This window comes from Theropithecus gelada, chromosome X (genome assembly GCF_003255815.1).
Source record: "Theropithecus gelada isolate Dixy chromosome X, Tgel_1.0, whole genome shotgun sequence".
Classification (NCBI taxonomy): Eukaryota; Metazoa; Chordata; class Mammalia; order Primates; family Cercopithecidae; genus Theropithecus; species Theropithecus gelada.
In genome coordinates, this window is record NC_037689.1 from 142,257,086 (window position 1) to 142,401,264 (window position 144,179).

Genomic DNA, 144,179 nt, shown 5'->3' on the forward strand with positions numbered 1-144,179 from the left:
TTGACACTGGAATTAAACCTATATTATAATCAAGGTGCACAAACCAGTTTCATATCTCAGAGGTAAAATCTTCAACTAATTCAGAGAAAGTACTGGAAATACACACACACACACACACACACACACACACCACATACACACAAAAAACAGTCTTCTGTAAAGTGGCATTTGCTTTGGGGGCCCTAGCACCAAGTGAAAATTATTTCTGAGAATCCTAATGAAGACACTAATTTAAATCATGCTGTTGGGATCTACTGATCATATCACTTAGCATCATGCCATGTGGCACTGTTATTTTATATTGATCCTTGTGACTATTAACACCAGTCTTTTGCACAAGGGCACAATTACATTAGTTCCAAACCTGTATCTATAATACGTATTGATGAATCCCCAGAACCCGGCATAATATCTGGAATATCTTAGGCTCTCAATAAATATTTGTGGAATGAATAGATCAATCAATGACTGCAACAAATCTATACAGAAAAAAATAAAAATAAAAATAAAATGTCAGTGCATGGTGGTAGCTATAAGTGTTAAGTGGTAGAAAATTCTGCCTTCTTTAAACTGATTTAGAAAGACAATAGAATAGTTTCACCATGATAGTGAAAGAATGTCATTTACTTCCTTTCAGTTAATGAGTTCTTTGTAGGAATATCGGAGCACTTTTATAGTTCATATATCCGCATTCTGACTTGTTTTTCATCAATAATCCACCTAAAACTATACCATAAAAACAGTATGCCACACTCTACTGCTGGACTAATCATACGAAATAGAAGCATGGGAATGTGCCCTTCATTTGGATTTTCAGCAGAGAGCACAATATTGCTTTGAGCCTTCCAAATCTCTCTGTAATATAGTACTGACAGATTGGAAAGTTAATTCATGACCTTGCAACCTTTTTTTTGTTCCCAAAAATAACAGAAATGAGAAATTTGCCTTTAACACATTCCTGAACCATCCAGATAGCTTTGTATATACTTGTAAATGGTTCAGTCTCATCTTCTGGTAGCCATTCCTTGTTATCAGGTATCTCTTTATATATGTAATTAAAAATAGCCCACCACTCTTCTGACATTAACAGCACACTAATACAGCTTTCTTCTTCAAATGAATAACATCTCATTTGTCAATTAGCAGTACCTTAAGGTATCTTTTAAAATTTGCCAAGCATAACACACAATGAACTACACATCACCCACATCTATAGATTAAAATCTTATTCAAGAGCCACTCAGAGCTAAATCATTACAAGGATGACATAGCTTGTATACCATAATCTTGTTGAAGATTTTCACATGTCTCTAAGCTTATAGCAATGCTCTCAAAAGAGAAAAAAGAAATGTTTGTTCTTTCAGAAAAAGAAGGCAAAATTATCAATGTGTCGTGACTGATACAAGTGAGGATTCCTCTTTCAGAAAACAATTACATGATTTTAACACTTCAAAATATGAATTTTAGGGGATACAATTCAGCCGATTACAGAGCCCAACAGACCTAAGTTAGAATCTATACTACTTTTATGTAGCCATATGACTTTAGATAAGTCAAACTCTGAGTATTAGCTCGTTTTCTCTATCCTTTAAAATCTTTAAGATAGACACAATAAAATTAAGCTGCAGGGTTGTTGGGAAACTAAAGCATCAGCTACCATTATAAGAACTTGTTTCAATTGGTGTTTGCTATACCACTGTTTCCTCCCTTGCCCACCCCATCTCTACCCTATTTTCATATGAAATCCAAGTGTTCCTGGTCTTCAGTCAATGTTCTACATGCCCTTGAGCAGGTCAACTGTTCAAATCTTAGCTTGTCAACATTAAACTGAAAATACTGGGCTACATATTCTCTAAGAACCTAAGATTGAAAGAATCTATGATGATCACTGGCTGAAATGTGATGAGGGTGGTGAGTAGAATAGAGAGAATTATATATATATAAATTAAATATACATAAACAAATGCTAAAGTTTGTTTTGTCAGATTCATTGTCTTAAGCTTCATTTCAAAATCACATCATATCAGCCTAACATAACATACTATAACTTACCACACCATGGTTGTGTAAGTCCTTGTCTAGAAAAGTTAAACAGGCCGAGTGTCAAAAATAAAGAAGATTCTATTTTATTAGAGTTTGTGCTCTGGAAGGAGCATATTCCTAATGTGATAGTATTAGAAGGTGAGGTAATTAGGTCATGAGGGTGGTGCCTTCGTATGAATAAGGTTAGTGCCCTCATAAAGGAGACCTCAGAGAGATCCCTCGGCCCTTCTGATATGTGAAGAAACAAATAGAAGGCACCAGTTATAAGAAAGAGGGCATTCCCCAGACATTGAATCTTCTTGGTCCTTTATCTTGGACTTCCAAGAATCTAGAAATGTAAGAAATAAACTTCTGTTGTCAGTTTATGGAATTTTGTTCTAAGCAGCACAAACAGACTAAGACAGAAAAGCAAGAGAGAGAAGTCCACTGAAAAGGAAGCAATTCTGCTCCGCCCTCGGTTAGTAAAAGTTAGGTCTAAGGGTTCTTAAACAGAGAGTTCTGAAACAAGATTTAGTGCCCACAATAATGAACCACCCATTCCCTCACTTAAATTGCATACAACAGTGCCTGGCACAAAGGACTTGCTATATATACAAGGTGGTGGTGGTGGCGGTCATGTTGTTGGTGGTTATAATTATTATTTTTGAGGCAAACTAAAGTCTTCTAAATTCTCCTAGTATTTCCAGTGAAGAACAACCTCACAATAATGATTGAGATGGAATTTCACACCAACCCGGAAACATGTGGCCTCAATGTCAGCATTAAATTGGTTTAAGGAAAATTTTAAAAATGATTTTTTTTGGCATACTTGAATATTTGGGCTGAGATTTATATTTGCTAAATCAGTTTATGTCAAAACGAAGGGAATTATCCCCTGAGAGACTTGATGGCTAATCTATATGTATAATACACAACAAACGGTACAGATTATTACCAGTTATATGAAAAGTGAGCTTAGAGTTTGTGAGTGCTATGCAGTGAAAGAAATAATAGTACTGACATGCCAGTTATCTCTGCTGCCTACTTTGAGACATCAGAGTTATAAGATTTATTTCAAAACTGTCTGGAATATCAGAGCTCAGGCACAACAGGAAGACAAGAAAACAACCATACAGTTTGTTTGGTGCCAAACAAACAAAAACCGTTAATTAAATAAGACAGCAAATCTATAAATAATTTAAAAATCAGTTGCCGGGAAATGCTTAAAATGCCAGGATACGTTTTTATTTTTGCCTTTCTTAGAAAGTAACTGAAAACCAAAAGCGACATTCAAGATTTGAAAATAATAGCTTATGCAGCTCTTCCTGAGATACCTAGGAAAAGAGAAACTGGTCTCCAAGGGCTGTAAGCCTTTCATTCTTCCTTGAGAAAGTTCGCCCTTGCCAACAATTTAGCACCAGCTTCTGATAGACCCATATTTTATCTATTATTTCTTGATTATTTTTTTAAACAGGGAAAATAATGTGACAGTATCAGCAGGCAGTAGTAATAAAAGTCCAGGCCCCTACAAAAGGGAGGTGACGAGGCTGTTCTCTTCAGTTGGTCCTGCAAGATCTTTTGCAACCTCCAAATGTAATCTACATTTATTGGCAGGCCAGATTAGAATACTGTTGCCAAGATAGCAGAATTACAAGCCAAAATCTAAAGCCAACCTGGGGAAGAGTAAATTTTAGAAGAAAGATTTTGTGTTAGGCAGCATTCCCTAAGATGGCACTCAATGAGGCACATGCCCATGTATAATTCAGTCTTTTTCTTATGTGACTTCCTTCTAACCAATAAAATATGGCAAAGGTGATGGCAGAGTCACTCAAGTGCTTATATTACATTATAAAAGATTGCATTTTAGCAGAATGGAGTTGTTACAGGATCTTTGTGGGTGTCACTTCACCAGCCAGAAACCGCTGTGGCTAGTGGTGCCTTTGCCTGAGTTTTGCTCTGGCCTGCTGGACTCATTCTGCCCACTCGGCCTGTCAGGCTGTCGTTAGCTTATGCTACCAGCCTGGATCCCACATATTCCAAGGCACGGAGCAATGAGGGGTGTGTGAGCGAGCATGGGGTCCAGTTGCTGCACACAGCCAGGCACGCTGGCTGCAGTGGGGCAGGCAGCTCCAGGTGCCAGCATGGGCTCCGGCTCCCTTCAAGGCTGTGGCTGGACCAGGCATACCATAAGAAGCTTCCACGGCTGACACCAGGGAATGCAGTGACACCCCAAAGCTTGGAGATGCCAGGAACTGCAAAGCCCTAAAGAGGGTCCCATAGCACTTGCTCCAGGAGTTCCAAGGTCTAGGCTCCCCAAAGGGCCACAGCACTTCTCTCCTTCTCTCTTCTCTTCTTCTTGTCATCTGCAATGTGGCAAGCAAGGGGCATGTTTTAGCCCTGGTTGTGTTACTTTCTTTTAGCCCCTTCATTCAGTGGGTCCTGAGTTCTTGTCCTGTGTCTAGGAAGAATGAAGTACACAGACAAGCAGAGGGAGAGCAAGATGAAAAGGAGCTTTATTAAGCAATAGAACAGCTCAGAGGAGACCTGCAGTGGGTAGCCCCTCTCCATAGCCAGGGTGTCCCAGTGAGTATTCAGTTCTTAGCAGAGAGGGTAGCGCCTCTCTACTAGGCAGTTTGTCCCAACAAGTTTTCAGCTCTCAGCACATAGGATAGCTCCTCTCTGTTGGGAAGGTCATCCCAACAAGCGTTCAGCTCTCAGCAGAGATGGTAGCTCTTCTCTGCAGGTAGGTCGTCCTGTTGTCTCTTTGAGTCTGGCTGAGTTTGGGGCTTTTATGGGCCTCAGAGGGGAGGAAGTGTGCACCAATTGGTCCATGGGCAGCCATGAGCAGTCCCAGAAAGAGCACCACAAGTTTCTACTCTGGTCCATGGGACCGGCAGCCCAATCCCAGGCTTCAAGTCCTCCCTCACTTGAAGGTGAGATTTCACTGGGGACCTGCCCCCTTCCACCCAGAAGCTTGTCTGACTCCTGCTGCTGTATGTGGCTCCTGGGCTGTTCATGCCAAGGGGCACCCGCGGGCCAGTGCTAAGCTGCCCTAAGCGTCCACCTCAGTCTCCCTCCCACGCTTGTTGGTGCCCAAGTCTGCAGGGGGCTGAGGCAGCAGGGGCCTAGTGTGTCAGTACTGTCCCAAGCATGTGCACACCTGGCCAGGCTACAACAGTGCGTGAACTTGGCTCCAACCCTGCTCTGAGACTGGAGCAGGCACCAGGGGTAGGGAGAGGCCAGGCAACAGGAGAAGACACCTCTAAGCCTGCAGGAGCAAGGGGGTAGTCTTCCCAGGTGCCCAAAAGTGCAGAGATGCCTGGGTCCACAGCCATAGCAGGGCAGTTGCAGCTGCACCCGGGATGGCAGGACTCCTGCCTGCTACTGGCCCCCGAGAGCACACGGAGGCCCAGGTCCACAGCTGTGACTTGGGTGCCTGAAGCTGTGCCCAGGAGGGTGAAGACCCTACCTGCTCCTGGCTCCAGCCAGTTCTGTGGAGCATGACACCACCCTGGGCCCAGATCCGCCTTGGGGCCCTACACTGCCTGCCCCTCCATGCCCAATCACATTGCTACTCTGCTGGTGGGTAACTCGATCTGGCCCCATCAATCAGCTCCTAGCATGGTGGACTCCAGGAGGGCTCTCAGGGGTGGGATCTGGGGATTGCCCACCTTCTCTCTGCATTTTCCCTGCAATGGCAGCAGACAAGATTCAGGTGGCACTGGCCCCAGCCAACTCTGCACAAACAAACTGGATGCTCTCAGGACTGGCCCCGCTAGTCCTGGATGTGCCTTCAGCCAGATGCTTGCAGGCTCACAAGACAGGGTGGGGAGCGAGGCTGACACCACAGCAGAGGCTCTGGGGTCATGTGAGGGTGGAGGTGGCACAGTCAGCTGCCTTGGGGATGCGGGGCACAGGGGACCCCCCACCACCACTTCTGCTCCTATAGCCATTCCTGATGCCACCATCTGTGCCTCCCTGCTGCAGCTGGCATGATGGCAGTGACCACCTTGGACAGCCTGCCACTGCCATCATAGTGAGAAATTCTCCTGCTAGCTTAGAAGAAGCAAACACCATAATGTGAGTAGGCCTGTGAGACAGCCATGTAGTGGGGAACTGTAGATGCCTTCAGGAGCTGAGAGTAGCTCCGGAATGGCAGCTGGGATGAAGAGGGATACCTCATTCCTACAACCACAAGGAACTTGATTCTGTAACTGACCATTACAAAAAAATTCTTTGTTTATTATTTATTTATTTATTTATTTATTTATTTATTTATTTATTATTTTTTTGAGATGGAGTCTCACTCTTTGCCCAGGCCAGCTGGAGTATAGTGGTCCAATCTTGGCTCACTGCAGCCTCTGCCTCCTAGTTCAAGTTTTCTCCCACCTCAGCCTCCCAAGCAAGCAGCTGGGATTATAGGTACATGCCACCATGCAGATTTTTTCTTTTTTTCCTTTTTTTTAGTAGAGACAGAGTTTCACCATGTTGACCAGGTTAGCCTTGAACTCCTGACCTCAGGTGATCCAGCCACTTTGGCCTTCCAAAGTGCTGGGATTGCAGACATGAGCCACCACCTCGCCCAGACTCATTTTTAAGTTAAAAGGTCACTCCAAGGCTAACATGAGAAACAGTTTGGCCAACATCCTGATTTCAGCCTTGGAAAACCCTGAGCAGAGGACTGAGCTATGCTTTTCCTGTATTTCTGACCCATGAAAACTGTGAGATAATAAATGGAGATTGTTTGAAGCCACTGAATTTGTTGTACTTTGTTATACAACAATAGAAAACTAATACAGAGCAGATCAGTCACATCCTGGGATTAAATGCATAAAATAAGATTCTTATTCTGGAGCCTAAGTAATCTCTTAATTCTGGACCAATAAAGAAACTAATGAGAAGTCACATCTTTGTATAATCCCTCCAAGAAAATATAAGCTTCTGAATCTTACTGAAAAAATATAATTATTTTTCACATCATTATTTCCAAAATCTTTCACTGTCCTGTGACTCTAGAGGAAAAAGATGAAAATTCCCTTGTCAAGATTTCTCTGTTTATAACAGAAGGGCCTATCATTCCCCTTAACACCCAAGATTTGAGTAGATAAACTTAGTCTGTTACAAACAGGGCCAATAATTTACCATGCCGAACTCTAGCATTCCATAGAAGAATTTCTTGAGTATTTCAACTGAGTCAAAGGAAATGTTTAGTGCAGGATTTCTCAACCTCAATCCAAGTGAAATTTGGGGCTAACTATTTGTTGTGGGTTTAGCATTGCATGGTGTTTAGCAGCATTCCTGGCCTCTACTCACTAATTCCCAGTAGCATCTCTCAAGTTATGACAATGAAATATGGGTGCAAACATCACCAAATATCCTGTGGAGATAGAGGCAAAATTGTCCCTGGTTGAAACCACTGTGTTAGCATAAGGTCTTTGTGAAACAACCTGAAGACCAATGGGAGGTGGTCATTCTGAGGGCATTGAAGACTAATAAAAGCAACAGTCTCCCACAGAACAGGCCATGGTCCTCCCTTTCTTTCTTCTCACTGTGCCACAGTGCCTTCATCACCTTCCTTTCCATTGAGCATTCTGTTCATTGGGAACTCGGATTCATCTGAGGCCCCAGGACACTCCATCACACTGTAAGTACCCTTCCCTTTTTCTCTCAGGGTGATCCTTTCATGCACCTTTTCTCGCCTAATGTTCTAGTTTTTCAGTTTTAACACATACCTTTATTATTATTATTATTACTATTATTATTATACTTTAAGTTCTAGGGTACATGTGCACAACGTGCAGGTTTGTTACATATGTATACATGTGCCATGTTGGTGTGCTGCACCCATTAACTCGTCATTTACATTACGTATATCTCCTAATGCTATCCCTCCCCCCTCCCCCCACCCCACGACAGGCCCCGGTGTGTGATGTTCCCCTTCCTGTGTCCAAGTGATCTCATTGTTCAGTTCCTACCTATGAGCTAGAACATGTGGTGTTTGGTTTTCTGTCCTTGCGATAGTTTGCTGAGAATGATGGCTTCCAGCTTCATCCATGTCCCTACAAAGGACATGAATTCATCCTTTCTTATGGCTGCATAGTATTCCATGGTGTACATGTGCCACATTTTCTTAATCTAGTCTATCCTTGCTGGACATTTGGGTTGGTTTCAAGTCTTTGCTATTGTTAACACATACCTTAATACCACATTCTCCACCCCGCAACCTTCACAGAGTCCAGTCAACTACTTCCGAGTCAAGCCTCTCCTCCACTGTCTGGAGTGAGATGCTGCAGCAGCTGTGCCCAGGAGGGTGAAGATCCTACCTGCTCCTGGCTCCAGCCAGCTCTGTGGAGCATGGCACCACTCTGGGCCCAGATCTGCCTTGGGGCTCTACTCCGCCTGCCCCTCCGTGCCCAATTACATTGCTACCCTGGTGGTGGGTGACTTGATCTGGCCCCATCCCGGCAGCTCCTAGCATGGTGGACTCCAGGGGGGCTCCCGGGGTGGGCACATGGGCTTTTGCCATGTGACTGTGCTAAAGGACAAGCTTTCTGATATGGAGTTCTCTGTGCCCAAGAGTTCAGGCCCATTCCACAGAGGCATACTGACAGGCACACTGATTTGAATCAGCTCCTAAGCCTCTGAACACTCAGATTATAGGATTAGAAAAGACAGACCTAGTGGCCTGAGGTGACATGTCCATTCTCACATCTCTTATCCACACAGAGTCCACTGATTTGTCAAATTAGAGCTGTCAGGCTTCTGAGGTCTACATCCTCTGGCCACTCCTGACCTGACTTCAAGACACTGGAGAAGCAGGAGAGGTGAGGGGTCCACCTCATTCGTAGTATGACTCTAAATAGTAAATGCTTCTTTCCTGTAAGAAGTTTTGTCCATCAAAAACTGTCTGAACCACTGCCTGCTGAGACCCATTCTGAGTCACCAGTTACGCGTGGGATAAAGAAAATCAGGATTTATCCTCTTGCTGGGTACTTTGTATGGGACAGAAGCTACTCTCTCACACCTTCCTTTAGTCAATGTTACTGTCCTACCTACGTGTGAAGATTGAATGGTGCATTATGGGAAGAGAGCCAGCAGAGAGCAAAGGCCTCTTTAATTCCATCAATGACCTTCCAAGGGATCTAGAATTCTTATTATTCAACCTTCTCAACTATCTTGAGGAGATATGTCCCCGGCTGAGGCAGGAATAATGGTCATGGAAGGCATTTTTATTTTTCGTCCTAGTTATTTTTGTTCTTAAATTTATATGTTTGTGATAAAAATTCAAACATTGTAAAAATATATAATGTGGGAGTGACATCCTTACAACCCCAGAAAGACAATCGCTAATATTTCTCCATTTTTCTTTTTATACATATTCAAACATATGTTATTAATAGTATATTTTAAAGGGATCATACTAGGCATACTGTTTTGTAATTTATTTTTAAATATGTACTGTGATCAAGTTTTTATGATGGTACATATGTCTTTACCTCATTCTTGTTAATGACTGTATAGTTTGCCTTTGTATGGATACACCACAATTTCTTTACTCGGTTTCTTACTGATGAGCATAACATTATTTCCTATTATTTTTAATTATTAAAAGAATCATAAACCACCCTTGTCCATTACCCTCTGTGCACAGTAGTTCTATAAGATAGATGCATACAAGAAGAAATACTGACTAAAAGAATAGGGGAATTTTAGTTTTAAAAAATATTCTCAAATTAACCCCTCCAAAACTGTATTAATTTATATTTTCACTAAAAGAGTTAATGAAAATACTTGATTCTGCAGTATCTTGAGAACTCAGAGCTGGAATAAATCATTTTTCCTCATTATTTGCTGAAACAATAAGTAAAAAACAATAATCTCATGGTTACATTATTTCTCTGTTTGTAGCTATGTTACTTCTCATTATTTGATTGTTATTGAAGTAGAATGTCTTTTTAAAAGTTTATTGACTGTGTCTGTGTGTGTGTGTATGTTTCTATTCTATTCTTAACCGTTGCTCATTTGCTTTTGAGCTACTCATTCTTTTCTTGCTTATTAATATAAATTCACTGTATATTGTGATATTTATTGTTTCTCTGTTATATATACTGCATGTTTGCAGTGACTACAATATTTAACCTTGTCCATTGTATATTTTGATATACAATATTTTAAATTAAGCATATATGTTCATCTTTGTTTATTATAGATTTGTATTTTCTTTACAAAGATTATATAATTTTGAATATATGGTGTATATATATATATATATTTATATATATGTATTTAACTAAAACATTTAATTTTACCAGAATATTTTAGAGGGTATGATATAAAATACAAAATGAAACTTTCTTATATATAGCTATCCAATTGTCCCAACACAATTATTTCTAATTATCAAAAGAATAATAAACCACCTTTTTTTTTTACTGATTTAAAATAGATTATAATACATTTTCATAAACACAAAAATCTGTTTCTGAATTGTTCCCTTGATCTACTTGTTAGTTTGTGTAGCAGTGCTACTCAGCTTAAATTACTTTCTTAGTATGTTTTCTCATCTTACAGGTCAATTCCTCTCATAAAATAAAAATATTTTGGCAGTTCTCACTCATTTGTTTTTCTATATGATCTTTTGGATTCAACTGTGAAGTTTCAAACTATGTTATTATTTTCATTAAAATTTCACTAAATTTATAAATTACTTTGGAAACAGTTTTAAAACATTGGGATCCCCAATCCAACAACATAATATGCTTCATCATTTATTCATGCTTTCTTGATAAATTCAACATAGATTTATAGCTTTTTATTTTAAGATCTCACATACTCATTGCAAAGTTTATTTATGATTTATTAAAGTTTAGAGTTTAGGTCACTGTTACCAATGGAATTTTTAAAATATACTTTAAAATGGCTATTACTGGTATATGGGAAAAAATATATGTGTATCTCCTTTCATGACAAGCTGATTAGTTCTGAAATATAAAAAAGACTATACTGATTAATATTTAGTACCTCAAATATTTACTAATTATTAGAATATAAATCATAAAGTATATTTTAATTATAAAATTAAGAATTGGGTGTATTTTTCCATTCTTGCACTGCAATAACAAAATACATGAGACTGGATAATGTATAAGGAAAAGAGGTTTAACTGGCTCATGGTTCTATAGACTATACAGGAAGCATAGTGGCTTCTGTTTTGGGAGAGGCCTCCGGGAACTCATAATTATGGCAGAAGGGGAAGCAGGCATGTCTTACATGACCAGAGCAGGAGCAAGAGAGAGAGAGGTGAGGGGAGATGCTATACATTTTTATATAACCAGCTCTCATAAGAACTCCATTACTCTCATGAATACAGACCAAGGTGATGGTGCTAAACCATTCACAAAGCATCAACCCCCATGATCCGGTCACCTCCCACCAGGCCCTGCCTCCAACACTGGGGATTACAATTCAATATGAGATTTGGATGGGGACACAGATTCAAACCGTATCATTCAGCTTTCCCAATTTCCCTGTTAATTAAATATATTCAATAATATTGTTGTATTTGATGTTAAATGAAGATTAGTTAATAGTCAAAAATTTAATAAATACAACCGGGTTGCATGTTGAACTACTGTAGGCACCATAGCAAACTATTTGAGTCCATGGTACAATATCAGTATTTTCAATTTCCCCTCTTACAGAGAGCACATGTCATCGTGTGAATCAGAGCCTGACACATCGTAGGCCCAGAAGAAATGTATCCTGTATTGTATACTGTGAGAAAATAGTGGTGGTAGTATTAGATCATAGCTCAAAGACACTAAAGTTCAATGAGAGTGTATCCGACATGATTGCATTTCTTTATCTCGGAGACTACCTTTATCTCATAAATCTCTGTATGCTTTCTAATTTCTTGATTTGTCAAATAATGTTATGGAGAAATTATAGTTATCTTTTCTAAGGACTTACACTTTGTATTATGTATTAACTCATTTAATCTTCACAACAATTTTATGTGGTAGGCACTATCACCATATCCATTTTACAGATGAATAAACTGAGGCTTCTCAAGTTTCTGAACAATTTAAGTGATTTTCCCAAGGTCATGCAGCTGGTAAGAAGAAATAGATTTTCACACAAGCAGTCTGGTTCCAGAGCCTGATCATAGTATCTAGCTGCCTCTTTTTCCCATTGGCTTTTTTTTTTTTTTTTGGACGGGGGACTCTTTTGAAAATCTCTGCACAGTGTATAAATTAAGTCGTCCAGATTTAAAAAAAAGAGCGAGAGAGAGAGAGAGAGAGAGAGAGAGAGAGAGATTGATTCCGGGAATCTGTTTATAATAGAAATAGATAACAAGAATAAAGGTGATTTCATCTATTAAGAGTTTATTTCCAATAAACTTTCAACCGTCAATATTTTCCCCATGAGAATTAACATAATTAGGAGAATTTGGACTTATATTATCTTAGAAGGTATTCTAATCACACAGGAAATCAATACCTAGAGAGGGGATATAATTCCCTAGGCTTACAGGAGGGATTAGTTGCAAAGAAGCAGGATCCAGGCCTTCTGTCTAAGCCTGATTTCACTATAATCACCTGGGAGGATACACAATTTTGCTTTTAGACACTGAAACGAAAAGAAGTTCACTACCATTTGGATAGGCCAAGATATGGCTGGGAAATTATATCTTTTATGAGGTAGAATGCTGATACTAGGAATCAGTCCATCTCTGAAAGCACAAAGTGTTCTTCTACAGTCAAACTCAGAAACTGAAAAGTTAATCCACAAAAGCTAAACATCTGTTTGTACTTGGCTGTCTCCCAGCAAGTGAACACTCATTTTACTTCAGCTTTTGTGTTTTTCTTGCAAATGATAAACCTTTGGAAAATGTGAACATTTGTCCCCTTCATTATTGTGGTGAAACAAAGGTTTAGAGGAGAAAGAAGGGAAATTCAAACATTTTTGCAAACATCTCCCACAGGCCAGCTGGTAGAATTATTGGCAAAGAGTACAGGCAGCACTAAACAAATGCGAATTTAAAAAGAAAAGAGAGAGAGAGAGAGAGAAAGAGAGAGACAGAGAGAGAGAGTGTGTGTGTGTGTGTGTGTATGTGTGTGTGTGTGTTTCCGGGAATCTGTTTATAATAGAAATTAGCCTAACCAAATGTTTCTGAGAACTATCACTCAGCATCATCATTCCGGCTGTGAAATGGTGCTAGTGAGGCAGACTATTCCCTATTATTGATTTAATGAAAAGGAATAATCTCAGTTAAAATAGTTAATGTGGCAAGATGGCCATCATCAGGTATATCAACATCTCCTGGCAGGTTCACATAATATACTAGCCTCCAGCCACTTAATGTGTAAGTGAGCGGGACTTGTTTATTATCCTGGAATGTTATAAACAAAGCAGATAAAGATTTTCAATTAAAAGGACATAACATATGTCTCTGTATAGAATATAAAGAATTTTAGATTGCTTTGCTCTCCTCATGTAATTAAACATAATCCAGATGTTACATAGCACAATATGAAATGAAGGCCTTGAGTCTTACTTTTGGAAGTAGCTTCAGATTGGCAAACAGAATACATGAGAATTTTTGTAACATACTTTGTTCTCAACAAATCATATTCTCTGACTCACAAATTCCAGTATGTTATGTGTCTGTTCTCAAATTCAATAAAATGATTTTATTGTTTGATAACTTATGATAGCATAAAAAGTTTTATAAGATGGCTGAATAGGAAAAAGTATCTCTAGAATATAACATATTTCTCATAAAATAAAATTGCTACTGAATTAGTCATATGTAAAAATCCTGAATTGTAATAACTCAAATATAAGCATGGAAAACACACCGTGCCTCATGATACAAAAATGTTGTTATTTTTAAAGATACTTTTTCCAAAAGAGTATTTTGAATTTTGAATCATCAGCATGTCTGTGGATTTATTAGACTCAGGTGGGCATGAAAATCTTTCTTTTCCAATACTTGGTAAGAAGAAATGTATATAGGGACCTGATAAAAATCAAACAGGTCTTTCCTCCTCTCACTTTCTTTTTTAATATATCGTCTGTCATCAGAATTCTCTTTTATTCTAATATGCTTCAAATAATGTGTGTTATTTTCATGTCACTCACAAATACCCCCATTAAGTTCCACAGAGATATTCACACATACAAAACAGAATTATACAATAGACAATGAGACAAATCATTATTTCAAATTATTCCACCCACATCAAACAGCTTCACTATACCTAATTAGAAATTTATCATTAAAATGCTTTTTATAATAAGTAAGCTTTTTAAAACAAATAAAAACGGTATTGACATTTTAGAAGAAAATTATTTTATACAGCATCAAATACCTTTTATTCTCACCCTTATTAGTGTTCTGTAAACCATAATAACAATCCATATCTTACAGGCAAAAAACACAAGAAAACTATAAGTACTGCAAACATCTACACGTGCGCGCACACACACACACACTCATAAATATGATCATTCACATACTCCCTTATACAGAACACAGAATGTTATAGGGGAAAATGTATATAGGCTTGAGAGGGGAGGTGGAACAACATGGTTCGCTAGAACCCTCCAGTAAACATGGCCCCACAGGAACACCAAATTGAACAACTATTCAGCAAGAAAGCATCACCATAAGAACCAAGAAATCAGGCAAACAAACACAGTACTTTGTTTTAACAACACAATTTTAAAAAGACATTGAAGATGGTAGGAAGGATGGTCTTGAATTGCCTACATCATCCATCCTGCAACCCTAGGAAGTTCAGTCTGAAGAAAGAATTTGTATGCTTGGGGGAGGGAGAGCAAAGTGAGTGTGGAAATTTATATGGGAACTCAGTGTTACTACGTCACGCTGGAACACATCACGGCAGAATTCTGCGGGCACCCACAGAGAGCATTTATACCAGACCAGGGCCAAAGAGGAATCCTTTGCCCCAGTAGGAGAAACCCCAGTCCCAGAAGTGTTCACCACGAGCTAACTTAAGTGGCCTGAAGTCTTGAATAAATTTGAGTTGCAGTCAGGCCACAAAGATTACAGTCCTTGGGCAAGCCTTGGTGCTGCACTGGTCTTAGAGTCAATGGGCTTGGTGTGTGGCCCAGTACAACATCAACTGTGGTAGCTACAGCAATGCCTGCATCACTTTCCCCCTAACTCCAGGCAGTGCAATCAGGGAGAGACTCTTTCCACCTGGGGAAAAGAGAGGGACGATTACAGAGGACTTTGTCTTGTAACTTGGGTGTTAAGTTCAGCCACAGTAAAGTAAAACACCAGGCAGATTCTTCTTGCCCCTAATTCTAGGCCTTTGCTCCTGGATGGTGTTTTGTACTTACCCTGTGCCAGAAGGTGATTTGCTACCTTGGTGGAACAGACCCAGTGCCAGCAGTATTCATGACCTGCTGAGTAAAGAGACCTTGGCCCTTGCATAATCAGGGACAGCCAGAGAGTAGAGACCACAGGGCTTGGGTGAGCCCCAGTACTGTGCTGGCCTAGAAAGTTAAGGACTGCTGGTGGGACCCATTAAGGTGCCATGTTTTAGGGCCACAAAAGTGCTCACATCCCCTTTTCCCAAACTCCAGGTAGCTCATCACAGAGACTCCTTTGCATGGGAGAGAGTGAGGAAAGAGAGTGAGAGACTTCACCTGAAAACCCAGAGAAGTCTTCCTTATTTTCCTCAAGTCCACCAAGGCTGTGTATCTAGGAGTCTGCAAGTGTTGCAGAGTTACTGGGCTCAGGGCACCCCCTAGTGCTAAAGTGGCTGCAGTAACCATAGGCTTAGGTCATGATACTCAATTCCCTTTAAATTCTTGGAAAGCGATCTCAAGAAAGGTGGGTACAAACCAGCCCAAACTCCGTAGATGAGAAAAAATACCTAACTTGTTAAAACACAGACATAAACAAAGATCTAGAAGCATCAAGAACACCCAAGAAAACATGACCTCACCAAACAGACTAAAGAAGGCACCAGTGACAAATCCTGGAATGACAGAAATATTTGACTGAAGATGGAGAATTCAAAATAGCTGTTTTGATAAGCTCAACAAGCCAAAATAACACAGAAAGAGAATTCATAATTCCAACAGGTAATTTTTTAAATTGAGATAATATAAAACATCAAACAGGAAGTCTGGAGCTGAAAAATTCAATTGGCAAACTAAAAAGTACATCAGAAGGATCTGTTCCAATGATCCAAATACCGGCTGAGCAACTAGGATAGGGCACTGGGCAGAATCATGGGTCCCCCTTCTATGATCTACCTCCCAGAGAATATTTCTAGACATACCCTGAGCAAGAAGAGGACCTTCTTCCTTGACAAGTAGGACTCAGTCCTGGCAGGATTTATCACCTACTGATTAAAGAGTCATTAGGTCCTGAGTAATCAGCAACAACAGCCAGGTAGTATATGCTGTGGGTATTAAGTAAGACTCTGAGATGTGTGGGCTTCAGGGGGTACCCATCACATTTCAGCCGTGATAGCTGCAGGAAGAGACTTATTCTGCTTGAGAAAAGCAGAAGAAATAGTAAAAGTGACTGTCCTGCACCTTTAGTACCAGATCCACCATAATGGAGTAGAACACCAAGCAGGTTCTCAGGGTCTTCAATTCCAGGCCTTGGCTCTTGAATAGTGTATTATACCATTCTTTCATTGATATAAAGAAACATGTGAGACTGGGTAATTTATTTAAAAAAGAGGTTGAATTGGCTCACAGTTCTGTAGGATTTACACAAAGCATGGTCCTGGCATCTGCTTGGTTTCTATGGAGGTTTCAGGAAGCTAATAATCATGGCAGAAAATGAAGGGGGAGCAAGCACATAACATAACTAAAGCAGGAGCAATAGCAGGGGAGGTGCCACACACATTTTTAAACAACAAGATTCTGTGTGAAGTAAGAGAGAGAGATTATTCATCACCAAAAAGATGGTGTCAAGTCATTCATGAAGAATCTGCCCCAATGATCCAAATACCTTCCACCAGGCTCCACCTCCAATACTGGGAATTACAATTTAACTTGAGATTTGGGTGGGGACAAATATGCAAACTATATCATTCCATCCCTGGCTCCTCCCAACTCTCATGTTCTTCTCACTTTGCAAAATACAATCATGTCTTCCCAACAGTTCCCCAGAGATTTAACTCATGACAGCATTAACTCAAAAGTTCAAAGTCTCATCTGAGACAAGGCAAATCTCTTCCACATATGAGTCTACAAATTTTTTTTTTAAGGTTATGTACTTTCATGATACAATAAGAGTATAGGTATTGTGTAAATATTGCCATTCCAAAAGGAGAAATTAGCCAAAAGAAAGAGGTTACAGTCCCCATACAAGTCTGATGCACAGCACAACAGTCATTAAACCTTAAAGTTTCAAAGTAATATTTGAATCCATGTAACACATACAGGGCACACGGGAGCAAGGGGTGGGTTCTCAAGTCCTTTGTCAGCTTCACCCCTGTGGCTTTGCAGGGTTTATCCCTAAGACTGCTCTCACAGGCTGGAGTTGAATGCCTGTTGCTTTTCCAGGAGCAGGGTGCAAGCTACTGGTGGATCTACCATTCTTGGGTCAGAGGAATAATGGACCCCTTCTCATAGCTCTACTAGACAGTGCCCAAGTGAGGACTATGTGTGGGGCCTCCAACCCTGCATTTCCCCTTTACACTGATCTAGTAGAGGTTATCTGTGAGGGCTCCACCCTTGCAGCAGGCTTCTGTCGGGACACTCAGATGTTTCCATATATTCTCTGAAATCTAGGCAGAGCCTCCAAAGCCTCCTTCATTTTTGCATTCTGTGCACCTGCATGCTTAAGACTGCATGGAAGCCTCCAAGGCTTATGGTTCAAACCCTCTGAAGTAGTAGTATGAGCTGTATCTGGGGACCTTTGAGATGAGACTGGAGCCATAGAAGTTGGGGTGCAGGGAACAGTGTCCCAAGGCTGCATAGGGCAGCAGGGCCCTAGGCCTGTCCCTGAAATTATTCTTTCCTTCCAGGTCTCTGGGCCTGTTTTGGGAGGGGCTGCCACAAAGGTCTCTGAAATTCTTTTGAGGCCTTTTCCCTATTGTCTTGTCTATTAGTGCTTTGGTCCTTTTTAGTTATGCAAATGTCTCTAGCAAGTGGTTACTCTGCATCCTGCTGGAATTCCTTTTCCAAAAAAGCTTTTTTTTTTTTTTTTCTTTTTGTGTCACATGGCAAATCTACAAATTTTCCCAACTTTTACACACTGCTTTCCTTTTACACATAAATTGCAACTTTAGGACACATATTTCTTTGCTCTCACATCTGAGCATAGATTGTTAGAAGCAGCCAAGACACATCTTAAATGCTGCTTAGAAATACATTCTGTCAGATACCTTAGGAAATCACTCTCAATCTCAAACTTCAATGGATCCCTAGGGCTTAAAACGAATGAAGGTAATTTCTTTGCTAAGGCATAACATGTGTGACCTTTGCTTTAGTTTCCAATAAGTTCCTCATTTCCATCTAACACCTTCTCAGCCTTGACTTCACTGTCAATATTACTATCAGCATTTTGGTTACAGCCATTCAAACATTCTCTAAAAAGTTTAAATCTTTCCTTCATCTTCCTGTTCTCTTGTGAGCCCCCCAAACTCTTCCAAGTTCTGCTCATTATCCTGTTCCAAAGTTGCTTCCACATTTTAAGGTATCTTTATAGCAAAGCCCCACACCTCTGGACCAATTTTCTCTATTAGGCCATTCTTGAATATCCATAAATAAATACATGAGACTGGGTAATTAAAAAAAAAAAAAAAAGTTTAATTGGCTAATGGTTTGCAGGCTTTACAGAAAGCATGGTGCTAGCATCTTCTTGGCTCCTAGGAAGGTCTTGGGAATCTTAAGATCATAGCGAAAGTGAAAGTGTGAGCAGGTATGTCACATGTTGAATTCAGGAGCAAGAGGAGGGGAACTGCCATACACTTTTAAACAACCAGATCTTGTGTGAACTCAGAGTGAGAGCTCACTTATCACCAAGGGGATGGTGACAAGCCATTTATGAGGGATCTGTTTCTATGACCTAAAACCTCCCAACAGATCTCACCTCCAATACTGGGGATTACAATTCAACATGAGATTTAGGTGGGGACAAATATTGAAACTATCAGATGGCATTTCTGGACCTTTCCTGGGCCAGAGGGGAGGACACTTCCCTGAAAGGTGAATCCCAAGCTTGACAGCTTTTACAAGTAGACTTAAGAGCCCTTTATCATGAGTGAACATGATTGGTAGCCTGGCTGTACTCTCTGTGGACCCATGGTGTCAGTGGCCATGCGGAGAGACCACTCTGCTTTTGGAAATGGGAGGAAAGAATGAAAAATAATTTGTCTTGTGGGTTGGGTGCCTGATCAGTCACAGTAGAATAGACCAAATGGTAGTTTCCTAAGGTTTGTGATCCCAGGCCCTGGCTCCCAGATAGCATCTAAGAGCTGCTCAGTGCTACAGAGAACTTGCCAACCTGAAAGGAGGGACACAATACTGGCTAGCATCACCACCTGCTGATTGTGGAGCACTAGGGCCTTGAGCAAACATAGATGGTAGCCAGGTAGTAGTTACACCAGGCCTTGGGCAAGATGCAGTGTTGTGCTGGATTCAGCTCCAACCCAGCAGACTCAGTGGAGGTAGCAACAGGGGTGCTTGTGTCAACCCTCACCAAGCTCCAGGTTGCTCAGCACAAAGAGAGAGACTCGATTTGTTTGGAAGAAAGTAAAGGAAGTGAAGAAAGGTATCAAATTGGTGATCCAGAGAATTCTTCTGGATCTTATCCCAAGGCCACCAAGGTGGTACCTCTATAACTCTTCAAGATCCACAACATTACTAAACTTGGGGTGCCCACTTGTGCAGATTCAGCTGCAGTAACTAAAAACTTAGACTGCAATACCCAAGACTCTTCAAATACTTGGAAAAACTTCCCCACAATAATGGGTACAAACAAGTGGTATCTCTACAAGTCTGCAAGTGCCACAATGTTACTGGGCTTGAGGTGGCCCCTAAAGCAGAAGCAGCTTAGATCACAGCATTCAAATCCTTTCAAATACCTGGAAAGCACTCCCAAGAAGGACAGCTACAAATAAACCCAGACTATGAAGACTACAATGAATACCTAATTCTTCAGTGCCCAGATATCAAGGAATAGCCACAAGCATCAATACCATGCAGGAAAATGTGACCTCATCAAATGAACAACAAAAAAAGCACCATGGACTGATCCTGGAGAGGCAGGGATATATGAACTTTCAGACAGAATTCAAAATAGCTGCTTTGTGAAAACTCAATAAAATTCAAGATAATACAGAGAAGGAATTCAGAATCCTATTAGATAAATTTAAAAACAACATTGCAATTTTTTTTTAAATAACCAAAAATTCTAGAGTTAAAAAATGTAACTGACATACTACAGGATGCATCAGAGTCTCTTAATAGCAGAACTTATCAAACAGAAGAAAGAATTACTGAGTGAGCTTGAAGACAGGCCATTTGAAAATACACAGTCAAAGGGAAAAAGGAAAACAAAAATGAATTAAGCACACCTACAAGATCTAGAAACCTGCCTCAAAAGGGCAAATCTAAGAGATGATGGCCTTAAAGAGGAAGTAGAGAAAGAGAGAGAAGGAAATAAAATTTATACAAAGAGATAATAACAGAAAACTACCCCAAACTAGAGAAAGATACTAACACTCAAGTAAAAGAAGATTATAGAATACCAAGCACATTTAACCCAAAGAAGCCTACCTCAAGACATTTAATAATGAAATTCCTAAAGGGCAAACATAAAGGAAGAATCCTAAAAGCAGTACAATAAAAAAAAAAAAGTAACATACATTGGTGCTCTAATATGTCTGGCAGCAGACTTTTTACTGAAAACTTTACAGTCCAGGAGACAGTGGCATGACATACTTAAAATGTTGAAAGAAAAGCTTTTTACACTGGAATAGTATATCTGGCAAAAATATCCTGCAAACATAAAGGATAAATAAATACTTTTCCAGACAAACAAAAGCTGAGGAATTTCATCAACACAAGACCTATCCTATAAGATATGCTAAAGGAGGTTCTTCAACTTTAAAGAAAATGACGTTAATGCGCAATAAAAATTATCTAAAGGTACAAAACTCACTGGTAAGAACATAAAAATACAAAACATTATAACGCTGTGTTTGTGGTATGTAAACTACTCATATCTGGAGTAGAAGGTCTAAAACATGAATTCATCAAAAACAATAACTGCAAAATTTCTAAACATATTCAGTAAAATAAATAGAAACAACAGAAAGTAAAAAAATAGAGGAACAAAACTAAAGTATATGATTTTTTAAAATTAGTTTTCTCATTAATTGTTTGTTTGTTTGTTTATGCAATCAGTGTTAAGTTGCCATGAATTTAAAATAATGGGTTATAAGATATTATTTGCAAGACTCATAGTAACCTCAAATTAAAAAAATAAAATGGTAACACAAAACATATAAAGCAAGAAATTTAAAATGCAACCAAAGAGAATTATCTCTACTAAGAGCTAGATAGGAAGGAAGAAAAATAAAAATGAAGGAAGGAAGGAAGATAGGATCTGAAAACAACCAGAAAACAAATAACAAACTGACAGAAGTAAGTCCTTACTTATCCATAATAATATTAAGTGTAAATGGAAAGCCTCTCCTATCAAAAGAACTACAGTGGCTGGGTGGATTAAGAAAAAAAAAAGGGCCCAATATTCTGTTCCTTATAAAAAACACACTTTACAAAGACACACATAGGCTGAAAATGAAGGGAATGAAAGAAAATATTCTATGCCTATGGAGACCAAAAAAGAGCAGGAGTAGATACACTTACATCAGACGAAATAGATTTCAAGAAAACAATTGGTAAAAAGAAACAAAGACCATCATATAATGGTAAAGGAGTCAATTCAGTAGGAGGATACAACAATTGTAAATATATATGCACCCAATAATAGACCTCTCAGGTACATAAAGCAAACATTTTTATAGCTGAAGAGAAAGATAGACCCTAATATAATAATAGCTGGAGACTTCAATGCCCCACTTTCAGGATTGGACAAATCTTCCAGACAGAAAATGAACAAAGAAACATTGAACATAATCTTCAGTATAGATCAAATAGACCTAATAAATATTTACAGAACATTTAATCTAATGATTGCATGGCTACAGAATACACCTTTTTTCTTCAGCACATAAATTAATCTCAAGGATAAACCATATGCTAGGCAATAAAACAAATCTTAAAACATTCAAAGAAATGAAATAATATCAAGTATCTTCTCTGACCACAAATAAACTGTAAGTCAATAACAGGAGGAAATTTGAAAATATACAACTATGTGGAAATTAAACAGTATAATCCTGAATGACCAGTGGGTAAATGAAGAAATTAAGAAAAAAATGGAAAAAAAAAATTTGAAGCAAATAATAATGGAAATACAATATACCAAAACCTATGTGATAGAGCAAAAGCAGTACTAAGAGGAAAGTTTATAGCAGGAAGGGCCTATATCAGAAAAAAAAAAAAAAAAAAAACAACTCAAAAAACTGTACAATGCATCATAAAGAAATAGAATGGCAAGAACAAACCCAATGCAAAGTTAGTAGAAGAAAAGTAGTATTAAGGATCATAGCATAAATAAATTGAAACAAAGAAAACAATACAAAACACCAACAAAGTAAAAAATTGGTTTTTGAAAATGCAAACAAAATTGACAAATGTTTAGACAGACTGATGAAAAAACGTGACGGAAGACTGAAATAAATACAGTCAGAGATAAAAAAAAAAAATAGATTACAACCAGTACTGCAGAAAAGCAAAGTATTACTAGAGATTATATTGAGCAACTATATGCCAATAAATTGGAAAACTTATCAGAAGTTGAAAAATTCCTAGACACATCCAACCTACCAAGATTGAAACATAAAGAAATCCAAAACCCGAGCAGACCAATAACTAGTAACAAAATTAAAGCCATAATAAAAAAGTCTCCCAGCCAAAAAAGTCCAGGATCAAATGGCTTCACTGCTGAATTTTACTAAACATTTAAAGAAAAACTAATACCAATCCTACTCTAACTATTCTGAAACATAGAGGAGGAGAAAATGCTTTCAAATTCATTCTATGAGGTTATTATTACCCTGATACCAAAACCAGACAAAGACAAAACAAAACAAATCAAACGTCCCTGATGGGCATTTATGCAAAAATCATCAATAAAATACTAACAAACCAAATTCAAAAACACTTAAAAAATTATTCATTATGACTAAGTTGGATTCATTGAAGGGATGCAAGAATATTTCTGCATACACTAATCAAACCATGTGATACATCATTTCAACAGGATGAAGGAAAAAAATTGTATAGTCATTTTAATTGACGCTGAAAAAGGATTTGGTAAAATTTAACAAAAATCCTAAAAAACAGATATATAAAAAACATGCATCACCATAATAAAAGTCATTTATGCAGACCAACAGCTAGGATCATGCTGAATGACGAAAATCTGAAAGCTTTTCCTCTTAGATCTGGAATATGACAAGGATACCCACTTTCACCACTGTTATTCAACAACATAGTACAGGAAGTCCTAGTTAGAGAAATCAGATAAGAGACAGATAAAAAGGACATCTGCATTCAAATAGAATAAGTGAAATTATTTTTGTTTGCAGATAATATAATCTTATATTTGAAAAAAACAAAAGATTCCACCAGAAACATATTAGAACTGATAAACAAATTCAGTAAATTTGGAAGACACAAAATCAAGACAATAATCAGTAGCATGCCAACAGTGAAAAACTTGAAATACAATAAAAAAGTCATCTCATTTACAATAGCTTCAAGTAAAATTGAATATCTAGGGATAAACTTAACCAAAGAAATAAAAACTCTCTGCAATAAAAACTATAAAATATTGATGAAAGAAATTATGAGGACACAAAAAACTGGAAAGATATTCCATGTTTATGGATTGGAAGAATCAATATTGTTAAATTGTCCATACTACCCAAGGCAATCTATGAATTCAATGCAATCCTTATCAAAATACCAATGATGCTTTTCACAGAAATAGAAAATGCAATGCTAAAATTTACGTGGAACCACAAAAGACCCAGAGTAGCCAAAGCTATTCTGAACGATAAGAACAAAACTGGAGGAATCATATTACATACCTTTAAATTATACTATAGAGCAATAGTAATCAAAACAGCATGATACTGGAATAAAAAGAAACACATATGCCAGTGGAACAGAGTGAAAAACCCAGAAACAAATCTATACATATACAGTGAACTCATTTTTGACAAAGGTTTTAAGAACAGACATTGGGAAAAGGACAGTCACTTCAATAAATGGTGGTAGGCAAACTGGATATAGATATATAGAAGAATGAAACTAGACCCCTCCCTAACTCTCACTATGTAAAAAAAAAAAAAAAAAAAATCAAACAAAATGGGCAAAAGAAAGAAAAATAATCAAATCAAAATGGATTAAATAATTAAATCTAACACCTTAACCTATGAAGCTACCAAAAGAGAACATTGGGGAAATTCTCCAGGACATTGATCTACACAAAAATTTCCTGAATGATACCCTACAAGCACAGGCAACCAAAGCAAAAATAGACAAATAATATTACATCAAGTTAAAAAGCTTATGCACAGCAAAGGGAACAATAATTTTAAGAGACAATCCACAAGAGAAAGTATCTGTGAAATAACTACCTGACAAGGAGTTAATAACTAGACTATATAAGGAACTCATACAACTCAAGGGGAAAAAAATATAATAATCTGAATTAAAAATGGGAAAAATCTGAATAGACATTTCTTTAAAGAAGACATACAAATGGCAAACAGGTACACAAAAGTGGTGAACATTACTGATCATCAGAGAAATGCAAATCAAAAGTACAGTGTGGTGTCTTCTTACCTCAGTATAAATGACTTTTATCAAAAGACAGGTGACAACAAATGTCGGTCAGGATATGGAGAAAAAGAAATTTTGTACAATGCTGGTGAGAACGTAAATTAATACAACCACAATGGAGAACAGCTTTGAAGGTTTTTCAAAAATCTAAACTAGAGCTACCATATAATCCAGCAATCCCATTCCTAGGTCTATATTTAAAATAAAGGAAATCAGTGTATGGAAGAGATATCTGCATTCCCATGTTTATGGTAGCACTATTCACAATAGCAAAGATTTGGAATCATCCCAAGTGTCTATCAACAGATGGAGTACTATTCAGTCATAAAGAAGAACGAGATCCTGTCATTTGCAACGACATGGATGAAATTGGAGGTTATTGTTTAGTGAAATAAATCAGAAAGCAATAAACTTTGCATGTTTTCAGTTATTTTTAGGAGCTAAAACATAACACAATTGAACTAATGGAGACGAAGGTAGAATGATGGTTACCAGAGTCAGGGAAGGCTATCGGGTGTGGGGGATCATGGCTGAGCAGAGGGGAGTGGAGATGTTTAATGAGTACAAAAAATAGAATGAATAAGATCTAATATTTTAGAGTACAACAGGGTTACTGTGGTCAATAATAATTTAATTTCACATATTAAAGTAACTAAAATGGTATAACTGGATTGTTTGTAACACACATAAATGTTTGAAGTGATTAATACCCAATTTTCTCTGATGTAATTATTCATTATATGCTTGTTTCAAAATATCTTATATACCCTATATATTTATACACCTACTATGTATCCACCGTAAGAAAAATGTGTAAATTAAAAAAAGATGACATTCTTCACAGAAATATAAACAATTATAAAATGTATATGGAATCACAAAAGACCTAGAATTACTAAATCAATCTTGAACAAAAGAACAAAACTGAAGGCACTGTATGTATTACCTGACTTCAAATTATACTACAAAGGTCTAGTAACCAATACAGCATTGCACTGGCATAAAAACAGACACATATTCTGATGAAATAGAGAACAGAGAACCTTAAATAAATCTATGTATTTACAGCCAACTCATCTTCAACAAAAGTGCCAAGAAGGTATGTTTTGTGAAGGGCCATATATATAAAATGACCCCCAAATGCAGAAGAGCTGAGAAAAAACAAAGGAGGACAAGTCCAGCTTGTCATAAGGTGGCTTTATTTGGTAACTTATGGACAGAAATATGGTCTTTGGTTGCCCCCAACAGGTAGATCTCCATGCCATCACCCCCTAGACCCAGTAACTGTATACCCTAGGGACAGGCACACGTACTTCAGGAGAATGGGCAGAAATTTGCCCAAAGGGCAGGTTTTACAGTAAATATGAGCTGATCAAGGTCAATTTGATCTAAGGGCAGGATTTATGGTAAGTACCTATTCTTACTTTACACAAGGAACCCGAAATAAACTGGAAATCTCATAGGCATTCCTGTAACCTGAGTTAATTAGAAATTAACATGGCAGATTAGTTTCAAAGACGGAGTTACCTTATCCTCCATAGTCCACCCCTCTAATATGGCTCTTACAATCTCACATGCCCTTCTTTTTTGCAATGCCCTGGGCCTTTATTTGATGAGGTTGTGGATGGCATCAGTTTGTTTAATACTTGTAGAAGAGTCCGCAGCAATAATCCAGACAATAACACCTACGTCACATAGATACGTTTTGCTTCCTGGCAAGAAATATCTTATTCAACCTAAGGGGAGATGCCAATTCAACCCCCATTCAAATGTCCCCTACTCCAGCTCAAGATCTTGGGGAGTCCTAAACAACATTTGCTTTCACTCTTTATCAGCTCTGGTAGAGATGCATCTGGTCAAACTTTCTTTTTTTCTTTTCAATTTATTTATCTATTGTGTTGTATTTTATTTTATTATTATTATTTTTTGAGACAGGGTCTCCCTTGTCACTGGCTGGAGTAGAGTGGTGTGATCTTGGCTCACTGCAGCCTCAACTTTCTGGGCTCAAGCAATTCTCCCGCTTCAGCCTCCCGGATAGCTGGGAATACAGACATGCATTTTTGTATTTTTTTTGTAGAGATGGGTTTTCACCATGTTGCCCAGGCTGGTCTTGAACTCTTGGGCTCAAGCGATCTGCCTGCTTTCACCTTCCAAAGTGTTGGAACTGCAGGCGTAAGCTACCATGTCTGGTCTGAAATTTCTTTACAACCATGGTTAATGGGCGCTCCTTTAAAGTCATCCCAAGTCCTTGGTAGGGTGCCAGCCCTGTACTTATCTCAACTGAATTAAGTTTCCTAATAGCTTGAGGAAAACCTTCACCCACCAAGGCAGGGTATTGCATTGTGAAAGTGCTCAAAGTTGTTCCTTGAAAATGCCATTTTTCCTACCAATCAACCCTTCCACTCTGGGGATTGTATGACAAGAAAAATCTCCAGTCTATATCTCTTTCATGTTCCCAATCTTGTACGTTATGTTCAGTGAAATGCTCACGCCAGTTGCTATTAATGCAATGAGGGTATTAATCCATGACACTGGGCTGCCCCAAGCACTTAATGGTGGCTGTTTGGTTTGTCATTTTTGCAAAGAAAAGTGTGTAACAATCCCATGGCAATGTCTACACATGTTGGTGCACACTTTCGTCCCAAGGTTACTGGCAGGGGTTTGATGTGGTCTATCTGCTAGCCTCTCACATGGCTGGACATCTTATGAATTTGTCCAGGTGTATGTGGGATGTGGCAGGGGAGCAGTCTGTTGCTTGTGACACTAAATCTACATAGTGGAGAGGCATATCTGCTCCTTTGGCTATTTGCCAGCCTACTCGTGTACTGCAGTGTTTATGTTTATGTACCCAATTAGCTAGCTCAAATGGCTGTAAGACAGCCAGCATTCTAATATTTGCTAGAGTATCTGCCTCCATGTTACTGAGAGGTGAATCTGACCAGCGTGCTGAAACCTAATACACATTTAGCCTCTTGGTGGGTTCTTGTAGCCTTTCTCAAATATCTTTCCACATAGCAGCTCCTCATAAGGATTTATTGACGACATACCAGTCATCTCGGTCGCATTGGGCAAGCCAGGTGGAAAGACTCTTAAATACAGCCCAACTGTCTGTACAGAGACCTATAAGCCATAACTCCTGGGTACAAATCAACCGCAGCCCAGAGTTCTGACCATTGACTGCTTTGCTGTGTTACCGTTTCAAACCATATGGTACCTGTCTGTGGTTGTACAGCTACTGCCTTGTATACACAAGGGTTACTTCAACTCCACCCATCTGAGTACCAAGTGACCCCTAGGAACTTTACAGCTGGTCCTGGGCCTTGTATCTTTTGTGGATTGATGGCTCATCCTCTGGATTGGAGATAGGTACACAATAAGTCAAGGTGTTGTCATAGCAATGACAAGTCTTTGGAGGTCAGCATAACATCACCAATGTAATGAAACCATTTTACAATAGGGGGTGGTAGACATATAGTTAAATCTCCAGGAATTAATCCATATCAAATAGTGGGGCTATGTAGATTTCCCCAGGGCAACAACTGGAATGTCCATTGCTGGTCGTTCCAAGTAAAAGCAAATTGATCCTGTGAGTCAGGATGTAAAGGGATACTGAAGAAGGCATTGACTAGATCTAATGCAGTATGTTAAGTGCCTATACTTTGTATTAGTTTTCCTATCAGCTGAGTTATATAGAAACTGCAGCATATATCTTGGGAGCCAACTTATTTAATTCCTGGTAGGTCTATCATTGTGTACCAGGTGCCATCAACCTTCCCCGCTGGTCATGTGGAATTACTAAATGGGTTCTAGGGTGGTAGAATAATATTAGATTTGGCCAGCTCCTGTACAGTGGCTCTAATTTCTTCCATCTTACCAGAAAGATGGTGTTGTTTCACATTAGAAACATGCCATGAGGGAAGGAAATATACAGATTTCCTTTTTACGTTCCCTTTTTAAATATCTTTCACTACCTAAATTGTAGGTAAAATTTCCTCACAGATGTTTGTAAAGTACATCCTAAAAGGACATTCATACCTAAGATCTTCTCTGGAATCGTTGAAATAAAGACAGGATAGTAACTAAGGAAGTACTGAACTCTGCCCAATACTAAGGGGGAGAGAAGTTTGCTTCCCTCGGATTGTTCATCCTCCATCATCATCTATAGCTGTCCACTTGCCAGAATGGTTTTCTGTATTTCCATAAATTAAGTTACTAAAGTTAAGGTTCTCTGCTTGTTTGGGGGGCACCAATGGTTTGTGAGCTCCATATGAGGCCTCTGGTCACCCCCTATGGCTCGCACATGGAGGAAAACTTGACCACACCCGTAGTCTCTAGGTTGAGAGGAGTCTGCCCCTGGAATGCAGAGACTGGAATTCTTTTACCTGGGGTTTCTTTTCCTTCTTCTTCCTCCTCTGACAGGGCACAGGGGATGGTCCTAAGCTGCTGAGAAGGAGTTAAATCTTTCCAAATGTCCACAAATAATGGCATTAGGTTGCCAATCTATATTTTCTCTGTCTACCCAAGCTGAGATGAGATCATACCATATTTGTTTTCTGATAACCTTAACTGGGCCTTTTAGACTTCTCTTTTTCAGTCCAACAAACTTAGAATCTTATTTCTTGTCTTTTTCCCTGGTAACCAGTTGACCTTCTGTTTTCAATTTTTCCAAGATCAGTTATAGTTTCTCCCACGTCATACACATCTTATCCCACAAGGAGGCCCGAGAGAGATGAGGGGACCATGTCAATCTGGTGGGAGTTGGGGTAAGCACTTTTTAACAAGTTATATTTCATCCCACAGTAAACACACCTTATCCAGTCCTGCAGATTATTGTGAATAGATGGTCTGGTGCAAGCCCAACTCTCTTAAATTGCTCTGCACTTTCTCCAGAGATTGACATAAGACCACAATTGCCCTCAACAGTTCTAGCATTGTGCAAATGCTGTCTTAAATCAGGATGAGTAGTTACATTGCTCATTTTTTTTAACTTAATTCCCTGTTAGGGAGAAGCCTTCTCCACCAGTGTGCCACAGTACTACATTAATGGTGATGCATTAATTAACATTAATGTAGTGAGCTTTCTTTCAGCAGCTGTTTACAGGTTTTTGCCATGTCTAATAATACCGCCAAGGTGTAGTCTCAGATAGTTAAGGTTTCCCTGGAAACTCTGTTCATTATTGCTCAGTTGCATGTGTTGGGCCTTTGCTTTCCATTGCATGAGTGGTCTTGCCCTCAAGGGGGGAAGAGAGTTATCTTTCTTCTCCTCTGAGATTATCTCTGTCTTCGTCTCACTAAACGGTTGCTTCCACTGAATTCTAAGTCTTAGCATTCCAGTCTGGTTTAGCAAAGATGGCTCACCTCTGTCTGTGCACCTGCCTCCCTCCCAGTGGCACAAATCAAATAGACAGGCTACATTTTCCAATTGTGCTTTATGAGTTTCAACCTTGTCCACACCAAACTCAACACTAACATAGACATGGAGGTTCACATATCATTTTTTAATTGTAATTATTTATCTATCTTTCCTACCCTCATTCTTCTGCTAATTGTCCTTCCATGACCATTTATACAGCACATAACAGGAACCTTCCCACTGTTGACACTGCCTAGCAGTTTTCCTTACCCCAGTGGGTCATGTGGCTTTCCACTAACAAGCATTCTAGGCCCTCTGGCATTCTTAGGGCATCATCATATACACACAGTGGTCCACGGGCATCTTGCAAATGGACAACACCACACCACATAGATGAGGAGGGCCACCCCAGGATTTTTCCCTCAGATGCTTCTTACCACTTGTCTGCACTTTGGTTCTCAGGCTCCTGGTGAGATAGACACTTATTCTGTGAAAGGTGCGTATATATAAAATGATCCCCAAACACAGAAGGAGCCAAGAAACCAAGGTAGAAAAGTTCAGTTTGTCATTATAATTTGATTTTATTGCAAAACTTATGGACAGAAGTGTAGTCTTGAGTGGTTACAAGACAGGTACATCTCCACATCATCACCTCTCAGACCCAGGGATGATATACCATAAGGGAGGGTTACACATGCTTCAGAGAGAAAGGGTAGAAATTTGCCCTAAGGGCAGGGTTTATAGTAAGTAGGAGTTTATCAAGGTTAATTTGCTCTAAGGGCAGGAGTTACACTAAGTACATGCTCTTACAAAAGGGACAATAGATAAAGTGGAAACATCAAAGGCATTCTCCAACCTGGGTTAACTAGAAGTCAATATGGTGGAATAGTTTCCAAGATGGAGTTACTTTAGCCTCAACAACATACAATGGAGAAAGAACAGTCTCTTCAATAAATGGTTTTGGGAAAACTGGATATCCATATGAAGAGGAAAAATACTAGATCTCTATCTCTCACCACATATAAAAACAAAATCAAAATTACTTGAGCACTTAAGTGTAAGACCTGAAAATATGAAACTACTAGAAGAAAACATTGAGGAAATTCTCCAGGACATTAGTATGGACAAATATTTCTTGAGTAAGACCTGAAAAGCATAGACAACCGAAGCAAAAATTGACAAATGAAATCACATCAAACTAAAAATATTCTGCACAGAAAAGGAAATAATTTAAAAAGTGAAAAGACAATCCAGGCCGAGTGCAGTGGCATATGCCTGTAATCCCAGCACTGTGGGAGGCTGAGGCTGGCAGATCACTTGAGGCCAGGAGTTTGAGACCAGCCTGGCCAGCATGAGGAAACCCCACTTCCACTAAAAATATAAAAATTAGCCAGGAGTGGTGGCACTCCCTTGTAATCTCAGCTACTCAGATGGCTGAGGCATGAGAACCCAGGAAGCTCTGTTCATTGAACCCAGGAAGTGGAGGTTGCAGTGAGCCAAAATCACGCCACTGCACTCCAGCCTGGGCGACAGAGTGAGACTTTGTTTCAAAATATATATATATATACGCATATATAAATATATATATTCCAATTAAAAGACGGGAAAAATATGTGGATAGACATTTCTTAAAAGAAGACATGCAAATGTCAAAGAGGTGTAGGAAAAAATGTTGAACACCACTAATCACATCAGATAAATGAAAATCAAAAGTAAAACGATATGTCATCTTACTTCTGTTTAAAAGGCAGACAACAATGTCAAAAAAAAGGAAAAGAAAAAGAAAAACAGGCAATAATGGTTGCTAGCAAGAACGTGAAGAATAGGGAACTCTTATACACTATTAATGGGAATGTGAATTCATAAGCCAGTATGGAGAAGAGTATGGTGGTCCTCAAAAAACTAAGAATAGAACTACCATATGATTCAGCAATCCCACTGCTGAGTATATACTTAAAAGAACGGAAATCAGTAGATCAAGGAGATATGGGTACTTCCATGTTTATTGCAGTGCTATTCACAATAACCAAGTTATGGAATCCACTTAAGTGTACATCAACAGATGAATGGATTTTCAAAAATATAGTACCTATACACAAATAAATATTATTAAACCATGAAACATAAAATCTTCTCATTTGCAACAACATGGATGGAACTGGAGGACATTATATTAAGTTAAAAATAAAGCAGGCAAAAACAGACAAATATTGCATGTCCTCACCTACATGTTTCAAATAAAACGGTTGATCTAATGGAGATAGGGATTACAATGATGATTACCAGAACCTGGGAAAGGTAGATAACAGGAAAGGATAAAGAGGAATTGGCTAATGGGTACAAAAATATAGTTCAATAGAATAAATAAGATCTCATATTTGGTAGCACATTAGGGGGACTATAGTTAAAAATAACAGTGTATATTTCAAAATAATTTAGAAAAGTGGAATTGGAATGTTTCAAATAAAATAATAAATGCATGTGGATATTTCAATTACTATTTAATATTCCATTACCCAAGTAATGAATATCCCAATTATTATGATTTGATCATTACACATTGTATGCTTGCATCAAAACATAATATTTACCTCAAAAATTTGTACTGTTATGTATCCACAGAAATTTTTATATATAATATAAATATATATAATCTATCTATCTAGTGTGTGTGTGTGTGTGTGTGTGTGTACTATACAGGCTTTACCATTCAATAGATATATTAGACAAAGAACTTTTCCATTCTGAACTTCAATTTATACCTTGTAAAACACCAAGGAAAATGTTGTATCATAATGTAATTATGATACACAAAGAAAATAATGTGAATGTTCACTGCATAAACTAGAAAGTGTTGTACACATGTAAGACTGTGTTTTTGATGCCATTTTTCTTCTAAAATTCTGTATACAGAGTCAACTCAGAAATGTTTCTTGAATTAATTATACAATTACAAGACATAATTTTATTGACGATATAACTATGATAGTTTCTCGCATCATGATGTTGTCTTCTAATTCTCTTGTAGCTAATTACTTTTTTTACACTGTGAGATAGACTTGAGTTAAAATCACCACAGCCCTGTCAATTCTAGTTGATTATGTATGAGAAAAAATGTAACTTTTCAGAAATGAAAAATTGGTAATAATTATAGAATTCGAGATCTGAAGAAGTAAAAAGCACACGTAACTCTATTAGAGTAAACTTGAACATTTCAAACAAATGGACAATTTCTACGAAAATAAAAGTGAGCAAACACAAATATATAAATGACCACGAAATAAATTGATAAATGTTAAAAATTTATTTTAGTTATTCTTGATTTCTCTCTCAAACAACTTGCACTCATTCTGTAATAAAATCCTGTTTTTTTCTGTCTTCAAAGTATATCCAAAATATAATTAGCTCTCTCAACCTCAATTGCTGCCACCCAGATCCAAGCCATCATCATATCTAGCCTGGAATTTTGCATAATAGCTTCTTAATTGGTCTCACTGCTACATACTTTCTTCCCTTCAATGTATCCTCAACAAAATAGCAGAGAGAACTTTTCAAAATATAATTGGCAGTCAAGATAGAGTAACGAGAATCAGATTAGTCCTCCTGCCTTAGGCAAGAGGAAACCAGAAAAACGTTAATCAGGTTTTCAGGCATTGGAAAACAGATGATACAGAAATGCAGACTCTGAAACAAGGACAACAAACAATGTAAGCACTAATGATTTCATCAGTTTATTTCCTGTAAGCAGTTTCTAGGCTACATCTGAGGCAGGAGAAACCCATTCAAGGTCTGCAGTCTTGCTGAACTAAGGAGATGCAAATAGAAACCTGGCAAGAAAACTTGAAAGGGTTAGAAATGTGCAGCACAGATTACTGGAGAATAGGGAAGTACACAGAGAGAGTGAAAGAGCTCAGGAGAGATGCATAGTGGAATCCTCACATGTTTGACTGAGTATTTATCTATGCACTCGTGCCTGAAAATTACCTGAAATACTGAAAAGAACAACCAAAAGGGAGCAGGCAAACCAATTACTAAAGTCCACACAGATGTACAAGTAGGTCCTGCTTCCACAAATCAGAGGACAAAGATTCCTTTGTCATAGTTTTGAATCCTTAGAATGGTATTACATTAGTAGTGAGGTTAGATTAGCTCTAGACCTATTTTGCTATGAACTACATCTAACGAAGATAGAATCAAGCCTTGAAAGAATTCAATTAATTCTAAGTAAGTCATCCGGAAGCCAGAGCAAAATCCAACACTATTTTGTAGATACAATAAATTCTACTACCCAAAAGGTAAATCTCCCTGGTATGCAAAGAAGCAGGAAAATATGACCCATTATTTATATTAAGGAGAAAAATATCAATCAATAGAGAAATCCAGAAATAACAGAGATGATTCAACTAGCATCCAGGGATGTTAAAGCAATTATAAATTCTTATATAGAATATATACTTTTCATGTGTTTAATAAGCTAGACAAATATATGAGCATGATGAGGAGAAAAACAGAATAAATAAAAGAGTGCTAGATGAAACTTGTAAAGAGAAAAAATGCAATAACTGAAATGAAAAATACACTGGATGCTATCACAAGCAAGTTAGGTTTTGCAGAAAAAAATCAGAAAACTTTAAAACATAGAAAAAATTATTTGAATTGAAGCACAGAGAGAAAAACAGAGTGAAACATGAACATAAGTAGAGCATGAGTGAGCTATGGGACAATATTAAGCTACAATAATGGCTAGGAATTTTCTGGATTAAAAAAACATATATATAAACTCACAAATTTTAGAAATTTAGGCCGGGCACGGTGGCTTATGCCTGTAATCCCAGCACATTGGGAAGCTGAGTCAGGCGGATCACGAGGTCAGGAGTTCAAGACCAGCCTGGCCAACACAGCGGAACCCTGTCTCTACTAAAAATACAAAAATTAGCCAGGTGTGGTGGCACATGCCTGTAATCCCAGCTCCTCTGGAAGCTGAGGCAGGAGAATTGCTTGAACCCGGGAGGCAGAGGCTGTATTGAGCCGAGATCGTGCCGTTGCACTCTAGCCTGGGCAACAGAGCGAGACTCCGCCAAAAAAAAAAAAAATCGAAATTTAACAGACTCCAGGGAAAATAAGCGTAATGATTCAAACAAAGACACTTAATCAAACTGCTTAAAACCAGTGATAAATAGAATTTTTAATAACAGCCAGAACTAAATGACTCATGACATACAGGGGACACAGTTAAGAATGACAATGGACTTTTACTAGAAATTATAAAGACAAGAGATGGTAGGGATACATCTTTTCAGTGCTGAAAGCAAAACAAAACTACCAACATAGTATTTTTTTTATCCAACAAGAATATCAAAAGTGAAAGTGAAATGAAGACATTTACATTGTGTTTATATTTTCAGTGACAGAATACATTACCAGCACACTTGTATTAGAAGAAATTTTAAAGGAAGTCTGAAGACTAAAGAAGAATTGATACAAAATTAAAATTGCATCTACACAAAGAAAGAAAGAGTCCTAAAATGCAAAATGTGTGGGAAATATAAAATACCTTTTTTACACATTTTAAAAACCATGTCAAAGATAATTGACCATTTAATGCAAAATCAGTAATTATGCATTGTGGGGATTTTAATGAAGCAAACACTAGAACAAAAAACAGAAAGGTAGAAAATAAAAATATACTATTTTCAGGTTTTTGTTTTTGTTTTTGTTTTTTTTACTATACTTTACATAATATGCTAGTATTTAAAGGTAGAGAGTAATGAACTAAAAATGTAATTTTGTAAGCCTAAAGCAACCAAAAATAAATGAATAACAGCTTGCAAGCTAACATTAGAAAGAAAATGGAATCATAAAAATTTACTCAATGAAAGCAAGGTAAGAGAAAAACTGAAACCAAGAGCAAATGTGACAAATAGAAAATAAATAGCAAGATAGTAGGTCAATAGATTTGCATTTAAACCTACTATGTTGCTATTTATTTTCCATTTTGTTCTACTACATAAAATTAAAATGATGTAAACTCTGCAATTCAAAGTTGAAAATTGTCTGGACTGGAGCATTCATGGATTTTAGTATCCTCATGGGTTCTCGACCTAATTCCTCTCCCTATACTGGATAGTAAGGGAAGGCCGTGTTTGTCCTGTCTTACAGCTCTCTGGACAGTCCCCATTCACAGAATACTGTTATTAGACCTGAACTGCGGAAGTCCTACAGTTTTCTAAAAGGCTCTACATGATCTGACCTAAATTCTGCCTCTGCCCCTCTTTTCCTCTCTGACTTCATCTACTGCAATTCTAAGTCTTTCTCACTATGCTGTAGCCACATTGGTCTTCTTACATTCTGTAGAACATGTATGCCATTGTTCCCTCCTAAGGACCTTAGCATTTCCTGTCTCTTCCAGCCAGCAAATTTTCCCAGATACCTCGTTACTTCCATGCCCCATCTCAAAATTCACCTTATTAGAGAAGTCTTCTTTGACCACTGTATTTAAAATTGCAACCTTTCCTCCACCATTGTCATACACTATGTCCCTTTTCAATTTCATTTTTCTCTATAACACATATTGGCATATGGGATGATCTGAATGCGTGTGTCTCCCCAAAATTCATACGTTGAAATCCTAACCCCCAATGTGATGGTATTAGGAGGTGGGGCCTTTGAGAGGTGATTAGGTCACGAGGGCAGAGCCCTTGTGAATTAAGTTAGTGCCCTTATAAAAGAGAACCTAGAGAGTTTCCCGACTCTTTCCACCATGTGATGACACAGCAAGGATTTGGCAGTCTGCAACCTGGAAGAGGGCTTTCACCAGAATGCACTCATCCTGGCACTTTGATCATGGGTTTCCCAGTTCTTAGAACTGTGAGAAATAAATTTTTGTTGGTTATAAGTCACCCAAATTAAGGAATTTTTGTCTAACAGCCTGAACAGACTAAGACATCATCTGACATAGTGTATAATTTACCTAATTTTGTTGATTGTTTATCTCCCCCCATCAGAATATGAGCTCCTTGCAGTTAAAACTTTTGTTTTTCTGCCCCACCTCCAGAACTCAATAGAGTATATGGCACAAAGGTGATTCCAATAAATATTTGTTGAATTAATTCAGTAATTTCTCTGTTCTCAAATGTATAGAACATGAAGTATAGACTTTCAAACTTAAAGAGCATGTATATTTTCAAATTTATACATCAATATATTTTCTAACTCACAGAGCATGCAATATAGACTGCTTAACCCTATAAAAATAATTAGCAAAATCGCATCTCTCTAATATATCCACTTATTGTACCTATTCACATCAAATTTAAATATTACAAGCCAAAATCGACACTAACACTAAAAGTCATTTCACCAATGACTGATACAATTGCCAAATTAAATGCCAATCTAACTCTTTGATCCATCATATATTTTTGATAGAGTTGATTGCTTCCTTGTTAAAATATTTTCTTCATTGGCTTCTAGGACATCAAATCTACTCTCCTGTTTTCCTCATAACTCATTTCCATTTTCTTGGTCTGTTTTTTTTTTTTTTTTTAAATTCTTCTTCTTATTTTAAATCTCTAATTATTGGAGTGCTCCAAGGCACATCCCAGGACTTCTTGTTTCTGTTTACTCTCTCTTTCTAGGTGAGGTCACTGAGATCTATGACAAAATGACAACCTTCTACTGACAACTCAAATTTTGTTTCCAGCAAGTGCCATTCATCTCAAATCTCTTTCTCTGGAGAACAATGACTAACATAGATTTTGGTACCTAGAATTTTTCTAGAGGAGCATAATTTTAAGAGTAAGTTTTCTGAATTGGTTCTGGGTTTTCTGGAATTAGCTTGTGAATCTGACTAGATTTTAAGATGCTCATGACTCTATTTTCAATAATGAAGAAAGCACTGATAGCCCATGGTACAAACTGTTTATAGAGACATGGAAAATACTTATACTGGATACTTCTAATAAACTACTTATAAGAAGTAAGGAGCTATGTGACTTTGTATATAATACCTTCAAACATTGTTGAAAAGCTAACCAATATAATGCCACTGGTTGGTTGCTCCTAATGTCACTAGAAAGAAAAGAATAAGCTCAGGTATTTTAATTCTCAGTTCAAGAGCCACATAAAGGACCTAAAGTCTTCTCTGGATACCCTGAAAGAAACTCTAACCCCCTGTAGTTGCAGAGCTGAAATTCTTGAAAATCAAACACTGAACCTTGTTCAGTGAGTGGCTGAATTAAAACCAAGTGTAGCCTCCAGCCTTTAGGGGTATCTACAGTTATAGTGAGGAAATTGATTGGGAAAGAATGGAATTCTGTAAGTTAGGATTGGAATGTATTGGAAGATATTGATGAAGCCGGGCATATTGAACCCTTAAATTCTGATGCGTTTTCTTTGTTTTTGGAAGTGGTCTTCTCATCCCCGGTGGAAGTGGCCTCCCTATTACTAGTGGTGGCGGCATCCTCACCCATGGTCTGAGCAGCCTTTCCACTTCCATTTATGGGAATTAACTCTACATTGCCTGAGCAAACTCTAACGTCCTCCCCTGAGGCAGTAGCCATGCAAGACAGTGGTGATCATCCTCATAACCCATCCCCATCATCCCTCTTTCTTTTAAAACTATAACTAGACTCAAGTCCCAACAGTTCCTAAAAGTGAGGTACAAAGTGTGACTCATGAGGAGATGTGCTACACTCCAAAATAACTATTTGAGTTTTCTAATTTATACAGGCAAAAATCCAGAGAGCATATGTGGGAGTGGATATTAAAGATGTTAGATGATATGTGGAAGGAACATGAAGTTAGATCGGGCCAAGTTTATTGACAAGGGCTTACTAATCAGAGATTCTGCCTTTAACATTGCAGCTCAGGGAATTAGAAAAGTCTCAATTTGTTTCATTGGTTTGCTGAAACATGAACCACAAGGTGGCCCACTGTGAGTGAATTGGAAACGCCTGACATTTGTCAACCTAAATAACAAAGAGAGAGAGATTCTCCATAGATAATGAGTTTACTTGGGAATGTGCAGGGGATTTGAAAATTTGGAATATGTGCTATGGGGACCACAGGCATATCAAAATAGGTTGAGGCAAGAAGAAGCTTTTAAAGTCAAAAGTAGGAGTACATGTAAGTTGTATTGTGATAAAAGAACATTGGTTACAGGGGCTAATCACAGGAGTTGAAGTCACTTCATTAGTGGAGACACTGTGTCAGGCAAATGTTCATGTGCATCTGGCTAGCTGTCCTTGTGATTCACGCAGCAAGCTGAAATTTGGAACGTCCTTGGCAATAGTTTTGGTTGTAAGTATATGTGCATAAAGGCTGTGATGGTTAATTTTATGTGACAACTTGAGTGGGCCACAGAATGAGAAGATTAAACAGTGTTTCTGAATGTGCCTGTGAGAATGTTTGTAACTGAGATTAGTATTTGAATCAGTGGACTCAGTAAAGTAGATAGCCCTCCTCACAATTATGGTTGGGTAACATCTAATCCATTGAGGACCTGAATAGAATAAAAGGTGAAGAAAAGAGTAATTTGTTCCTTTTTTTCCTGACTCACCGCTTGATCTGGGACATCATATCTCATCTTCTCCAGCCCTCATACTGGGAATTATATTATTGCCCCCCCTTGTTCTCAGGACTTCAGATTTGGACCTAATTATACCACCAACATTCTGGAGTCTCTAGCTTACAGATGGCAGAGCATGAAACGTCTCAGCCTCTATAATCACATGAGCCAATTCCTCATAATCAATTCTCTCTCTCTCAATCTCTCTCTCTCCACTTCTATCTCTATTTCCTATTGATTCTGTCTATTTGGAGAACCCTGATTAATACAAGGGAATGACATATTCTGGGACCAAGCTTTCTCTAGATTTCCTCTCTTACTATTTACTTCTTCACTCACTGTACTTAAAACAAATTTGATATTTTTGCTGCTCATTAATAATAACAAATTCATTTTTACCTTTTGAGTTTGCATGATGTTCTTTCTGCCTGTAATTTCCTTCCCTGAGACATCCACATGGCATTTTGCCTTTCTTTATTCAGACTTCTACTTTGACATCACCTTCTCAGACAGGCCTTTCTTGACAACTTTAATATAACACCTCTACTATTTATTTATTTACATCAGCATTCTTCATATCCATTATAATCTATGTAATATTTTAAAATAGATGCATCATTTATTTTCTCTGTGTATTCATCTCTAGAGTTTAAGTTCCATTTAGTGCAGATGCTTTGTCTGTTTTGTTCCCTCATCTGTCTCTAAGGCTCAGAAATATTCTTGGCATATAAATATTAATAAATGTTTGAATGAGTGATTGAATGAATTAGTACATATAAAAAATACATAGGAAATAAATAAAAGGAAAAGATACACAACAATTATGTTTATCTCTAGATAGATGAAATAGTAGGTCACTATTGTTGCTTCCGTTCACTTATCAGCATCTTGTGCTTTTTAGTTAATGAGCATCTTTTAATATTAAAATGAGAAAATGTAATTAATGTTATTTTCCATTAAAAATTTTATAGCCCATACTCTCAAGTGGGTAAATTAGTTGAATCCAAAGGTCAATATATTGATAACTCATTTATAAATGAATTTTTCTATACTTTGGAAGCTGTCACTTCAATGAAAGATAAGCATGCTAATTGATTAACTGACAAAGATAATGAGTAGAGAAATGAATAATGGTCAGTCAATTGTTTAAATATTATGCAGATTTCAACAATAACTGAAATGGAAAAAGAGTATTAATAAGCCTGAAAATATTGCTTATGAAAAATAGTTTGTGATGCCAAGAATTCTTTAGCAATTTCACTGAAAATATTTAATATATTGCATCATGGATATTGAAGAAATATCCTACTTGAATCCATAAGAAAATCACCAGTACACAGTTTTAATAAAGTTATACCAGTTTTGTTTTCAACCAATGTATGACTTTTTCTCCCTTGTTGTTTAGGAAATTTCTAGTATTTGCATCATGAAAAGATTAGGAGTCATGCTTTTTTCAGTCAATTTTAATCCAATTATTATTATTGATCATTTTCAATGTACAAAGCATTTTGTTGGGTACTGTGGAGTAAAGTAAAATATTCACTCACTTGTAAAAGTAGCAGCCATGTACACAGTAAAGCATTGAGCAAGACAACAGTTCTTGTTGTAATATTAGAGGAACAAGGGCTCTGGGAGTATGGAAAGAGAGATATATTTCCGGTTGGTGGTTGAGGAGGGCTGTCTAATAACAATCATAGGATGAGGATTTGAGTAGGGTCTGAAAGATAAGTAGGTTTTCATAGACAGGTAAGAACCTGGGGTAGAGGAGGACATTTCTGACAAAATGGACTGAACAAGGCCAAGAACTGGAACAGAATGAAATGAATAAAGGAAGGTTTCACTGGAGGAGCAGAGTGAAAGGAAAACCCAGGAAAATAGTTTGTGCAAACTGTGTGCTGGTAAATTAACAGTCAGCTCCCCAGAAAGCCCTCATTTGTAAGTTTTGTCAATTTATGTTGTGATATGGTTTGGCTCTGTGTCTCTACCCATGTTGAGTTGTTCGCCCATAGATTCCAAGTGTTGTGGGAGGGACCTGGTGGGAGATAGTTTGAATCACGGGGACGGTTCCCCCATACTGTTCTCGTGTAATGAGTAAGTCTCATGAGATCTGATGGTTTTATCAGGGGTTTCCGCTTTTGCATCTTCTTCATTTTATCTTGCCGCCTCCATGTAAGAAGTGTCTTTTGCCTCCTACCATGATTCTGAGGCCTTCCTAGCCATGTGAAACTGTAAGTCCAATTAAACCTCTTTTTCTTCCAAGTCTGGGGCATGTCTTTATCAGCAGCATGAAAACAGACTAATACATACAGTACAAATATTCTCATCATGGTCAATTTCAAGCTGCTAACATATGTCACTGAGCACAGAATCAGGAAGAGATGCTCATCATAGACTCCTACAAGCTGTATGAGACAGCTCCCACAGGCCCCTGCATTTGGCTCAAATTATGCAGAGATTTATAGAGGATAAGAAGTCACTGATTTACTTTGAATCAGGAAATAGAATAATCAAACATATTTTGGGACAAGAATTGGAAGCAAGTTTCTTAAAGTACTGGGGAAATATAACCTAGATTGAGAAACAAACCAAAAATAACACTCTCTTTTAAGTCTTTTTGAGAGACAACGAAGGCCTATTTCAAAGTAGACACAAGGTAGAAATACACATCAGAAAGTATACATAACTGATTAAATATTGCAAGAAATAGAAAAAGTGCAAAATAATTCCCAAGTTTCTAACTTGCATGCCTTAGTGGATAATACTACCTTCAGTCAATATAAGGAACAGGGGGGAATAAATGTTGCCTAGGGATGGTTAAAATGAAGGGAAGTGAAGAGAAGATAATTTTCGGTTCACACTTCTGGAATGTAAGCTCCCATGTGAGCAGGGATCTTGTCTTTTCTTTTTCCACTATTATATTTTAGTGCTGAGAACAATACCTGAAAACATATAGGCACTCAGTAAATATTTGTTGAAGAAATGATTGAACTACCATCTACGTCTGGCGTTTTGAAGGATAATTTTATCAGCTAATTGCCATGAAAACTTCACTTTGGCTTGAAATAGTTAATGCTTTCTTTAGAACCTCATTACACTTAGTGAGTCTTTTAAACACTAAGAGAAATGAAAGCAATGAGTCCATATGTTGTTCAATCTCATTTCTTTTATTCTTAATGAGTCTATATTGATGTTGCCAAAAAAAAGTAGGTTGCAAGGATACAGATGTGACTTTTAAAAATTAATCTGTGTGTCCTCTTCGAAATATCTAGGATAATATCACAGACACACTGAAGAGTCAAAAATTATTAACTTATAACAACAATACTGATAATCTGGTCATTACAAAAAAATTCTAGAAAGCTGTATAGCATTGTATTTTAATAGAAATATAACATTGTAATAGCAACATATACAGAATTAATGGTAATTTAAGCATGAGAACATTTTGGCATACATTTGAAAAATACAAGAAAACCCTTTTTCTCTACTATACAAATGCATTGTCCTGGAAAGAATAAATCAGAACCAGAAATAAACATTAAGAATGTGTCACAGATCTACCCACAGAAATTAAAAACTAAAAGTAAGAATGCTTCATAGTATTTCTTAGATCATTGAGCAATATCCAATAAGCCTATATGCTGCCACCTGTGAAAAGAAAATTAATCTCGGGACCCCTAAATCACTAAGCCAAGAAAAAAGACTAGCAGGGAACTATGTCAGGCAAAGCTGCCTCCCATTTTATTCTAAATAAGAAGCTACAAAAATAAAAAAAGCTACATACCTCCTTCATATAGCAAAATAGATGGCTTTACCAATCATCTCCACAACAAGGACACAAAATTAACAATTATCTACACTAAGTAAATACCTTCATAAGAACCAAAAATCATAATACCTAGCTTTATCTTCACATTGCTGAAAGAGGCACTGAAGAGAGAGGAAAAAAAAAAAAAAAAAAAAAAACAGCTTCAAATTGCCCATGTTTCCACTTCCCCAGCTCTCAGCAGTGGCAGCATGGCACAGACAGTGTGTCTGGGTGCTGGAGGAGGGAGAACACAGCAGTTGTGAGGGACTGAACACACTGATATCCTGTTAGAGCAGAAACAAAAACCAAACCAAACTTAGCTGATGGCCACCCATGAAGAGGGCTCTGAAACCAGCCCTAGCCAGAGGGGAATCACTGATCTTAAGAGTCAGGACTTCAGTTCTCACAAATCTTGCCACCAAGGGCTAAACTGCTCTTGGTCTCTAAGTAACCTGGAAAGGCAGTCTCAGCCAGAAAATCTGCAACTTTTAGGTGAGTCATAGTGTCCAAGTGGCCTTAAAGACAATGGACTGGGAAGACACACAACCCACTGAGACACCAGCTGAAGGGGCAAAGGAAATGCTGGCATCATCCCTTCCTGAATTCAAGGCTGCACAGCTTGTGGGTCAAAAAAAGAGCCATTCCTTCCACTTTAGTAGAGGAAAGGGAAGAGTGGGGAGGACTTTGTCTTGCATGTTGGCTACTAGCTCAGCCACTGAAGGATAGGGCACCAATCTGAGTCATGAGGCTTACATTCCAGGCCCTAGTACCCTGATAACATTTCTAGACACACTTTCAGCCAGAATAAAACCAATTGCCTGAAGGAAAGCACCCAGTTCTGGCAGCATTCATCACCCGCTAACTGAAGAGCCCTTGGGCCCTGAATAGCCAGCAGTGATACCCAGTTACTACCCCCAGTGGCCTTGGGTGACCCTCTGAGACTTAATGGCTTTTAGTGAAACTCAGCACATTACCATGTGTGGTGGTTACTGGGCAAAACACCTTGTGCTTGAGAAAAACAGAGGAAAAATAAAGGGGCTTTGCTTTACACATTAGGTACCAGCACAGCCATACAAGGTGTAGCACTAAGTGGCCTCTTAAGCTCCCTGATGCCAAGACTTGACGCTTGGATAGCATATCTGGACCTGCCCTTGGCTAAAGGGGAGTCCACTTCCCTTAAGTGTGAGTCTCAAGCTAAGCATCATTCACCACAAGCTGACTCAAGAGCCTTTGGACATTAATGGAACATTGGCAGTAGTCTGACAGTACTCCCGATGGCATGTGCTGGTGGTGGAAACAAGGAATTCTCCCCTACCTTTGGAAACGGGAGCAAAGAGTGGGAAAAACTGTATCTTGTGGTTTGAATGTTGGTCCAGTGGCACTACAACGAACACTAGAGAGACTTTTAACATTTATGACTCCAGTTCTTGACTCCCAGAAGGCACCTCTAGACCCAACTGAGGCTTGAGAGAACTTGCCACCATGAAGGGGAAGACACAGACCTGGCTGGTTTTGCCACCTGCTGATTGTAGAGCCCAAGGGACTTGAACAAAGGCAGTAGCCAGGGAGTGGTTACAGCAGGCCTTGTACAAGACCCAGTGCTATGCTGCCTTTGGGTCTGACTCAGATCACTCCCAGGAGTGGTGAGCACAGGTGTACTTGTAACTCCACCCCAGCTTTAGATTGCTCAGGACACAGAGAGAAACTCTGTATGTGTGGAAGAAAGTGAGGAAAGAGAACAGAATGAGAGCAGGCTAATACAATAAATTGGTACCAGGGAGTGGGGCGCTGCTGTAAAGATACCTGAAAATGTGTAAGCAACTTTGGAACTGGGTAATAGGCAGGCAGACGTTGGAACAGTTTAGAGGGCTCAAAAGAAGGCAGGAAAATGTGGGGATGTTTGGAGCTTCCTAGTGACTTGGAAGGTTCAGAAGACAGGAAGATGTGGGAAAGTTTGGAACTTCCTAGAGACTTGTTGAATGGCTTTGACCAAAATGCTGATAGTGATATAGACGATAAGGTCCAGGCTGTGCTGGTCTCAGATGGAATTGAGGAATGTGTTGGGAACTGGAGTAAAGGTCACTCCTTCTATGCAAAGAGGCTGGCAGCATTTTTCCCCTGCCCCAGAGATCTATGAAACTTTGAACTTAAGAGAGGTTATTTAAGGTATTTGGGGGAAAATGTTTCTAAGTGGTGAAGGGCTCAAGAAGAAGCACAGCATAAAAGTTTGGAAAATTTGTAGTCTGAGGATGTGATAGAAAAGAAAACCCCATTTTGTGGGGAGAAATTCAAGCTGGCTACAGAAATTTTTATAAGTAAATGAGGAGCCAAATGTTAATCACCAAGACAAAGGGGAAAATGTCTCTAGAGCATGTCAGAGAACTTCAAAGCATCCCCTCTTATCACAGGCCCAGAGGCCAAAAGGGAAAAATGGTTTCCTGGGCTGAGCCCAGGGCCTCCTTTGCTGTGTGCAGCCACGAGACTTGGTGTCCTGTGTCCCAGCCACTCCAGCCATGGCTGAAAGGGGCCAACATAGAGCTTGGGCTGTGGCTTCAGAGGGTTAAAGCCCCAAGCCTTGACAGCTTCCACATGGTGTTGAGCCTGTGGGTACACAGAAGTCAAGAATCACGATTTGGGAAACTCCGCCTAGATTTTAGAGGATGTATGGAGACACCTGGATGTCCAGGCAGAGGTGTGCTGCAGGGTTGGGGCCTTCATGGAGAATCTCGGCTACAGCAGTGAGGAAGGGAAATGTGGGGTCAGAGCCTTCACACAGAGTTCCCATTGGGGCACTGCCTAGTGGAGCTATGAGTAGAAGGCCACCATACTCCAGACCCCAGAAAGGTAGATTCACCAACAGCTTGCACTGTGTTCCTGGAAAAGCCACAGACAATGCCAGCCCATCAAAGTAGCCAGGAGGGAGCTGTACCCTGCTAAGCTACAGAGGCAGAGCTGCCAAAGGTCATGGGAATTCAGTTCTTGCATCAGCATGACCTGGATGTGAGACATGGAGCCAAAGGAAATCATTTTGGAGCTTTAAGATTTGACTGCCCTGCTGGATTTTGGACTTGCTTGGGGCCTGTAGCCCCTTCATTTTTGCCAATTTCTCACATTTGGAGTGGGTGTATTTACCCAACGCTTGTACCTCCATTGTATCTAGGAAGTAATTAACTTGCTTTTGATTTTACAGGCTCATAGGGAGAAGGGACTTGCCTTGTTTCAGATGAGAGTTTAGAATGTGGACTTTTGATTTAATGCTGAAATGAATTAAGACTTTGGGGGACTGTTGGGAAGGCATGATTGGTGTTGAAATGTGAGAAGAACATGAGATTTAGGAGTGGCTCAGGGCAGGATGATATAGTTTGGTTCTGTCCCCACCCGAATCTCATCTTGAATTGGAACTCCCATAATCCCCATGTGTCAAGGGAGGGACCTGGTGGGAGGCAAGTGAATCATGGGGGCGGGTTTTCCTGTGCAGTTCTTAAGATAGCGAATAAGTCTCATGAGATCTGATAGTTTCATAAAGGGCAGTTCAGGAAAACACAGTCTCTTGCCTGCTGCCATGTAAGATGTACCATTGCTCTTTCTTTGCCTTCCACTATGATTGTGAGGCCTCCCCAGCCATGCTGTACTGTGAGTCAATTAAACCTCTTTTTTTTGTAAATTACCCAGTCTCAGGTATGTCTTTATTAGCAGTGTGAGAATGGACTAATAGAGGAAACAAAAGAAAAAAGAATAAAAAACAATGAAGCACACCTACAATATCTAGAAAATAGCCTAAAAAGGACAAATCTAAGAGTTATTGTCCTTTTAAAGGAGATAGACAAAGAGGGTAAAAAATGTAATCAAAGGGATAAAAACAGAGAACTTCTAAAATTTAGAGAAAGATATCGATATCCAAGTACAGGAAGGTTGTAGAATGCCAAGCAGATTTAACCTAAAGGAAACTACTTCAAGGAATTTAATATTCAAACTCCCAAATTCCAAGGGTAAGGAAAGGATCCTTAAAGCAGCAAGAAAAAAATAAACAAATAACATACAAAGGAGCTCCAATACATCTGACAGCGGACATTTCAGTGGAAACCTTACAGGCCAGGATAGAGTGGCTTGACATATATGAAGTGCTGAAGAAAAAGGAAAAAAAAACCATTTTATGCTAGAATAGTATACCCAGTGAAAAATGTTCTTCAAATTTAAAGGAGAAATACATACTTATCCAGAGAAACAAAAACTGAGGGATTTCATCAATTATTAGACCATCCTATAAAAAGGTGGTTTTTGGAAAGTTAAAAAAATCTACAAACCTCTAGCCAGACAAACTAAGAAGAAAAGAGAGATCAAATAAATGAAATCAGAAGTAAAAATGGTTACATTACAAATGTACTGCAGAAATTGAAATGACAATGAGTGGCTACTATGAGTAACCATATGCTAATAAATTGGAAAACCTAGAAGAAATGGACAAATTCCTAAACACATATAACCTCCCAACACTGGACCTGAAATTCAAAACCTGAACAGACCAATAACAAGTCATGAGGTAGAATCTGTAATAAAAAGTCTCCCAGTAATGAAAAGCCTGGGACCTGATGTTCATTAGTAGCCATAGTCCATTTTGGGAACTATATTTACTATTTAATATAAAACAATTTACCGTTTGAAATGAATTCACATGGTTTTAAAATATGCCTTATGCTAACCTTAATTTTGCTCTGTATTTTTGTGAATCATGCATATTTTTGAAGTTAATGTATTTCTGGAATAATCTAATGGCACGTCTTCTCCCATTTAGTTCTTTTTTCTGTTTCTCATTTTTAGTCTACATCAAAAAGAACATTTTTAAAGTTAACAAATGACATTTTCCAAAAGAAATACAAGTCTGCATCATTATAAGTATACTTCACGATTTCTTTTCAACCTGGATAGCTAGGGCCAGTCTTGGTTTCTAAGTAGTAACAGCCTAAAAAATCAATCTCTAATGGATGAACTTAGAGGTAAGTTCATTGTTCACTGTGGTAAGTGAAATAAGCTAGGCAGAGAAAGACAAATACTTTTTGCTCTCACTCATAGGTGGGAGCTAAAAACGTTGAATTCATAGAGGTGAAGAGTAAAATGGCATTTAATAGAGACTGGGAACAGTATGAGAGAGGGAGATGAAAAGAGGTTGGTTACTGGGTGCAAAAATACAGTTAGATAAAAATCAACCTCTCTATGTAAATAATCTAACCTCCAAAACATCAACAAACTGAAATACCACGAAAGTGTTCAGGTAAAATATATATTATCATGAAAACTTAAACAATAAGAGTTGCGAGTTCTGTTTTCTCACAAAACATTTGTAAAGTTATTAATAAAGCATCTATAGTATGAAATAGGAGAGACATGTGATGGCTTCCCTAGGTATTTTCAAGAATAAAGCAGCTTGGAAGTGAATGGTCTGAATGGTCTGCAGAAGAAGGAGATACATAAAATGTTACATATTACTTTGTGGAGAGTTGGTTAAATCAGAAAAAATATTAAATATTCCCTTTATAATGCCTAGTTGAGTATCACCAGACAACAGAATTGATTTAATGGTTGTTAGATAGGTTGTTAGAGAAGGCATCTCTGGTATAGGAGAAGAAAAATGCATTGCTTCAATTAGTAGAAACAGTGTTTGCCAGATCAATGAAATCAGGGATACATGTAGAAATAACACATTGCAGAAAAAGAAAACAGGAAAAGGACGAAGAGACAGTGGAGTATTTGCACTCTAGTAAACAACAGGAATGAAGTGAGTGAAGAACGCATTTGAATTTGACCAAATTAAGCAGAGGTTATAACAGACTGAACTCCATTGACCCCACTTCTTGTTGCCCAGGCTATTTTCTGTGCCCTTCAGAGTTAGCTTCTAATAATTAAAAAAGAAAGCTTATAAAATGAAGTAAATAGTAATCAGAAAGTATACCAGGAATCAGAGTAAAATATGGTCCAGCAAACTCCACCTTCAGGGTATGAAAAGGAAAGAATTTGTTAGGGGTTTTGTTCAATAGACAAAGTATAAGATTATACATACAGACATTTAAATTACTTTGAAAAGACATGCAAGCAGTCAAAGCAAATATGAAAAGTGCTCCACATAACTAATCATCAGAGAAATGCATATGAAAACCACAATGAGATATCATCTTACAACAGTCAGAATAGTTATTATTAAAAAGTCAAAAATCAACAGATATTGGTGAGGATGTGGAGAAAAGGAAACACTTATACACTATTGGTGGGAATGTAAATGACTATAACCTCTATGTAAAATAATATGTAGATTTTTCAAAGAACTAAAAACAGAACTACATTTGATTCAGGAATCTCAAAATATACGGTTTTACCAAAAAGGCACCTACACTTGTTTATCACAGCACTATTCACAACAGTAAAGATGTGAACTCAACCTTCATTTCCGTCAATGAAGAACTGAATAAACCAAATGTGGTGTGTGTGTGTGTGTGTGTGTGTGTGTGTATATCTATACATATATACACACATTATGTGTGTGTGTGTGTGTGTACATATATATACACTGTGTGTGTATATGTGTGTGTGTATATATATACACTGTGTGCGTATATATGTGTGTGTATATATATACACATGTGTATATATATACACACACACACATATATACACATATATTTTATATATATAAATATACATGTGTTATAAATATATCTTTACCAGTATATCTGTATTAAATAGATCTATTTAATACAGATATACTGGTAAAGATATATTTATAACACAATATATCTGTTTAACTAAATTGCACTTGTACCCCCTAAATCTGCTGGAAAAAAATTACATAAAATTGTACTGAACCTGCATACAAGATATTTTCAATACCATAGCTACATAACTGACTTTATTTTAGTCAATGTCAATAAATGAAACATTCCATGCATCATATTACCATGCCCCTTCCATCTCATCCATTACTTCATGGAAGAATATCCTAGCATTGAAAGAAGGTAGAGGTTTTATTATTGTGCCATTGCACTCCAGAATGGGCAATACTAGATGTTACCTCAAACAAAAATGGAAAAAAAGCAGGTAGAGCTCCTTGGCTTGGTGTGGTGACTTTTGTGAGTTACTTTGGGTTGGTAGCACTTGTTGCAACTTTCTTTTTTGATTGATTTCTGCAGTGTTTGAGGCTACCGAGGAGGATTAATTCCACCCAAAGGGGATGAGATAGGGATACAGGAGAGTCAATGATGTTCTTAAAATTCTTTGTGTCAAATATTTCAATAAGCATTTGGGCAATTTTTGCTACTTAGATTGATAGTATTGCTTATAGCATTCTCCTTTCAATTACTTTTATTTTTAAGATGCATACCTCTCAGAACAACTCAGTTTAGGAAGGTTCTAGGCGAGACTGTTTTTTTCATACTTTTACAGCTTCACTGACAAGCACCAAAATGTTTAGTGACAAGGTCAGGCAGTGAGTCAGACAGCAGCAAGGTTCCTGGGTACCATCATATATTGTTGGTGTAACCACTCCTCTTGTAAATCACAGTGTTTTATACTGCAATAATGACTTAAGGATAGATTTTGAAATAGTCTTTTTCTTAAACAATGCATTCTCAAGGTTGTTTTTGTAATACCCTATCAGTATCTTTTAACCTCTGAGCTATTTAAAAGCCATTCATGCATGATTCTCACAGAAAAGTCACATAGGCATTTTTGGGGGTCTGTGGAAGAGGCTCGTTGGCTGTTTGAAAATTTAGCATGTGTCACACATTGAAATTTATGCAAAAATTATTTCTAGGTTATTTTTAATACTCATCCAGTATAAATTGTTAAATACAATAATATACTTCTTTAAGCAAAGCCTGTTTCAGACTGGATCAATTAATATTAATTTATTGAACTCCACCTCAGATAAGCTAGGCAAGAATGAATTAGAAATTGATAAGCATGGCCCCTGGCATCAGGGAGTTTACAATATGGCAAGATTGATATGGAAGGAAGCAAACACAGATTTGAAAGTACTACTAGGACAAGGTGGGTGCAGTGTCTGCCTTAGCTTTTCTCCTTCTGAGACTAAGCAGCACAGGAAAGATTTCACAGGGATTTGTGCATTAGAGAATGATCAGTTTGATATGTAGCAGCCATTAATGGAAATTGCATATGACACTCAATGTAAATATATTATAGAATAAAGTATGAAATGTAGGTTTCATGGCAATCATCAAATTCCTTTAATATTTGTCAATTTCCTTCAATGTTTGGCAAATTTAAACATGAAAGAAAACACTTGAACATGATTATCTCTAAAGATTTATTCAGCAGTGTTTTTGTAATCTGTAAGATTTGTAGAGTTACAATGTGAGAATTCCTAGTGATCCAAAACAACTAGATGCCTGGGCTTAATAGTTGAGATTGGCCAATAGTATATGGAATTGTTTGAAAGTAAAAAAAAAAAAAAAAAAAATCTGTTGAAATGGCTAACACATTTGAGATCTTTATATTATAATGCAAAGCCAACAACATCTGTTATTCAGGATCAATCCAGTTTAATGCTTCCCCAATAAATTGAAGTGAATATATTTAAGCCAATTTTAAATGGATATCCCTCAAAATCTAAGCTAAATTTGAGCCCAGAAGATTTTTTCTACTGGCAATTTTAATAGAAGAGTAAAGAGTGATTACAAGAATCCTCTGTAATTAAAATCAGTGCACTCTGTACCGAAAATATTGATTATTTTTTCAAGATAGTTCTTGAGATTCTCACTGAAGTTCCTTCCAGGCCAGCAATGTTAACAGTGATGGACCACAAAGAATTTCAATTTAATATATTCCTTTGCTTAATTCTCATGATACTTTACACTTGAATAGATATGACATATCTTCTGGCAATATTTATATGAATATAAGATATTAAGTAATATGTAACATTCCAAACTTTTTACTGAACTGTTTCCATGGAAACCAAAAGCATGTCCTGAAAATAGAAGCATTTTTTTCCTCATTGGATAGGTATGAGGCATCTTAGAGATTCTGCTGCAGAAGAGCTAAAGTCACTGATGTCATTAATTATATATATTAATTACCTAATTGAATTCCTCAAAGGTCAAGGGAGGAAACATAAAATGTATTTGAGGCAATTTGACTTTAAACACGTCACCTTTATAAAATGCCAAATCAAAAGTTCTAAATTACCATCAATACAAAACGGCTGCAGATAGTTTAATTTTAATTATAACACACAGATGAAGAACCAAAGAGACACAATTTAATCTATACAATTAGTTTTTAGCTACATTTGTGATTACTTAGGCTTGTCCATAAAAATTAATAAACTATTTTAACAGACTATTTTAGCAAGATAATACCTAGATGGCATTTTGATTAAGAAGAACAGAAGCAATTGAATTCTGTCCCAGATGTGGTTACTTTACTTTTTTCTTTTTTACACTCTTTCATGAAAAACTTTTTACTAAGCTTCTAATGTTCTGTCAAGAATATTAGAGGAATTTAAAAGGCTCTGCCTTCACGGAACCCACAATTTACTGACAGAACTGCAAGTTATAGGAAATTTGAATAGTAGACATTTTGTGTGCTTTTCAGGGCAGAATTCTGCCTAATACAGACTGTAAGGTACAAATTCAGAAAGATTAAAAAAAACGGGAGAAAAAACCAACAAATAGGATTTTGTTTTTTTCAAAAAGACACTGACAAGAAAAGATCAGAAAAGACTGACAAGAAAAGGTCCTGTGAAGGACTCCCACTAGCTTCAATGATTAGGGATAAAGTCGTTAGGTAATGCAGAAAGTGGAGGTAGTTGCATAGACACTATGAGAAATTAGTTCCTCTCCTAACTTGTCAGTCAGAAGGCTCTCAATTCCTGGGAGAAATTAGATCTGAGGGTCTTTCAACTTGGGGATTAAAAGTGAAGCAGAAAACTTGCATAAGACACAGGCTTAAAGGCGAATTAAGTAAAAGTTCAATTACTAAACTCTTAGTCTCATCCTCTACCCAGCTCCTAGTATACGTAAGAAGATCTCCAGGTACTAAATTTTTTCACCAGTGCACTCTATACCAACCCACTTATCAATCAAATGAAGGTAGAAAACACATTTTTAGACATTAGAAAACTCAATAATTTGCATATGGTGTACTCTAAGAAAGTTAGCGAAAGATATATTTCAGATGACAAAGGGGTAAACTAAGAGATAAAGACTTGGGACCCAAGATATAGGAGACACATACCTGAGGAATGGTCAAATGAAGTACCAGAATAACAGCTAGGAAACAGGCTTTAGAAAACAACCAGAGAAGGTCAGAAAAAGAGAAAATTGGAGCCTCTAGGAAGAAGATAATTTTACATAAAGAAGTTAATGGGTAACATAATGTTTTGGACTATTTATAGACATTATCAATAGATGCTTTTGACATATTTTGGAGCATATTTATTCATATTTGGAGAAAAATGTAGCAATGAGTACCTAAAAGCCAATCAAATGAAAGGTAAGAAGGAGGAAGAGAAGGAGATTATTAACTCTGGTACAAATAAAAGGCTTTAAGAAAAAGTAAGTGTACTCCATGAAAAAAATGACCCAGAAATCAAGAATATTTGAATCATTATTGATGCAAAGGTTAAACACTCATTTGACAATGGCAGAAAACTGTCTAATATAACCACATGGGGAGAAACTGGCTTGGGAAAGGGGGAAGCATTGTAGTATAAGAAGTTACATTTCCAACTAATATACTATATTTTCAATAGTCACTGTCAGAAACTGATGAATCCAATATACATATATTATTTACAAACATGGCAGTTGATATCATTTAAAACAGCTAAAATTGAAATGATTGCCTCTTAAGAATGCGACTAAGTATAGAGAGAGGAGGGACAGAAGTATACATACACTTATTGTAAGCCTTTTTCTATTTTATTTTAGAGACTATATATGCATGTGTAACTAGTAAAACATAAGTCAATTCATATATTAAATATTATTCATAATTCGAACAACACGTAACCTTACAAATAATGTGAAATCCATCCCCCCAATACCTTTTCTAATTTCAGTTGTCCAGAATATTCCATTATATCTCTAGACCCTAACATATTTTGTGACTTACGTAATTTGTTGCATGACCCGTGGGCATTATGCTAAACACATAGTTTGTTACTATTTAGCTAACTTGTATAGAACTTATACTTCATTAGCCTCTGTTCTGGAATTCATTTCATTTTCATAAAAACTCTTCAGGTATTTACATATATCAATTAGCACATAAACCCTTTTGGGTAAGTAATATTATTGTCTTTTTAAAGATTAGGAGACAGAGGACACAGTACCTAATACTATACAGTTGTTAAACAACTTAGGGAATGAAACGCAAGGTTCCTTGACTACAATGTCTTTGGTGATAACTCAATAGTATGATACATAGTAAGCAACTAGTACTAATTTTGACTCAGATATGGTACTCAGTGAATAACACACATAAATATTAATCTGCATAAAGGATTTCAAAATACTTATAACAGCTTCCTAGTAAAGGCCTATACTTGTCAAAGAGAATAAACATAAGCTTAGTTTTCNGCCACTGCACTTGCTTTATTTATAAAATTTGCCTTTGTTCTGTTGGGCTACTTTCTGCTAATACAATTACAAATTCAGGCACTAAAACATACAATATAAGGTGATTATCCAGATAGTGAGATTATGCAGACATTCATGTTTTTTCAAGAGCACCACTCAAATGAAAACACAAATTTAAATTTTCTTTTTTTTTTTTAAATTTATTTATTATTATTATACTGTAAGTTGTAGGGTACATGTGCATAACGTGCAGGTTTGTTACATATGTATACTTGTGCCTTGTTGGTGTGCTGCACCCATCAACTCGTCATTTACATCAGGTATAACTCCCAATGCAATCCCTCCCCCCGCCCCCCTCCCCATGATAGGCCCCGGTGTGTGATGTTCCCCTTCCCGAGTCCAAGTGATCTCATTGTTCAGTTCCCACCTATGAGTGAGAACATGCGGTGTTTGGTTTTCTGTTCTTGTGATAGTTTGCTAAGAATGATGGATTCCAGCTGCATCCATGTCCCTACAAAGGACACAAACTCATCCTTTTTTATGGCTGCATAGTATTCCATGGTGTATATATGCCACATTTTCTTAATCCAATCTGTCACTGATGGACATTTGGGTTGATTCCAAGTCTTTGCTATTGTGAATAGTGCTGCAATAAACATACGTGTGCATGTGTCTTTATAGCAGCATAATTTATAATCCTTTGGGTATATCCCCAGTAATGGGATGGCTGGGTCATATGGTACATCTAGTTCTAGATCCTTGAGGAATCGCCATACTGTTTTCCATAATGGTTGAACTAGTTTACAATCCCACCAACAGTGTAAAAGTGTTCCTATTTCTCCACATCCTCTCCAGCACCTGTTGTTTCCTGACTTTTGAATGATCGCCATTCTAACTGGTGTGAGATGGTATCTCATTGTGGTTTTGATTTGCATTTCTCTGATGGCCAGTGATGATGAGCATTTTTTCATGTGTTTGTTGTTTAAGCCAATTTTAAATGGATATCCCTCAAAATCTAAGCTAAATTTGAGCCCAGAAGATTTTTTCTACTGGCAATTTTAATAGAAGAGTAAAGAGTGATTACAAGAATCCTCTGTAATTAAAATCAGTGCACTCTGTACCGAAAATATTGATTATTTTTTCAAGATAGTTCTTGAGATTCTCACTGAAGTTCCTTCCAGGCCAGCAATGTTAACAGTGATGGACCACAAAGAATTTCAATTTAATATATTCCTTTGCTTAATTCTCATGATACTTTACACTTGAATAGATATGACATATCTTCTGGCAATATTTATATGAATATAAGATATTAAGTAATATGTAACATTCCAAACTTTTTACTGAACTGTTTCCATGGAAACCAAAAGCATGTCCTGAAAATAGAAGCATTTTTTTCCTCATTGGATAGGTATGAGGCATCTTAGAGATTCTGCTGCAGAAGAGCTAAAGTCACTGATGTCATTAATTATATATATTAATTACCTAATTGAATTCCTCAAAGGTCAAGGGAGGAAACATAAAATGTATTTGAGGCAATTTGACTTTAAACACGTCACCTTTATAAAATGCCAAATCAAAAGTTCTAAATTACCATCAATACAAAACGGCTGCAGATAGTTTAATTTTAATTATAACACACAGATGAAGAACCAAAGAGACACAATTTAATCTATACAATTAGTTTTTAGCTACATTTGTGATTACTTAGGCTTGTCCATAAAAATTAATAAACTATTTTAACAGACTATTTTAGCAAGATAATACCTAGATGGCATTTTGATTAAGAAGAACAGAAGCAATTGAATTCTGTCCCAGATGTGGTTACTTTACTTTTTTCTTTTTTACACTCTTTCATGAAAAACTTTTTACTAAGCTTCTAATGTTCTGTCAAGAATATTAGAGGAATTTAAAAGGCTCTGCCTTCACGGAACCCACAATTTACTGACAGAACTGCAAGTTATAGGAAATTTGAATAGTAGACATTTTGTGTGCTTTTCAGGGCAGAATTCTGCCTAATACAGACTGTAAGGTACAAATTCAGAAAGATTAAAAAAAACGGGAGAAAAAACCAACAAATAGGATTTTGTTTTTTTCAAAAAGACACTGACAAGAAAAGATCAGAAAAGACTGACAAGAAAAGGTCCTGTGAAGGACTCCCACTAGCTTCAATGATTAGGGATAAAGTCGTTAGGTAATGCAGAAAGTGGAGGTAGTTGCATAGACACTATGAGAAATTAGTTCCTCTCCTAACTTGTCAGTCAGAAGGCTCTCAATTCCTGGGAGAAATTAGATCTGAGGGTCTTTCAACTTGGGGATTAAAAGTGAAGCAGAAAACTTGCATAAGACACAGGCTTAAAGGCGAATTAAGTAAAAGTTCAATTACTAAACTCTTAGTCTCATCCTCTACCCAGCTCCTAGTATACGTAAGAAGATCTCCAGGTACTAAATTTTTTCACCAGTGCACTCTATACCAACCCACTTATCAATCAAATGAAGGTAGAAAACACATTTTTAGACATTAGAAAACTCAATAATTTGCATATGGTGTACTCTAAGAAAGTTAGCGAAAGATATATTTCAGATGACAAAGGGGTAAACTAAGAGATAAAGACTTGGGACCCAAGATATAGGAGACACATACCTGAGGAATGGTCAAATGAAGTACCAGAATAACAGCTAGGAAACAGGCTTTAGAAAACAACCAGAGAAGGTCAGAAAAAGAGAAAATTGGAGCCTCTAGGAAGAAGATAATTTTACATAAAGAAGTTAATGGGTAACATAATGTTTTGGACTATTTATAGACATTATCAATAGATGCTTTTGACATATTTTGGAGCATATTTATTCATATTTGGAGAAAAATGTAGCAATGAGTACCTAAAAGCCAATCAAATGAAAGGTAAGAAGGAGGAAGAGAAGGAGATTATTAACTCTGGTACAAATAAAAGGCTTTAAGAAAAAGTAAGTGTACTCCATGAAAAAAATGACCCAGAAATCAAGAATATTTGAATCATTATTGATGCAAAGGTTAAACACTCATTTGACAATGGCAGAAAACTGTCTAATATAACCACATGGGGAGAAACTGGCTTGGGAAAGGGGGAAGCATTGTAGTATAAGAAGTTACATTTCCAACTAATATACTATATTTTCAATAGTCACTGTCAGAAACTGATGAATCCAATATACATATATTATTTACAAACATGGCAGTTGATATCATTTAAAACAGCTAAAATTGAAATGATTGCCTCTTAAGAATGCGACTAAGTATAGAGAGAGGAGGGACAGAAGTATACATACACTTATTGTAAGCCTTTTTCTATTTTATTTTAGAGACTATATATGCATGTGTAACTAGTAAAACATAAGTCAATTCATATATTAAATATTATTCATAATTCGAACAACACGTAACCTTACAAATAATGTGAAATCCATCCCCCCAATACCTTTTCTAATTTCAGTTGTCCAGAATATTCCATTATATCTCTAGACCCTAACATATTTTGTGACTTACGTAATTTGTTGCATGACCCGTGGGCATTATGCTAAACACATAGTTTGTTACTATTTAGCTAACTTGTATAGAACTTATACTTCATTAGCCTCTGTTCTGGAATTCATTTCATTTTCATAAAAACTCTTCAGGTATTTACATATATCAATTAGCACATAAACCCTTTTGGGTAAGTAATATTATTGTCTTTTTAAAGATTAGGAGACAGAGGACACAGTACCTAATACTATACAGTTGTTAAACAACTTAGGGAATGAAACGCAAGGTTCCTTGACTACAATGTCTTTGGTGATAACTCAATAGTATGATACATAGTAAGCAACTAGTACTAATTTTGACTCAGATATGGTACTCAGTGAATAACACACATAAATATTAATCTGCATAAAGGATTTCAAAATACTTATAACAGCTTCCTAGTAAAGGCCTATACTTGTCAAAGAGAATAAACATAAGCTTAGTTTTCTACAGTGCATGTGCGTCTGTCAGTATTTGACACAAAATTCTCCTTTATTTTGTATTTATTTTACCTTTTCATAAATTCATTTTCTACATAAAATATGTCTTAAAATATCTTTACTTACTATATTACTATTAATATATATCCATTTAAAAGAATGAGATAAACATCTGTATACTGACTTGGAAAGTAAAAAGGCATAATTTAATGTATAGCAGGCTGACATTTGTTTTCTGCAAGGCACTGGTAAGCATTTGTCTCCAGGAAGGGAGAATGGTGGATCAGAAAAGGAGGAATGGAAACTGATATTTCACGTTATAGTCTTCTCTATTGTTTTAAATTTTTAAATCATGATCATGTATTAATCATATAATTGAATAAAGCTAATTACTAAAAACAACCCTTTGTTAAGCTTAAAAAATAACTAGAAAAATTTCATAGCTAGGCATCAGACTTTTTGTATTTCCCATGTTATAAAGCACAGTGCTAGGCAGCCAGGATCTACTGAGTATGGTACTACATAAATATTTACTAGGAAGAAAATATGTGCTCTGCTTGCAAGACATTAGATAGGGCAAAACTCAAAGGTTACTATTCTGCTTTGTTCTCTTTAACATTTTATCTTAAGACAAGATATCTGTTGCTCACTTGCGAAAATTAGTAGTTACTGAATAATGAGGCCTATTAATGACTAATGCACAACAAAGAGAGTAATCACTAACCTTTAATAATAAAATCAAAAGCCTAAACTGAAACGAAACGGATGACAATAATAATAGCAGTGATTTGATTTTTGTTTTGAGAGATCCCTGTGCAAAGCTAAGAGTAAATTAAATATTAAATGCAGATGGCAAGAAAAGGCTTTGTAAAGACCATGGTTTGTAAAATATTAGCTCCTTATTATCTCAACAGAATAGACCTATAAATTTATTTGAAAGATTTAAGTGATACATTTTATAGTCAGTAAAAGATAATGAACAATAATTTCAAAGAGAGAGTAGAGAGCAGTCAATTTCAAACCAAGTTTATAAACAGAAGAGGTAAAATGTCATGTTGATATCTTTGATAGCCTCAGTGGCCTCTCCTTATCAATTGACTGGGTATTCCTATCTCCTTACTTTTGAGGAAGGATGTGGAGAATAAAGATATTAGGGACAATATAGAACATTCTTCAATCAAACACAATTGAACAATGATTATTGAAAAGCTTTCATTCACTTTCATTAGCTACAGACACATTCTCCGTATCATTACTGATTTTATGCATCGAATATACTATTGAATGCTGAAGATTTAGGCAAACTTAAGAATCAAGTGCACTTAATTATTGTAGAGGAAGCTTATTTTCTCCATTTATTTATTCATGTATTCAACAAACTTTTATGAAAGGCATACTATGTGCCAAGAACTATGCTAAAGGATGGGGATACAAAAATAAATGTCAATTTCTGCTTTATTTTCAACTCTTATTTTAGAATCAGTTGCTACATGTGCAGGTTTGTTACAAAGGTGTATTGCTTGATGCTCAGGTTTGGAGTATGACTGAGCCTGTCACCCAGGCACTGAGCATAGGACCCAATAGGGAGTTTTTTATCCCTTGCTCCCCTTCCTCCCTTCTCTTGTATTCCTCAGTATCTCTTGTTCCTATCTTTATGTCCATGTGAACCCAATGTTTAGCTTTGACTTGTAAGTGAGAACACGTATTATTTGGTTTTCTTTTCCTGCACGAATTCACTTAGAATAATGGTTTCCAGCTGTATCCATGCTGCTGCAAAGGCCATGATTTTGTTCTCTCTTATGGTTATGTAGTGTTTCATGGTGTATATGTGAAGGGGTGGCCTGCCCCTCCACACCTGTGGGCGTTTCTCGTTAGGTGGAAGGAGAGACTTGAGAAAAGACATGAGACACAGAGACAAAGTATAGAGACAGAAAAAGTGGGACCAGGGCACCGGCGCACAGCATACAGAGGACCCACGCCGGCACTGGTCTCTGAGTTCCCTTAGTATTTATTGATAATTTTTTTTTTTTTTTNAAATTTTTTTTTTTTTTTTTTTTTTTTTTTTTTTTGAGACGGAGTCTCGCTCTGTAGCCCAGGCTGGAGTGCAGTGGCCGGATCTCTGCTCACTGCATTATCTTTACCATCTTAGAAAAAGGGAAGTAGCAGGATAATAGGATCATCATAGGGAGAAGGTCAGCAGTAAGACATATGAATAAAAATCTCTGTGACATAAATTTAAGGAAAAGTGCTGTGCCTTGATATGCATATGCAAATATCTCCATAAACCTTTTTAGTGCATAAAGAGCAGCATTGCGCTAGCAAGTCCCACCTTTCACCCTAAGGTGGTTTTCTCCTTTCTCAGTAAACAGAACATACAATCGGGTTTTACACCAAGATATTCCATTGCCCAGGGACGGGCAGGAGACAGATGCTTTTCTCTACCTCAACCGCCAACAACCGCCAAGAGGCCTTCTTTCCTCTTACACTAGTCATCCTCAGCACAGACCCTTCACGGGTGTCAGGCTGGGGGACCATCAGGTGTTTCTCTTCTCATGGGGCCATATTTCAGACTATCACATGGGGAGAAACCTTGGACAATACCTAGCTTTCCTAGGCAGAGGTCCCTGCGACCTTTGGCAGTGTACCTGTCCCTGGGTACTTGAGATTAAGAGAATGGTGATGACTTTTAACCAGCATACTGCCTTCAGGCACTTGTTAATCAAAGCACACCCTGCACAGCCCAAAATCCGTTAAATCTTGAGTCACCACAGCACATGTCTCTTGCAAGGACAAGGTTGGGGGTAGGGTCACAGATTAACAGCGTCTCAAATACAGAACAAAATGGAGTCTCTTATGTCTACTTCTTTCTATATAGACACAGTAACAGTCTGATCTTTCTTTTCCCCACATATATGCACCACATTTTCTTAATCCACTCCACCATCAGTGTGCACCTGGGCTGATTCCGTCTTTGATATTGTGAATAGTGCTGCAGTGAACATATGGGTGCAAGTGTCTTTTTGGTAGAATGATTTATTTTCCTTTGGGTATATAGCCAGTTATGAGATTGCTCAAAGAACTATCTAAACTGCTTTCCACAGTGACTGAACTAATTTACATTCACATCAAGAAGTGTATATATGTTCCCTTTTCTCCACAGCCTCACCAGCATCTGTTATTTTTTGACATTTTACCAAAGTAATTTTGACTGGTATGAGATAGTATCTCATTGTGATTTTGATTTGCATTTCTCTGATGATTGGTGATGATAAGCTTTCTTTTTTGTATGTGTCTTGGCCACTTGTATGCCTTCTTCTAAGAAGTGTTCATGACCTTTGCCTACTTTTTAATAGGGTCATTTATTTTTTCTTATTGATTTGTTTAAGTTATTTATAGATTCTGGATATTAGACCTGTCTCCGATGCACAGTTGTGACTATTTTCTCCCATTCTCTAGGTTGTCTGCTTACTCCGTTGATTCTTTCCGTCTGCCCTTCCTCCCTTTCTTGCTCTCTTTCTCTCCTTCCTTCCTGTCTCTCCTTCCTTTCTTCTCTTTTCTTTTCCTTTCTTTTCTTTCTTTGTCTCACTCTGTCACCCAGGCTGGAATCCAGTGGCACCATCTTGACCCACTGCAACCTCTGCTTCCTGGGCTCAAGTGATTCTCCAGCGTCAGCCTCCCAAGAAGCTGGCACTACAGGCAGGAGTCAACAATGCCCAGCTAATTATTGTATTTTATTTATTTTTTTAAATATAGATGGGGTTTCGCCATGTTGACTAGGGGGGTTTCAAACTCCTGAGCTCAAAGTGATCTGCCTGCCTCGTGCTCCGAAAGTGCTTGGATTACGGGTGTGAGCCACAGTGACCGGCCAGTTGATAATTTCTTTAGCCGTGAAGAAGCTCTTTAGTTTAATCAGGTCCCACTTGTCAATTTTTGTTGCAATTGCTTTTGAGGATTTAGTCATACATTCTTTGCCAAAGCTGATAGCAAGAAATATATTTTCTAGGTTTTCTTAGAGGATTTTTATAGTTTGAGGTTTTAAATTTAATCTTATAATCTATCTCAAGTTGACTTTTGTATATGGTGATAGGTAGGGGTCCATTTTTATTCTTCTGTTATCAGTTATTCCAGCACAATTTGTTGAATAGAAAATCTTTTTCTCATTGCTCATTTTTATCATCTTTTTTGAAGATCAGATGGTCATTGTTGTGTGGCATTATTTCTGGGCTATTTTGTTCCATTGGTCTATGTGTCTGTATTTGTATAAGTTTTATACATGTTTTTGTATCATGTTGTTTTAGTTACTGTAGCCTTGTAGTATAGTTTGAAGTAGGGTAACATGATGCCTTTGGCTTTGGTTTTTTTGCTTACTATTGTTTCAGCTATTTGGTCTCTTTTTGGTTCCATATGAATTTTAGAATATATTTTTTCTGATTCTGCAAACAATTATATTGGTAGATTGTTAGGAATTGCTTTGAATTTGTAAATTGCTTTCGGTAGCATGGTCATTTTAATGATATTGATTCTTCCAATGCATGAGCATAGACTATTTTTCAATTTATTCATATCATCTCTGATTCCTTTAAGCAGTATTTTGTAGTTCTCCTTGTAGAGATATTTCACTCTGTGGTTAGATGTACTCCTAGGTATTTTATTCTTTTGTGGCTAATGGGATTTCATTATTGATTTTGCTCGCAGCTTGAATGTTATTAGTGTCTACAAATACCAATTACTTTTGTATATGTATTTTGTATCTTAAAATTTTACTAAAGTAGTTTATCAGTTCTAGGAGACTTTTGCAGGAATTTTTAGGGGTTTCCAGATATAGAATTGTATCTTCAGTGAAGAGATACTCTGACTTATTCTTTTCCTATTTGGATGGCTTTTATTTCTTTTGCCTAATTGCTCTTGCTAGGATTTTTAGAACTGTGTTGAGAGTGGGCATCCTTGTCTTGTTCCAGTTCTCAAGGGAAATGCTGCCAACTTTTGCCCACTTAGTATGATGTTGGCGATGAGTTTAGAATCAAATAATAAGCTTACTGTCTACAGTGTGATGTCATGAAGAAAATAAGCAGTGAAAATATGGAATCACATGGGAAAACATCTAGTTCTGTCTTTCTGGAAAGGAAGTAGAGTTATGGAAGCTTTCTAGAGATGATGCCACAAGAATGCTATTCCTAACGGTATTTCTAAGCTTTCTAAACTTGCCACCCTTGTTTGATATTATTTACTGTTTTAAAAATAAAGTTTTTATTTTAGAACAATATTAGATTTACAGAAAAATTGCACTGATAGTATAGAGTTTTCATATACTCAACATCCAAATCTCGTTGCTATTAACATCTTATATTAGTATGGCCCATTTGTTAAAACTAACAAACCAATATTGATAGCTTATTATATTGCTGTTCTTGTGATAGTGAATAAGTTTCACGAGATCTGATGGATCTATAAAGGGGACTTTCCCTGCACAAGCTCTCTTTGCCTGTTGCCATCCATGTAAAATGTGACTTGCTTCTCCTTGCCTTCAACCATGATTGTGAGGCCTCTCCAGCCATGTGGAACTGTAAGTCCATTAAACCTCTTATTCCTCCCAGTCTTGCGTATGTCTTTATCAGCAGCCTTAAAACGAACTAATACAACATGTCCTTGACAAAACAAAATTCAACTCATAGGAATATTGCCACCAAATTGTAATTTTAATTAAAATTCCATAATAAAAAATATGTTAAGCACCTTTTCACAGGTTTGTTTGCCAACAATTTATCTTCTTGATAACATATGTCCAGATATTTGCCCATTTTTTAAAATTGGGTTTTTTGCTTATTGTTGCAATTTAAATGTTTTTGTATATTATAGAAACATGTTCTCTGTCAGATATGTGTCTTCCAAATATTTTCTCTCAGTCTTGGCTTGTCTATAATTCTTTAGACAGTGTCATTTGTAAAGCAAAATATTTTAATTTTAATAAAGAACAATTTATATTTTCTATTATAAACTTTGCTTTTTGGGTTGCTACAACTTACCTTCAAAGCCAAGTTTGCCTATACTTTTTCTGACTTTCTTCTAAAGCAATTTGATAGAATTTGGCTGTGTCCTCACCCAAATTTCACATGGAATTGTAATAATCCCCATGTGCCAAGGGCAGACCAGGTGGAGATAATTGAATCATGGGGACAGTTTTCCCCATGCTGTTATCATAGTAGTGAATAAGTCTCATGAGATCTGCTGGGTTTATCAACGGGAGTCTCCCTGCACAAGCTCTCTTGCCTGGCACCATTTAAGACGTGCCTTTCCTCCTCCTTTGCCTCTGCCATGATTTTGAGGCCTTCCCAGCCATGTGGAACTGTGAGTTTATTAAATCTCTTTTTCTGTATAAATTATGCAATCTCAGGTATGTCTTTATTACCAGCATGACAACTGACTAACACATTAAATTGTTACTTGGGAAAGTGGGGTGCTGCTGTAAAGATAGCTGAAAATGTGGAAGCAACTTTGGAACTGATTAACAGACAGAGGTTGGAACAGTTTGGAGAGCTCAGAAAGAGAGGAAAAATGTGGAAAAGTTTGGAACTTCCCAGAAACTTGTTGAATGGCTTTTACCAAAATGCTGATAGTGATATGGATAGTAAGGTCCAGGCTGAGGTGGTCTCAGATGGAGATGAGGATCTTGTTGGGAACTGGAATAAAGGTGACTCTTACTATGTTTTAGTAAAAGGACCGGTGCCATTTTTCCCCTGCCCTAGAGATCTGTGGAACTTTGAACTTGAGAGAGATGATTTGGGGTATCTGGTGGAAGAAATTTTTAAGTGGAAAAGTGTTCAAAAGGAAGCAGAGCATAAACGTTTTAAAAAATTGCAGCCTGATGATGAGACATTAAAAAAAAAACATTTTCTGGGGAGAATTTCAAGCAAGCTGCAGAAATTTGCATAAATAACAAGAAGCCAAATGCCACTCATCAAAACAATGGGGAAAATGTCTCCAGGGCATGTCAAATAACATGATGGAAGCCCCTCCCATCATAGGTCCAAAGGCCTAGGAGGGAAAAATGGTATCCTGGGCTAGGTCCAGGGCCCCCCTGCTCTGTACAGCCCTGGGACTTGGTGTCCTGCATGCTAGCTGCTACAGCTGTGGCTAAAAGGGGCCAAGGTACAGCTCAGGCTGTTGCTTCAGAGGGTGCAAGCCCCAAGCCTTGGTAGCTTCCACGTGGTGTTGAGCCTGCAGGTGCACAAGAGTCAAGAATTGAGGTTTGGGAACCTCTGCCTAGATTTCAGATGATGTGTGAAAATGCCTGGTTGCCCAGGCAGAAGTCTGCTGCAGGGGCGGAGTTTTCTGGAGAACTACCTATAGGGCAGTGAGGAAGGGAAATGTGGTTTGAAGCTCCCATAGAGTCCCCACTGGGGCACTGCCTAGTGGAGCTGTGAGAAGAAAGCCACCATCCTTCAGACCCCAGAATGGTAGATCCACTGACAGCTTGCACTGTACACCTGGAAAAGCTGTAGGCACTCAACTGTGGAAGCAGCTGGGGTGGGGGGTTGTACCCTGCAAAGCCACAGAGGCAGAGCTTCTCAAGGCTATGGAAGCCCATCTCTTGCATCAAAATGATCTAGATGTGAGACACAGAGTCAAAGGAGATCATTTTGGGACTTTTAAGGTTTAATGATAGCCCTATTGGATTTTGGACTTTCATGGGACCTGTTGCCCCTCCGTTTTTTCCTTTTCTGCCATTTGGAATGGGCATATTTACCCAATGCCTGTATCCTCATTGTATCTAGGAAGTAACTAACTTGCTTTTGATTTTACAAGTTCATAGGCAGAAGGTACTTTCCTTGTGTCAGATGAGACTTTGGACTGTGGACTTTTGAGTTAATGCTGAAATAAGTGAAGACTTTGGGGCAGTTGGGAAGGCATGATTGGTTTTGAAATGTGAGGACGTAAGACTTGGGAGGGGCCAGAGGTAGAATGATATGGTTTGGCCATGTCCCTACTCAAATCTCACCATTAATTGTAATAATCCCCACGTGTCAAGTGGGGGGCCAGGTGGAGATAATTGAATCATGGGGGCAGTTTCCCTCATACTGTTCTTTTTGTTGTGAACAAGTTTCACAAGTCCTGATGGTTTTATAAACCTGCACAAGCTCTCTTGCCTGTCACCATGTAAGAGGTGCCTTTGCTTCTCTTTTGCCTTCTGCCATGATTGTGAGGTCACCCCAGCCAAGTGGAACTGTGAGTCCATTAAACCTCTTTTTCTGTATAAATTACCCAGTCTCAGTTATGTCTTTATTAGTAGCATGAGAACTGAAAAATACACAATTATAATTTTATATTTTGCATTTAGTGTAACCATAAATATTGAAGTAATTGTCGTGAAAAGTGTTAAGGTGTGTCTCTAGATTCATTTTTTATTTTGCATGTGGATGTTCCATTTTTTCTGTAGCATTTGCTGAAAAGACTAATTTTTCTTCATAAATTTGACTTTGCTCCTTAGCCCAAAAATTATGTTTGTATAAACCTATTTCTTTTTTTTTTTTTTTTGAACTTGAAAAGTTACCCCCGGACATGGATGAATATTTATTTTGTACTTAAATCTGCAAATCATTAAGTGTCCCTTGTCCTGAGATGATTATTTTCCTCATAATAGATTTCTGTTGCATTCACATTGTTTCAGCTTTTGATTGACCATTTGGAATATGACAGTTGCTTGTCGCATTTCATTTGGCTTCGGTCTCCCCTAGCTTGTTTTTGCAGTTATCCCTGGAGTGTACTTTGCTTTATGTGATGTCTAAAGAAGCTTGCCTCTGTCTTTTCAGAAATCTTTGTCCTAATGAGAAAACTAAAAAGAATTTCTGACAATGTTGATTTTTTTTTTACATTATTATTATACTTTAAGTTCTAGGGTACATGTGCACAATGTGCAGGTTTGTCACATATGTATACATGTGCCATGTTGGTGTGCTGCACCCATTAACTCGTCATTTGCATTAGGTATATCTCCTAATGCTATCCCCCCTCCTCCCTCCCCCCTCCCCACAATAGGACCCAGTGTGTGATGTTCCCCTTCCCATGTCCAAGTGTTCTCATTGTTCAATTCCCACCTATGAGTGAGAACATGCGGTATTTGGTTTTCTGTTCTTGCGATAGTTTGCTGAGAATGATGGTTTCCAGCTGCATCCATGTCCCTACAAAGGACACAAACTCATCCTTGTTTATGGCTGCATAGTATTCCATGGTATATATGTGCCACAATTTCTTAATCCTGTCTGTCACTGATGGACATTTGGGTTGGTTCCAAGTCTTTGCTATTGTGATTAGTGCTGCAATAAATATACATGTGCATGTGTCTTTATAGCAGCGTGACTTATAATCCTTTGGGTATATCCCCAGTAATGGGATGGCTGGGTCAAATGGTATTTCTAGTTCTAGATCCTTGAGGAATCGCCACACTGTGTTTCACAATGGTTGAACTAGTTTACAGTCCCACCAACAGTGTAAAAGTGTTCCTATTTCTCCACATCCTCTCTAGCACCTGTTGTTTCCTGATTTTTTAATGATTGCCATTCTAACTGGTATGAGATGGTATCTCATTGTGGTTTTGATTTGCATTTCTCTGATGACAAGTGATGATGAGCATTTTTTCATGTGTCTGTTGGCTGCATAAATGTCTTCTTTTGAGCAGTGTCTGTTCATATCCTTTGCCCACTTTTTGATGGGGTTGTTTTTGTCTTGTAAATTTGATTGAATTATTTATAGGTTCTGTATATTAGCCCTTTGTCAGATGAGTAGATTGCAAAAATTGTCTCCCATTCTGTAGGTTGCATGTTCACTCTGATGGTAGTTTCTTTTGCTGTGCAGAAGCTCTTTAGTTTAATTAGATCCCATTTGTCAATTTTGGCTTTTGTTGCCGCTGCTTTTGGTGTTTTAGACATGAAGTCCTTGCCCATGCCTATGTCCTGAATGGTGTTACCTAGGTTTTCTTCTAGGGTTTTTATGGTTTTAGATCTAATCCATCTTGAATTAATTTTCATATAAGGAGTAAGGAAAGGATGCAGTTTCAGCTTTCTACTTATGGCTAGCCAATTTTCCCAGCACCATTTATTAAACCTATTTCTAAACTCTGCATCCTGTTTCATTGATCTATTTGTCTGTTATTTCACAAATATCACACTGTCTTAATTTATCCTAGCTTTATAGTAAGCCTTGATGTCAGGTAATGGAAGCCCTCCAACTTTGTTCTTCCCTATTAATACTGTATCAGTATTCTGGGTATTTTGCCTCTGTATATAAATTTTATAATCATTTGGTTGATATTCAAAAAATAACTTGATGGGATTGGGATTGTACTAAATATATAGATCAAGTTAAGAAAAATGAACAAATTAACAATATTGAGTCTTTCTATCCATGAACATAAAATATCTCTGCATTTATTTAGATCTTTTTTTATTTCCTTCACCAGAGTTTTGTACTTTTCCTTCTATTGATCTGGTATATATTTTGTTAGGTTTATACCATTTAGTTTTTATATTATTGTGAATAGTGTGATTTTATTGTAAAAATTCAATTTTTTATCACTGGCATAACTATCTATCTATCTCTATTGTCAAATAAAACCTTATATGAAATTTGTAGTCAGTGGCCTCTGAGCCTCCTCTGTAAGGAACACTTTTAAAAATCATTTTTGGAAGACCGAGGATTCTATTAAAGGGTGAGCTCTTAGTCTTTAGCAAATTATCCTATTGCTTTGAGCCATAAGATTATCTCAAGCTGGTACTAAGCACCTATAGGAGACCTGTCAAAGCTCAAGGGCACCTACACTAAGAATCCCTTCATGGTTACCAATTTGTGAACCTCAAAGTATCTGAGACAGATCTCAATCATTTTAGAAAGTTTATTTTGCCAACGTTAAGGACATGCCTGTGATACACCCGCAGGAGGCCCTGACAAAATCTGCCCAAGGTGATTGGGGTACCGCTTGCATTTACACATTTTAGGAAGATGTAATACATCAACTAGTGCTTGTAAGATTTACACTGGTTTTAACAGGGAGGTCAGGACAACTCAGAGGGGTACTTCCAGGTCACACATAGATTTAAAGTCTTTCTGACTGGCAATTGGTGGAAAAGTTATTATCAATCAAAAGAAATGTCTTGATTGTGATAAGGGGTTGTGGAGACTGGAGGACTCTAAAGGTAGAAGACAAGTGTCAAATGGCCCAAACCCTGAGAAATGAAAGAGAGGGAAGACATAGGAAAACGGAAGAGACTCATACAAACAAATTAGGAAAAGTATTATAATGAGATAAAAAGTTATCCTTAAGGAAATCCTTCGCCTCAAAGAGGCACCATGGTAACATAAACGGAGCACTAGAATCGTGGCAAAAGTCTCAGTGTGGATCTTAAATCTGCAGCATTCCTTAGGCAATAAATTACTTGTTAATAAATTATAAGGCATTTGTAGATGAAGGTGGATTTTATTCATCTTTAGATTGACAACGTCTAACATAACATCTGGTTAAAAGGCTCTTGTTTGAATCTAAATCAGTGTCTTGCAAACTGAGGAGGCATCATTATCAACTGCAGAGTTTGTCAAACTATAGATTGCCAGAATTTGATCCAGTAAGTCTGGGGCTAATAATTTGCATTTCTGTCATGTTCATAAGGGACACTAATGCTACTACTCTAGGAATCACACTTTGAGAACCATGGGATATATTTTTTTTTAAACCAGGGGTAAACCAACTACAGCCAGCTGGTAAATTTACCCTCAGCATATTTTTGTACAGTCCATGATCTAAGAATTATTATTTTTTAAGTTTTAAAGGGTTGTTAAAACATCCCCCCAACCCAAGGATATATAACAGAGACTATGTTTCCCATGAAGCATATATTATTATCTGACTCTCTATAGAAAATGTTTACCAACACTGTTTTAAACAATACAGGTATTGCAAACACAAATGATGGAATCTGTAAAAGGTTTAAACTGCCTTCGTCGCTGAAGAATACAGCAAATATGTATTTTGTCTTTCCTAAACCACATTATAATTCCAATATTCTACCTTTGTCTAATTCTTGTTGGGCTACCTTTATCCATCATAGGGACTTTAAGAATGATTTCAATTATTCTGTAAAAACATTTCACTGAAATAAAATATGAATAATGTTAGAAACATTATTATTAATAATGTGAAGAAACTAAGATGAAATTCTTTCAATATTTAAGCTTACCTCCTTATTTTAATTGTACTTTAAATCCTTTTATTTTTTTGGAATATTCTGGTAAGTCTTTTCTAGATGTCCGATTTCAATCTGGAACAAGTAAGCTTCAAATTCAACACTAAGGTTTATGGAAGCTCATTTCAACTATTTTTATATTGTTAGTGCTGCACGTTGGTATGCATTAGTAGGACATTAATCCAGATGCCATTTTTTTCTTATCTAGTTTAGAACTTTATCCAGGGTCAAGAAAGGAACCATAGCATAGCCAACCTCTTAAACACATATAGTACATCCAAAGACTCCTACACATGCATGTACTCTTAGGTTGGCTGTGAAATGGTAATTAGCAGCACCAATCAGAAGTGTCTGAGTTCAACCACACAGATACACAAGAGTATTATATTTTATCAATAAGCAGATGAAGTAGAGTGGCCTAGAGGTAGGTGTCAGTGAGCAAGAAGGATGAAAAAGATATACCTGAGAAAGGGGAGTGTTCTGAATTCAAAGGTCAGAGCCTGAGTGGGGTAAGGAAAGAATCCATGCCTAGGGTGTGTGGAGGGGCAATCTGACATGTGGTATGAGAGACAAGCAGAATGAAGAGGGCTTCCACATGAAAGGCATATCAGTGTGAGGTACAGATAACTGAGCAGGGTAAGCAAGGTTTCCATACAGGGTACTGGCATCAGCAACAGTCTGGCTTAATGTGTTGGAGCAAAAATTTGGTAAAAAGTACACTCATACAAAAAGGTGACAGGATTTTGGAGCCCAAAATAGGTGAGAAAGAAATCTAGGCTGATATGGAAGTTAAGGTGGCAGTAAAGGGAGACTGTGTCTGTGTGAAGATATTGATCACACACGTAAATATATTAAAGCTAATGAGGACAAAAGAAGGCTTTAACAAATATGGAAAAGAAAAAAGAAAAGAAACCCTAATACGGTTTCACTCTGTGTCTCCACCAAAATCTCATCCTGAATTGTAATCTCCACATGTCAGGGGAGGGGCCTAGGGTGAGGTGACTGAATAATGGGGGTAGACTTCCCCTTTACTATTCTTGTTATAATGAGTATTCACGAGATCTGATAGTTTAAAGTGTGTCATATATCCCCACTCTTACTCTCTCCTGCTGCCATGTAAGACGTGCCTTCCTTCCACTTCACTTTCTGCTATAATTGTAAGTTTCCTGAGGCCTCCCCAGCCATGTGGAACTATGAGTCAATTAAACCTCTTTGGTTTATAAATTACCCCATTTCAGGTAGCTCCTTATAGCAATGTGAAAACAAACTAATACAGAAAATTTGTACCAAGCGTGGGGCACTGCTATAAACATACCTGAAAATGTGGAAGCGAGTTTGAAACTGGGTAACAGGCAGAGGTTGGAACAGTTTGGAGAGCTCAGAAGAAGGCTGGAAAATGTGGGAAAGCTTGAAACTTCCTAGAGATTTGTTAAATGAATTTGAGCAAAATGATGTTACTGATATGGACAATAAAGTCCAGACTAAGGTGGTCTCAGATGGAGATGAGGATCTTATTGGGAATTGGAGGAAGGGTCACTCTTGCTATGCTTTTACAAATAGACTGGTGACATTTTGCCCCTGCCCTAGAGATCTATGGAACTTGAGAAAGATGATTTAGGGTATCTGGCAGAAGACATTTCTAAGCAACAAAGAAGTCAAGATTTGATTTGGCTATTTCTAAATCTGTACACTCATGTATGATTATATGGTCATAATATAACAGGGTTAATTTTCTAATTTTGTGGCTGTATTGCAGTTATGTAGAATATCCTTGACTAAAGGCAATATACACCAAATTATTCAGAAGGGATTACAAAAAAGGTAATCAATTTACTCTCAAATGTTTCCAGTAAAAAAAAAAAAAAAGTTATTTGTAGTATATTTGCAACTTTTCTATTATTTTAAGGTCTGTTATATAAATCTACCAAAGCTATGAGAGGGGGATATTGCATTATTATATTGGACAGAGTGTTGCAGTATATATTTTACCTCCTTGGCATGATGATCTATAGAAGGGATTCTCAGTAGAAGAGAATGAATGCACTTTTACTACAATTTGATGATGAGATTAACTTCTCCATAATTCACAGGAGAATATGTAGAAAGAGAAAGTTCATAAAATTTTCATATTTGTGGCCTTATATTAGATTTTTAATTTATTTAAATTAAAACCAGAAATGAAACAAAACAGGAAATTCTTTTCTGAGAGAAAGTGGCATATAACAACAGATGTTAGGATTTCCTGGGATATTAAAGAGCCCTAATTCACCCTTGCCTAGATATCCTGCTTAAGACATGAACTATCTTACTTAGAATATTTTGCTTGCTATAGGAATGATAACCTACCAAAACTCAAGGATATTTCTAGCACTGGAAATTCTATTAGGGAGAAAAGACTTTTGAATCTTGTTCAGAGTAGATACAAAAGATGCTGTAGTCATCTGAGGCCAAGAAACTGCAGAATTTGATGTAATACCCAAAGGTGTTTGGAATCTGGAAGCATACAAGTGACTTTGGCTGAATCTTTGCAAGCTTTAGAAGAGGTTTTCTTTCTTGCTGAAAATCAAAATGCATACTGGATAAACCTCTTAAAAACACTTCAGAGAGCTGGAGAAAAAGTCATCTGCATTCACACAGATGACAGAGATTCTGTAACAGAGGAGATTTGCCCAGGTAATTTAGAGTCAGATACCATTTGGCGTGGGTTTTGGCTGGAGGAGAAGTCCTGACAACCACTTTGCAAATTTGTGGGAAGCCAGGTTGTAACATGCCTATGCACTGTCTCTAAGTACAAATTGCCAAGTAAAAGGGAACTTAATTCCTTACCAAATGAATACACCTCTGAATCTGCCCTCCAGATAACATCTTAGGGCAGTGGCAGAGAAACTGTGATTAATGGCACTTCTCAGTCACTAAAACTTTAGAACAATGAAAACATCCCTCTTTTTGTACTACTTATAGAGAGCCACAGACATTTCATGGTAGATTGTACTTATTTAGAAAACAGTCACACAGAATGCAAGGCTTATTGGGGGAATTTCAGGATATCTGGAAGAGACACATGAATTTTACAGTAGTATAGTTTTAGCCAGCCTCTATAACCCCTCTTGGTATAGACAACAGAGATCAAGTAGTGGAGGCAAAAGAGGCATGAACAGTTACCACATTATGGATGTTGGGTGGGCGGATGAACAATTACTCATAAGTCAGCTACTTCCTGTTCTATAGCCTAATGTTGGTGATGAGCCAAATATGCAAGTATTTATCCTTCCAGGGATGCAAGGATGTTTAACATATGCAAAACAATCAATGTGATATATCATATCAATAAAATGAAGGGCAAAAATTATATGATCGGTTCAGTTGATTCTCAAAAGACATTTGATACAATTCAACATGTCTTCGTGATAAAAAAAAAAACCTTAAAAACCTGAGTGTAGTATAGAAAGAATATACCTCAACGTAATAAAAGCTATATGCACCAGACTCACAGATAGTATCCTACTGAATGGGGGAAAAAATGAGAGCCCTTACTCAAAGATTTAGAACATGACAAGAATGCCCACTTTAACCACTGCAGTTCAACATAGTACTGGAAGTCCTAGCTAGAGTGATCAGACAAGAGAATGAAATAAAGAGCATCCAAATTAAAAATAAAGAGTCAAATTATCCTGATGGTCAGATGATATGACCTTACCTTTGGAGAAACCTAAAGACTCCACCAAAATACTATGAGAACTGATAAACTAATTAAGTAAAGTTGTAGGATACAAAATCAACATACAAAAAATCAGTAGCATTTTTAAATGCCAACAGTGAACAATGTGAAAAAGAAATAAATAAGCTAATTCAATTTACAATAGATACAAATAATGTACCTAGGAATTAAACCTAACCAAAGAAGTGAAAGATCTCTACCATAAAAACTATAATATACTGATGAAATAAATTGAAGAGAAGACAAAAGTGAAAAGATATTTTATGCTTATGTATTAGAAGAATAAATACTGTTAAAATATCCATACTAACAGAAGTATCTACTAAATGCAATCTCTGTCAAAATACCAATGATCTTCTTCACAGAAATAGAGAAAATGATTCTAAAATATATATGGAGTCACAAAAAGACCCAGAATAGCAAAAGCTATCCTAAGCAAAAAGAACCAAACTGGAGAAATTATATTACTTAACTTCAAATTATACTACAGAGGTCTAGTAACCAAGACAGCATAGTACAGGAATAAAAACAGACACACAGACCAAAATAACAGAATAGACAACCCAGAAATAAATCCACACACTTACAGTGAGCTCATTTTCCACAAGGTGGCCAAGAACATACATCGGGGAAAAGAGATTCTCTTCAATAAATGGTGTTGGGAAAACTGGACATCTATATGGAAAAGAATGAAGCTGGACCACTGTCTCTCATCATATGCAAAACAAACAAACAAACAAACAAACAAAAACAAAAAACTACACTGATAAGAAAAACTTAAATCTAAGACATAACATTATAAAACTAGTACAAGAAAACTTTGGGGAAAATCTCCAGGACACTGGTCTGGGCAAAGATTTCTTAAGTAATACACCACAAGCACAGACAACCAAAGCAAACATGGACAAATGGAATCACAAGTTAAAAAGCTTCTGCATAGCAAAGAATACAATAAAGAAAGTGAAGAAGCAACCCACATATTGGAAGTAAATATTTGCAAACTAATCATCTGTCAAGGAGCTAATAACCAGAATATAGAAGAAACTCAAACAGCTCTATAGAAAAAAAAGCTAACAATCCAATTAAAAATGGGCTGAAGATCTGAATAGACATTTCTCAAAAGACGACATACAAATGGCAAACGTATATATGAAAAGCTTCCCAATATCACTGATCATCAGAGAAATGTAAAACTGCAGAGAGATACCATCTCATCTTAGTTAGAATGGCTTTTATCCAAGTGTAAGGCAATAACACACGCGGATGAGGCTGTTGGAAAAAAGGAACCCTTGTACACTGTTGGTGGGAATATAAATTAGGAAAACTACTCTGGAGAACTGTTTGGAGGTTTCTCAACAAACTAAAAATAGAGCTTCCATAAGATCCATCAATCCCTCTCCTATGTATATATTCAAAATAAAGGAAATCAGTATATCAAAGAGATACCTGCACTCTCATGTTTATTACACTTTGGCTATACACAAATAGCCAAGATTTGGAAGCAACCTTAATGTCCATCAACCTATACATGGATAAAGAAAAACCGGTATATATACACAATGGAGTACTATCCCTCCTTCAAAAAAATGATATTCTGTCATTTGCTACAACATAGTTTGAAGTGGATGTCATGGTGTTACGTGAAATAAACCAGACATAGAAAGACAAACCCTTCATGGTCTTAATTATTTGTGGGAGGTAAAAGTTAAAACAGTTGAACTCATGGAGATGGAGAGTAGAAGGCTGGCTACCAGAGGCTGGGAATGGTAGTGGGGGTGTGGTGCTTAAGTGGCAATGGTTAATGGGTACAAAAAAAAGTTAGAAATAATAAATAAGGCCTAGTGTTTTCTAGCACAATAGTCAGATGTAATTTATAATCAAATGTAACTTAATAGTACATTTTAAAGTTACTAAATGAGTATAATTAGATTGTAATACAAAGGATAAATGCTCAAGGTGATGGATACACCATTTACCCTGATGTGATTATTACGCATTGCATTCTTGTGACAAAGTATCTCATGTAACCCATAAATGCATACACCTATTATGTACACACAAAACTAAAAATTAAAAATAAATCGGAATCAAATATTAACATTTGTTAAATCTCAGTGGTAGTTATACAGGTATTGCTATCAGCACCTTGTTTTCTTGTATTTTGTATGTTTAAACTTCATATATATACAAAACTACATATACACATAAAACTTGGGTTCAGATGAAACTACCTGGACTTTTTGAGTGGGGTGAAGAACAAAATATTCTTTAGATTAGCAGGCTATTTCTAGGCTAAAGTTGAATTTGGGATAAACAGCAATAAAAGAATCAAGCAATCTTCATGTGTGTGCATGTGTGTGCATGTGTGTACATGTGTGTGTCACCTCATTTATAAAAGGGTTAGAGGTCTTGGGGAGAGGAATAGAAGATAATATAGACAGTAAGCAATATTCATGTTATACTTAAGAAGGATGAAAAAGGGATGAAAAGAAAGTTAAGTAATAGTAAGAGTCTTGAAGTCATAGATAAATTTGTTTTTTATCTAGTAGACTATTGGAGGTAAAACATCGTTTTTGAAGTAATGAGGTAACAAAAGTCATCTCCTGGGAAAACCACTCTGATGGAAGTTATGGGCTGCTGGAACTTAGGCAAGCCTCTTCCTACCTGCTCTCATAAAGAAGGGCACAACACAATAGGAGCTTTTATTTCTGCATTCCTTCACCTCCTCATGCCCTTTTGTAGGAAAGAATTTAAGACAGGCCCTTCTCCACCTATCTGCCACTTTTCCATCAAAAGAATTACAGAGTTTAGCAGTTTGGAGACAGTTTTCACAGCTATTATTCACTTTACCAGATAGTTCTTCTGTAGGATGTCTTTTTCAATAAGGGTCCATTTCTTACTGCCTTTAAAGTATTATACAAAATTATTTTGCTATGAAATGAAATGTCTATCTACTGTCCAATCACTTTTTCTTATAAAAGAAAAAGTAAAAGTAAAATGAAAGAAAGGAAAGTAAAAGTAAAAGTAAATGAAAGAAAGAAATGATTCTGCATCTTTAGTCCAGGCAAATTCCACCTCATGTCAACTCCGTACTTTCAACATCTCAGGCTGTTACTTTTCTAATAAAATGCAAAAAGAAAATCAGTGATGAAATGACTGTTTGTAATGCTACTTGATTCAAAGGGACTGACATCCCACACAGAAAGTATTATTCCTTATGGTTACTTGAAAACGAATCAGAGATTATTACTTATCCATAGCTCCATACGAAGGAGCAAATGGCATTTTTTTTTCACCTAAAATTTGGAATAGTTAACAAAGAATTCCATTAGGTGTCAGGGGACTTGGGGTTCATCTCTGACAAGATTTGCTACTGGTACAAGAGACAAAAACGTCATTACTGCTCCTCATTTTAACTGTGGAGCTAGGATGATACTTAGCTAACACAGGATTTATTATAAACTTTCAAATACTATTCAAAGGCGACTGCTTGTCAGTTTATGATCTTTAGAAAGTTTATATGTTAAAACAAAGGAATACAAACACAAAATAAATTAACACAGAGAAAATAACCAGTGTGATAAATGACAAAGTCTTTGTGTTTTATTGCAAATTATAGATCTCTATAATCACTTCAAAAGGACTCAAGCATTTAACATCACAGGAGTATATTTATATATTTTTGCAATGTAAAATATATTCCATTGCATGCCCTTTTAATGCTGTGCCAACACATAACGTAATTGTAGAATAACATTCATTGTAAGAATTGATGGAAGCTATTATGTTATAGGTTAAGTGAAATGATAATGGCAGGGTATGGTAATAAAATTCTCCTTGTACAAAAAGGAGAATGCAGAAAAGCACTTTATTTCTTCATCATAAAAGCCTTCTTACTAAAATATAATTCCAAGATAAGCTAAACAAATATCATTCAAAGAGGTGTTAGAAGACAATTATAAAAAACAACTCATGTTTATTTTTATCTCATGTCTTGTAATTCCTGTTTTGTGTTTTATAACTCACATATATACTGTTATTGTTATACATGTTTATAATTTATAAACAAATAAATGGTGCAACAAGACCATTTCAATGACTTCATCAAATCCTATCTAAGTTAGTCTTCTAATTTGTTCCTCTGCCTCTAGTCTCACCCATATCCCTCCATTCTTTACTCCACATTGTCAACAGAGGCATCTTTCCGAAGTGTATATCTGATTTTGTTTTATGACAGATGAGAGTTCTTGGAAACAGACTGTGAGATGAGGGTTTATATGCAGAAGGTTTACTGGGAATGATCACAGAAGATATACGTATAAGGAAGCAGGGAAGGCAAGGTGGAGCAGAGGGAAAATTTTATCCCCACTGCTTTGCAAATGGAGTCTTAAGAGTATACTTCAGAAATAACTGGAGCTTGAATATCCAGCTTTTTGGTGTTGTCTCAAATTGAAGAAACGGGATTTTACTTTTGAACCCTCAGAGAGCCAATCATTGTCCATAGACTAAATGACATAAGAGTGGCTGTAAATTTGGGTAAGGAAGCAGTGTTCTTTGGGGTTCCCAACTGTGAGCGGCCAGCAGAAGACATTCCCAACATTGGCTCTGAAGAGATCTTGGTGGATTGATACCTTACCCATTACAAAGTTCTGATCCCAAACAAAGATATTAAAAATTTAAGTTAAGAGAGATAAGGGGAGGGTTTGTGAATAATTTATATTACTTAAAAGAGAATTATTGCTGTGCTCTGGAGAAATTTTTTTTCTTTTTCTTTTTCTTTTTTTTTTTTTGGTGGTTGGGGAGGGATATCCTTTTCATGTCAAACTTAGGAAAAGCAGCTTTAATTAGTCCAATTTTAAAATCCTAAGGCAGATTTCTTGAAGTTTGAGAAACTCAGTAGACTGTGGTCTATCTCCACCCACAAAAATATGGAGGCCTAAGTCAACTTTGTTGACCAGTGAAAACAAGATGCTGCTTCATATGGAAGCTATACACTTCCCTCTAGTGGTTATTCAAAGGCCCAAGAACTAACCAAGTTTGCTAAGGTAAGCACTCAAATAATTATAATTCCAAAAATACTATGAATAATGCTATAAGAAAAGTTCAAAGCTGAGTGTGGTGGCTCGTGCCTGTAATCCCAGCACTTTGGGAGGCCAAAGAGGGCAGATCACCTGAGGTTGGGAGTTCGAGACCAACCTGACCAACATGGAGAAACCCCATCTCTACTAAAAATACAAAATTAGCCAGGTGTGGCGGTGCATGCCTGTAATCCCAGCTACTCAGGAGGCTGAGGCAGGAGAATTGCTTGAACCTGGGAAGTGGAGGTTGTGGTGAGCCAAGATCACACCATTGCACTCCAGCCTGGGGAACAAGAGTAAAACTCTGTCTCAATCAATCAATCAATCAATCAGTAAAGTTGAAGACAATTGCTAGTGGGTTGTGAAGGAAAAAGAAAAGAAAATTGCTTCTAGTTTCAAAAAGTAGAGAAACTTTTACACACTAATTAGCATTTTATGTGGTATTGAACTGTAATGAAGAGAGGAAAAAGCATAAGAAGGTTTAAGGTGAAGTAAACAGCCTGAGGCAAAGTACCAGTGTTAAAAGTACTGTGAAAGAGGAAAAAGCATAAGAAGGTTTAAGGTGAAGTAAACAGCCTGAGGCAAAGTACCAGTGTTAAAAGTACTGTGAAAGAAGAGTATGTCAGATGACACAATGAAATACAGTGAAATATCACTGTGGATCTGTATTAGTTTATTAGGGCTGCCATAACAAAATACCATAAACAGCCACTTTGAGCTCTGGAGGATGGAAGTCCAAGGTCAAGTGTTAGCGGGGTTGGTTTCTCCTTAGGCCTCTCTCCTGGGCTTGGAGATAGCTGTCTTCTCACTCTGGTGTCATATAACCTTTCTTCGGTTTGTTTGTATTCCAGATATCTCCTTAGGTGTCCAAAATTTCTCGTTTCATAAGGACACCAGTCAGATTGGTTTATGGCCCACCCTAAAGGCCTCATTTTAACTTTATCAGCTTTTTAAGAGCACTATCTCCAAATACAGTCACATTCTGAGCTACTGAGTTTTAAGACTTCAATATATGACTTTTGGAGAAACACAATTCAGCCCATAACAGGACCTTAGAATAATTAATCTATTATAAACTCATGCATATATGTAAACCTGAGCTAGAATCATGTAAAAAAAAAGAAATTAAAATTTTGACATTAGAAAAGTCTTTGATGATTTCTAGTTTATTTATTCATTGAAAGATTAATAGTGTGAGCTTGAACAACTTATGTAATTTCTTTAATCTTCTGTTTCCTCAATGAAAAAATGAATATAAAAATGTCTACTTTATTGGGTGGTTGTGAAGATTAAATGAGATAATCATTTCTAAATAATTTAGCACACAAACTGACAGTGATTTATAGATCAGTATAATTTATCTTACCTTATTTTCTTCTAACTTTGGCTAAAATTACACATTGTCAATGAAGTCTTAATTGACTATTCTTTTAAAATCATAAATTTCTATTTCCCTTGCAAGCATATCTTCATATACCTTCTGTTTATTGTTCCTTGTGGTACCTGCTATCTAACATACAATATATTTATTTATTTACTTAAAATTTGTTTTCTGACTACCCCCCACTAGAATGACAGCTAATTGTGTATAGAAACATCAACTTTTTCTCTGCTGTATCCCCGTGCCTAGAATGTTCTAGCACATAATAAATGCTCAGAAAATATTAGTTGAATTAATATTGAATACTATTTAGAAATAATTAACTTATGCTATAATCAAATTTGTAGATTAATACTTAAAGAGCATTCAACCCAGGATTTACCATTATAACAGACATCCATGAAAAGGCTTTATAAAAGTTATGGTTCATAGGCAACTAACATTGTGAAATGACTACATTTCAGACTAGGCAGGCATAGCATCCCTACAGGACTAGCAACAAACCTGATTGAAGAGTTCCTTTTTTTTTCATCTTCATTGACATGTAGCAGACTTGTTTTAACAGAGAAACAAAATGACAACTTGTTGAATGAATTAGACTAAGAGACAACCCACAGAGAACTTGAAAACCCACCCTGCACTGGACTTTCGTTGACTTCAGAAGGCATTATTAAAAATCTTAGAGGTTTTTACATTAGAGGCAGGTGTTACTTATATTGCAACAATTTGTATTCTAGCCACATATGTATATATGTTAACTCAAGTGATCCTCACAACAACCGAATGACGAAGATACAATTATAATCCTCTCTTTCTAGATGAAAACACCAGAGGCTCAGAGAGTTGAAGGAACACTATAAAGCCACCCATCTGAGAAGTGTTATTCATGATATGTACCTGGGTCTTCAGAGAAATAGGACATTGCGTTCTTCACTCTACAACACTGCCATTTTCTAATTAACATTCCTTTCTGAGGTTGTTGATAGCAGCCTAGAGTTATGAATTAGATTCACTTCAGGTCATTTTCTCCTCTATAACATATTCCACATAGCCTAGTACCAAATCCTGACCATGTGTTCAGATTCTGAATAAATTATCTACACAATAAATTCTGCCAAAATACATTAATTAACACAGCTGGTGGTACTAGATAAATTTCTATCCTGTGAATGCTTAGGGTACTTGAAGGAAAGAAAATCATTTTAAGTAGACATTATTGGAAACTTTACAGTTTCTAAAGGGCCTGTGCGAGATCCTCAACGTGTTGGAATCTGAATTCAAGCCCCAAAATGCAGGAAATGGGCCCTTTGGTTTCTGATTCAGAGAGCAAAGTTAGGAGTAATTCCACAGTCAACTGATTTTATATCAAAGTTCTAAACCAAAATATTACACTTCAATCTAGGATTCTACATAGAATTCAAATTCCTAAACAAATTTTGTTTCAAATATTTATTTCAATGGTCATTGAGATATCTGCTATGATGCCATTCATTGTGCTGGCAACAGATAGATGCAAGAAGCTATAAGAATAGATACAAGTTACAAAACACAATTATGTCTTCAAAGTGGGAATCAGTGCTGGAAGATAAAAGCACCAGCTAAAAATGTAGACAGTGCTCCCTGTCCTGGATCCACTATTTAGTATTTCTGAAATTCACATTATGTTTAACTGAAAATAACAACATACACTTCAGAAGATTTTTATGAGGATTTCATAGTTTAACATAGATAAAGTGTCCAGAGCTTGACACATAGTTGGTGTACAAAAGTTAAACATTTTTATTTAAGTTATTATTATTGATAGAAAGCTAGGTAGTACAAGAAACATGAAACGCATCTAACAAAAATGAGGGATCACAGCTTTGGTGATAAATGCTATTGCTATATTTTTCTCATTGCCATACAGGGCACTGTTATACCAAAAACACTATGAAACTCATAAAAATAATTTTTATATCAATGTTGTCTAAACTGCTTTCCTTAATATGTAAAAATCCTGAAAATGAGGCAGAAGAAGTTTTGTTGTGTTTATTGTAGCTAATAAAGGATAGGGTCCGAATCTTCTGAGACCATACAGTGCTCTTGCTACAACATACAAGGCTGCTGATCTCTACATGTGTGCTCTTCCATTTGTTACCTCTTCATAATATTAAGAGCACATGCCAACTAGAGCAGGCAGGTGGTACCTTATCTGCACCTGTATCTGTGTCTGTATTCATATTCATATTTATATTAAGTTAAATGCAATCACACTGCATTTTTGTAAGTCAAAATTGGCAAAATGCCAGTGATTTTTGTATAATTTAATACGCTTACATATATGCAGGATGGGATATTCTTTAAAAGTGTTGGTTTTAGTATTGGACAGATGTAGACCTGTAGTCTAGCCCTTTCACATAAGTTATATAAACAATGGAAATATCATTGTCTATTCAGTGCTTCAGAGCCCTAGTTGTTTTAATGGAAATAATAAAATCAGTAACAGTTGCTTCTTAGAGTTATGCTTACCATATATTAAGTCCTTAGTATTATAATTACGAGTAGCCATGAGGATGTTTACCCACAGTGAAGATGGAATCATCCATACTCTATTCACCAGTAGTTCCTTGAATAGGCATCTGGGTGAATTATAGCAAATATTTGCAACTTCTAGAAGATTACAATACAGTAGTGTGCTGAAACCATCCTGTCAAACTCATAAGAATTAAATGTTAAATCTTTAGGATTTTTTATTGTATTATAATTACTTATTATTATTATTATTATTATACTTTAAGTTCTAAGGTACATGTTCACAACGTGCAGGTTTGTTACATATGTATACATGTGCCATGTTGGTATGCTGCACCCATTAACTTGTCATTTACATTAGGTATATCTCCTAATGCTATCTCTCCCCTTTCCCCCCACCCCATAACAGGCCCTGGTGTGTGATGTTCCCCTTCCTGTGTCCAAGAGTTCTCATTGTTCAATTCCCACCTATGAATGAGAACATGTGGTGCTTGGTTTTCTGTTCTTGTGATAGTTTGCTCAGAATGATGGTTTCCAGCTGCATCCATGTCCCTACAAAGGACAGGAACTCATCCTTGTTTATGGCTGCATAGTATTCCATGCTGTATATGTGCCACATTTTCTTAATCCAGTCTGTCACTGATGGACATTTGGGTTGATTCCAAGTCTTTGCTATTGTGAATAGTGCCGCAATAAACATACATGTGCATGTGTCTTCATAGCCACATGATTTATAATCCTTTGGGTATATACCCAGTAAAGGGATGGCTGGGTCAAACGGTATTTCTAGTTCTAGATCCTTGAGGAATCGCCACACTGTTTTCCACAATGGTTGAACTAGTTTACAGTCCCACCAACAGTGTAAAAGTGTTCCTATTTCTCCACATGCTCTCCAGCACCTGTTGTTTCCTGACTTTAATGATCGCCATTCTAACTGGTGTGAGATGGTATCTCATTGTGGTTTTGATTTGCATTTCTCTGATGACGAGTGATGATGAGCATTTTTTCATGTGTCTGTTGGCTGTATGAATGTCTTCTTTTGAGAAGTGTCTGTTCATATCCTTTGCCCACTTTTTGATGGGGTTGTTTTTTTCTTGTAAATTTGATTGAGTTCTTTGTAGGTTCTGGATATTAGCCCTTTGTCAGATGAGTAGATTGAAAAAATTTTCTCCCATTCTGTAGGTTGCCTGTTCACTCTGATGGTAGTTTCTTTTGCTGTACAGAAGCTCTTTAGCTTAATTAGATCCTATTTGTCAATTTTGGCTTTTGTTGCCATTGCTTTTGGCATTTTAGACATGAAGTCCTTGCCCATGCCTATGTCCTGAATGGTATTGCCTAGGTTTTCTTCTAGGGTTTTTATGGTTTTAGGTCTAACATTTAAGTCTCTAATCCATCTTGAATTAATTTTTGTATAAGATGTAAGGAAGGGATCCAGTTTCAGCTTTCTACTTATGGCTAGCCAGTTTTCCCAGCACCATTTATTAAATAAGGAATCCTTTCCCCATTTCTTGTTTTCCTCAGGTTTGTCAAAGATCAGATCGTTGTAGATGTGTGGTATTATTTCTGAGGGCTCTGTTCTGTTCCATTGGTCTATTACTTTTTGAGATGGAATCTTGCTCTTGTCACCCAGGCTAGAGGGCAATGGCACGATCTCAGCTCACTGCAACCTCCACCTTCCAGGTTGAAGCAATTCTGCTGCCTCAGCCACCCAAGTAGCTGGGATTATGGGTGCCCGCCACCATGCCCAGCTAATTTTTGTATTTTTAGTAAAGACGGGGTTTCACCATGTTGGCCAGGTTGGTCTTGAACTCCTGACCTCATGATCCGCCCGCCTTGGCCTCCCAAAGTGCTGGGATTACAGGCGTGAGCCACCGTGCCCAGCCCAAATCTGTAGGAACTTTTATATCTGGTTCCCTCAGTCATTATTAAAAATTAAGTTATATAAACTTAAATATTTTGTTCCATTTTATTATTATTTATGTTATTGAGATTATTTACATCTATTGTACCTGTATAATGAAATACTAAATAAGAATGTGCTACTGTATATCTCTTCCCATCTATGCGTTCAGTAACATAAGCTTGGTAACTTTAACTTAGTAATAGTAAGTAGTTTAACACCACAGAAGTCAACCAATGCTATTAATAGGGGCTTTTTCAACCCAGAGTGCCAGTTGTTAAACATTAATTACTTCACCATTACACCAAGGGCATTCCGGCTGCATTCAACCTCTGTATCATATGAAGTGCTTACAAACTCCCCTCCATGCATCTGAATTTTATGACCTGTTTACAACCATCTTCACTAAAGCACTGAACAGAATATAAGGCAAATGAAAAATTTGAGGGTGTGGATCATTACTAAATAGTCACAAAATTAGCCCAGGTTTGGAAACCTCTTTTTGAGATAAATTTCACTTGATTATTATGAATTATCTTTTTGATGTGCTTGTCTCAAGAAATTTTAAAATTTCCCTTTTAATTTCTTCATAGTTTCAGAAATTACATTTAAGTATTTGATCCATTTTGCGTTTATTTTTGAATATGGTGATAAATAAGGGAAGGGTCTAATTTCATTCTTCTGTATATGGGTATCCTGTTTTCCCAACACCATTTATTAAACAAATTTCCTTTTCCCTATGTATGTGCTTGGACCCTTTGTTGAAAATCAGTTGGATGAAAGTTAGAGGATTTATTCTTGGGCTCTCAACTTTGTTCCATTGGTCATATGTCTGTTTTTATGCCAGTACCATGCCGTTTTGATTACTATAGTTTTGTGGTATATTTTGAAGTCAGACAGAATGATGACTCCAGCTTTGCTCAAAGAGATAATCTGAAACCGGAACTTATATTTAAGACAAAAGCAGAGTGTAAAAGTTTAAAAATTTGCAGCCTGACCATGTGGTAGAAAAGAAAAACCTGTTTCCAGGGAGAAATTGAAGCAGGTGGCAGAAATTTTTATAAAGAGAAGCCAAGCCAAGACAATGGGGAAAATGCCTGGAAGGCATTTCAGAGACATCCAGGGCAGACTCTCTCATTACAGGCCTGGTGGCCTAAGAGGGAAATAATATTTTGTGTACAAGATCCAGGACCCTGCTGCCCTGCACAACCTCGGGACACTGCTCCCTGTTTCCCAGCCACTGCAGCTCCAGCCATGGCTCAAAAGAGCCAAGGTACAGCTCTGGCTGCTGCTTCAGAGGGTGCAAGTCATGGCTTCCATGGGGCATTTAGCCTTCAGATATACAGAGAGCAAGAGTTGAGGCTTGGTAACATCCTCCTAGACTTTAGAAGATGTATGGAAATGCCTGGATTCCCAGGCAGAAGTCTGCTTGAGGGGTGGAGACCTCACGGAGAACCTCTACTAGGGCAGCGCAGAGGGAAAATGTGGAGTTTGAACCCCTACACAGAGTCCCCACTAGGGCACTGCCTAGTGAAGCTGTGAGAACAGGGCCACAATTCTCCAGACCCCAGAATGAGAGACTCAATGACAGTTTGCACCATGTGCTTGGAAAAGCCACAGGCACTTAATATCAGCTTGTGAAAGCAGCTGTTGGTGGCGGGGTGGTAGGGGGAGCTGTACACTGCAAAGCCACAGAGGCAGAGCTATCAAAGACCTTGGGAGCCTACCTCTTACATCAGTGTTACTTAGATGTGAGACATGGAGACAAAGGAGATTATTTTGTAGCTTTAAGATTGAATGAATGACCTGCTTGTTTTTGGACTTGCATAGGGCCTGTAACCCCTTTGTTTTGTCTGATTTCTCTCTTTTGAAACAGGAGTACTAACCAATGCATGCATTCCCATTGTATCTTGGAATTAACTGACTTGTTTAAAATTTTACAGGTTCATTGGTGGAAGGGATTTGCCTTGTCTGAGATAAGATTTTGAACTGTGAAATTTTGTGTAAATGATGGAGTGAATTAAGACTTTGGGGACTGTCAGGAAAGTAGAATTGCATTTTGAAATGGAACACTGACTTTTTATTTCATTGATCTTTTGTATTGTTTGCATTTGAAATTTATTTCTGCTCTGATGTTTATTTTTATTAATTTGGGGTTTGGCTTGAACTTGCTTTTTAATGATGCATTGTTAAAATGCATGGTTAAATTGTTTATATAAAGTTTTTTCTATGCTTTTATGTAAGCACTTGTATCAATTAACTTCCCTCTTTGTACTGTTTTTACTGTGATTCACAGGTTTTCATATATTGTGTTTCTATTATTATATATTTCAAGACATATTCAAATTTTCTTCTTAATTTCTCCATTGACCATCTGGTAATTCAGAAGCATATTGTTTAATTTCTTTGTATTTTGTATAGTTCCCAAAATTCCTCATGTTATTGGTATCTAGTTTTATTCCATTACGGCCAGAGAAAATGCTTGATATTATTGCATTTTAAAAAAATTAAGACTCATTTTGTGAACCTAACATATGGCCTCTTCTTGAGAATAATTCATATGCTAAATAAAAGAATATTTATTCTGTAGTCATTGTATGAAATGTTCTGTAAATATCTGTTAGATCCATTTAGTCTATATTGCAGATTAGATCAAACATTTCTTTGTTGATATTCTGTCTAGAACTTCTGTCCAATGTTGAAAGTGGGTTGTTGAAATCTCCAGCTATCATTATATTGGGACCCATCATTCTTTGTAGTGCTAATAACATCTTTTTATATATATGGGTACTCCAGTTTGGGGTGTATATGTATTTGAAATTATTATATTCTCTTCCTGAATGGACCCCTTTATTATTATATAGTGACCTTCTTTGTCACTTATTATAACTTTGTCTTAAATTCTATTTCATCTGATGTAAGTATAGTGACTCCTGCTATTATTTTGGTTTCCATTGACATGGCATATCTTTTTCCATCCTTTATATTCAGGCTATGCGTGTCTTTATAGGTGAACTGTGTTTCTTGCAGGCCAAATATAAATAAATATTTATTTTCTTACCCTTTCAGCTACTTTATATCTTTTGATTAAAGAATTTAGTCCATCCTCATTTAAGGTTATTATTGATAAGTAGGAACTTACTCCTGCTATTTTGTTGTTTTCATTTTTTTCTCTCTCTCTCCGTGTATGAGTGTGTGTGTGTGTGTGTGTGTGTGTGTGTGTGTGTGTGTAGTGTTCTTTCTTTCTTTCCTTCCTGTCTTCCTTTAGTAAAGTGATTTTCTCTGGTAATATGATTTAGTTTCATGCTTTTTTATTTTGTGTGCATCTATCATATATTTTTTTAGTTTGTCAAGAGGCTTGCATATACTTTCTTGTAGCCCATTATTTTATCTTAATAAGAACACTGTTTACATAAACTTGGAGAAAGAAAGCTAATACTCTATGTCTTAACTTAGCCCCCTCAGTATTTTACTTTTTGTTTCTATTTATATATTTCTGTACTTTTGCCGAAGTCTGGAAAAGTTGTTGTAGTTATCATTTTTTATTGATCCATCTTTTTGTTTTCCTACTTAAAATAAGAATATTTTGCACATCAAAATAACAGTGTTAAAATATCTGGGTTTTTTTTTTTTTGGACTTACTATTTCCAGTGAGTTTTGTACCTTTATGTGATTACTTATTATGTATTCAAGCCCTTTATTTTCTATTTGAAGTACTTCCTATAACATTTCTTGTAGGAATGATGTGGTGTTGAAATCCCACAGCATTTGCTTTTCTGGGAAAGTCTTTATTTCTGTTTCATGTCTGAAAAGTATTTTTGCTAGATATACTATTCTAGGGTAAATGTTTTTCTCATTCAGCACTTTTCTTACAACATGCTACTCTCTTCTGGCCTATAACTTTCCCACTAAAGACTGTATAGTCAGACATATTGGAGCTCCATTGTATGTTATTCATTTTTTTTCTCTTGCTGCATTTAGGATTCTTTCTCTATCATTGATATTTGGACATGTGGTTGTTAAGTTCTTTGAGGTAGTCCTCTTTGGGTTAAATATGTTTGGTGTTCTATAGCTTTCTTGTATTTTAACATTGATATATATCTTCCTCAAGGTTTTCAATGTTCTCTGCTATTACCCCTTTCAATAAACTTTCTTCCCTTATCCCTTTTTCTGCCTCCTCTTTAAGACCAAACTCATAAATTTCCCTTTTTGAGGCTATTTCCTAGATCCTGTAGGTGTGTTTAATGGTTTTTAAATTTTCTCCTCTGTGTATTTTCTTTTTCTTTTTATTATTATTATTACACTTTAAGTTCTAGGGTACATGTGCACAATGTGCAGGTTTGTTACATATGTATACATGTGCCATGTTGGTGTGCTGCACCCATTAACTCATCATTTACATTAGGTATATCTCCTAATGCTATCCCTGCCCACTGTCCCCTCCCTACAATAGGCCCTGATGTGTGATGTTCCCCTTCCTGTGTCCAAGTGTTCTCAATATACAATTAAAATTGTATATTTTAATCCCTTGCTTTTTAGCTTTACTCCATCTATTAAAGATTTTTGCTTTGTGATTACCATTAGTCTTACAAGAAACCTTGTTATAACAGGTTATTTAACAATTTAATGTAATGCATATTTTAATTAGCTCCATTTGGAAATTCCAACACCATGTTGTTTATGATAAATATATACATTATTTGCCAATTCTTTAAATAAAACAAAAATATTTAAAAATTGTTACATGCAATAAAAGCAGTCCTTAATTGTAAATTTAGAGCATTAACTGCATATAAGAAAATTAGAGTATGTAAAATAAATAATTTAAAATTTCACCTTAGTAAACTATAAAAAAGGGTAAATTCAATCCAACATAATCAGAAAAGTTATATAATAAATGTTAGAGTAAAAATTCACAAATTTGATAACTGAGATAAAATAGACTATTGGAAATATGCAAATAATCAAGTCTCACACAAGGAGAAACAGATAATCTGAAAATGGCTACATCTGTTTTAAATCTTGCATCAACAGTTAATTACCTCGAAAAATAAAAACAGCAGGCCAAAATGATTCTACTGGTTAATTCTAGGACACAATTATGGATAAAAATGATAGCATTTTTTATCTGCAAACTGTTCCACAAAAAATAAAAGCAAAGAGAATACTTCCCAAGTGATTCTGTGAATGGGCATTGCCCTGATACCAAAACCACTGGATAAAGACATAACAGGAAATATAAAACTTATAAAAGACTTATATCCAAAATATTTAAATAACTTAAAATTCAACAATATGAAAGAAAACAACCTGATTAAAATCTGGGTGAAACGTCTTCATAGACACCTCAATACAGAAGATATACAGTTTAAAAATAAACAATGTAAAGATGCTCAATCAAATGGCATTAGGGAATTGCAAAGTAAAACAAGGTGTGAGATATCAGTACACACTTATAAGAATGGCTAAAATCCAAAATACTCAAAACACCAAATTCTGGTGAGGTTGTTATAAAATGAAGAAATAGTGCTCCTAAGTATTTACAGGCATAACTTGCTTCATGTGCTTCACTTTATTGTGCATATATTGCTTCTTTTACACATTGAAGATTTGTGGCATCTCTATGTATAGAAAATCTATCATTGCCTTTTTGCATGTACTCGTTTTGTGTCTTTGTGTCACATTTTGGTAATTCTCACGACATTTTAAACTTTTTCATTATTACTAAATCTGTTCTGTGATCAGTGATCTGTAATCAGTGATCTTAGATGTTACTATCATTACTGTGTTATTACCCATAAATGTTGTATATGTTCTGATTGCTGAGGTACTGGCTATTTCCCATCTCTTTACCTCTTCTCTGGTCTCCCTATTCAATGACACACAGAAATAATACAATTAAACCAATTAATAATGCTACAATGTCCTCACAGTGGTCAAGTGAAATGAAGAGCTGTCTATCTTTCACTTTAAATCAAAAGCCAGAAAGTGATTAAACTTAGTGAGAAAGAAATGTTGAAAGCTTAGATAGGCTGAAAGCTAGGCCGCTTGTGACAATCAGTTGGCAAAGTTGTCAATGAAAAGGGAAAGTTATTAGAGGAAATTAAAATTGTTTCTCCAGTGAACACATGAATTGTAGGAAAGCAAAACAGCCTTATTGCTGATAAGAAGAAAATTTTAATTGCCTGGATAGAAGATCAAAAACCAGCTATAAGATTCCCTTAAGCCAAAGCCTGATCTACAGCAGTGCCCTAACTCTATAATTCTATGAAAGCTGAGAGAGGCTAGAAAGGTGCAGCAAAAAAATCTTGAAGCTAGCAAAGTTTGGTTTATGATGTTAAGCAACCATCACCTTGATCAGTCAGCAGTCATCAAAAATGAGGCAAGATTGTTCATCAGAATAAAGGATTACAAATCATTGAAGGTTCGGATGCGCCTTAGCAGTTTTTAGCAATAAAGTATTTTTAAATTAAAAAGTATGCACATTGTTTTCTTTAGATATAATGCTATTGCACACTTAATGGACTTCAGTACAGTATAAACACAACTTTTTTATGCACTGGAAAAAATTCATGTGACTTGCTTTATTGGGATATATGCTTTATTGTGGCGGTCTGGAACCAAACCCCAATATCGCTGAGGTATTCCTATACTCATGAGTAGGCAACATGTCTACACAAACAACCTGCACACATATGTCTATAGCATCTATATTAATAATTGTCAGAAATTGTCAGCAACCAAGAAGTCTTTCGATGGATGAATTGTTATTCAAACTGTGATCTATCCATACCATGGAATATTATTCAGTAATAAAAATAAATGGGCTATCAAGCCACACAAGATCATTAAAACTATATTGCTTAGGGAATAAATCAATCTGAAAAGGCTACATACTGTATGATTCCAACTATATAACATTTTTGAGAAGCAAAAATATAGAAACAGTAAAAATATCAGTGGTTGTCAAAGGTTGAGGAGTGAGAGGGGATTTTATAAATAGGTGAAGCACAAATAATTTCAGGATAGTAAAACTATTATTTATGATATAATGGTGAATTTGTATATTGTGAATTTGTAAAAATTCATGGACCTGTACAATACAAAGAATGAACCCAAATTTAGCTATTAATTTTAATTAACAATAATATATCAATATAATTGGTTTATCAATTCTAACAGTAATGTACTATATAAATACGAGATGTTAATAATAGAGAAAACTGGGGGCAGGTATAGAGTCATATAGGAACTCTGTACTTGAGGTCAATTTTTCTGTAAACTTAAAAGTGTTCTAATATATAAATTATATTATTTAAATATACAAAACTGTTCTAATAAATTATTTTATTTAAAAATAAAATAAAATGGATAAAATTACATTGATCATCAGTGTATAAAATCCTTGAGCTGCATTTCTGTTTTTACAGAAAAGAGTTCCATAAGTAAAGTCAGTCAATATGTATGTCTCTTGTGCCTGCACACTGAGCTTGGGTCCTGTCTCCATTGCTCCATCTCCTAATCTCTGGAAGGCACCAGGTGACTTTGTCACAGCCCATGTCACCTTGTGACCTGCAGGTACTGGGGAATCCATAGGGAGGATACTGGGACACCCAGAAGCTGGTAAGTGTTACTCTCCATTACTTAATTACTAAACCCTACTGACAGCAGCTCAGTGGATGTCAGCTAAGATGGCCAACTAAATGCAGCCAGGAAAAACATCTCACACCAAAAGACAGGGACATCAGGGAGACTGGCAAACTGTGAGCAGATTTTTGGAAGGAAGGCATTCAGAGTGGATGGAGGGAGGATGCAAACACTAGGCTGGAGAGGGATAAGCTGGGAACATGTGACTGGGCTGCTGAGCACTGGGACTTACCCCTGACTCGCAGTGGCTCCTGGGAAGGGGTGAGTTAAACAGACAAGGAGTGGCCCACTCTTACCATGGACCTTGGAATTCTAGCTACAGGAGACCCCATGACCCAATGGACACTTGGGCTGGAAGGGAGAACTGCTTAGAGAGGTGGCAGGAGCAGGACTCCAGCCTCTGCAGAACCTAGAGGGTTTGCCACGGAAATGAAATGGCTGCAGTGGAAGACAGCCAGTGATCCCCATACCCCACGGCTTCCCACGTTTCCCTATGTGGCTTTAGCTTTTGGGTAATTATTAGACATGCACAAAGCAGCGAGGTCTTGCCCATGAAATGGGGACAGTCTGCTCTGAGTGCCACCCTGTCTGCTAGCCTCTCCTGGGGCCCTACCCTGGACATACCTGCATGCAAAGTAGCCTCACATCCTGAATCAGAATGCTGCCCAAGGACCCTCTTTATATCTTCCTCACTGCAGACCAAGCCTAACTTTTAAGGAGCTCCAGAAAACTGGTCCCACCAATGCACACACACCCACTCATGGCCTTCCCCGACCGAATCCTCCTGCCATCACTTTGCTCCCGCCAGCACCTCATCCCATTGATGCACGGGCACTCCACCACTCCACTGCTGCAACCAGCACAAGTGCATGCAAAAACACTGGAGTCCTGCCCCTGCTGTGCTGCTGCCACCGGTGCAAGCCCATGCAAGAATGTTGCCAAAGTAACCCCACTGATGAGTGCCACACATCCACACCACTGTTGCTGCCGGCATGCACAAGGGACCACGGTCCCTGCTGCCACTATGCTAATGAAGTACTTTGTCTGGCAACCCCCATTAGACTGCTGTGACCAGAAAACTGGGAGCAATTCAATCCCTCCAGTGTAACAGTTTCCTAACCTCAAGGGGCCAGAGAACAAAGCATCCGGCCTGGTATTAGTCCCCCAGAGTTAGAGCATACATCCCAGGAGTGCTGATCTGAACCTCAACACCCTGAAATCTTCCAGAGAGGAAGTCAGTTGACTAAACGGATCTTATAACACAATACAATACCCAAAGGTATCAACAAAAATAAAAGCAAAACTCCCTATACAAAGGAGAGCAACTTCAAAGATTAAGGAACATCACCCAACACAGATGAGAAAGAGCCAGTGCAAGAACTTTGGAAACTCAAAAAACCAGAGTGTCTTCTTCCCTCCAAATGACACCACTAGTTTTCCAGCAACGGTTCTTAAACATGCTGAAATGGCTTAAATGACAGACATGGGATTCAGAACATGGATAGGAAAGAAGTTTATCAAGATTCAGGAGGAAGTCAAAATATAATACAAAGAATTTAAGGAATACAATAAAATTTTATCAAAGCTGAAAGATGAAATTGCTATTTTAAGAAAGAACCAAATTGATCTGACAGAACTGAAAAACTTACTTCAAGAATTTCAGAGAAGAATTGCATGTATTAAGCAAAATGTATCAAGCTGAGGAAAGAATCTCAGAGCTCAATAATTGCTTTTCTGGATGAACTCAGACAAAAATAAAGAAAAATAGATTAAAAAAATAAACAAAATTTGAGAAATACAGGATTATGGAGAGACCAAATCTATGACTCATATCCCTGAAAGAGAGAAAGAGAAAGCAAGTAACTTGGAATGCGTATTTCAGGATATTATCCATGAAATTTTTCACACCTTCATTAGAGAGGCCAACATTCAAATTCAGGAAATGAACAAAAATAATAATTTTAAAAAACCCTGTGATATTCTATGGAAGACAACCATTCTCAAGACATATAGTCATCAGATTCTCCAAGGAAGTCATGGAAGAAAAAATGTTAAAGGCAGCTAGAGAGAGGAAGCACGTAACCTACAAAGGGAACCCCATCAGGCTAACAGAAGATCTTTCAGTAGAAACCTACAAACTGGAAGAGACTGGGAGCCTATATTCAGCATTCTTAAATGAATGCAATTCCAGCCAAGAATTTTATATACAGTCACAGTAAGCTTCATAAGCAAAGGAGAAATAAGACCCTGTTCAAACAGGATAAATAAATGTGAAGGGAATTTGTTACTACCATACCTACCATATAACGGTGTGCTAATTATGAAAATGAAAGACTATTACTGGCCATCACAGAAAACACACTAAAATACATAGACTATTGTAACTATAAATCAACTACACAATTAACTCTGCAAAATAATCAGCTAACAACATGATGACAGGATCCAATCTGCAAATATCAATATTGACCTTGAATATAAACAGGCTAAATGCCTCAATTAAAAGGCAGAGTGGCAAACTGGATAGAGATGCAGGACCAAATGGTATGTTGTCTTCAAGAGAACTATCTCCCATGCAATGACAACCATAGGCTCAAACTAAAGGGATCAATAAAAATGTACTGATAAAATGGAAAAGAGAAAAACAGTTGTTACTCTAATTTCAGACAAACAGACTTTAAACTAACAGTGATCAAAACAGACAAATAAGAGTATTACATAATGCTAAAGGATTCAATTCCACCAAAAGACCTAACTATTCTATATATATTTGAACCCAAGTCAGGAGCACCTAGATTCATAAAGCAAGAACTAAGAAACCGCCAGGTGCCGTGGCGCGCACCTGTAATCCCAGCACTTTGGGAGGCTGAGGCAGGTGGATCACTTGAGGTCAGGAGCTGGAGACCAGCCTGGCCAACATGGTGAAACCCCGTCTCTACTAAACATACAAAAATGAGCCAGGCTTGGTGCCACATGCCTGTAATCCCAGATACTGGGGAGGCTGAGGCAAAAGAATTGCTTGAACCCGGGAGGCAGAGCTTGCAGTGAGCTAAGATCACGTCATCGCACTCCAGCCTGAGTGAAGAAGCGAGACTCCATCTCAAAATAAATAAATAAATAAAGAACCTAAGAAACTAACAGAGAGACATAGGTAATGCCACAGTAACAGTAGGTAACTTCAACACACCATTGACAGCATTAGACAGATCATAGGGGCAGGAAATGAATAAAGATATTTGAGTCCCGAACTCAAATCTAGAACAAATGGACATAACAGATATCTACAGCACTCTCCAACCAAAAACAACCGAATGTACATTAGTCTCATGTGTTCATGGCACATACTTCAAAATTGACTACATAACTGGACATAAAATAGTTCTCAGCAAATTAAAAAAAGTTATGCCAACCACACTCTTAGACCACAATGCAATAAAAATAAAAATTAATACTAAGATGATCACTCAAAACCATATCACTAAATGACAATTTAACTACCTGCTCCTGAATGATGTTTGGGTAAACAATGAAATTAAGAAAGAATTCAAGAAATTATTTGAAATGAATGAGAACAAAGATACAGCAGACCAGAATCCCTGAAACACAACTACAGCAGTAAGAGGAAAGTTCACAGTGCTAAATGCCCACATAAAACAGTTAGAAATTCTCAAATTAGCAATCAGATGTCACACATAGAAGAACTAGAAAAGCAAGAGAAAACTAAACTCAAAATTAGCAGAAGACAAGAAATACACAAAATCAGCAGAGCTGAAGTACATGAAATTGACATGCACAAAAAACATACAAAAGCTCAATGTCACCAGAAGTTGGTTCTTAGAAGGAATAAGATTGATAGAATGCTAGCTGGATTGAGAGAGAGAGACAGAGAGAGAGAGAGAGAGGTTTCAAACAATCAGAAAAGACAATAAGGACTTTACCACTGACTGCAGAGAAATTAAAAAAAAAAAATACTGAGGTTGGGGGAGGAGTGAAGAAAGATGGTTGAATAGAAGGCTCCATTGATGGTGCCCCCAGCAAGGATGCTAATTTAATAACTATCTAGACAAAAGGCCACCTTCATGAGAACCAAAAATCAGGTGAGAATTCAAAGTATCTGGTTTGATATTTATATAGCTTAAAGAGGCAGAAGAAAACAATCTTAAATTACAAACACCACTCTCCCCACCATCCCTGGTAGTGGATGTGCAGTGAGGAGAGAGAATCTGTGCACTTGGGAGATACAGAGAGTGGCAATTGTGACACGCTGCATTGAACTCAATGCTGCTCTGTTATAGCAGAAAGCAAAACCAGACCAAACTCAGCTGATGCCTGTCCATAGAGGAGGTATTTAAACCAGCCCTAGGTTGAGGGGAATCACCCACCCCAACAGTTGGAATTTGAGTTCTGCAAAGCCTCCCCACTTCAGGCTGGAGTGCTATGGGTCCCTAAATAAACATGAAAGACAGCCACGACTACTGCAATTAGTAGGGGAGTCCTAGTGCTGAACTGGGCTCAGAACCAGTAGATGGGTGAGCCACGCAACCCACTGAGACACCAGCCAGAGCTGCCAAAGGAAGTCTGGTGCCACCCTTCACTTAAACACAGGCTGCATATCTTGCAGCTCCCAGAGTCCCCTTCCTTTCACTTGAGGAGAGGAGAGGAAATTGTGGGAAGAACATTGTCTTACATCTTAGATACCAGCTCGGTCGAAGCAGGATAGGGCATTTGTCAGAGACATGACATGCCCTTTCCAGGAACAAGCACCCAGATAACATTTCTAGACATACCTTAGGTCAGAAGGGAGCCTGCTGCCTTGAAGGGAAGAACCCAGTCTTGGCAGGATTTATCACCTGCTAACTGAACAGCCCTTGGGCCCTGAATAGCCAGCAGTAATACCCAGGTACTACACGATGGGTCTTGGGTGAGACTCTGAGACTTGCTGGCTTCAAGTGAGATTCAGTACATTCCTAATTGTGGTGGCTATGGAGAGAGACTTCTGCGTGAGAAAAGTGAAAAGTAAAGGGGACTTTGTCTTTCACAATAGTTACAAGCTCTGTCAGAGTGGGATAGAGCACCTGGCAGGCTTTGGGGGTCCCCAATTACAGGATTTGGCTTTTAAATGATATTTCTGGACCTGCCCTATGCCAGATGGGAGCCCACTGCTCTGAAGGGTGACTCCAAGGCAAGGCAGCATTCTTCCCAAGTTGACTTAAGAAAGTCCTTGTGCCTTAAAGAAACATTGGCAATAACCTGGCAGTACTCCCCATGGGCCTGTAGTGGCTACAGTGTGAAGCAACTCTGCCTGTAAAAAGGGGAGGGAAGAGCAGTAAGGACTTCACTTCATGGACTGAGTCCCAGCTCAGTAATAGTACAATAAAACAAAACAAAACAAAACAAAACAAAACAAAACAAAAACAGGTAAGCTTCAAAGATCTTTGACCCCAGTCCCGGACTCCCAGTGGCACCTCTCTACTTGCCTGGGACCTGGGGAAATTTATGCCCTGAAGAAAAAGAAACAAGCCTGACTGCCACCTACTGATTAGAATTGAAACATTTCTTAAAACACAATATACCAAAACCTATGATACAGGGAAAGCAGTAATAAGAGGAAAATTTGTAGCTATAAATGAGATCAAAAAATGAGAAAAATTTCAAATGAATAACGTAATGATGCATCTTGTAGAACTAGAAAAGCAAGAGCAAACCAAATCAAAAATTAGTAGAAAAAAATAATAAATATCAAAGCATAAATAAAATTGAAATGGAAAGTAATACAAAACATTAGCAAAACTAAATGTTGGCTTTTTGAAAAGTTAAATAAAATTAACAAACTTTTAGCACAACTAATAAAAAAAGAGAAGACACAAACATATAAAATCAGAGATGAGAAAGAAGACATTATAATTCATACTGCAGATATTCAAAGGATCATTAGGTGACTACTATGAAATACTACATGCCAATAAATTGGAAAATCTAGAAGAAATAAACAAATTCCTAGATACATATAACCTACCAATATTGAACCGTGAATAAATACAAAATCTGAACAGACCAACAATAAGAAATTAGATTGAAGCCATAAAAAAATAAAATAGTCTGCCAGCAGAGAAAAACCTGGGACCCGATGGCTTCACTGCTGAATTCTACCAAATATTTAGAGAAGAACTAATACCTATGTCACCCAAATTATGCAAAATACAGAGGAGGAGGGAACAGTTCCAAACTCATTCTACAAGGCCAATATTACCCTGATAGCAAAACCAAAGACATATTAAAAAAGGAAAACTATGGGTCAATATCATTGATAAATATTTACATAAAAATAATCAATAAAATACTAGCAAATAAAATTTGACAACACGTCAAAAACATCATTCATCATAATCAAGTGGTATTCATCCCAGGGATACAAAGGTGGTTCAACATGGGCAAATCAATTAATGTGATACATCATACCAACAGAATGAAGGGAAAAATCTATATGATAGTTCCAGTTTATGCTGTAAAAACATTTGATAAAAGTAAACATCCCTTCATGATAAAAGACCTTTAAAAACCTGGAAATGAAAGAAACAAAATGCAACAGAATTAAAACTTCTTGGTAATACTCCACAAACACGGGCAACCAAAGTAAAAATGGACAAACGGGATCACATCAAGTTAAAAAGCTCTGCACAGCAAAGGATACAACCAACAAAGTGGAGACAACACATGGAATGGGAAAAAATATTTACAAAGTAGCTATCTGAAAAGGAATTAATAACCAGAATATATGAGGAGCTCAAACAGCTCTATAGGAAAAAAAAATCAAATAATCCGATCAAAGTACAAGGAAAATATTTGAACATACAACTTCTCAAAAGAAGAAAAACAAACGGCATGCAATAACAAATTCTGCTGAAGATGTGTTGGAAAGGGAACCTCATTCACTGTTGCAGGAAATGTAAATTAGTATGACCACTATGGAGAACAATTTGGAGGTTCCTCAAAAATCTAAAAATAGAGTTAATAGAGTTATCACATGATCCAGCAATCCCACTGCTGGGTATATATCCAAAAAAAGAAAAAGAAATCACTATGTTGAAGAGATATCTGCACTATCATGTTTACTGCAGCACTATTCATAGTAGCCAAGATTTGGAAACAATCTAAGTTTCTATAAACAGATGACTAAAGAAAATTTGGCACTTATAAACAATGGAGTACTATTCACCTAGAAAAAAATGAGATCCTGTCAATGGCAACAACATGGATAGAATATGAGGTCATTATGTTTAATGAAATAAGCCAGACACAGAAAGACAAGTATGATGTGTTCTCACTTATTTGTCGGAGCTAAAAATTCAAACAATTGAAGCCATGGATATCGAGAATACAAAGATGGTTACCAGAGACTAGAAATAGTAATCCATGGGCTGTGATGGAAGGGAGGAGTGTTGATGGGTAAAAAACATAGTTGTAAAGAAAAAATTGGTTACTGTAGCCTTGTAGTATAGTTTGAAGTCAGGTAGCGTGATGCCTCCAGCTTTGTTCTTTTGACTTAGCATTGTCTTGGAGATGCGGGCTCCTTTTTGGTTCCATATGAACTTTAAAGCAGTTTTTTCCAATTCTGTGAAGAAACTCATTGGTAGCTTGATGGGGATGGCATTGAATCTATAAATTACCTTGGGCAGTATGGCCATTTTCACGATATTGATTCTTCCTATCCATGAGCATGGTACGTTCTTCCATTTGTTTATGTCCTCTTTTATTTCACTGAGCAGTGGTTTGTAGTTCTCCTTGAAGAGGTCCTTTACCAAAACAGAGATATAGACCAATGGAACAGAACAGAGCCCTCAGAAATCATACCACACATCTACAGCCATCTGATCTTTGATAAACCTGAGAAAAATAAGAAATGGGGAAAGGATTCCCTATTTAATAAATGGTGCTGGGAAAATTGGCTAGCCATAAGTAGAAAGCTGAAACTGGATCCTTTCCTTACTCCTTATACGAAAATCAATTCAAGATGGATTAGAGACTTAAATGTTACACCTAATACCATAAAAACCCTAGAAGAAAACCTAGGTAATACCATTCAGGACATAGCATGGGCAAGGACTTCATGTCTAAAACACCAAAAGCAACGGCAACAAAAGCCAAAACTGACAAATAGGATCTAATTAAACTAAAGAGCTTCTGCACAGCAAAAGAAACTACCATCAGAGTGAACAGGCAACCTACAGAACGGGAGAAAATTTTTGCAAACTACTCATCTGACAAAGGGCTAATATCCAGAACCTACAAAGAACTCAATCAAATTTACAAGAAAAAAACAAACAACCCCATCAAAAAGTGGGCAAAGGATATGAACAGACATTTCTCAAAAGAGGACATTCATACAGCCAACAGACACATGAAAAAATGCTCATCATCACTGGCCATCAGAGAAATGCAAATCAAAACCACAATGAGATACCATCTCACACCAGTTAGAATGGCAATCATTAAAAAGTCAGGAAACAACAGGTGCTGGAGAGGATGTGGAGAAATAGGAACACTTTTACACTGTTGGTGGGATTGTAAACTAGTTCAGCCATTATGGAAAACAGTATGGCAATTCCTCAAGGATCTAGAACTAGATGTACCATATGACCCAGCCATCCCATTACTGGGGATATACCCAAAGGATTATAAATCATGCTGCTATAAAGACACATGCACACGTATGTTTATTGCGGCACTATTCACAATAGCAAAGACTTGGAATCAACCCAAATGTCCATCAGTGACAGACTGGATTAAGAAAATGTGGCACATACACAGCATGGAATACTATGCAGCCATAAAAAAGGATGAGTTTGTGTCCTTTGTAGGGACATGGATGCAGCTGGAAACCATCATTCTTAGCAAACTATCACAAGAACAGAAAACCAAACACCGCATGTTCTCACTCATAGGTGGGAACTGAACAATGAGATCACTTGGACTCGGGAAGGGGAACATCACACACCGGGGCCTATCATGGGGATGGGGGAGGGGGGAGGGATTGCATTGGGAGTTATACCTGATGTAAATGATGAGTTGATGGGTGCTGACGAGTTGATGGGTGCAGCACACCAACATGGCACAAGTATACATATGTAACAAACCTGCACGTTATGCACATGTACCCTAGAACTTAAAGTATAATTAAAAAAAAAAGAAAAAATTCGACCTAGTCTTTGCTAGAACTAAATGATGACTATAATAATAAATAATTTAATTGTTCATTTTAAAATGAGTATAAGTATATAATTTGATTGGATAAATGGTTGAGGTGATGCATACCTATTTACCCCAATGTTAATATCATGCATTGCATGTTTGTATCAAGATATCTCATGTAACCCATAAATGTATATACCTACAAAAATTAAAAAATATTAAAAGTAATACAAAAAAAAACCTTCAAGGGGTATTGTGGAAACCTCTATACAAACAAATTAGAAAACCTATAAGAAATCAGTAAATGTACAACCTCCCAATATTGATCCAGGAAGAAGTTTAAAACCTGAGCAGTAATAATAAGTTCTCAAATTGATGCAGTAATAAAAAGCTTACCAACCAGAAGCAGCCCTGGACCAGATAGATTAACAGCCAAATTCTATCAGATGTATAAATAAGACTTGTTAGCATTCCTATTAAAACTATTCCAAAAAAAATTAGGATAAGGGTTTTCTCCTTAACTCATTCAATGAGGCCAGTTTCTTTCTGATACCAAAACCTGGCAGACACACACACACACAAAGAAAACTTCTGGGCAATATTCTTGCTGAACACAGAAGCAAAAATTCTCAACAAAGCCCTACCAAACCACATCCAGCAGCACACAAAAAAGCTAATCCACCACAGTCAAGTAGGCTTTGTCTCTGAGATTCAAGGCTGATTCAACATATGCAGATCAGTAAGTCACATACACAGAATTAAAAACAAACAAACAAACAAAAACAAACACCTATCTCAAAAGATGCAAAAAAGGCTTTTGATAAAATTAAACATTCCCTCATGTCCTTCAATAAACTAGGTATTGAAAGACCATGTCTCAAAATAATAAGAACCATCTATGACAAACCCACAGCCAATATTGTACTGAATGGGTAAAAGCTGGAAGCATTCTCCTTGAAAATCAGAACAAGACAAGGATGCCCACTCTCACCATTCCTATTGAATATAGTACTGGAACTTCTGGTCAGAGCAATCAGGCAAGAGAAATAGATAAAAATCATCCAAATAGAAAGACAGGAAGTCAAGCTATCTCTATATGTACATAGATATAATTTTATATGTAAAAATTTCAGTAGTCTGTGCTCATAAACACCTAGATCTGTAAACAATTTCAGCAAAGTTTCAGGCTACAAAATAAACCTACAAAATTCAGTATCATTTCTGTACACCAACAACATCCAAGCTGAGTGTCAAATAAAAAAATAAATCTTATTTTACATTATCCAAAAAATAAAATAAAATAAACCCTAAGAATACAGCCTACCAGGGAGGCGAAGAATGTCAACATGAGAATTACAAAATACTGTTGAAAGAAATCATACATGACACAAACAAGCGGAAAATCATTTCATGTTCATGCATAGGAAAAATACTGTTAAAATGGCCATATTGCCTGATGCAATTTACACATTCAATGTTATTTCTGTCAAACTACCAATGGCATTTTTCACAGAAGAAGAAGATAACTACTCTAAAATTCATATGGAACCAAAAGAGAGACCACATAGTCAATATAATCTTAAGCAAAAGAAACAAAACTGGAGGCATCACATTATCTGGCTTAAAACTATACTACTAGGCTAAAGTAAACAAAACAGCATGGTACTGGTACAAGAACAGACACATAGACCAATGGAATAGAATAGACATTCCAGAGATAATGCTACACACCTGAAAGCATCTGACTTTTGACAAAGTCAACAAAAATGAGAAATGGGGAAAGGACTACCAATTCAATAAATGGTTCAGGAGTAACTGGCTAGCCATATGCAGAAGACTGAAATTGGACCCCTTCCTTATACCATATAAAAATTAACTCAAGATGGATTGCAGACTTAAATTTAACATTTAAAACTATATAAACCATGAACAATGACCTAGGAAAATCATTCTAGACATAAGCCCTGGCAAAAATTTTATGATGAAGGCTCCAAAAGCAATTGCAACAAAAACAAAAATTGACAATTGGAATCTAATTAAAATAAAGAGCTTCTGCACAGCAAGAGAAACTATCATCAGAGTAACCAGACAACCTAGAAAATGGGAGAAATTATTTGCGAAGTATGCTTTGGACAAAGATCTAATATGAAGAATCTATTAAGAAATTTAAACAAATTGACAAGCAAAAAACAGACAACCCCACTAAAAAGTGGGCAAAATACATGAACAAACATTTTCAAAAGAGGACTTACACATGGCCAACAAGCATATGAAAAAATGCCCAACATCATTAATCATTAGAGGAATACAAATCAAAGCCAAAATGAAATACTATCTCACAACAGTCAGAATGGCTATTATTAAAAAGTCAATAAATAAAAGATGCTAATAAGGTTGCGGAAGAAAGGGAAGGCTTATACACCACTGGAGGAAATGTGAATTAGTTCAGCCACTGTGGAAATTAGTTTGGAGATACCTCAAAGACCTAAAAACAGAACTACCATTCTACCTAGAAAACCCATTACTGAGCATATACCCAAAGGAATATATATCATTCTACCATAAAGACACATACATGCATATGTTCACTACAGCACTATTCACCATGGCAAACACATGGAATCAACCTAAATGCCCATAACAGTACACTGGATAAAGGAAACATGGTACATAGACATAATGGTATATGTAGCCATGGAAAAATGAGATAATTTCCTTTGGAGTAACATGGAACAGAATATATGGAGTAATATAGGAATAGAAAATTAAATTATGCATGTTCTCACTTATAAGTGGGAACTAAACATTGAGCACAAATGAACACAAAAAGGGAAACAATAGACACCAGGGCCTACTTGAGGGTTCAGGGTAGGAGGATGGTGAGGACTGAAAAACTATCATATATTGGGTAATATGCTTATTAGCTGGGTGACAAAACAATCTGTATACCAAACCCCCATGACACATAATTTACCTATATAAAAAACCTGCACATGTACCCTGAATCTAAAATAAAAGTTAAAAACATGTGTATGGTTATATTTAAGATGTTTGTTATATATTAATGAATTTGCCAAAGTGTGTTACCAATCCCCACACCAATGATCACTGTTCCATCTCAGACTCTTGTATGGGATTTTCAATTTTTTGAACTATTCTAATCCTGTCAAGTCAACTCACAAAACAGTAAATATTGGTTACATGTATGCTAAGTCATGAGAATATGGATAGAAATAACAAAATGCTTATTCTAATAGGAAAACAAAGGTAGTAGGCTTGCCTCTTCTTGGCTCCTCAGCGTCTTCCATTGATCTAACCCTTAGCTGTATTAAAACATTGAATAATTTTTTCTCTTATCTTATGAATTCAATTTTTCAGTGAATAAAACATAACTTATTATGCCTGTAAAACAGAAAACCCTTATGTTTATCAGTAGTTTGCTCCATTTTGATGCTGAGTACTTATTCCATAGTAAAGGATTAACACAGTTTCTTTATCCTTTCACCAGCTGATGGACTTTGGGTTGTTTCTAGTTTGGGTTTATTATGAATAAAGCTGATATCAATATTTGTGCACAAATCTTTGCTGGTGTATCTCAAAAAGATTATGCTAAGTGAAACAATTCAGACATAAAAGACTATGTATTGTCTAATTTTATTTATATGTTATGGAAGACACAAAGTATAGTGACAGATATCTGATCAGTGACAAAGGAACACAAAGAAATTTTATGAGTGATAGAAATACTCTATATATTGATTTTGGTGGTTGCTACATGCCTATGTTCATTTGCCAAAACTCATCAAATTGTGCACTTAAAGTTGGTTAAAAAATTATGTAATTTTACCTTAATAAAACTGACCAAAAAAACAGACAAAAACTAATTGGCAAAGATAGTACAGTATTAACCTATCAACTGCCCCATAATTTGCAAAACTGGCTCTCGCACTGATGTTAGTTTATTCTATTATACAGAGAAGTGTTAGTTCCTCCTCTTCATTGTCTTAATACCTACTTCCCTTTCAGGGTTTTATTTTGTCAACTGTGAATGGAAAATAACGTGGTTGCTGAGCCATACATTTCTTTATGTCCTTTAACTACAGAAAGATGCAGCTGAAGCTTTCAAAATAGTGTTTATAATGACTACATTCTAAATCAAGGATGATTCTAATTCCCAGTCTCCATCTGGCGGGACTGAAGGGGATGCTTTTATTTCTTCAGTTGCAGAGTGTTTATGGCTGTATCCACAGTGCTTATCATAGTAGGCATTCCACAAATATTTATTGACTAAAGAAAATACTGTTAAAATGTTCATTCTGTTTTAAAGTATACTATTGGGAAAAAAATGGATCTGATGAGAAAGCCTCCTTAACTATAATATAATCTATAATCACAGACTACCAGCCTCTTTAGAAATAAGAGTACATGGTGCAGTGCTCCATACAAATATTTCCACTAGGACAAAGCCACTCTTTCCCACTTGTTGGTGGCTGCTAAAGACTCACAGCTTATGATTCCCCTCTGGAACTTGCCTTTGACCTAACGAAGCAACCCTGCCCAAAGCTGTACATCTTCTTTTGCAACAGTCTACACTGAATGCCTGGTCAGTGTGAAGGGACAAAGACCTGACCCCCCTGCCTCAATTCAGGACAATTCTGAAGGACAACTCCAGGTTCAGAGGTCCCTGTGGGATAGCCTGATTGCAACTACATCAAGGTTTAAATTTTCTCTCTGCTCTTTCTTCTTCTCTCATTCACCTAAAGATGCCACTCTTGAGGCCATTCTCCAATAAACCTACATTATACAACTATTTGTTTCCCTGAGAAACCTGACCTATAGTCTCAATTACGGGATTTTGGAGCTGGATTATTCACTGGTTAGCTAGATGGGATGACCTCATTTCTGGTAGTAGTTGGAGTACTAATAGTCACTAGCATGATATAGCAGTGCAATTATTAAAATATTCATTGGTGGTAAACTGGAATGGAATAGGGGATAGAAAAGAATGTAATAGTATACACAATATCTGAGGCCTTTACAAGGTTTTAGGAGAGTGGTAATTATAAGGGGTAGGAAATTTGATGATTTTGTGGTTATTAATGATGCACTGGAGAAAAACAAGGAAAGGCTGAGTGTAACAAATTCCCAATTTAAGGCAGAATAGAAAAATCTGAGGGATTCTTTTTTATAAAGAACCTCTCATCTTCTGCAGCTGAAGGGCAGAAAAAGATGAGGCTATGGCTCAGAAATTATTTATAAGGGTAGAGTAGCTCAAGAAGCTTGAATGCTTGGATGTGAGGGTGATCTGGCTGTGACATCTGTCACCCCATTGATTGCCAGGGTTGATCCAGTTGATATGGCTGGCTAGGCGGGTGTCTCCTTCCTGCCTCACCACTCCATGTACATCCCTCCTGAAGCTGCGTGCTTGGTCAAAGAGGACAACCATCCCTGATAAAGGAGGACCGGTCTTCGGTCAAGGGTATACGAGTAGCTGCACTCCCCTGCTAGAGCCTCCAAATAAGCTCTCAAGAAGCCTGAATGTTTAATCCTGATTATGTTAGACAGAACCATCACAGAGAAGAAAAAAAACTCTGAATCTTGGGATGGGGCCATCTGTGTCAATATATCTGCAATTCTTGATTCCCCAGGTTCCCTTGAACCCAATGAGTTGGCCCAGTGGCTCACTGTTCTCTGTCAAAATAGCATTCACTCTTTGCTTGAAGAAGGTGCACAGGTTTTTGCTTTGTACAACAATTTAGAGTCACAATTAATCTCCACCCACCTTCTGGCCAAGAGAAAAATAACTGAGGTGAAGTAATAACATAACTTGGCTAGGGAAAGTACTGGGCTGGCAAAGGAGAGAAAGGGAGTGTATGCTGAATGGACGGGAGATACTAAAAAAAAAAGGGTATAAACAGGGCTAGACCCTGGAGATGATGACTCAAAGGGAGGCAAAATGTAGTTGGAAGGGGTGAGTTTATCAATATGGAATAGATGTCTTAGGATTAAGGATTTAAAAACCTAGCAAAGGTAAGAAAGTGCAAAAAGTCCCTACTCGAAGTGAAGAAGAGTAATGCAAAAAGTGCCTACTCTAAGTGAAAAATAAATACCATGGTAGAAGGAAGAAGGAATCCAAAAGTTCAGATAGTTAGACATGCTAGAGCAGATTTACTATATAAGGCCAGAAAAACCAACAGCTCATCACAGGCTGCAGACAGGTCCAGATGAAAATCCATTTAACAAAGGAATATGGAATACACTGGTAACAAAGGAACTGGCAATGTTGAGAAACCAGTGTGTGGCTGTGTTACTTTTATATTGCTGTGTACCAAGATACCACAAATTTATTGCTTAAAACAACATACAATTATTATACTACAATTTTCATGGTCAGGAGTCAAGGTATAGCTTAACTGAATCCTCTGTTTCAAGATCTCTCAAAAGGCTACAGTCAAGGTGCCAGCCATCCTGCATTCCCTTCTGGGGCTCAGGGTTCTCTTTCCAAGCTTCCATGGTTGTTGCAGAATCTATTTCATTGTGGAACTGAGAACCCTGGCTTCTTACTGGATATTTACTGGAAATTGTCCTCAGGTCATAGAGGCTGGCCACAGTAACATCATGCGGCTGGCCCTATCCATAGGCATTTCACAACATGCCTTTTTGCTTCTCTAAGTCTAGAAGGAGAAACTTTCATTCCAGTCTACTAAGACAGAGAATATATAATGTTATATATACAGAGTACGTATAATACTGTATATATACAGAGTATGTATAATGCTATATATACTCTGTATATATACAGTATGTATTGTATAATGTGTTGTAATCAAGGAATAACATCCCATGACCTCTGCTATATTCTGTTGGCTAGAAGCAAGTGAAAGGTTTTTCCCACACTCAAGAGGAGGGGATTATACGGTGGCATGTGAGATACTGAGTGTTATCCTAGGATTTATACGCTGGCTGTACTCTCTAGGTCAGGGTTGAGAGTAGGAGATGGTGTTACAGATTTATTTTCCCTGACAGCAAAGAGGACAAGAGGATTCAAAAAATAAATAGAGACCAGGTGGCAGTAATTAAATGGTAGAAGCCCAGTATATACAATGATCATAAAGTGCATCAAGACCAGAGTAGATCAGGTTGCCAAAGGATTCTGATCCACAAAGAGCTTTAAGGACGACTAATAGAATACAGTGTCTCTGAGGGCAAGATAAATGGATAGTAAACAAAGGTATTGCTTAATTTATACAACCAAGATAAATCAAGAATAGGTGATGAAGAAACTGAAGGTAGGTGATCCAGTGAAAAATTATGGTCTCTTGCCCACATTCTGGATGATAGTCAATTCACCCAAGTTCTGGATGATAGTCAGTTCTCAGACCCAGAACTCACTGATTGAAAACTAGGCCAGGTTCCCATAGAGAAAGACCCTGCCAACACCATGGTAAGGATATAAGGTGAATAGTACCACAGTATTTCTCCAAAAGAACCTATAACCATCCACTTCTGTAATTGTACATTGTGGAAAGGATAATACCACATATTTTGAGACGTGGAGTCCAAGCCGGCATTGATTCTCAGAGACCTTAAATGTCATTAGCCGCCCCCCCCTTTAAAGTTGGTACTTATAGGGAGCAAATAATAAGTGGAGTTATGGAGCATATAGAGATCACTGGGTCTACAGATGTACCTCATGGTAATTATTCTAGTTACTGAATGTATAATTGGAATGTACATACTTGGGAGCTTACAGAGACCCCACTTTGGGTTTTGGCTTGAAGGTAAGAGGTATCATTCTGCAGAAAACTGAGCGACAATCACCGAAACACTCAACACCACAATCCATTCACTGCTGGCCAACATAGCAAATCTAAAATAATACTGCATCCCAGAAAAAATGGCAGAAATTAGTACCTGATTAAAAGACTTCAGGGAAACAGAGACAGTCATCCATCATTATATTTCCATCTGTTTTTGGATCCTACAAAAATAAATGTACCCTGGCAGATGAAATTGGACTATTAAAAACTCAACCAAATAATATCCTCAATCACACCTTTTGTGCTGATGTAATAGCTTTGCCAGATCAGATAATTATGCCCTCGGGTAAACGGTGTTTGGCCAATGATGCAGCTAATCTGCATGGGCAAGTGGCCTCAAACTGTATGGCACCCCCAGTTCTTGCACTGGCAGTTTTCCCTCAGCTCACCCCTATGGCCACATAATTGAGGCTAAGGAAAGCCAACCTTGGTTTACAGTAGGCTCTGCTCGGTATGTGGGTACAGCCCCCAGGTGGACTGTGACGACATTACAGCTTCACACAGGGATGCCCCCCTAAGATAGCAGAGAAAGAAAATCCTCTAAATCCTTAGAGCTAAAGCCAATGCACCTGTTCATCCATTTCATGTGAAAAGAGAAGGAGTCTAGAATAATTATATTTAAAAAATCATTGTTTGGCTTATTGCTCCAAGACTTAGAATAAAAAAGACTGGAGGATCACAGACAAGGAAGTCTAAGGAAGAGGCATGTGAATGGACTTAGGGTAGTGTGCACACTGTGAAGACATCTGGATTACATACTAATGCTCTCCAAGAACCATCGACCATGCGAAAGGCACTAAACAAACAAATAGAATTACTTGGTCAGCTGACATTAACCAGTTTCTTTTATTGGCTACCTCAGCTGGCATAAAAAGCACGTAGGTGAAGTAGCCATGTTGATAGATACAAATAAAGGCTATGCATGGGCCTAATGGCAGGAATGCTCATTCATCAAGTCTGATATAGCTATTAACACCATCCACTGTTCCATATGCTATCATAGGAGATCAAAACTAATGCTCTAATATGGCAATATTAATTAGACCCACCAGCAACTTGACGGTGGCATATTGACCGAGATCAACGTGTATTTTGGATATAACTTTCCCGCTTGCAGGATCTCAGGCAGCACAATTATTCAAGGAATATAGAATGTTTAGCCCACTGATATGGGGTTCTGTACAACATGATCTTGGATCAAATGATCTACTTTATATCAAAAGAGATACAGTATTTGCACATGACATTTGGGTCCACTGTCTTTATCACATACAGCAATACCCAGAAGTGATCAGTCTGATAGAGCAATGGAATGACTTTTTAAAGATACAGCTGAGGCTATAGCTTAGAGATAATGCTCTAAAACATTGATCATCATCACCAATAGATAGAACTCAATGGGTGACAATAGGAATGCTTGTTTATAATTAATTCCTGTGACCTATTTAGGAAATATGTGTGTCCTATCCCCGTAACTTCTTTAGACTCAGTGGTTCTAGACATGTTGGTTCCCAGAGAAGGAACGCTTTTAAAAGTGCAATAGTAAGCTGTGTTTTTGCTTCTTCTTTATCCAATTTTGATGTAAATGGACAAGTAGAGTAGCTAAAAGGTTTCAGCTTAAGAATCTTGCCAGGTGCGGTGGCTCATGCCTGCAATCCCAGCACTTTAGGAGACTGAGGCAAGAAGATTGCTTGAGCCCAGGAGTTTGGGACCAGCTTGAGCAACACAGAGAAAACCCATCTCTACAAAAAGTTAAAAATTAGCCAGGCATGGTGGCACATGCCTGTAGTCCCAGCTACTAAGGAGGCTGAGTTGGGAGAGTCATTTCAGACTGGGAGGTCAATACTGCAATGAACTGTGATTGCACCACTGTGCACTGCAGCCTGGGAAACAGATCAAGACTCTGTCTCAAAAAATAAAAATAAATAAAATTCTGTGAACAAAGACTCAAGTCTCAGTTAAAAAAAAAAAAAAAAAAAAAAAAGTAAGAGAAAAAAAACAAAACCCGCAATAAAAAAAAAAAAAAAAAAAAAAATCTGCATCGCTGCATCAGAACTCCAGGAAAGTCATCTGGTCTAGAAGAGGTGATTCACGTAAGGAAATCTAGAATGGGTATTGGAGGAGGGAGATAATAAAAGCGATTTTACCTCTGAGACTAATTATGGCAACAGGGGCTATCTATGGTCATTCGGCATTTTAAGCAAATTGGAAACGTGAAAAGGCTCGGTAAGTGGGTGCCTTGTGAGCTGGGTGAAAAAAAAAAAATCGTCTTTTTGAAGTGTTGTCTTCTCTTACTCTACCCAACAACAATGAACCAATTTTTCGATTGGATTGCGACATGCGATGAAAAGTGGATTTTATATGACAACCAGCGGTGACCAGCTCAGTAGTTGGACTGAGAAGAAGCTCCAACGCACTTCCCAAAGCCAAACTTACCAAAAAATAAAAATAAAAATAAAAATTAAAAAATAAAAAAAATTGTTATGGTCACTGGTGGTCTGATCCACTACAGCTTTCTGAATCCCAGCAAAACTATTACATCTGAGAAGTATGCTCAGCAAATCAATGAGATGCACGGGAAACTGCAACACCTGCAGCTGGCATTGGTTAACAGAAAGTGCCCAATTCTTCTCCACAACACCTGATTGCACATCACACAATCAATGCTTCAAAAGTTGAACAAATTGGGTTACGACGTTTTGCCTCATCCGCCATATTTACCTGACCTCTGACCAATGGACTACCACTTCTTCAAGCATCTCAACAACTTTTTGAAGAAAAATGCTTCCACAACCAGGATGCAGAAAATGCTTTCCAAGAGTTTGGTGAATCCCAAAGCATAGATTTTTACACCACAGGAATAAGCAAATGTATTTCTTATTGACAAAAATGTGTTGATTGTAATGGTTCTTATTTTGATGAATAAAGATGTATTGGAGAATAGTTATAATGATTTAAAATTCACGGTCCAAAACCGCAATTACTTTTGCAACAACCTAATATATACATTATATTGATTCTGCCTCTCTGGAGATCCTTCATTAATACTATGTGTATATGTACTACACACACACTATATATATATTATATATCTTTATATATTATATATACATATATGTTATATATATCATATATGCATGTTATAGATACACATGTAACATGTATATATAAAATATATATATATGCACACATATAGCACAGGTTGATTATCCCTTATCTGGCATCAAAAGTGTTTTGGAATTCATATTTGGGTTTTGGAATTTTGTATACACATAATGAGTTATTGTGGGGATGGGACCCAAGTCTCAATGCAAAATTCATTTATGTTTCACATACACCTTATTAATTTATACCCTGAAGATAATTTTAGACCATAATTTTAATAATTTTGTGTATGAATCAAAGTTTCAGCTATGTTTTTGCTCTGACCAATCACATGGGGCCCAGTGTGAAATTTTCCACTGTGGCACCATGTTGGTGCTCAAAATGTTTCGTATTTTAGAGAATTTTGAATTTCAAGTTTTTGAGTTATGGATGCTGAACCTATAGATAGATAGATAGATAGATAGATAGATAGATAGATAGATAGATANTGCTGAACCTATAGATAGATAGATAGATAGATAGATAGATAGATAGATAGATAGATAGATGATAGATATACACATCTATTTGTATGCAAATATGAATATATGTATGTAAATATAAATATATGTTATGTGTGTATGTGTCTATGCATGCATGTGTGTATTTATCAGTTCGCCCTCTATATCCATGGGTTTTACATCATCAGATGGAACTGCAAGGTGAAAATATTTTTAAAATATAATACAAACCAAAACACAAGACAGTAAAACCAGTATTTACATAACACATTGTATTAGGTATAAATAAACTAGAGATGATTTAAAGTGTATGAAAAGATTGCTGGGCATGGTGGCTCACGCCTGTAATTCCAGCACTTTGGGAGGACGAGGCAGGCAGATCACTTGAGGTCAGGAGTTAGAGACCACCCTGGCCAACATGGTGAAAACCCGTCTCTACTAAAAAAAAAAAAAAAAAAAAAAAATTAGCCGGGCATAGTGGTGGGCACCTGTAGCCCTAAGGAGGCTGAGGCAGGAGAATCATTTGAACCCAGGGGGTGGAGGTTGCAGAAGTGAGCCGAGATCGCACCACTGCCCTCCTGGGGGACAGCACCAGACTCTGTCTCCAAAATAATAATAATAATAAATAAAGTATATGGAAGGATGTACATAGGTCATCTGCAAATACTACACCCTTTTATATAAGTGACTTGAACATCTGCAGATTATGGTATCTGTATGGATGCTGGCACCAACCCTTTGGAGATACTAATGGATGACTATACACATCTGAACAAATACTATTTGACTACTTGTGATAAAATACTCAGATCCCAGAAAAGTTATAATATTGTAACACTAAGAAAATAAATAGCAATATCAAATACATCTCAAAACCAAATGACTTAGTAAAATATTATTATCTCTTCTCACTCAAATATTAAGCTTATTCCATCCAAAATTGACAACATTATTTGGTAACTCTAATAATAGCAGCTATGGTTATTTAGTTCCTACTATGTCCCAAGCCTTTGGATAGGCTGCTTTTCATCATATCATGTATCATCATGGAAGTGTCATATCATTTCATCATTAACTATTCCATCATGTATTTCCATCACATATTTCTAGAAGATAATAATCATTTCATTAAGGAATACCACAATACCATTTTCTCTCATAAAAAACAAACGTTTATCATCATAAAATATCATTTGATGTGCAAATTTTCACAAAGGTCATCTTTTTTTCAATGTATTTGTTTGAATGAGGATCCAAATAAGTTTCACATCTTGATATTGGTTCCTGTTATCTCTTAAATCTCATTTAATTAATTATTTATAGAGGCAGGTCTCACTGTGCTGCAGAGTCTGAAGTGTAGTGACATGATTATAGCTCACCGTAACCTTGAACTCCTGACCTCAAGCCATCCTCCTACCTCAGCTTCTCAAGCAGTTGGGACCACGCCCAGATAATTTTTAATGCTTTAATAGAGATATGGTCTCACTATGTGGACCGGGTGTGTCTTGAACTCCTGGCCTCAAGCAATCCTACCACCTCAGCCTGCCAAAGTCATTGGATTACAGGCAAGAGTCACCATGACTGGCTCTTAAATCTCTTTTAATTTATAGTTTCTTCTCCATTCTTTCTCTTCTTTGTATTCAATTTTGAAATTATTTTTGAGGAAACTTGATTGTTATCTGTAGTAAAAATGACTCCTCCCAAAGATATCCAAATTCGAGCTCATGGAAACCTGGAATGCTATCTTATATGAGAATAAAGTGTTTTCGCAGATGTGATTAAGTCAAGGATATTGTAAATAAGAGATTATCCTAGATTATCTGGGTGATATTTCAAGGCAATTTTAAGGGGTTTTTTTTTTTTTTTTTTTTTTTGAGACGGAGTCTCCCCTTGTCGCCCAGGCTGGAGTGGCTCACTGCAAGATCCACCTCCCAGGTTCACGCCATTTATCCTGCCTCTGCCTCCCGAGTTTCTGGGACTACAGGTGCCTGCCACCACGTCCAGCTAATTTTTTTTTAAAATTTTTTTTTTAGTGTACTTTAAGTTCTAGGGTACATGTGCATAACATGCAAGTTTGTTACATATGTATACATGTGCCATGTTGGTGTGCTACACCCATTAACTCGTTATTTACATTAGTTATATCTCTTAATGCTATCCCTCTCCCCTCTCCCCACAATAGGACCCGGTGTGTGATGATCCCCTTCCTCTGTCCAAGTGATCTCATTGTTCAATTCCCACCTATGAGTGAGAACATGCGGTGTTTGGTTTTCTGTCCTTGTAATAGTTTGCTGAGAATGATGGTTTCCAGCTGCATCCATGTCCTTACAAAGGACACAAACTCATCCTTTTTTATGGCTGCATAGTATTCTGTGGTGTATATGTGCCACATTTTCTTAATTCAGTCTGTCACCGATGGATATTTGGGTTGATTCTAAGTCTTTGCTATTGTGAATAGTCCTGCAATAAACATATGTGTGCATGTGTCTTTATAGCAGCATGACTTATAATCCTTTAGGTATATCCCCAGTAGTGGGATGGCTGGGTCAAATGGTATTTCTAGTTCTAGATCCTTGAGGAATCACCACACTGTTTTCCACAATGGTTGAAATAGTTTACAGTCCCACCAACAGTGTAAAAGTGTTCCTGTTTCTCCACATCCTCTCCAGCACCTGTTGTTTCCTGATTTTTTAATGATTGCCATTCTAACTAGTGTGAGATGGTATCTCATTGTGGTTTTGATTTGCATTTCTCTGATGGCCAGTGATGATGAGCATTTTTTCATGTTCCTGTTGGTTGTACGAATGTCTTCTTCTGAGAAGTGTCTATTCATATCCTTTGCCCACTTTTTGATGGGGTTGTTTTTTTCTTGTAAATTTGATTGAGTTCTTTGTAGGTTCTGAATATTAGCCCTTTGTCAGATGAGTGGATTGCCAAAATTTTCTCCTGTTTTGTAGGTTGCCTGTTTACTCTGATGGTAGTTTCTTTTGCTGTGCAGAAGCTCTTTAGTTTAATTAGATCCCATGTGTCAATTTTGGCTTTTGTTGCTGTTGCTTTTGGTGTTTTAGACATGAAGTCCTTGCCCATGCCTATGTCATGAATGGTATTACCTAGGTTTACTTCTAGGGTTTTTATGGTATTAGGTCTAACATTTAAGTCTCTAATCCATCTTGAATTAATTTTCACATAAGGAGTAAGGAAAGGATCCAGTTTCAGCTTTCTACTTATGGCCTGCCGATTTTCCCAGCACCATTTAATAAATAGGGAATCCTTTCCCCATTTCTTATTTTTCTCAGGTTTGTCAAAGATCAGATGGCTGTAGATGTGTGGTATTATTTCTGAGGGCTCTGTTCTGTTCCATTGGTCTATATCTCTGTTTTGGTACCAGTACCATGCTGTTTTGGTTACTGTAGCCTTGTAGTATAGTTTGAAGTCAGGTAGCGTGATGCCTCCAGCTTTGTTCTTTTGGCTTAGGATTGTCTTGGCAATGCAGGCTCTTTTTTGGTTCCGTATGAACTTTAAAGTAGTTTTTTTTTTCCAATTCTGTGAAGAAAGTCATTGGTAGCTTAATGGGGATGGCATTGAATCTATAAAGTACCTTGGGCAGTATGGCCATTTTCACAGTATTGATTCTTCCTATCCATGGGCATGGTATGTTCTTCCATTTGTTTGTGTCCTCTTTTATTTCACTGAGCAGTGGTTTGTAGTTCTCCTTGAAGAGGTCCTTCACATCCATTGTAAGTTGGATTCCTAGGTATTTTATTTTCTTTGAAGCTATTGTGAATGGGAGTTCATTAATGATTTGGCTCTGTTTGTCTGTTACTGGTGTATAAGAATGCTTGTGATTTCTGCACATTGATTTTGTATCCTGAGACTTTGCTGAAGTTGCTTATCAGCTTAAGGAGATTTTGGGCTGAGACTATGGGGTTTTCTAAATATACAATCATGTCATCTGCAAACAGGGACAATTTGACTTCCTCTTTTCCTAACTGAATACGCTTTATTTCTTTCTCTTGCTTGATTGCCCTAGCCAGAACTTCCAACACTATGTTGAATAGGAGTGATGAGAGAGGGCATCCCTGTCCTCTGCCAGTTTTCAAAGGGAATGCTTTCAGATTTTGCCCATTCAGTATGATATAGGCTGTGGGTTTGTCATAAATAGCTCTTATTATTTTGAGATACATTCAATCAATACCAAATTTATTGAGAGACTTTAGCATGAAGGGCTGTTGAATTTTGTCAAAGGCCTTTTCTGCATCTATTGAGATAATCATGTGGTTCTTGTCTTTGGTTCTGTTTATATGCTGGAGTATGTTTATTGATTTGCATATGTTGAACCAGCCTTGCATCCCAGGGATGAAGCCCACTTGATCATGGTGGATAAGCTTTTTGATGTGCTGCTGGATTTGGTTTGCCAGTATTTTATTGAGGATTTTTGCATCAATGTTCATCAGGGATATTGGTCTAAAATTCTCTTTTTTTGTTTTATCTCTGCCAGGCTTTGGTATCAGGATGATGTTGACCTCATAAAATGAGTTAGGGAGGATTCCCTTTTTTCTATTGATTGGAATAGTTTCAGAAGGAATGGCACCAACTCCTTGTACCTCTGGTAGAATTCGGCTGTGAATCCGTCTGGTCCTGGACTTTTTTTGGTTGGTAGGCTATTAATTATTGCCTCAATTTCAGAGCCTGCTATTGGTCTATTCAGGGATTCAACTTCTTCCTGGTTTAGTCTTGGAAGAGTGTAAGTGTCCAGGAAATTATTCATTTCTTCTAGATTTTCTAGTTTATTTGCATAGAGGTGTTTATAGTATTCTCTGATGGTAGTTTGTATTTCTGTGGGGTCGGTGGTGATATCCCGTTTATCATTTTTAATTGCATCTATTTGATTCTTCTCCCTTTTCTTATTAGTCTTGCTAGTGGTCTATCAATTTTGTTGATCTTTTCAAAAAACCAACTCCTGGATTCATTGATTTTTTGGAGGGTTTTTTGTGTCTCTATCTCCTTCAGTTCTGCTCTGATCTTAGTGATTTCTTGCCTTCTGCTAGCTTTGATTGTGTTTACTCTTGCTTCTCCAGTTCTTTTAATTGTGATGTTAGGGTGTCAATTTTAGATCTTTCCTGCTTTCTCTTGTGGGCATTTAGTGCTATAAATTTCCCTCTACACACTGCTTTAAATGTGTCCCAGAGATTCTGGTATGTTATATCTTCGTTCTTGTTGGTTTCAAAGAGCATCTTTATTTCTGCCTTAATTTTGTTATGTACCCAGTAGTCATTCAGGAGCAGGTTGTTCAGTTTCCATGTAGTTGAGTGGTTAGTCCTGAGTTCTAGTTTGATTGCACTGTGGTCTGAGAGACAGTTTGTTATAATTTCTGTTCTTTTACATTTGCTGAGGTGTGCTTTACTTCCAACTATGTGGTCAATTTTGGAATAAGTGTGATGTGGTGCTGAGAAGAATGTACATTCTGTTGATTTGGGGTGGAGAGTTCTGTAGATGTCTATTAGGTCTGCTTGGTGCAGAGTTGAGTTCAATTCCTGGATATCCTTGTTAACTTTCTGTCTTGTTGATCAGTCTAATGTTGACAGTGGGGTGTTAAAGTCTCCCATTATTATTGTATGGGAGTCTAAGTCTCTTTGTTAGTCTCTAAGGACTTGCTTTATGAATCTGGGTGCTCCTGTAATAGGTACATACATATTTAGGATACTTAGCTCTTTCTAATGAATTGATCCCTTTACCATTATGTAATGGCCTTCTCTGTCTCTTTTGATCTTTGATGGTTTAAAGTCTGTTCTATCAGAGACTAGGATTGCAACCCTTGCTTTTTTTTGTTTTCCATTTGCTTAGTAGATCTTCCTCCATCCCTTTATTTTGCGCCTATGTGTGTCTCTGCATGTGAGATGGGTCTCCTGAATACAGCAAACTGATGGGTCTTGACTCTTTATCCAATTTACCAGTCTATGTCTTTTAATTGGACCATTTAGTCCACTCACGTTTAAGGTTAATATTGTTATGTGTGAACTTGATCCTGTCATTATGATATTAGCTGGTTATTTTGCTTGCTAGTTGATGCAGTTTCTTCCTAGCATTGATTGACTTTACATTTTAACATGTTTTTGCAATGGCTGGTACTAGTTGTTCCTTTCCATGTTTAGTGCTTCCTTCGGGATCTCTTGTAGGGCAGGCCTGGTGGTGACAAAATCTCTCAGCATTTGCTTGTCTGTAAAAGATTTTATTTCTCCTTCACTTATGAAACTCAGTTTGGCTGGATATGAAATTCTGGGTTTAAAATTCTTTTCTTTAAGAATGTTGACTATTGGCCCCCACTCTCTTCTGGCTTGGAGAGTTTCTGCCGAGAGATCTGCTGTTAGTCTGATGGGCTTCCCTTTGTGGGTAACCCGACCTTTCTCTCTGGCTGCCCTTAACATTTTTTCCTTCATTTCAACTTTGGTGAATCTGACAATTATGTGTCTTGCAGTTGCTCTTCTCGAGGAGTATCTTTGTGGTGTTCTCTGTATTTCCTGAATTTGAATGTTGGCCTGCCTTACTAGGTTGGGGAAGTTCTCCTGCATGATATCCTGCAGAGTGTTTTCCAACTTGGTTCCATTTTCCCCATCACTTTTAGGCACACCAATCAGATGTAGATCTGGTCTTTTCACATAATCCCATATTTCTTGGAGGCTTTGTTCATTTCTTTTTACTCTTTTTTCTCTACACTTCTCTTCTTGCTTCCTTTCATTCATTTGATCTTCAATCGCTGATGCTCTTTCTTCCAGTTGATCAAGTCAGTTTACTGAAGCTTGTGCATTTGTCACGTAGTTCTCGTGTTATGGTTTTCATCTCTATCAGTTCTTTTAAGGTCTTCTCTGCATTGATTATTCTAGTTATCCATTCGTCCATTCTTGTTTCAAGGTTTTTAGTTTCTTTGCGCTGGTTACATAGTTTCTCCTTTAGCTCTGAGAAGTTTGATCGACTGAAGCTTTCTTCTCTCAACTTGTCAAAGTCATTCTCCATCCAGCTTTGTCCTGTTGCTAGAGATGAGCTGCATTCCTCAGTTGAAAATGCAGAAATCACCCGTCTTCTGTGTTGCTCATGCTGGGAGCTGGAGGCTGGAGCTGTTCCTATTTGGCCATCTTGGGCGTGCCCCGGGACCTTTTTTTGTATTTTTAATAGAGACGGGGTTTCACCATATTAGCCAGGATGGTCTTGATCTCGCGACCTCGTGATCTGCACGCCTCGGCCTCCCAAAGTGCTGGGATTACAGGCGTGAGCCTCCACGCCCGGCCAAGGATCCTTGTAAGTGAGGGGCAGAGGGAAATTTTACAGAAGAGGAGGAGGCAAAGTGACCAGAGAGGCAGAGATTGGAGTGATGCAGCCAGAAGCCAAGCAATGCCAGCAGCCACTAGAAGCTGGAAAAGGAAGTCTTGCCCTGCTGATACCTGGAATTCAGCCTATTGATATTCATTTCAGACTTCCATCCTTCAGAACTGTGAGAGAATAAATTTCTGTTGTTTTAAGCTAACAAGTTTCTGGTAGTTTGTTATAGCAGCCCTAGGAAATGAATAATTTTTTTCTGTAAAATTTCCTGCATTGTGGCTTTTGCTGATTTTGAGCCTTTGATTTTTTAAATATGTTCCTCTGTCTTGTCTATTTTTTGTTTATTCATATTTCTTTTCCAAGATGGTTTTATAAGTGGTTTATATATTTTTATACAGATGCATATTATCTATGGATGTCTTTCTTTTTTAATTTTAGCAGGTATTTTTACTTATTGCTTATATTCATATATTCACTGGGAATTGAAATATAGCTATAATTTCTACATAGGCACTTTACATGTATTATCTTCTGTCTTATTAACAACCTTGCATTTTAGGTAATATATTCAAAAGCAAATAGAATATGGAACTAAATTTTTTTTTTTTTTTTTTTTTTTTTGAGACGGAGTCTCGCTGTGTCACCCAGGCTGGAGTGCAGTGGCGCGATCTCGGCTCACTGCAAGCTCCGCCTCCCGGGTTTACGCCATTCTCCTGCCTCAGCCTCCGAGTAGCTGGGACTACAGGCGCCCGCCACCGCGCCCGGCTAGTTTTTTTTTGTATTTTTAGTAGAGACGGGGTTTCACGGTGTTAGCCAGGATGGTCTCGATCTCCTGACCTCGTGATCCACCCGCCTCGGCCTCCCAAAGTGCTGGGATTACAGGCTTGAGCCACCGCGCCCGGCCGGAACTAAATTTTGAAAGCAGATGATGAAAGTCCAAATTCTGGGTTACATCTATAATGCTGCACTTTTACCAAGAATCTCGGGTGAAACAGAGCTGAGAATTTGGCCCCCACTCTTTTCCTCCGTATCTACCATCCATTGATTTAGATAGAAACTAGGAGTTTCTGTAGGAAAAATATTTCTTATGTAGTTATTGTAGATAAAATGTATATACATATTAGAGATCCTTAGACTTTATTATAGTTTTGTGTTGTTGCTGCTTTCAGTGCATTATTATTATAATTATTATTATTATTATTGAGACAATCTCTCTCTGCCACCCAGACTGGAAGGCAGTGGCATGATCTTGGCTCACTGCAACCTCTGCCTCCCTGGTTCAGGTAATTATCTGTCTCAGCCTCCCGAGTAGCTGGGATTACAGGTGCCTGCCACCACGCCTGGCTCCTTTTTTTTTCTTTTGTATTTGTAGTAGAGACGGGGTTTCACCATCTTGGCCAGGCTGGTCTCGAACTCCTGTCCTTGTGATCTGCCGGCCTCTGTCTCCCAAAGTGCTGGTATTACAGGTGTGAGCCACCACGCCCGGCCTTCAGTACATTCTTGACCCACTTTTGAGACACTGGCTGGCAACCCTTATCCAGACTGTCACACTTGGGACAGTATGCACTCACCCTATTTGCCTCAGGGCTAGATGCCAGACAAGTAGGCACAGCCTGTATGACACTGGGTGTATAAGAAATTATTCAAATTAACCAATCTTTAGGGAGCCTGAAAAACCTAGCTAACCCACCCTTCTTGTCATACATAAGTTGCCCCCTCTGGCTCCACTTGGCTGTCACCCTGTCCCCAGGTGCAATCCCCTATGTGGTCCTGCCCAATAGCCTTCTCTCATTTGGGGACATGTGTAACAAATTTCATCTAGCCCAGTGTCAGTCATATATATATTTTATATATATATATAATTAACCAGGTGTGGTGGAGTGTGCCTGTAGTCCCAGCTACTCGGGAGGGTGAGGTGGGAAGATTGCCTGAGCCCAGGAGGTGGAGGTTGCAGTAAGCTGAGATCCAGCCACTGTACTCCAGCCTGGGTGACAGAGTGAGACCTTGTTTCAAGAAAATAAAAATACGATTCCAGCTTTATATAAAAAAGATAAAGTTAGGTCATTTTGACTTTTTTTTTTTTTTTTTTTTTTTTTTTGAGATGGAGTTTCGCTCTGTCGCCCAGGCTGGAGTTCAGTGGCATGATCTTGGCTCACAGCAAACTATGCCTCATGTGTTCAAGGGATTCTCCTACTTTAGCCTCATGAGTAGCTGGGACTATAGGCACAGGCCACCACATCTGGCTAATTTTTGTATTTTTAGTAGAGACAGGGTTTCACCATATTGGCTAGGCTGGTCTCGAACTCCTGACCTTGTGATCCACCCGCCCTCCCAAAGTGCTAGGATTACAGGCGTGAGCCACCATTCCTGACTGACATTTTTTTTTTTTTCCTTTTATAATCACCCATAATTTTGCGCTTAATTTTTTTTTTTTTAATCTCACAGTCTTTATTTATTTGGTGTTTTCTCTTTGCACCAAACCCCTCAGGTAGGCAGAATAAGGATTTCTGTTTCTATGGTATAATTAAGAAAATTGAACCTTCAAACAATGAAGTGACTTGTCCAAAATCAAACAGATAATAATGGAGAGGTCTGGGAATTACATCCGGATGTTGTGATTCTAAGTCACTGTTCTGTCACATTATTTCCAATAGTTATCCACAAACCCATTCATCCATTCATTCTTCCAACATTTATTGATTATATGTTATGAATCGGGCAAACACTAGAGTGTGGGTGCTACAAAGATAAATCCAGTATAAACTCTGCCCTCAAAAAAATCAAAGGAAACAGGCTTAGAAAATAAAAGGAAAATAAAGTGCAACGGTTTTTTGTTAGAGCAAAAGCACTCAATGCTGTATGAGGCCACAGATAAAGTCTTTACCCCAAGCCAAAGGGAAGGTTTCCATTAGCTTCAAAGACTGAACAATATGTGACAGTTATATAGAAGTCAGCCACATCAGCAGAGAGGGCGGCATTGAATTCATTTCCCAAGTGCTTGACAGGACCCATGCTAGGCACTTCACTTCAGAGTATATTAATTGCTGGAGGAGAGGATAGTAAACAAACATATTATAATACAGCATGATAAATGTCATGAAAAGGGAATGGAGATATTACAGTGGAAGCACAAAAAAATGAATGGCAAACTCCCCTTGGAGAAGACAAAATAATCACAGACAACCTCCTAGCATAAGTAACTGAAGTCTTGAAGAATGAATAAGGGCCCACTGGCATGCCCATGATGTTGAAGTCTCACCAATGCACCTTAATGTAGCAGTTTCTTGTTGTCTGAACTAGTACCCCAGGTTCTTTGTCCTACTTCCAAGAAAATTAAGGAACATGGACATGAAGGGGGGGTTGGAGCAAAAGTTTAATAAGTGAAAGAAGAAAGCTCCCCAGAATAGAGAGGGGAGTCCAAGTGGATTGCCGAGTTATAGCTGAGTTTAAAAGCTTTTGTAAGAAACTCCTCTCATCTCTGCAGCAGTATGAGTAATTTTTCAGTAAAGCTGTCTGTGCAACTTCCCTTATCTTATGCAGCTATGGGTATGTCTCTAGGCAAGCACAAAGCACTGCTTCTCTTTTCTGTATACCTGTGTGCTTGTTTTAGGTAAGCCCCCTCCTCCCTGTACAAGTTCCCGCCATGTATATACCTGAAAAAGGGAGGAAACTTTTTCCTGGGAGCTCAGTAATTATATAAAGAACCAAGACCTTCTGTGCCGGACCCTGTTTGCTTATGTGTGTGCAGGTGCAGCCTGAATGTTTTATTTTTCCCAGGTTGTTTCATTTTTGCCCGTTGCTGTGATTTTTCAGGCAGGCCACTTAACGCTGTCTGAATTTTTCCCAAATGATTTTTCCATCTCTCTCAAAGGGAAAAAAAAAAGTACGGAGAAAGGAAAGGCTATTCAAAAGTAAACACAAGTATGCTTGCATAAACACCAGGAAATGCTAGCCAGTTACAATACCACCCCACTCCACACAGAGTAACTTTATATAGCACCTCACTCTTAAAATAGCCAAGTGGTACACCAAGTGCTTTTAACTCTTGGCATAGGTCTTTCACGACTTACGTGCATTGCATCAAACATTTTCCATTGTAAAAGTTAGCTTGATTGAAAATCCATTATTTCTGGCCTATCTCTCTTTAAAGTCACCTGGGATTCCTCAGAAAGGCTGGTACACTTGCCATTTGGCAAGGTGCAGTATAATAGCTCTCCTACTTAGGGACATGAACACGTGGAAAGAACTGAAGAAGTCACATTACAATTTTGGAAACCGCAGTACAAAAGGGGACTTGGAAAGCAATGCACACGTTTCCAGATCACAAGCTAGGCAATTCTAATTTCGAGAGAGGTAAACAGAAACCAAACTTTCAGTTCATATTCATTTAACAACATTATCACTTAGCTTTTTCCTCTTTAGTAGTCCTCACCTTGACTCAGTCCTTCTTACATTGGTGCACTGCCTAGCAAGACTATGATTTGTGCCAGAAATCAGATGGGCCCAAAGAGAGATCCTGCCATTCCTTATAAAAATAATTTGAGAAATATATGTACAATGACCATAACACTTATGCTAAGGGATGTGAAACTCCTTTTTTTTTTTCACATTAAGAACAGGTTTCTTCAGGCAACAGCAAAAATTCCTACAGTTATGGAAATGAATGTAACACTTCAGAAAAGGACATATCATAAAGAGAAAAGGAGAGTTAGAAAGTGCATGGTACACGCAGAAATATAATGAATAAATATGAGTGAAAGTAGACTTTAATGTTTTGTCCTCTAATTACTTCAGCATCCTAATTTTCTTACAGCACACACATTCCTGTCACTAATTCTAGAGATTTTCCAAAGCATTCTTTTTTTCTTTCAAGTATAAAAAGGTACCTTAATTTTTTGACTTTTAAATTTTAAAATTCTATTTCTGCAGTTCTCCCCACCCGAAGTTATCTCCACCACTAACAACTCTATCCAAAATGTAACCTGTTCTCCAGATCTTCCCATACTCAGCTGTGCTTTCTTAAAAATTTTAGAACATTTGGGCCGGGCGCGGTGGCTGAAGCCTGTAATCCCAGCACTTTGGGAGGCCGAGGCGGGTGGATCACGAGATCAGGAGATAGAGACCATCCTGGCTAACACGGTGAAACCCCGTCTCTACTAAAAAATACAAAAACAAAACAAAACAAAACAAAAAAACTAGCCAGGTAAGGTGGTGGGCACCTGTAGTCCCAGCTACTTGGGAGGCTGAGGCAGGAGAATGGCATGAACCCAGGAGGCAGAGCCTGCAGTGAGCTGAGATCCGGCCACTGCACTCCAGCCTGGGTGGCAGAGCGAGACTCCGTCTCAAAAAAAAAAAAAAAAAAAAATTTAGAACATTTATCATCAGTTCCACATAATAATGTCTAAGATTATTTTGCTTCAACTTCTTCGAGACTCCAATCAAACTTCTGGTAAGCATTCCTTGACTGTAGAGTTCATATTTACTTGTTCTTCTTGTCTTCTGACAGTACCTAGTCTATGTTGTTATTCTACAATTTACAATACTGCAATTACAGGTTTACAAATTTGTACCCTGCAACTGGCTCATATATTTTTATTTATTTTATTTTATTTTTTTGAAACAGAGTTTCGCTCTTGTCGCCCAGGCTAGAGTGCAGTGGTGCGAGCTCGGCTCACTGTAACCTCCACCTCCCAGGCTCAAGCGATTCTCCTGCCTCAGCCTCACGTGTAGCTGGGATTACAGGCATGCACCAACACGCCCGGCTAATTTTGTATTTTTAGTAGAGATGGGGTTTCTCCATGTTGGCCAGGCTGGTCTCGAACTCCCAACCTCAGGTGATCTGCCCACCTCGGCCTCCCAAAGTGCTGGGATTAGAGATGTGAGCCACTGCGCCTGGCCAGGCTCATTTACTATATCAGGGAACTTGTTTGATATATATGGCCCAGTACCTAGTACCTGGTAATAAATCAGGAAATGAATTTTGGAAATTAATAGAACACCAAAACATTGAAATGGAGAGACCTCTGGTAACTGCAAACAAAAGAGAAAATTCAAATAAAAAAAAATGGGAAAGATGATATTGCTAATAATAGATACAATGGAGATTCTATTAATAATGAAGAAATTCTTGAGGAAATACATGATTCCAAGAATATATGAGAACTATCAGAACTGGCACACAAAGTGGAAAACTTGGAAAGATAACACTCATGAAAGGAATAGAAAATGCTATTAAAGAAAAATCTTCTGAAAAAGGCTCCAGGCCCAGGCAGTTAGTAGCAGAATTCCTTTACATCAGTGTTTTTAACTGGTGTGTGTGTGGCAGCAGGGTGTGGGGGCAGATTTTGCACCCAGGGGCAAAAATCTCTCATCAATGTCTAAAGATATTTTTGGTTATCACAAGCGGGGTGGGGAGGATCGTTACTGACATGTAGTGGGTTAAGGCCAAGGATGCTGCTAAACATTCTATAGTTTATAATTATCCAGCTGAAACTGTCAATAGTGCTGAGGTTAAGAAACTCTTCTTTACCCTTGAAAAAAAATTCTCTGCTATATAAAACATTCTAACACATAGGAAAATGAGGAAAGTGCCTCAAAGCAACTTCTATAGCAAACATTCTTCTGCTATTTGGAAATCAAACAGTTAATACCAAAAACATACAGTACTCTATAGACTATACTTACATATGCAAAAAACACCAAGTAAAATGATAATAAAACACATCTAGTAGTGTGTATATTTTATAATTGTTTATTCTGGTAGGAACACTTAACATGAGATCTATTCTTTGAACACATTTTAAAGTGCACAGTTCAGCATCATTAACTATAGGCACAACATTGTACAGCAGATCTCTAGAACTCACTCATCTTGCAGAACTGAAACTCTAGACCCGTTGAACAATAATCTCCTCCCCCAAATTTTTCATCCTGCCAGTACCCAGCCACCAACATTTTTCTCTGTCCTTCTGTGGGTTTGACTTCTTTAGATACCTCATCAAAGTGAAATCATGCAATATTTGTACTTCTGAGACTGGTTTATTTCATTTAGAATAACGTCTTCCCAGATTCCTCCATGTTGTCACACATGATAGGAAATTTTTTTTTTTTTTTTTTTTTTTTTAAGACGGAGTCTCACTCTGTCGCCCAGGCTGGAGTGCAGCGGCGCGATCTTGGCTCACTGCAAGCTCCGCCTCCCGGGTTCACGGCGTTCTCCTGCCTCAGCCTCCCGCCACCTTGCCCGGCTAGTTTTTTGTATTTTTAGTAGAGACGGGGTTTCACCGTGTTAGCCAGGATGGTCTCGATCTCCTGACCTCATGATCTGCCCGCCTCGGCCTCCCAAAGTGCTAGGATTACAGGTGCGAGCCACCGCGCCTGGCCAGGATTTCTTTTTTAAGGTTGAATAGTATTACAATGTATGTATATACCACATTTTCCTTATCCATTCATCCACTGATGGACACTTAGGTTATTCCCATATCATGGCTATTTTAAATAATGCTGCAATATATATTGCAGTATATATATCTCTTTGGGATCCTGATTTCATTTATTTTGAATAAACACTCAGAAATAGGATTGCTGTATCACATGGTAGTTCTATTTTGAAATTTTTTAGGAACCTCTATACTGTTTTCCATAACAGCTATACCACTTTACATTCTCACTAACAGTATACAAGGGTTCCAATTTCTCCACATCCTCTCCAATACTTGCTATATTTTGTTTGTTTGTTATAATAACCATCCTCACAGGCACAAGGTAACATCTCTCTGTGGTTTTGATTTACAAAAAAATGTTTTTCAAATCCCTGAAATGCAAGGATTACGTAATATTTGAAATTTTATCAATATAATTAATTGCATCACTAGGAAAAAAATAAAAGATGAGACAACTTTCTCAGTAAATACAGAAAATGTTTTTGGTCATAATAAAATTTATTCCTGATAAAATGTTTAACAAATTAGAAATTAAAGGCTACCATTTAACATGATAAATCATAGCCAATATCAAACTTCTATGTGAAACACTGTATTATAGACAGTCCCATTAAAATGAGGAACTAAACAATCCTACTATTCCTGCTACTTACATGACATGGTTCCAAAATGTTTGGTATTATAGCAGAATGAGCAAATATATTAATTTTAACATTTGACAGTTTGGGTTTTAACACAGACTCTGTTTTCAATATCTGTGTGCAATTACCTAATTACGTAATCTTTCTAAACCTCAGATTCCTCACCTGTAATACTGGGATAACATTAGTACATAGAGCATTACTATGAAGATTAAGTCAAGGTGAATAAACAAATTACAAATATGCCCAGAATATAGGAAAGCATTTTGTGTTAGCTATTGTAAAATTATTATAATAATTATCGGCAATTGTAATGAAAAATACAACTCTAGGAGATATGGTTATCACAACAGATATTAATCTATAGGTGTTTATTAATAGTAAATTGCTAGGGTTCACTGACATTTCATTTGAGAAGGTTTCATTGCACTGCAATCAGCAAATTCATCAAAGAAGCAATACTGGACAATAGTCACCTATCAGATTAATTAAAAAAATTCACTAGAAGACTCATGCAATATGTTCATATTGTAACCAGGAATAAGCTCCTAGTACTGCCATATAAAACCACGGTGCATAATCTCTATTCTTTTTTACATCAAATATATGCAACAATCTTCTTCAGGCTGGGTACCTGGTTTCCTCGGACAGGAGACAGGCTTCTCTAGAATTTACTCACTGACATGGGATTCTCAGAAGCATATGAAATTTATGCAGAGTGGGGCAAAAGGAGCAAATGTGTACAAATTAGGAATTATTTGACCACAATAATTCCCTACGTGTGTCAATAAGCATCTCCAAACAAGCACAAGATCAGGTGCCCTCTCCAAGCTCTGTGTGCTTGCAAGGGTGAGTGACAGAGAGACAGAGAGAGAGAGAGAAAAATGAAAATACAACTTGGCAGGTTTCCAGCCTAACCATCCTGTAACTGGTGGCCATTAAAATAATACCTTCCAGCTGGTTGAATCATTTTCTGTAAAGTCTCTTTGTATATGAGGGCATGCATGTCTTTTGTCACTCTTTGTTAATAATACACATGCATCTGCCCTCTAGTTAGCAGTTGTGCAAACTAATACAAAACTCACTATCCAATACTCTGCAATAACTGGCTTGCTTCCTTGCTAAGGCCACCCCAGTCATCATTCATGAGCAAAGTAGTCCAGAGCCTAAGATCAAACTGTTCCCAAGCTAGGAAAATACAAAGAGGGTTACATCCTGATGTTATAATCTCAATTTCAAATCAACTGGGTAGTGCAAGTCCCCCCCCTCAGTGTTCTCCCCCTTCCTTTCCAACAGAAAATATGAAATGGCAAAGCACACGTCCATGGGAATGAACAATAATCTAAGACAATGATGGTAGCTCCGTACCTTTCTGATGGTAATTAATGTAGAGGTTGGCACAGCCAATGAAGCATGAGGGGAGTCTGTTGGTGAGTAGGGTGCAGAGTGTTCTAGAAAAGAATTGTTTTTCTCATTTTTTTCTGAAGACATCAGTTCAGATTCAACTTTTTTCTTGTGCTCTTGTATGCAGTTTTTCAGACACAAAACTTAGAGATATGGCATGCATCTTGTGACCGTAAAGGTCAAGCAAAGAGACTCACGGAACAGAAGAGCCAGTCTACAGCCCTGAGATCATTGAGATGAATTAACGTGGAGCTGCCCACCTCCAAAATTCCGGTATGAGATTAATATACTCTTACTGTTTAAGCTCCTTTTAGTTGGGTATTCCATTACTTGCATCCAAATTATCTAAACTGATAAAATCTGGTTTCACAATTTGGGCTCTTGCCTTATTCTCATATCAAGCCCCCACCTCATACATACTTAGGGATCATGCTGCAATATGACCCGTGTTAGAGTGCCCTCTTCTGCTCACTTTCAAATACTGCAGTTCATCCAGGTGTCAGATCGCACTGCCATTCACTTATTTTGCATTGATCATCTTCTCTGTACCAGGCGTCTTTGAAAGTCTTTTTATCTCAAGATTTCTCAGAGTCTGGAACGCAGACCTGACCTCTATATGCAAACCTGAAACTTCACAGTTTGCTGCCAGTCTACCCTGGTTCCAAGGTAAACCTTGACTACATTTCCTACTGCTTCCATTTACCAATTGCATGCCTCTCCGTGTAAAGGAAAAACCCTAACCACTACCTGCCAGGTGGAGGTCATTGATCACTGGTTTTCAATCTAAGGGAGCAGTTCTAAACTTTGAGCATTAAAATCACCTTGGCAGCTTAAAAATATCCCAGTGCCCACACCATACCCAAGAGCAATTAAATTAGAATCTCTGGGGTTGGGATCCAGGCATCATTATTTTTTAAAACTACCCTTACTCTCTGATTCTATATGGGACCAACATTGAAATACACTGATTGAGTACTTGTGGAATGCATGCTAAAAGCACGTGAAAATCTCCTTTAAACTACAATGCATCTTACCTCGAACATGTTGAAAATCCCTGCCTTATAGGTCTCTGTCGTCCTACCTATCCCCACAAGCAACCAAGACAATCCGTTCTGTCACCTGTACAATTGTTCCCCTTGAGGCCAGTAACCACATTGACCAGATGAGCCAGAACAGTAACTGAAGAGTGCTGAGTCTTCCTTTCATCAGGCACGAAGCTGTCAGGACCAGGCAGCTAAAAATTGCTCTTCTCTCAGGGAAACTCAAATTTTCCTTTAAACAGATAGTCAAACCCAGGTTTGTTTGTTTGTTTGTTTTTTTCCCACTACAGAGACTCTACTCTTCCAACTAGCACAGTGTTCTCCAAAATCACCTGAAGATAATAATCACCTGGTATACTTGTTATACACACAGAGTCCTGGGGCCTAACCCAGAACTACTGAAGTTGAATTTCCTGGAGAAAGATCTGGTAATTTGTATAGTTAACAGGTTGCCCCAGGTGATTTTTAGCAAGCATTTTTTGAAAATACCTTATTACTGTATATTTTCCCAATTTATCTCTTCTGACCATAGGATTAGGTTTATGTGGGGTGCAGCCAAACCCCAGAAGACAGCACTGAATTCTGAGAATAGAAGGAAGCCTTGAAAATTAATCCCTCTGTACTAAAGCTATGATTTATGCAGTGTTCTTACTGAAACCTCTCTGAACAATAACCTCTGGCCTTATGTAGAAAAACTTTTTCATTAATATACATGTGTCTCTTCTCTTGATCTCTACCAGACCCAATAGAATCTGACCCCCTGTTGCCAGAAGTGTTTCTACACACACACACACACACACTTGGAAACATCCTGCCGAACCTGGGGCACAGAGCTGGCTAGCGTGGCTTGAGCACTTAAAATTAGTAGCTGCCCACACTTCCCAGACCTCCTGCAGCTGAGGAAAGTCGAGTGACTGGTTGTCACCAATGAATTGTGAGCCACTGTTGTAGCAACCCCATGGTAGTGGAAGCAGTCCCCCAGGGCACATATAATAAGGGAGTCTGTAGAGAATTTAAAACCAACCTATTCCCACCTCATTTTGGCAATTCGGTACAGTATCAGTGATATATTATTCCTTCCTTAATACACACACATACATACATATATATGCACACACTGTATATTTTGGCTGTCTATGTTCAAAGGAATTGCCGTGGTTACTGTTGAGTCTTAATCATATATATCCAAATCTCAACTTAGCACTTAGCTATTACTAATCCTTTAAGACAGTGTTTCCCAACCATTTTGGCACCAGGGACCGTTTTCATGGAAGACAATTTTTTCCCAGACTGGGGGTTGCGGGATGGTTTTGAGATTATTCAAGTGCGTTACATTTATTTTGCACTTTATTTCTATTATTATTACATTGTAACATATCATGACATTATTATACAACTCACCATAATGCAGAATCAGTGGGAACCTTGAGCTTGTTTTCCTGCAACTAGACAGTCCCATCTGGGGGTGAAGGGCGACAGTGACGGATCACCAGACATTAGATTCTCATAAGGAGCCAGCAACCTAGATCCCTCGCATGCGCAGTTCACGATACGGTTTTCACTCCCATGAGAATCTATTGCTGCCGCTGGTCTGACAGGAGGTGGAGCTCAGGCACTAATGAGAGGGATGGGGAGAGGCTGTGAATACAGGTGAAGCTTTGCTTGCTCACGTGCAGCTCATCTTCTGCTGAGCAGCCCAGTTCCTAACAAACCACAAACTGATACCTGTTCATGACCCAGGGGCTGGGGACCCCTGCTTTCAGAAATACTGTATTCTATATGAAAGTAAACTTGGAGAACTACCAGGTATAAAGTCAATTCCAAGACACAGACTCAGCTACACAAGTTTCCTTTAAGGGTAAGTTTGTCAGAGTTTGCAATCATTTGAGCTCCCTGGAACATAGTTCTTTTCTCCAACTCCTGGGATACCATATATCCCTCCAGTAGATACAAAATAAACCGTGATAGCATAGGGATCTGAAGACAAAGACTTAGACATTAGTTACCATAAACCTTTATTTCTATGCTACCACTCAGCATTTTAATTTGTGTTTAAATTTTGTTTTGACTGCAGAGAAACTTGAAGGCCTCTGAAAGAAATCTTAAATAAACAAAGACATGGACAGTATTGTAATTTGCAGAATTTATTTTGAAGCTGTATTTGATGAATCTCTATCAAACTTATCCTTATGTGTGTTTCCTAATTATTTGTAAATCTGTTTCATAGAAAAGAAACATTTTAAAATTAAAGCTAATAAGTATTTTTCAATTGACTCTGAGCGAACATGAATATGAGATTGATTTTGATGAATCTGACAAATTAGCAGAAATATTAAAATCAGAAACAGTAATACCATTTTATTATTACTGTATCCTACCAATATATAGGTATAATTTCTCCCTATTATCAAAAATGACCTTTTTGTAAATAGGAAGTATTAATCTATTACTTTTTTCACTAAAATATTTATTTTATTTGTAATCTTTTAGTTTTTACAGGCTTCATAGGAAAATAAAAGTTTCAACTTTTCTGACCATTATTATTTATTTTATGTAATGATTATTACTGCAAATAATCGTGTCATATAGAGGAGGGAAGTGTTGCAAAATTATTCAGTTCAGACATTGAATATTCTAGGTAAACGAGTGCCGTGAGCAGAAGTAAAGTGTGTTGTCATTTTTTGAACTGAGAAGGTGAAAAGCCTTCCTTTATTTTAACCCTCACTGTCACCATAGAAGCCTCCTGTTGAAATAGCAGAGCTACAAGATGAGGAAAATCTGGATTTCTGAGTCACTCTTGGGGGAATTGGTCCACAGGGTGGACAGATCAGCAGACCTATATGTAAATGAGAATACTTCCATGTGTTAATCCATCAGATTCAGGATTTGTTTTTGTTACTAGAGCAAAGCCTAGATGATCCGGACTAATATGAGCTGAAGCACAGTTATCCTTTCTTCAGATAGGAGGATGCTGTCAGGTTTAGTGTGCCAAAACAAAGACAGCAATCCAGCTTTTTAATTTCTGGACCTTTTGATCTTTGAGCAAGTCATGGAGAGAAAGTACTATACAAATGGCACATGTTATGTAGGTATGTTTTGAGCTCAGGGACCGAAAAGCCCGTTCTCAATTTTAGCCCTCAATTTTGTGTTGGTCTGATACAGTAATGCCACATTCATTCAGAAGCATTATAGAATGGGGAGTCCCACATGGGAGGTGGGGCATGTAGCTCTACAGACCAGATTGAGAATCAGGAGACTGCCATTTTGTCAAGTTTTTACCATTCACTGTCTGACTTTGAGCAAATCACTTTTCTTCCCCAAGGCTTTCCTTAAGCAACTTTGTTGCAAACAGAGGATACATAATCTGACTAATTTAAGCAACCAAGGTGATGTATTGAGAGGATATTGGGTTAACTCACTCAATGAAAAGAACTAGATAAGAAAATCTCAGGAAGGACAGGAACCAGAGTAGCTCTGGAGATTAGAGCAAAAGAAGCTCATGAACTCCATCTTTAGGGAACTGCTGTCAGATGCTATAGGTCCAAACATTCTCAGTCTCCGTATATCTCTGTGTGAGATTTAAATTCCTAGAACAGGGTGATGTCCTTGGCTTAGCTTAGTAGTGTGTGCAACCTAGTGATATGTCAGAACCTGGTTTAGTAGTCCAGCCTACTGGACCCAGGGAAACAAGGATGGGGGAAGACTTGAAGGGCAACTACAGCCAGGCCTAAGTTTCCACATTTGACAACAGAAAGTGGTTGAACAACATTAGTGTTGAGATACAGATACAGTTGTATCTATCTATCTATCTATCTATCTATCTATCTATCTATCTATCTATCTATCTATCTATCTATCTATCTCTATTGTCAAATAAAACATTATATGAAATTTGTAGTCAGTGGCCTCTGAGCCTCCTCTGTAAGGAGCACTTTTAAAAATCATTTATTGCCTAACATCTTTTCTAGTTTCATTTTAACAATTTTGATGAAAATTTTTTGAACTTTTCAAAAAAGTTCAAAAAGGTTTGTGTTTTTTTTGTTTTGTTTTGTTTTGTTTTGTTTAATATGTTCAACTCTATTTTTGGAAGGATCAGTGTCATCCTTGTGAACATGAGATGTTGTCACGGACCATAGGAATGTACTGTTTTGGCTTTCTCCCCTTAAGCCCAGGATGTCAACTGTCACTACTGTTGTCGGTATACCTGATTCATATACCATCAAGGTTGCCCGCAGTGTGCTGTTTCTGTAAACACACAAGCTAAGTCACAAAATTATGCGTTTCGAAGAAGGGATGAAAGTAATATCTTGAAAAGTGTTTGTGCTTACTTTAAAAACTTATATTTACATGCCACTGTCATTATATATTAACCACGTGACCTCGAACAAAGCACTTCCTCTCCTCAGCTTCAGTCTCTTGAAGTGTGGATTAGATCATCTGTGCCTAACACAGTGTCTGGTACACAGCAGCTTCCCAATGAATTGAATCTTCACTCCTTCTAGCTTTATGAGAGCATGATTTTATCTGACAAAATGTTTACGTATTTGGTTGCAATATGTCTAAAACTGGCCATACAGTTTGCTCAATTTTTAAGTTAAGTTTCTATCCATGAGAGTAACTAACATCTAATGATCACATACATTATGCAATGCATTTTAAACATGCCCTCTTATTTAATCTAACAATCATGTGACAAAAGTGACATTATTCACATTACAGGATAAGAGGAGTAAGGCTCACAAACCAGAGCTTATTTTATCAGGGTTAAATACCGTGGGGGTAGTAGGGATGAATTGCTTTCTTTAACTTGCAAATAGTTCACGGAAATCAAAATAATATATGTGAAAGTGACTTTGAAAATGAAAATGAAATATAAACAGAGGGTATCATCATTATTCTTATGATATGTTGGCGTTTAAACTTAAGAAGGAAAAGTTACTGAGCAAAGGCCTAAGGGCCATTACTATAAAATAAAGAGCATAGGGCCATCTACATCTGCCAGAGCCTCACAGATGCCTTTTCTCTCTTTCTCTCTTTCTTTCTCTCTCTCTCTCTTTCTTTCTCTCTCTCTCTTTTCCTTCCTTTCTTTCTTTCTTTCTTTCTTTCTTTCTTTCTTTCTTTCTTTCTTTCTTTCTTTCTCTCTCTCTCTCTCTTTCTTTCTTTCTCTTTCTTTCTCTTTCTTTGTTACCTTTCTTTCTGTCACTTTTCTTTCTTTCTACTTTTCTTTCTGTCTTTCTTTTCCTTTCTTTCTATATATTGATTGATTGATCTAGAGAAACTGAAACTCATAAGAGCCACTTCTGAGCTTATGGAAGACTGTGGACAAATTTTATGCAATGCATTCCCTGCATCATAATTATTCCAATCATTCCCACCTAATCCAAGAGACACCCCAACAATACCAAGAAAATGAAAAATCATGCTCTTATCCTCTGTGTACAACCTTGTATTAGTTCATTTTATGTTGCTTATTAAAGAATACCTGAAGATGAGGAATTTATAAGGAAAGGAATTTATTTATTAGAGTTATGTAGGCTGAGATGTCTCAAGTCAAGGGGCCATATATGGTAAGATCATTCTTGCTGGGGGATACTCTGTGAAGAGACCTGAGGTGGTTTCTTCACATAGTAAGGGGGCTAAGTGTGCTATGTGCTAGCACAGGCCTCTCTCCTTCTTCCTATAAAGCTATCAGTTCTCTCATGATAACTCATTAACTCATTAATTCATGAATCCATTAATCTATGAATAGATTGAATTATTCATTAGGGCACAGCCCTCACAATACAATTACCTGTTAAAGGCCTCACTTCTCAACATTACTGCATTAAGGACCAAGTTTCAGTGTGAGTTTTGGAGGGGACATTCAAACCATAACAAGCAAAAAATAAAAATGAAAATGAAAAAAAGCCTCTCACAGATACTGTGAAATTATAATCAAATAATCAGCAAACCAAATGTATTGAACTGAGTGCATTTTAAGTTTGCAATAACATCACATCTGGGAAATGTTACTTTTGCAGAACTACTCCATATTGCAATTATCTGCATATAGGTCTCAACTTAGCCATTTTTGTCCATCCTGATGCATCCCCCTAAAGTTCGAATCTTGGGGACTGAAAGCTGGACTAGAAATCTTTGCTCCACCAGCCAGCCTGGGTTTTTTAGTCATATCAGTGCATTTCCCCACTAGTGACCTGTTTGGCATGGCAATACAAGAGATAGCTTTCACTTAATAATTTGTAAAAGCCATATTACACCATTTTTCTAGATCATCACCGTGTAATACAGTAGCCACGAGCACTTGAAATGTGGCTAGTCCAAATTTACATGTTCTATAAATATAAAACACACATTGGATTTCAAAGGCCAAGTAAGAATAAATGCAAAATGTGTCACTAATATGACGTTTGATATTGATTACATTTTGAAATGAAAATGTGTTAAATAAAATAGATCGTTAAAATTAATTTTATTCATTTCTTTTTAATATTTAATGTGGCTACTAAAGATCTAAAATTTGCATATATGGTTCACATTACCTTTCTTTTGGACAGGGCTGCTCCCGAATAGTTGATACCTACTTGCCTTACTTCTGCTTATTACTTTTGAAGGACAAATATAAATTTATGTTTATAAGAATGAAAACCCAAAGTCAAACAACAACAAAATAAACAAATACTCATGCTTTCTTGGTGTACATAAAACAACCTTGCAATGAAATAAGCAAGTAAATCAACTAAATAGGCTTGTGGTTTTGAAAAACAAGATCTTCGGCCGGGCGCGGTGGCTCAAGCCTGTAATCCCAGCACTTTGGGAGGCCGAGACGGGCGGATCACAAGGTCAGGAGATCGAGACCATCCTGGCTAACCCGGTGAAACCCCGTCTCTACTAAAAAATACAAAAAACTAGCCGGGCGAGGTGGTGGGCGCCTGTAGTCCCAGCTATGTGGGAGGCTGAGGCAGGAGAATGGCGTGAACCCGGGAGGCGGAGCTTGCAGTGAGCTGAGATCCGGCCACTGCACTCCAGCCTGGGCGACAGAGCGAGACTCCGTCTCAAAAAAAAAAAAAAAAAAGAAAAAGAAAAACAAGATCTTCAAAATGATATTTTGCATCATTAAGAGTGTTTATTCATCATGAACCCGTCCTCAGTTTGACCTTCCTCTTAACTGTGTTCATTCTTTTATTTGAATTTATCCAAAAGAAAGTGAAAAGATATCATTTGTCCTAACTGGTATTACCCATAGAAAATTCTGTTTGAGATTGGCTTTTATTTGAAGATTCCGGAATCATTTTTACTTTACTGTATAAAATGAGCACAGAGCTTTATTAATATAGAATGGTTGATCCTCAGAGATCATCTGGGTATCAACCCATTCATTTTTTCATGATGAGATGAAGACCTAGACAAGGTAAGCAATTGGCTCAACATCACCTACTCAATAAATGATAAGGCACAATCTGAATTCAGTTCTATCACCTGTTCTGAACTTTTTCTTACTAATACAGCACACTTAAAGATTATTTCCAAGTCTTTTTTTAACCATAGAAATTAAGCTCCACTGTTTTAAGATGAACATCAAACAGTTGAAAATGAACCACTAGTTAAGTTTCTCTTATAAAACTCATATTGAAAAAAGATATCCTTGCTATAGAATATATGGGGAAAACATAAAATATGAGAAATTTTCACACAATTTGTCATAGGCTTGGAAGTAGCATTGATAGCACTCTTTCCTGCTTATTCATAGTTTGCAGTTCTAATGGGGACAGTGTAAATGTAGTACGTCTGTTTTGCTTGCCTTTTAAAATTTAAATGCAGCTTTCTCCCTAAACTGCTGAGATTGTCAAGGTGTATGACCCTTTGTCTGCTTCACAGTCAAATACACTTAAGCTTTCACACACATAAAAGCATGCATTGCTTCAGCTTCCAAATCATTTCAGCAGATTTGGGTTGCTTTAAATCATTAGTTTTAATATTTAATGCAATGCATCATGATATCTTTGGTTAGTGAATTCATGAAGTCCCTATATCCAGACATCTTAAAAACATTCAAAGTTACTATTTTTCAATAATTTATTACTTTTTCTTCCAAATAAATCAACCATTGATTTTTTTATAAAATATTTCAAGCATAAAGACAAATACAAATAACATAGCACACAAGTATCCATCACTTAAAAATAAAAATGTTAATATTTAGCCATATTTACCTCTGGTTTAGAAATTGTGGTAAAATTAATATAACAAAATTTCTCATTTTATCCATTTTCATGTCTACAATTCAGCAGGAATAATTACATACACAATGTGGTACAACCATCATCACTATCACTTTCCAAAACTTTCTCATCACCCCAAACAGAGACTATACCCACTAAGCAATAATTCTCCACTTACTCTTTTCCCAGCCCCTGATAACCTCTAATCTACTTTCTGTATTTGTGAGCTTAGGTATTCTAGGTACCTCATGTACATGGAGTTATGTAATATTTGTCCTTTTGTGTCTGGCTTATTTCATTTAGCATATCTTCAAGATTACTTCATGTTATAGCACATAATAGAATTTAATGCCTTTTATGGCTGAATAATATTCCACTGTACGTATATATCACTTTTGTTTATCATTCATTTTTTGATAAAATCTGGGTTATATCCACATTTTGGCTGTTATAACCAATGCTGCAATGAACATTGGCATACATATATATCAGTTAGATTTCCTGTTTTCAATTAGGAGTAAAATTTTGGGGTCATATGGTAATTCTATGTTTAACTTTTTGGAAAACCACCAAACTATTTTCCACAGCAGCCACACTATTCTCCATTCCCACTGTCAAGTTATGGGGGTTCCGATTTCTCTGCACTTTGCCAACATTAGCTTTAGTTTTTTATATTATAGTCATCTTAGTAGTTATGGACTGTTATATTATCATGGTTTTGACTTTGCATATCTCTGATGATTATCAGTGTTGAGCATCTTTCCATATGCTTATTAGACATGTGCATATCATCCTTGGAGAAATGTTTATTCAGGTCCTTTGCCCATTTTTAACTGAGTGGTTTGTCTTTGTACTGTTGAGTTACAGGAATTTGCCTTAGGATTTTAAAAAAATGAAATGTTCAAAGTCTAATTAAAATCCCCTTTTTATGCCTCTCTAATTCCATATTCTCATTCCCTAAACACTTCCAGAAGTGACCACTATTTTAAAATGAGTGTATACTACTGCTGTCCATAAATTTATATTTGATTAAATATTTTCATGTTCATGAATAATATTTTGTTTTAGAAATTATGTAAAGAAAGCATGAATCCCTCTGTAATTTTGTTTTATGATTTAATTGTATGTTTTGAGATCTGTGTTGACACATGTAAGTCTACCTCCCTTATTTTAACTGGCATATGATTATTAACGATTTATCAAGCCATTTAATACTAGAGGACACTTAGGTAATTTTAATTATTATTATTTTGTTATTTTTAACGATTTATCAAGCCATTTTATACTAGGGGATATTTAGGTAATTTTAATTATTATTATTTCGTTATTATTAATGATTTATCAAGCCATTTTATACTAGGGGATATTTAGGTAATTTTAATTATTATTATTTTGTTATTACTAACAATGTTGAATTGTGTTTTTGTGCATGAAAATTACTAACAATGTAGAATCACACTTTTGTGTTTAAGATATATGATAGTGCTAGCCAAACTGTTGTGTTTCAATCCCAGCTCTTTGGTTTATTAGCTACATATACCTGGACAAATTATATATTCTCTTTCTTCTTAGGTTTACTATCTATAACATGAAGTTATGACGGTGACTATCTTATGCAGTTGTTGTGAAAGTAAGAAAGATAATTCATGTAAAGCACTCGGAAGAGTTATTGGCACAGAATCAGCCCTTAATAAATTTGTACATGTAGAGATATTCTCTATACCTAGAAGTAGAATTGAGTCATATGGTATGTGAATCTTCAACTTTACAAGACACTGTCATCTTGCCCTTCAAAGTGGTAGCGTGCCAGTTTATCTTCATATCAGAAGTGTGTGAGAGATCCAATTTCTCTGTATCTGCTCAGTTTAAAGTATAAGACCTTCTAATTCTACCCATGTAATATAATTTGCACTGCTTTAATTTTCCAGGCTAATCATCTCTTCATAAATATATCACCAAATACAAAGCCCCATCCATGTGCTTGTCTCTAGTGCCTAATTTTATCTTTTTTCATCATTTTATTTTGTGTTGTTTGACTTTTTTTTATTTATTAGTAGAAATTCTTTATACAATGTGGTTACTAATCTTTATGGGTAATATGTGTCCACATGTTTTTCACGTAGTCAAATTAACCAATATTTTCCTTGACACTTTGTGTTTATTCTACTTAAAAATATCCTTCTATACCCTAACGTTATAGACATAGTCTCTTGCATTTTTATCTAATAGCTTCGAAATTTGCTTTTTTTACATTTTTGTCTTTCATGCATCTGATATTTATCTTTCAGTATGCTGTGAAATAGGAATATAATTTTTCCAAATGGGAAATCAATTGTACCGGGATCATTTATTGACTACCTTGTTTTCCCAGTGATTTTTATTGCCATCTGTGTCATATGCCAAGTTCCCTAGTGTGCTTCCATTAGTTGTTCAGCTCTCTATTACTTTGGTCTGTCTACTCCTGCATCAAAAATACATTGCCTTAATCACTATCATTTTTTAAATAAATTCTGATCTGTAGTTGGACTCGTCTTCTCAAAAATTGTATTGGATTTCATTATATTTTTTGTTTCATATTTTGATAGGTGTTTAAAAAACATATTGCGCTTACTATGTAACAAGTTCTATGTGATTTAAAAGCAGTAGCTCATTCGTTCCTTACAACTACACTATTAGGTATTACTATTATCATCTCTACCTTATAGATTAAGAGACTGAAGCAACCTGTCTCTGAATGAAAATTAAGATAATGATATCAATCATACCTTTGTTAATATATGAATCCAATGCGATTTTAGTTATTTTCTAACTGGATTTTTTCAGGCATAACAAAAAATTTACATGACAGACAGCACAGCATGGTGATGAAGATCACCAACTCTAGAACCAGGCTGAGTTCTGTGTGGATAACTGTATCATCTGTGAACGAAAACAAACACGTGGTAAATCAAGTGACAAATTTTGGAGGCTGAATCATGTGAAAGGCCTTAAATGGGAAGCTTCCTAACAGTATCTTCAGGGCATTAGTGAGAGGTATTCAAATCCTATTTTGTCAGACAGGATAGCACTTCAAGGCATTTTGCTTTATGTAAGAGTTGCAGTTTCTTTTCCTTCAGTAGGTTCTGGGTCAAATATCTTATCCACATTTGTGTTCGAGCCCTGTCTCCTTGGAGAAGCATATATGGAGCTTTGAAACCATTATGGACCACTGTAATATCAGCTTATGTTTAATATGAAAGTTTTAATTCTCTTCTAATTTATAGTGTCTGTAGATATTTTTCTTTTTTGAACTTACATACATAATAAATTTTTTATTTTCATATAGTCTCATATTTCTATGTGTTTCTAGTTAGAATTTGACCTCTTGCTGTATATTGATTTCCTATTTAATCAGACAAAAACCTATAGATGTCTTATATAAAAGACTGCTTTGATATAGGGAGAATAAAGAATTTTTTGTAATATTTCTGTATTTCATGGATATTGAACTGGTAGCCAGTTGGACGCAAACAAGGCACACATGCTTTTCTTATTTAGTACAGTGTTTCTTGTAAAAATTGAATTGAGGCCAGGCGCAGTGGCTCACGCCTGTAATCCCAGCACTTTGGGAGGCTGAGGCAGGTGGATCACGAGGTCAGGAGATCGAGACCATCCTGGCTAACATGGTGAAACCCCGTCTCTACTAAAAAATACAAAAAATTAGCCAGGCGTGGTGGCAGGCACCTGTAGTCCCAGCT